Source organism: Sminthopsis crassicaudata, chromosome 3 (assembly GCF_048593235.1).
Source record: "Sminthopsis crassicaudata isolate SCR6 chromosome 3, ASM4859323v1, whole genome shotgun sequence".
NCBI lineage: Eukaryota > Metazoa > Chordata > Mammalia > Dasyuromorphia > Dasyuridae > Sminthopsis > Sminthopsis crassicaudata.
This window is the reverse complement of record NC_133619.1, coordinates 529,671,300-529,815,478: the sequence shown is the minus strand read 5'-3', so window position 1 is coordinate 529,815,478 and position 144,179 is coordinate 529,671,300. Positions and strand designations below refer to the sequence as shown.

The following is a 144,179-nucleotide window of genomic DNA, read 5'->3' as shown; positions in this document are numbered from 1 at the left end:
GAAGAAGTTACTTAATCTCAATTCAAGTAGTGAGAAAGAATACAGACATATCATTTTCTACCTTCTTGGCTTACCTCTTCCCCTTCCTGCTTTTCAGTTTTCTTTTGTATGTCATCTTCCTCCATTAGATTTTAAGTTCCTTGAAGGCAGAGATTCTTTTCAATTTTCCTATTTATACCTCTAGAACACAGAATAGTGCTTAGCATATAATAGGTGCATGTTCACGTCATGTCCAATACTATATGATCCCATGAACAATCCATAGAGATTGTTTAAGGAAAGATACTGGAGTGATTTGCCATTTCCTTCTCCAATGCGTCTGCATTTTATGGTTGAGGAACTGAGGCAAATGGGGTTAAATGACTTGCCCAGGTCACACAGCTAGTAAGTACTCTGAAGCTGGATTTGAACTCAGATCTCCTTGACTCCAGATCCAGTGTTCTATCCACTGTACCATTTAACTAATAAGTGTACAGCAGATAAAAAATGTTTATTGACTATTAACTAATTATTAGAATTATTAACAGTCTTCTTATACATTACATCCCACCACATATTCTCCTATCCAGTACAATGGTTTCTGTGCTGTTTTTTGCACAACATTCAATCTCTAACTCCAAACTTAATTCTGGCTTCCTTCAAGGCCCAGCTAATATCCCATCTTCTACAGAAGTCTTTCTTGCTCCCTTTAAATTCTAGAAATTTCCCTAAATTATTTCCAATTTAATCTTGTTTTGTACAGAGTAGTTTGCATGTAGGCTCTACTGTTGAACTTTGAGCTCAAGTCTCCCTTCTTTGCATCCTTAGTGCCTGGCACATAATAAATAGCCTTTAACAAGTGTTTATAGCAGTGGTCCTCAAACTTTTTAAATAGGGGGCTAGTCCACTGTCCCTCAGACTGTTGGAGGACCAGACTATAGTAAAAACAAAAACTTACACTGTCTCCACACCTCAGCCCATTTGCCATAACCTGGCAGGCCGCATAAATGTCCTCAACGGGTCTCATCTGGCCCGCTGGCTGTAGTTTGAGAACCCCTAGTTTATAGAATGAGGAGCTCCCATCTCCAAATAGAAAACAATTCCATTGAGGTTAAATTGGATTAAATGAACATAAAGGGCAGCATCAGAAAAAGAAAAAAATTCATAAAAACAGCAATTCAGCCTTTGGGAGGAGAAGAGTGAAAACTGTCAGGCTGATTTTAGAGAATGGGAAAAAAGCAGAGTTTGAACTATAATATAAATTCTTTGATGAGCTTTTCTGATTTCTTTTCAGTCTTTATATGACCAAGGCCTAGCCTAGTGCCTGCCACATCATAAACATTTAAGATACGTTTGATAAATAATTAGAAACATGTGTTGGAGGTGAGGTAGGGTAGTCAGGTAATCACAAAAAGCATTTTATTAAGTACCTTTTATGTGTTGCTATTAGAGATGCAAAGATAAAATAAAACTGCCCAAGTCCTCAAGGAGGGAAATAACATATAAAGAATGAATTATATACCAAACAATATGTTAAGATTCTTACAAGGTGCTAAACAGAACATCACAACAATATATAATAATTTAGGGACAGAAGCAGTTTATGTTCTGAATTTCAATAAAATCTACATACATCCACACACACCCCACAACATCCCCCTCCCCTCAGAGTTCTGCCAGAACTCTTAAAAGAAATTAGGGGATCCCCTAAGAGGCCAGTGTCATAGCAACAGAACCACGAGTGGCTGAGAACCTCAAGAAATAGCTCTGCCTTCCTCCAACCTATCCTATTCCCATACCAGGGACGTAGCTCTGGGAGAGAAGAGAGAGCATGTCACAGAAGAGTTCCAATAATGTTTTATATATCTGGGCTACTATGTATAGACGTGAACCTTGAATCCTTTTTGTTTAACTACAAACTAAAAGAACATCTCATTCTCCTTGACAGTTACATACCTGAATCACTTGTACTATAAGTCAAGCCTGAAGCCATGAGTAAGTCTATAGCTCTTATATGTGTTTTTTGTTCTTTTTCTGTCTTTTCCCATGTTATCAAATGTCATTTCTTGAGGCTGTGAGAGTGCTTCTAACAGTTCCCTCAAACATTTAAAATTTTGCCTAGGACTAGCCTGAATCTTGGAAAAAAGAAATTTTCTTTCTTCTTCCTTAATAGCACATGATCCGGACTTCCGGCCAAGATGGCGGCCTGGAGGCAGACAGCTGCTTGAGCTCTGCGTTTTCTCTCAGAACTTAACTTTATGACAAGCCTCGGAGTTAATGCTTGACCAAGAAAGAAACCCACAAATAATCACCAAGAGACGACATCCTTGAAAGTCGCCAGAAAAGGTCTGTGTTTGCTCGAGGGAGGGTCAATGAGACCGGGCGCAGATTGAGGGCAGGCAGCCAGAGCGAGACAGGCAGCTCACACAGCTCAGACCGGAGGGGGAGGGGTCCGATCTCTGCCGTTTCTGCGAAAAGGCTTTTACCCCAGTGTGGATACTCCGTCTTGGCAGCAAGCAGGAACAGTGGAGAGGGTGTAAACACGGGAGGTGAAGAATAAGCTAGCGTCTCTTGGAACCCGGCTACCCCCAAACCCCACCTGGACTGACTCAGCGTGTTCTCAGAGCCTCAGAGTGCAGATGCAGCACAGCCATCGCTGTTCTGTTAGTGCATCACTGCTGCCCTCCCCCCCCCCAGTCTGTAGAGGAAGCCCATTAACACCATCCAGCCCCATACCCCCCAAAACAGACCAATTGTTTCTCTTGTCAATTTGTTTTCTTCGATTCCCGCTCTGACAAGATGAACTTACCCAGCAAGAATGAGCATCGTTTTCCAGGGAAGAAGATGGACATTTACCGAAATAAATGAATTCCATCTATTCTTGATGAAAAAACCAGACCTACATAAAATGTTTGATCTTCAAATAAAGAACTCAAGAGATTTCTAAAAAGGTAAAAAGAAATCTTGAGAACTATATTTCTGTTATAAAAATATGTAAAGAACATATGTATAATTTGTCTTGGAAACTAGAGGTGGAAAGGAAATTATATCATAAAAAAGTGTAAAGTGATGGTACTACATCTCATGAAGAGGCAAAGGTAACCTATTATATCTGAGAGAAAGAAAGGAGGGAGATGAACATAGTGTGTATCAATAGACATATTCGATTTATGGTGAAACTTCTTCCACTTCATTGAAAAGTGAGAGGGAAGGAGTAAGCTAAGGGGAAGGGAATACAGAAATTGTGAGGAAAAGGGGTAAAATAAGGGAAGTAATTTTAAAGTGGGGGAAGGATACTAAAAAGGGAAGGCTGTGAAAAGCAAGTGGTGTTCACAAGTTTAATACTGGGTACAGGGGTAAGAGGAAAGGAAAGGAGAAAAGCATAAGCAGGGGTTAACAGGATGGCAAGCAATATAGAATTAGTCATTCTAACCATAAATGTGAATGGGGTAAACTCCCTCATACAGAGGAAGAAGTTAGCAGATTGGATTAAAAGTCAGAATCTTACTATATGTTGTTTACAGGAAACACACCTGAAACAGGGTGATACATTCAAACTAAAAGTAAAAGGGTGGAGCAGAATCTACTATGCTTCAGGCAAAGCCAAAAAAGCAGAGGTAGCCATCCTCATTTCAGATCAAGCAAAAACAAAAATTGATATAATTAAAAGAGATAAAGAAGGCATTATATCCTGCTAAAGGGTAGCATCAATAATGAAGCAGTATCAATATTAAACATATAAACACCAAGTGGTGCAGCATCTAAATTCTTAAAAGAGAAATTAAGAGAGCTGGAGAAGAAATAGACATCAAAACTATAATAGTAGGAGATCTCAACCTTGCACTCTCAGAATTTGATAAATCAAACCACAAAATAAATAAGAAAGCAGTCAAAGAGGTAAATATAATACTAGAAAAGTTTGATATGATAGATCTTTGGCGAAAGCTAAATGGAGACAGAAAGGAGTATACTTTCTTCTCAGCAGTTCATGGAACCCATACAAAAATTGACCATATACTAGGACATAAAAACCTCAAAATCAAATGCAGTAAGGCAGAAATAGTAAATGCATCCTTTTCAGACCACAATGCAATTAAAATTACATTTAATAAAAAATCAGGTGAAAATAGACCAAAAATTAATTGGAAACTAAATAATCTTATACTAAAGAATGATTGATTGGGTAAAACAGCAAATCATAGACATAATTAATAACTTCACCCAAGAAAATGACAATAATGAGACATCATACCAAAATGTGTGGGATACAGCCAAAGCACTAATAAGGGGAAGTTTTATATCTCTACAGGCCTACTTGCATAAAATAGAGAAAGAGAGGGCCAACGAATTGGGCTTACAACTAAAATTGCTAGAAAAGGAACAAATTAAAAACCCCCAGACAAACACAAAACTTGAAATTCTAAAATTAAAAGGTGAGATTAATAAAATTGAAAGTAAAAAAACTATTGAATTAATTAATAAAACTAAGAGTTGGTTCTATGAAAAAAAAACCAACAAAATAGACAAACCCTTAGTAAACCTGATTAAAAAAGGAAAAAGAAAAAGCAAATTGTTAGTCTTGAAAATGAAAAGGGAGAACTCACCACTAATGAAGAGAAAATTAGAACAATAGTTAGGAGTTACTTTGCTCAATTTTATGCCAATAAATTCGATAACTTAAGTGAAACGGAAGAATACCTTCAAAAATATAGCATGCCCAGATTAACAGAGGAAGAATTAAGTAGTCTAAATAGTCCCATCTCAGAAAAAGAAATAGAACAAGCTATTAACCAACTCTCTAAGAAAAAATCCCCAGGACCAGATGGATTTACATGTGAATTCTACCAAACATTTAAAGAACAACTAACTCCAATGCTATATAAACTATTTGAAAAAATTGGGATTGAAGGAGTCCTACCAAATTCCTTCTATGACACACACATGGTACTGATACCTAAACCAGGTAGAACGAAAACTGAGAAAGAAAACTATAGACCAATTTCCTTAAAGAATATTGATGCTAAAATCTTAAATAAGATATTAGCAAAAAGACTTCAGAAAATCATCCCCAGGATAATACACTATGATCAAGTAGGATTTATACCAGGAATGCAGGGCTGGTTTAATATTAGGAAAACTATTAGTATAATTGACCATATTAATAATCAAATTAATAAAAACCATATGATCATCTCAATAGATGCAGAAAAAGCATTTGATAAAATCCAACATCCATTCCTACTAAAAACGCTTGAGAGTATAGGAATAAATGGACTATTCCTTAAAATAATAAGGAGCATATATTTAAAACCTTCAGTAAACATCATACGTAATGGCGATAAACTAGAACCTTTCCCTGTAAGATCAGGAGTGAAACAAGGTTGCCCACTATCACCATTACTATTCAATATAGTACTAGAAACTCTAGCCTCGGCAATAAGAGCCAAGAAAGAGATTCAAGGAATTAGAGTAAGAAATTAGGAAATCAAACTATCACTCTTTCCAGATGACATGATGGTATACTTAGAGAACCCCAAAGACTCTGCTAAAAAGCTATTAGAAATAATTCAGAATTTTAGCAAAGTTGCAGGATACAAAATAAATCCACATAAATCCTCAGCAATTTTATACATTACCAACACAATCCAACAGCAAAAGATACAAAGAGAAATTCCATTCAAAATAACGGTCAATAGTATAAAATATTTGGGAATATATCTACCAAAGGAAAGTCAGGAATTATATGAGCAAAATTACAAAACACTTGCCACAAAAATAAAGTCAGATTTAAATAATTGGAAAGACATTCAGTGCTTTTGGATAGGCCAAGCGAATATAATTAAGATGACAATACTCCCTAAACTAATCTATTTAGTGCTATACCAATCAGACTCCCAAGAAACTATTTTAATGACCTAGAAAAAATAACAACAGAATTCATATGGAACAACAAAAGGTCGAGAATTTCAAGGGAAGTAATGAAAAAAAAAATTAAATGAAGGTGGTCTAGCTGTACCTGATCTAGAACTATATTATAAAGCAACAGTCACCAAAACCATTTGGTATTGGCTAAGAAATAGACTAGTTGATCAGTGGCATAGGTTAGGTTCACACGGCAAGATAGTGAATACAAATAGCAATCTAGTGTTTGACAAACCCAAAGATCCCAACTTTTGGGATAAGAATTCATTATTTGACAAAAAAAAAAAAACTGCTGGGAAAAGTGGAAATTAGTATGGCAGAAACTAGGCATGGACCCACATTTAACACCAGATACTAAGATAAGATCAAAATGGGTCCAAGATTTAGGCATAAAGAAGGAAATCATAAATAAATTGGAGGAACATGGGATGGTTTACCTCTCAGACTTGTGGAGGAGGAAGGAATTTGTGTCCAAGGGAGAACTAGAGACCATTATTGATTACAAAATAGAACATTTTGATTACACCAAATTAAAAGTTTCTGCACAAACAAAACTAATGCAAACAAGATTAGAAGGGAAGTAACAAATTGGGAAAACATTTTTACAGTTGGTTCTGATAAAGGCCTCATCTCCAAAATATACAGAGAATTGACTTTAATTTGTAAGAAATCAAGTCATTCTCCAATTGATAAATGGTCAAAGGATATAAACAGACAATTTTCAGATGATGAAATTAAAACTATTTCCACTCATATGAAAGAGTGTTCCAAATCACTATTGATCAGAGAAATGCAAATTAAGACAACTCTGAGATATCATTACACACTTGTCAGATTGGCTAAGATGACAGGAACAAATAATGCTGAATGTTGGAGGGGCTGTGGGAAAATTGGGACACTGATGTATTGTTGGTGGCGTTGTGAAAGAATCCAACCATTCTGGAGAGCAATCTGGAAGTATGCCCAAAAAGTTATAAAAATGTGCATACCCTTTGACCCAGCAGTGCTACTACTGGGCTTATATCCCAAGGAAATACTAAAGAAGGGAAAGGGACCTGTATGTGCCAAAATGTTTGTGGCAGCCCTTTTTTGTAGTGGCTAGAAACTGGAAGATGAATGGATGCCCATCAATTGGAGAATGGTTGGGTAAATTATGGTATATGAATGTTATGGAATATTACTGTTCTGTAAGAAATGACCAACAGGAAGAATACAGAGAGGCTTGGAGAGACTTACATCAACTGATGCTAAGTGAAACGAGCAGAACCAGGAGATCATTATACACTTCAACAATGATACTGTATGAGGATGTATTCTGATGGAAGTGGATATCTTCAACATAGAGAAGAGCTAATCCAATTCCAATTGATCAATGATGGACAGAATCAGCTACTTACACCCAGAAAAGGAACACTGGGAAATGAGTATAAACTGTGAGCACTGTTTTGTTTTGTTTTTCTTCCCAGATTATTTTTACCTTCCGAATACAATCCTTCCTTTGCAACAACAAAAACAACAAAATTCGGTTCTGCACATATATATTGTACCTAGGATATACTATAAGTTATTTAATATGTATGGGAATGCCTGCCATCTAGGGGAGGGGGTGGAGGGAAGGAAGAAAAAATTTGGAACAGAAGGGAGTACAAGGGATAATGTTGTAAAAAAAAAAAAAAAAAAAAAAAAATTACCTATGTATATGTACTGTCAAAGAAAATGTTATAATTATAAAAATTAATTAAAAAAAATAGCACATGATCCTAAGAATCCAAAACTCAAATACTATTATATTATCCTAACCCATCTTGTGTAGCAATAGACGACAATGTCCTATAACCTTCATAGACACTCAAATACAGAAGTTTTGCACCTTTCTTCCCAATTTGTTATGCACTATGTAGTATAGATAGGATAATATAGATATAGATAAATAATTGGAAAGACATTCAGTGCTCTTGGATAGGCCGAGCGAATATAATTAAGATGACAATACTCCCTAAACTAATCTATTTATTTAGTGCTATACCAATCAGACTCCCAAGAAACTATTTTAATGACCTAGAAAAAATAACAACAGAATTCATATGGAACAACAAAAGGTCGAGAATTTCAAGGGAAGTAATGAAAAAAAAAATTAAATGAAGGTGGTCTAGCTGGATTTGGAAGTCAAAGGATCTAGTTCATATTCAAGCTTTGAGACTTGCTACTAGTGATCTTGGGCAAGTTACTCATCTTTCTAGAGCACTAATTCAATAATTTCTACATTTGCAAAATGAAGAGTTGAGATCTAAGGAGCTTTCTAAATCTAAAATCTATAATCTTATAATCTTAAGTGAAATAAGAGAAGTAATCATCTATATAGCATTTCATAGTTTAAGATTATATTTTATCAAAATTACACTAGGAGAGAAGCATTATCCTTCCTAAATCTCTTTGCTATATTAGGACAAAATAAACCTTTTGTTAACTGTTCAATGATTTGTCAGGTTCTCGTTTCATACCACTGTCAAACCTGAACCTAGGAGAGTCCTGCTTCAAATAAAAAAGGTTCTCAGAATTTGAGACATATATTCCTCTTCTTGTCACGCTGGATTTTGGCCTCAAGGAAGAAACATACATTTTATCAGCAGAGATGAACCTTCTGACAAGTCTACCACTGGCTATTAGTTGTTAATAAGTACACCTGTATTAACTGACTTGAAAAATACTACCACTATTTGAAATACTACCATTAGAAAGTCTCAAAAACTAATCATAACTTATGGTCTTTAAAAGAAGTTTCAAAAATCTCTCCCTGGAATTATTAATACAAACATTACAGATATGACTAGGGTATGGCTATTACATAAAACTGCTTGATATTTGCCTCTTGTATGAGTCTTTTATTATACACTCCTGATTCACTGATCAAAGCTTCAAAGGAAAGTATTTGCTTTAAAATAACAAATCAAAAGTACCCATGAAGAAGGAAAGCTTCAATCACTTTGATCATTGATCAAGGCTTCAAAGGAAAATATTTATTTTTAAATAACAATACAAAAGTACCCATGAAAAAGGAAAGATTCAATCACTTTGTACCAAGTATCCCTGGTAATTTTAAAAGTAATTTCCCCCACATATACACTTAAGTGGCATAAAAAGCTCTTTAAAAAGCAAAAAAAATTAAGAATTTCATCTTCTGGTCTGACAGAGTTAATGACAAATTTTCTCCCTCTCTTTTTATTTTGAACTTATGCCCCCAAAGTTATTTTAATTGATAATGGCAAAAGGAAAAAGAAAAATCAACTCCATTTCTACAAAGTAGAAAGCACCCTCAGAAACCAAAAACTTCTAAAATTTCCATGCAAGAAAATGCTTAATGAACTTAAACATAAATGGTAATGAAGCAAAGAGAAATGAGCTTTGAAGAAAATGATTTGTGTTTGTGGCAGCCCTCTCTGTAGTGGCTAGAAACTAGAAACTGAGTGGATGCACATCAATTGGAGAATGGCTGAATAAATTGTGGTATATGAATATTATGGAATATTATTGTTCTGTAAGAAATGACCAACAGGATGATTTCAGAAAGGCCTAGAGACACTTACATGAACTGAGGCTGAGTGAAATGAGGAGGACCAGATCATTATATATTTAAACAACAATACTATATGATGATCAATTCTGATGGAAGTAGCCCTCTTCAACAATGAGATGAACCAAATCATTTCCAATAGAACACTAATGAACTGAACCAGCTACAACCAGCAAAAGAACTCTGGGAGATGACTATGAACCACTACATAGACAAACTATCTTCATTTTTTATTTCCTTCACAGGCTAATTGTATACTATTTCAAAGTCTAATTCTTTTTGTACAGCAAAATGACTGTTTGGACATGTATACATATATTGTATTTAACTTATCTTTAACATATTTAACATGTATTGGTCAACCTGCCATCTGGGGGAGGGGGTGGGGGGAAAGAGGGAAAAAATTGAAACAAAAGGTTTGGCAATTGTCAATGCTGTAAAATTACCCATGCATATATCTGGTAAATAAAAAAGCTATAATAAAAAAAATAAAAAAAAAAAAAAAAAAGAAAATGATTTGTACTCTTGAAACAGGTTGTTCAAAACATGATATTTCTATATTAACTTTTAATCATTTTAATCCCATGGGTTATCTTTAGTAAGTTAACACTGTCAAAAATTTTATATAACATTTGTCCTTCTTTTACATCTTTCTCCACTGTATAATCAGAATTCAAAAAGACTACAAAAAAGTCAAAGATGCTCGCTTAAGTATCAATATGTAAACTCTTCTCTAAAAATAATTTTCTAAATCACCAAGATGAACAATAGACATCAGATTTTTGAGGAAAAGATGTATGTTCATATAGGTGCGTACAAAAGTTTAAGCTAAATAAACTCATTCTAGAATTCTAGGATTCCTCAATCGGTACAAAGGAGATCTAAGTAGATGAGAAGTTCAAATAGTGTTATGACTATTTACAAAGACTTTCAGTGAGTCTATTTTTAAAGGACAGGAATCAAACATCTTTCTGGTTATACCTTCTCTCCAAATTGATTTCACATTTCTCTTCTCTGTACACTCAATATTTCAGCCACACTGGGCTATTTACTATTTCCTACCTCTAAGATTACATTTCTCTTTCTTAACCCAGGCTATCTTCTTCTCAGCTCTACTTCATTTTAAGGCTCAAAGCTTGCTCAAAGCTCCAACTTCCACCACTCCAATTCCCTCAGTAATTAGTGTTCCTTCCTTTCCATTACATTGCATTTATTTTTATGTACATTTTGAATATATTTATATCTATCTGCACTTGTATTATCTGTACTGATATATTGTGTCTTTCCCAACCCCATTCCCTACCAAAATATGAGCTTTGTGAAGATAGGAATGCACCATTTTTCATCTATGTAATCTTTTTGTTGTTGTTTTTACCACTGTACCTAACATAGTTACTTGAACATAAATGCTTATTTAAGTGAAATTCCTTTAATATATGAGAATAAGAGAGATCTTCTCAATAAAAGGTACTTCCCATGATATTATGAGAAAAGCTAAGTAAATTAAATATGATACTACTACATAAAAATTATGAGTCAATATTACTATGCCTACCAAGTTAAATTAAGAGACAATATTGTTGTAGAAGGAAAAAAAAAGAATCAGAGGAACTGAGTTTAAATTCAGTCTCTTCTATTTAAACTCTCTAAGCCTCACTTTCTTGCCTGTAAAATAAGAGGTTTATTCCCTTGATAAATCTAGAATCCTAAATTCTAAGCTCAATGACAAATGAATATAAATTCAACAATATCCTATAAATGAAGCATTAAGATTAGTGTTTAATTCTTTTCAGGATCAAATGAGATAACACAATGAGATAAAATGTAAATTTTATTAATTTTTTAACTGTCAAAATAATAACTACAGTAACAATGCACCATTTCAACAAGTAGCTAGGAGAGGCATAGAGGAAAAACAAAGGAAAGAGTCAAAACCTCTTCCATGCTCAATTTTCACAGAACAAGAAACTAATAACTACAAACAGCCTGACAATGTTTACTTTGCTCAACTTTTTTTTTTTTTAAGTTGTAGCTTCTTAATAAATTAAATGTACCACAGAGAGCAGTTTAAAAAAAAAAATAAGGAAAACAATTAATGGATCAAGACTGCAGACTCTTGGACCCTTGGAAAATCCCTAATTTCCTAGGACGAAAAAAAGAACTTGGCTCTTCACTTGGTGAGCCTACCCTTCAACGTTATGATTAGAGAAATTTATTAACTATATAATACTAGACAAGTTATCTTATTTCTGCTTTCACAGTTTTCTGATTTGTAAAGAGAAAAATAATATTAGTACCCACATCCCAGGATTGCTGTTAGATCAAAATAATATGATTATAAAGTGCTCCTCACAATACATTATTTTTTTTAATTGAATGAAATTATCCCATACCTGCTAACTCTAAAATGTGTTTAAAATACCAAAAATAATAAGATTAATGATTTTATATGTAATGATCTGGAAATGTAACTGATATCATATGAAGCTTTGTTTCATGTTGTAAATACATCATATTGTTTATTATTACTGCATTTCTAAATTCTCTTATATTGTGAAATTTGAGAGACTACTGTAAATACTGTTAGACAAAAGAACTTTTTAATCTGGATGCTGCTACACAGGATTTGGACATTTAAAAGGATGTGATTAAAAAACATGTTTGAAAACTGTTCAATATTTTTAAGGAGGTATATTTTGTCCAAAAACAGGTAACAATAATGTTTACTATAATAATGAATTTTCATTTGAAAATTTGGGGCTATTACAAAGTGTATAGAGTGATTCAAAAATGTAGCTTCAATGAATTAATGATAATAAATCAATGAGATAATGATAATGAACCATCAGGTATTTGCTCTTATGTCTGAAGCCTCAGAATATGGGTAATTTTAATTTATAAGTAAAAGGTTAACTTTTAGAGAAACAACAGGAAAGATATTGAAGTCTTAAGTTGCAATTAGTGAAATTTTGCTAAAGTAAAAATTCCTAGGACTGTAAATTACCGTTTTGAGCTCTGATTTATCAGGACAGTAGCCTGAATTGTCATGAAGCCAACAGTAGAAAATGGCAAGTGTTTCAGTCGGAAAATTAGCAAAGTCTGGAAAAAGTTTGAGGAATGACCTGGCCACAGCTTGGATAGGATCTTTCTGACCCTATTTTCCCACTGTGCTATTTCCTTTCTGAAAAGGAAAATTCCCCACCTGGTTAGCCTCATTTTTAAGGCACTGTAACTACAATAAGTGGTTATCAGATATGACTCACATTTGGAGTCAAACAGAATTAAGGAAGTTTTTCCCTATGTTACAATACATGATATCATTATATCTGTCCCTTATTTACAGCAAGTTTCTATAATCAAGAAGTTTTGTCAGTACGATACTAAATCTATTAATTAATGGGCCGATACTGGAACATCTCTGAGTTATTATAATGGGATAAAAGTATGAACATCTTACTTACAATGGCTAGCACTATGTAGGACACACTTCCCCAGTAGGACCCTGAAGTAATGTCCCCCAGGTCACATCTCCTCCGGGCCCAACTGGCTTCTCCTAGCATCTCTTGGCTTACACCTCCCTCTCGCGTGTAGGCCAAAAAGGCAGGGGTGTTTTCAGGCCCCTCCTCCAGCCGAAAGGTCAAAACATTAGGAGACACCCTGTTTTTCACAAGCAGGCCGTGCCCTGAACTTGGCACTCACTGACCACATCTCAGTCACAGCAAAACCACAGAATTATTTCTGCTCATGAAACCCCGCTAGGACTAAACCCGTCAGCTTGACGAGGCTATCCTTTATTGTCAGGGCTCCCTGGCAGCCCTGGATATGAGTACTGCGATCTCGGCCACACTAAAGGAGGGCTGACAGGGCTCCGGGCAGGGGCCGGGCTCGCTGCGCTTACTGGCAAGGCTTTCCTCACTTTGAAATTAAGCTCTGCTTGACTGCTGACCCTCCTGCCGTCCCTGTTCGGCTCCCGGCCAAACTCAGGCTAGAGACTGGTTCCGATCTTACTGACAGCTTTGAGAGTTTAAAACTGCACTAACCTGGGCGGGGGGAGGGGAATGGGCAGGGAGAGAAGAGGGGATCTGCGCTCTCCCATCGGAGCTGAGAGAGAACTGAGAGCCGTAGCTAAGGAAGCGTGGGGACAGGGAAGAGGAAGGCAGTGATCGGAAAGCCCGCTCCCCAGCGCCCTCAGCATCCGAAGCGACAATATAAAGAAACTCTGAGAGTCTCTGAAAGGGAAATACCTGTCTCAGGACTTCCTCCCGAGCCAGTCGTTTCTGTTCTTTACGTTCTTCGATGCTCCTAGCACTTTCAAATCTGCCACCGGAAGCCGCCATGGTTGTTGCTATCGAAAAGCATCCAAGATAGCAGCCGCAAAAGTCGACTTACGACTGTCGTAAAAACAGATTTTTTTTTTTTTTAATTCCCCCCCCCCCCCCCCGGCGCTCGGCTCCAAGGAGCCTTGGAGGGGCGGGGCTTGATGCCAGACCTGGGAGAAAGCAGAACTCCCTCCCGCTTTCTCTCTTTCTCCCTCCTCTCTCTTTTTCTCTTAATTGTCTTGCCCTTAAGCAACTGAGGTAGGATTTGAAGTGCGGGCACTTGAAATTCGATGCTCCTTTTCACTAAAGTTAATATACCTGGTTTTATTGGTGGAGAGAACTGGCTCCAGACAAAACTATGAACTTTGACGCCGAAACCTTTTCATCACCACGTGCTGATGGCGCTTCTAATCTCCGAGCCGCCTCTTCCGTTTGGCTTCTTCATTCAGGGAATCTCCCTCTCTTACTACCAGACAACCTCATGCTTCCTCATGCTGCCCTCTGTCGGCAAATTTCTGTGCATCCAAATTCCCTCCACCCACCAGCTCGGAAAAGGAATTCCCGCGGTGTCTGTTGTTGTGGACAAGACCAGTGTATCACTATGTAGGGGTCAAGGAACACTTTGTTGACTGTGGCTGTTCAGGCCTGTGTTACCTCAGAAAGTTGTATTCTAATTTGACACAAATAGGCCTTCTGAACGTTTTGGGGCGAGATGTTTCTAGATTTATGCATCTTACATTTCTTTTGTGTTACATTGTTTCATCTCAGCCTGAGAAGCTTCATTGAGCACACAATCATCTGCAAACAAAGTCATGAACCAACTCTCCTTCCACTTGAATCTTGGCTCGGAGCCTTTTTTAGTTAAATAATTTGCCATCAGTGCAGTAGATAACCTTGATACTGTTTCACCCTTGTTAAAAGCATCTGACAACATCATGCTAAAAGAACAAGCACACGTTATTTTTGTGGTGTGCTGCATAATATGGTATGAGAGCCTAAGCACTGGATTTGGAACTAAAAATAAATTTTATTAGTGTGCCAGTTCTGCCACTTTGATATAGTCATATTGATGAGTTAGGAAAGGGGGAACCCCATTTGGGTTGTCGCAAAGATAGTCGAGGGCGCAGAGTCCTCTGTAAAAGGAATTTACAGGCCCCAAAACCGAGATTGATAAAAAAGGTTTATTGTAGGGATTTGGAAGTAAAGTTAAAGGTAGAAAGACTCCAGGGCCAAAGGTGGTCGCTGGGCGGGTAGGAACCCTTACATGGCCGGAAGGATACCATGTTTGGAAGGAAGAGCTCCTGCCAAGAAAGAGTTCCAGTTTGGCTCTTTTATATACCTAAAGGGGCTTGTGAGTGATGCCCCAAGTTGGCTCAGATCGGTGGGGGGCTGGGACACCCCGGTGACCAGGAAGTAACTCAAAGGTCAGCCATGGGGGGAGGGGTGCCTTAAAGGGACCTCAACCCCCATCAAATTGACTGAATCCCAGTAGAGTGATTTTTCCCTACTATATCATGCTGCCTGACTAAATTATTTCACTTCACAAAACCTTAGTTTTCTCATCAGTAAAATAGGGTTAGCAATTCTTACCTGACCCAATTCATAAAGTTGTTGCAAGGTTCAAATGGAATAGTGTATACATTTTATAAAAATGTAAATTATTATGATCTATACTGCTACTGAGGATGATGAAGACCATTATTGTGCCCAGTCTGCCTTTATTTCAATTCACATTTATTAAGCACTAGAAAACAAAACAAAACAAAAAAAAATTTATGACCCTATATTCAAGCAGTTTGTGGTTTTACCCCTCATATCCTGTGGTTTAGTATAAGCGTATTCTTTCTTTGTCAAAACAAAAATTGTAATAAATGTTCTCCTTTTGATTCTTCTTTGTCAGAGGTTCTGGAGTACATACCACTCTTGTTTATGATTTTTTTATGCAATTAATTATGATGCAATTAAAATCTACTTACCCCAATTTCTTTGAGAAACCTAAATACATTTTTCCTGTTCAATTAATCACATTAATGATAAAGAAGGGAAATACAATGCTAAACTCTCCAACTCCATTCTGCATTCCTGCCTCCAAAAATTATTAGATGTCAGTTTTTGTGACCCTTTTCAGACTTTTCTTCCTTCATTCTTTTTCTTCCTTTCTTCATTCAACATTTAAGTACCTATCATGTGCTAGACAATGAATAACAAACAAAAATAAGATTGTATTTCTTGAATTGGTCAAGCAGTGAGATATACTTGAGTTCAAATCTTGTTTGTTTTTTGGGGGTTTTTTTAATATGATTTGGACAAATTATTTGCTCTCTCTCCTGGGATAAACTTGGATAAATTAGGCTTCAAACACTACTTTCAGCACTCACTGTACTTTGAATAACTTAGGGGAAGATACTTAAACTCCCTTAAGCCTCAATTGGGGACAACAATGTCTATATTATCTACTCTGAAGAGGGATTATAAAGCTCAAATGAGGTGACACTTAAGGGACTTTGTAAAGCAAAGTCTCAAATATCTCAATTTTTAATTATGATGATTATTAGAATATACTTTTTAACATTTTCTTTTGCAATCCTTTTGTTTTTTTTTTTCTTTTTTTATTATTGCTTTTTATTTACAAGATATATGCATGGGTAATTTTTCAGCATTGACAATTGCAACTTTTCCCCTCCTTCCCTCCACCCCCTTCCCCAGATGGCAAGTTGACCAATACATGTTAAATATGTTAAAGTATAAGTTAAATACAATATATGTATACAGGTCCAAACAGTTATTTTGCTGTACAAAAAGAATCAGACTTTGAAATAGTGTACAATTAGCCTGTAAAGGAAATAAAAAATGCAGGCAGACAAAAATAGAGAGATTGGGAATTCTATGTAGGGGTTCATAGTCATCTCCCAGAGTTCTTTTGCTTGGTGTAGCTGGTTCAGTTCATTACTTCTCTATTAGAACTGATTTGGTTCATCTCATTGTTGAAGAGGGCCTCGTTCATCAGAATTGATCATCATATAGTATTGTTGTTGAAGTATATAATGATCTTCTGGTCTTGCTCATTTCACTCAGCATCAATTTATGTAAGTCTCTCCAGGCCTTTCTGAAGTCATCCTGCTGGTCATTTCTTACAGAACAATAATATTCCATAATAGTCATATACCACAATTTATTCAGCCATTCTCCAATTGATGGGCATCCACTCAGTTTCCAGTTGAAAACTATTAATTAAGAAACTTATTTGCTGTGTGTGTATGTATGTGAGAGAATAAAAGAGAGAAGAAAGAGAGAGAGAGAGAGAGAGAGAGAGAGAGAGAGAGAGAGAGAGAGAGAGAGAGAGAGAGAGAGAGACTAAGACTGATTTATAACTATTGAATGGTCACATTTATATCTAGGATTTTCTTTCCTTTTAAGTTTTAACTTTGTAGTTTGAATCCTTTAGCCAAAAGATCAATCTTTTTAAGTAGAATAGGTGAATAGCTACATAGTATGTTTTTTAAATGTTTCCTGGATAGGCCCCTTTGAAATACCTGCCCTATCTTCAGTTTGATTATGTATTAAATTTAACAATTAACTTTAAATTCCTTGTTCCCAAGTATCAAAACCCTGTAACTTAGGAGACAATTTAGATACAAGAATTATATAAGACAAGTAGAAAAGGGTATTTGGGTGATGGTAGTGTAGAAGTAAGGCCTAAGTTTTCTTTTCTCCCACCTTAAATTTTATATTTGGGACATTCAGAGGCCTCTCAAACAGTTGCTGTATAAGAAATATCACTTGGGCTCTCTCAGAAAGACTTTGTCACAAACATCTATATTGGAACGTTAACATCTGGAGGTACTCAGATACAGCTAGCAGTTTGTACATCCTATGGACTATGGAGCTAAAATGCAGAAATTAGACAAGGCCCCCTGGCCACCTTCCCAATGACCAATGCGTTGGGAGACACATAGGACAAATGTTCTTTTTAGGAAAGACTTTTGAGAATCCCAGAAAAACTGAAGTATCCCCTTTCTAAAACCTGGAGGTTACCCAGATATGCCACAAAGTTTCACAGAAACTTGTACTGCCAATAGCTTTTGCTCTTCCTCCACTTTAAATCTCTCACCACAGGCCTGCTCAGTTAACCTATAATGGAAGTCCAGTAATTCAACTATAAACAATCTTGCTTGAAGTTCTATGGCTAGCTGCTTCTCATGTTCATGATGCTAGCAGCTTACTCTTTTCATTTAGTCTAATTTCAATGGGAGCAAGGATTTATGAAAAGGTCCCATATAAGGTAATGGTGGTTGCTTGAAAGCAGAAAAAGGAAGACTGAGTGGAAGCAGAGAAAGGAGAAAAGGGAGAATTAAATAGAGAAAAGTTTTTGTTTTCTCAAAATGTACTGGAGAGAATCTTCAGTAAAGCTATATGTTACAATAACATATGTTTAAACAATAACATCCTTAAGAATGAATATGTGATAATTTATAAGAAAACCAAAACCATTCTCCAATTGATAAATGGTCAAAGGGATATGAAACAGACAATTCTCAGAGGAAGAAATTGAAAACTATATCCACTCACATGAAAAGAGTGTTTCCAAAATCACTACTGATCAGAGAAATGCAAATTAAGACCACTCTGAGATACCACTACACACCTGTCAGATTGGATAAGATGACAGGAAACAAAATAATGACAAATGTTGGAGGGGGATGTGGGGGAAATTGGGGACACTAATACATTGCTGGTGGAGTTTGTGAAAGAAATCCAGCCATTCCTGGAGAGCAATCTGGAAATTATGCCCAAAAAGTTATCAAACTGTGCATACCCTTTGACCCAGCAGCGCTACTACTGGGATTATATCCCAAAGAAATACTAAAGAGCGGAAAGAGACATATATGTGCCAAAATGTTTGTGGCAGCTCTTTTTGTTGTAGCTAGAAACTGGAAGATGAATGGATGTCCATCAGTTGGAGAATGGTTGGGTAAATTGTGGTATATGAAGGTTATGGAATATTATTGCTCTGTAAGAAATGACCAGCAGGAGGAATACAGAGAGGGTTGGAGAGACTTAAATCAACTGATGCTGAGTGAAATGAGCAGAACCAGAAGATCACTGTACACTTCAATGCTGTATGAAGATGTATTCTGATGGAAGTGGAAATCTTCAACATAGAGAAGATCCAACTCACTTCCAGTTGATCAATGATGGACAGAGGTAGATACACCCAGAGAAGAAACACTGGGAGGGGAATGTAAATTGTTAGCACTAATATCTGTCCTGCCCAGGTTGCATGTACCTTCGGATTCTAATGTTTATTGTGCAACAAGAAAATGATATTCACACACATGTATTGTACTTAGACTATATTGTAAACACATGTAAAAATGTATGGTATTGCCTGTCGTCGGGGGGAGGGGAATAAGGGGAGGGGGGGTAATTTGGAAAAATGAATACAAGGGATAATATTATAAAACATATATATATATATAATAAAAAAAAATTAAAAAAAAAAAAAAAAAAAAAGAATGAATATGTGAGATGGCATATAGCAGGCTCTCAGAAATGAATAGATCATGACTCACTATCATGTTTCCATTTTATTGATGCCTGAAATTCTACAATCAGAACTTCATGCTTTTGATTCTAAATTAGTTGCTACATTTCCTCCCATTTCTCCTAGAATTTTGCCCAGCCTTCTTTATACTTTTGACTCTGTCCATTTTTATCATAATTATTTTTGCACAAGCTGTTTCCCATTTAGATTGAAAGCAAGGTTTGTGTCCTGTTTATCTTTGTATTCCCAAGCTTAGGACTGTGTTGTGCATATAACATTCATCTTACAAATGTATATTGGATTTAATTCAAGTAATCCAAATAGAGTCTATAAACTAATGTTTTAGGTTTTAGTAGTATTATACCTAAATTGTGAATGCATTTATCATGTTCTTTCTGAGAGCAAGTTTTAATGAGAGAGAAGGTAGAGGGAACATAACGATACTGGTGAGAAAAGAGAATGAAGAGGAGTATCATGTATGGAAAAGGGCATAGAACAAGGAAGCAGGAAAGAATTTGTGTCTACTTTTGAAATTTTGCTTAGGATAGATTCTCTTTAGCTCCAAATTCATTAACATATTACATTATGATTCCTTTTCTTTTCCGGACCTTTCCTGGTTCTGTGACTGCTTTTCTTTTTCCTGTAACTCATCTTTTCATTTTTATTTAGTTTCATTTGCTGAATCATATATTAGTTTATTCATTGGCAGAACTTTTTGCAAAAGTAAATTTGCAGTGAGAAAGTGACAAGAATCATAGTTTCCCTCTGCTGGGAAAAGTTCATGAAACATCTTTATGCTTAATATAGAATTCATATTTTTCCTAAGCAGTATTAGATGACTGTCCTTTCTATCAAACCAAAGACAAAAATATATAAGCCCAATAGTAGCACTGCTAAATCAAAGAGTATACACAGTTTGATAACTTTTGGGGCATTTTTCCAGATTGCTCTCCATAATGGTTGTATTCTTTCACAACTCCACCAACAATGCATCAGTGTCCCAGTTTTTGCATGGCTTTTTTTTTACATCATGCTTCTAGGGCATTAGGTCTCCTGGAGATTTAGTTTAGGAGACAAGATAGATAGGGTTAAAAGTTGTGTTTTAGAAACATTTTTTAAATGAAATTAGGTGATTATAGAATTTTATTGTTGGAATAAAATTGAAAGATTATCTAGTTAGTATTTAAAAATCAAAAAGTTGAGAAATGAGTTGAGCAATCTAATAAAAATGAAGATTTTGAATAATATGAGAGAATGCTAACTAGGAACAGATGGTAGAGAAAGAACCATTTCAAAAGGAATGACCAAGTTTAAAAAAAAAAAAAAAAAAGGATAGGAGGAAAAAAACACACAGCAAGCAACTTTGGATAGTTCAAATTAATTTTCTAGTCATCCTCAAAGTACTCATTTCCCAGGAGCACATAGAGAAGCTTCCCTTTTTCACCTTCTTTCCAAATGTTCCTGCCCATTCTTTTCCACTTGAACTAGCTGCAGGCAGGAAAAGAAAATATGTATTTCCAGCCTTATGGTGGCCTTCTGCTCCAGTCACATAGCTCGTGGTCCTTTACTACATCAGAGCCAAGCTAAAAGTGTTTTCTTGCCCATCCTTTTTGAACCCTGTGAGTCTAGCATATGTATTGTGACCAAGCACAACCCTGCAGCAAATGGATGTAAATGGAAAGATCACCTGCCAGAACAATAGAAGCATTTTTGCTTTCATACTGCCTGGCACAAATAATTTGTTTCTTCCCTACCAAATTCAAGAATTAAGAGAAAACAAGAAGGATTTTTATTTTATTACTGAGTAATAATAAAAATCAAGTACATTTATTAGATAGAAGGGCTGTTCTTAGTTGATTACCTTCTAAAGAAATCTGTGATTTGTAGGTGTTGTGCCACAGTTCCCTTTTATTGTCTTGATTCAACTTCCCTAATTGTTCTTCCTCAGTTTCCCTTTTCTGCCCATTAGATCTGAGATAATTAGAGTATGGAGATCTGACATTCCAGAAGATAAGACTCCAGATGTCCTATTTAGGATACCTAATTGACATCTTCATTATGTCTTTTCAGACATCCTGTTTCTAGCCAGACACTTTCTTACCTCCTAGGTAGTAAGAATTTATGGTCCTACCCCCTATCCTGTCATTGTTCTTCTTTATGTTCAGTGCCTCCCCCAATTCTGTGGGAACCAGATTGATAGTCCAGTCTGTTCCCACTCTCAGTGCTCTGACTCTGCCCCTGCCTCAATCTACCACTGTAGCTGAGTCCTCTCTGTGTGTGTGTGTGTGTGTGTGTGTGTGTGTGTGTGTGTGTGTGTATGTCATTGAGAACTCACATTCTCTGCTGGATGCTAAAGACATCAGCCCTGGGGGCAGCATGCCCCCAGCACAATCTCTCCCTTTCAGTAAATTATTTAAAACTCAATTCAGTGTTTTATTCCTCAATGATCTCTCCATGGAGGCTCTCCGATCTTCCTTTCATTCTACAGGATTTAACCCTAAAAGTGAATGTAAAACTATAGTGTTTTTAACCATGACTTTCTGGAATTCTGATTTGGGAAACCACACCCTTTTCACCAGTGATCTAGAATGCTTAGCAAGTTGATGCCACATTGTAAGAAAAGCAACACATTTTCTACAATTCTATCTCTCAGCAAGGAAAGGAGCCATAATGAGCACAAATGAAAATTTCACTGTATTGAGAATCATGTCTGCCACTTAACTCACTGTGATCTTTAGCAAGTCACTTCAAGTCAATCCAACAAACATTTTTTAAGTATTCTTTATTTTGTAAAGTACATTAGGCTAGGTGCCTGAAGAGATGCAAAATTAAGATAAGATACAGTCCTTGTTCCTGTGGAGCTTACAATCTAGGAAGCAGACAGTTCACATGTAGAAATAACAATAATACAAAATTCATAAAGATAAAAGCATGATACTAGCAAATACATGATTTTTTAAAATGATATGTTGTTAGGTTCTTACTAAGTGCTAATGAGATAATGAGATATTAGGTTTTTACTAAGTGCTAAGTCGGTACTTAACAATTCTCTAGTTCTGGCCTTTACTGGGAGTTTTACTTGTGAACTCCTGGGGAGGAGCAAGTTCATTGGTTGAAGTAATTTTTCCCAGAAGCCCTTGCGTTATCCCAGGCCCATTCTCTGGGAGGATAAAAGAGGGTGGCACTCCAGAGATAGAGTGTCTTGTCTGTTCCAGACTTGAGGCGGCTCTCTGCAGGAAGGGAAGTCATTACTCTGGACCAGAGTTAATGGCAACTGTGTGGAGACAACGGTTCTCTACAGGAAGAAGAATCTGTCCGAGAGATATGAGTTGACACAGCAGATCTCCTCCCAGAGAGCAATCGGCAGTTTCTGGAGACAACAGCATGTTATAATATGTAACCGATTGTCTCAGGGAAGGGAGAGGGAAGAGAAAGAGAAAATTTGGAACTCAAAACCTTTTTAAAAGATATTTTAAATGATTTATACGTCATTTGGGGAAAATTGTTAAAAATGTACCCAAAAATAATATATAAGGTGAGAAGGGAAGTTCTTAATTTAGTAGGAACAGGTATCAGATAAATTTTCATGGAAGGTCTGGCATTTCAATTGGATTTTAAAAGATGAAATTCACTAAGCACAGAAAGGAAAGCAAGATAATTCAAGTGCTAAGAATAATCTAAATAAAAGTGTAGAAATAAGAAAGAATGGTATTTGTGTTGGGAGAATTGAGGAAATTAGGACAACAAGTGGTTAATTGTGGAAATTTAGTGAGCCACCCTGACTCCATCTTGTGATTCAATTATGGAGTTAAGCTCAGTTGCCTTTCTATTCAATGATAGGTCTAGTCCAAATTCTATCTTGTGAGGAAACTTTATTCAATTATGGAAATTGAGAGACAACCTTATTGTATTATTTTAATATAGCCCTGCATGACCAAGAAATTAAACTTGCTATTTAGAGAACCTTTTTAAGTACCCAGGTTAAGCTGACCAGAAACCTGATCAAATTCAAAGACTGACACAAGGAGTTTTCTCCTAATTATATTTCTAAAGGAACTTATTTGTCTTAATTGAAAAGTGACCTCCATATTAATCAACCAGTTATCATTTCTACATTCAATGTGGAGGGAATGGGACACCTCTTTTTCTGAATTCAGAGAATTGTACCTGTTAATTTTTCCCTTCCCAACTGGGCAAGTCCCTTATCTGTCATCCAATTAGAAGTCAGATTACTTAATGTTATATTGTTTCACTTAATTAATTGGCCTTATTTGATTAATTGTTTTTAATATGTAACTGTCTGTCTCTCTGTATTGGGGATTCTAGCTCCAAGCTGAGGAAGGAATCTGATCACAATTTGTTGGACAATTTGCAAGCATTGTTTAATAAACTGATATGGAAACCTATTACATGTGTTTGGGGGATAGAAGAGTATCTAGTTTGGCTGACATAGGAAACACAAAGAAGAGAGTAATATAGCTTAGCCTAAAAGTTGTAGTTAAAAAGCTTTTTTAAAGCTTAAAGAATAGCTTTAACCTGCATTAAGACTTTTGGGACACCCTGATGAAAACTACAACAGCAATATAGGGTGGTTCCAAATGTTGGACAGCTTTGTATGTCAGGATAAATAATTTGAACTTTGGTCAATGGGAGCCATTCAAGATTTCTTAATAGAATGTCATGATCAGGTCTATGCATGTGATTTCTTCTCTGAGTGTCAGTTTCTTTATCTATGAAATAAGAGTGCTGGAATGGACAGATTGTGAACTAGCTCTAGGATTTTGGGATTTTCTGGTTGTCTGAATTTAGATTTGAGAGTGGATCACAATTAAGTAAGGATCTCTTGGAGACAGGTTATGCCCATGTTTATTTTATTTGATATGTCATGCTGGAATATCTAAAACATCTCAAATTAGGTTTAACCTGTCATAAGCATAGTTACTGGAGAGCTACTATACTTGATCACTGTATCAGCTTTCACTGATAATACTAGAGGAATCCAAGACAACAGAGCACAGAATGTTTTCTAACTGCTCATTCTGTTTTCACAGTAATCTCTTAGTTCTATGAATCAAAAGATCCTTGAAAGATGATTTTAAATGTACACATCAAAAAATCTAAAAGAATAGAATTCAATTCTCATTTTCTCATTTCCCCTTTCCTAATCATAAGAATACAAAAGAGCTTTTAGTTTCTCTTCCACCCTCCCCCACCTTCTGTCTCTGTCAGTGTATTGTGTGTGTCTCTGTAACTCTCTCTATGTGTTTCTCTACTATTTTTAGTTCTTTAATAAGACATTCCTTGCACATGCACTTAAATTTATGGCTGCCTGTGTACGTAAGCTTCTAGCATCTGCATTCACATCACAGAATTCCTCTCTCTGCTGTGAGCAGCCAAGCAGGCAACAAGGTAAAGCCTAACTACAAATGAATCCCCTGTCTGCTAGCTGCAATAACAACCTTAGGACACAAAGGCCAGGGTGACATGGAAAGACTGTGCCTGTCAGGGACTTAATAATTCGCATTTCAAAGTGTCCAGAATGGTGAAGATGATAATCCCAAGTGAACTGTTGCTGTGGTCCAGAGCCTTTGTGAGGCATTTTGTCCAGTTTTCCAATTCTAGTTAACAAAGCTTAATGAATAACACTGATATATTGGAGCAGATACAGTGGAAAAGAACTAGAATCTTGAGGGGAATCAAACCATAGCATATATTTGTAGGCTGGAGTACTAGTGGGACTGATATAGCCATCGATTATATAGTGTTTTAAGGTTTGCAAAACCTTTATTTGTGTTATCTCATTTGATCCTTACAACAACCCTGTGATAGGTACTATTATTAGCTTCATTTTACAAATGAATAGTAAGACACAGAGTAATCATAGGATTTTCTAAATGTCACTAGCTAGTGTCTGAAAAGGGATTTGAACCCAGGAAGAAGTCATGTGCTTAATGGATTTGCACCTGAATGCCTGGTTGGAGATGCCTAAAGAGATTTCAGTTAAACTCCCATAATACCAATCAGGGTTATTGGGAACCAAGAAAACATAGAGTATACCTAGAGAAATTTGATTAATCTTGTCTCCAGGCAATTTGATTTGGGACCCATATGTGGTCCCTTTGGACAAGGAAAATATAAAAACAACCTCAGAATTTTGACAACAAGCTCCTCAGAACTCAGATATCTTTGCTACTTATTTTTAATCTCTTTGGCAATGGCTTTTGATTGATTTTGGCTTCTTGGACTACTTTTACCTTTCTGAATGATTTTTATCTGGGAATTTTTGCATATATTTCTGTTAAAGGAATTGTTTATCTGAAGCTTCAAACTCTGAGTGATGTATTTCATATACATGGAACCATATCTGTGATAATATATTTATACAATAGTTTAGGTTTGCAAAGTGCTTTATATAGCTAATTCATTTGATACTCATAACAACCCTGGAAAGATGATAAAACTAAAGCTGTTAAGCTATACTGCTATTAAATGTGTGAAACAGGTCTTCAATTCGATCCATTGTGCTTTCAAGTTAATGGGACACCATATGACCTGGGCTGTATGATTTGGATTACTTGATTTTCATGGATTTCCTAAAGTCATCCCTATCTCTTCAACACAAGCAAATATTTATTTAATTGAATTGTTTAGAAAGAAAATGTAGGTCAGGGGCTCTTAATCTGGGCTTCATAGATATAAAAAGAGACCATTGATATATTTCAAGTGTTTTTTATTTTGGAGTTTCTTTCAAGAAGTGACTAGAAGTTATTGTTGATGTCTTCCATTTTCATTTTGTTCTTTGATGTTAAGACATTTGGCACTTTTAAAAATGACTTCTTGAAATAAGATATTTAGGTTCTTTCATGGCTTTCAAGTAGTTCCATTATTCTTAAATATCTTTCCTCAATCTGGTCACAGAAAATGAGCACGCAAGCATTCAGAGGAAGAAAACAATGGCCACATGAAAAATGCTCTAAATCCCACCTTCTTAAACTGTGGGTCACAACTCTATATGGAGTCTCATAATTGAATGTGGGGGTTGTGAAATTTTGATTTATTGTCAATAGATGTTTAAGATATATATATGTATATATATTTATATATGTATGCATATATAACTATATTGCATATAAAGGCAAAAAAGGATCACAAATGGAAAAAGTTTAAGAAGCCCTGATAATAATTAAAGAAATGTAAACTAAAACAACTCTAGAATTCTACTTTACAACCATCAGATTGGCAAAGTTGGAAAAAAAGGAAAATAATCAATGCTGGAGAGTTTAGAGCTAAACAGGTACAATAATGTCCTGCTGGAATATCTATAAACGGCTCCCTCCATTCAGGAAAAGAATGAGCCCCAAAGAAATAAAAGGAAGAGGGAAAAGACTCATTAGATAGATTGAAAGAGACAGAGAGAGAGAGAACTGGATGGATGGATGGATGGATGGATGGATAGATGAAGAACACTTCAGAGAAACCTGGAAAGACTTGCATAAACTAATGCAAAGTGAAATAAGCAAACCAGAAGAACAATTTATAAAATAATAGCAATATTGTACAGACAGACAACTTTAAAGACTTAAGATCCTTGATCAACATAATGATCAATCAAGATTCCAGAGAATTAATGATGAAACTTGCTGCTGCTCACTTCCAGATAGGTGATGAATTTAGAGTATAGTTTGAGACATGGGTTTGGTTTTGTTTTTGTTTTTGGATAAGGGCAATGTAAGAATTTGATTTGCTTGTCTATACTTGTAATAGGGACTTTATTTTTTTAAGACAGGTTTTCACTTGGAAAAAATTTAAAATGTGTAAAATACACATAAATGAACTGATTCTTAATAGAAAAACTTAATGTTCATGAATAGGTCAAATTGATGATAAAAATATAACTAAATTAATTTACATATTCAGTGCTATACCAATCACCAAAGGAATATTTTAAAGATATAGAACAAAAAATAACAAGATTTATTTGGAAGAACAAAAGATCAAGAATCTCAAGGATAATAATAGTTGTAATAATAACAGCAATTATTATTATTATTATTATTATTATTATTATTATTATTATATGTGTGTGTGTGAAGTAGAGCTTGGTTCTATCAGTACCAGATTTCAAAATGTATTACAAAGCCCAGCTACTGAGGCAAGAGCTATCTATTTGTTGTTTAAAAAAAAAACTTGGAAAAACTAGACAGAAATCTGTCTCATCTAGTTTTCTAACTAGATCCTAGCTATTGGGACAAGAACTCAGTAGATATATGGTAAACAGAAACAAACAGTAATATAATATTCTATAAACCCAAAGTTCCCAGTTATTGGAATAATAAGTCACTATCATTTAAGAAAAATTATGGGGGAAAACGTAATAGCAATAAATTAGGTTTTGGATAAACTCTTAGAATTGTAGTGCTATTGTAAGGATCAAATTAAATAATATTTGTAAAAAGTTCTTATCCCATTGGCTAGCACATAGTAGCACCATATAAATGGTTATTCCTTTTTTTCTCCTTCCCATCCTCTCCAATTATTCACAAATCTATTTTGAACAACAAGCCCCTAGAAATATCCCTAGTCCAAACCAAAAATACGCCCACTTAAAAAAAATGTTTTTCCTGGATGATCTTCTACATATATATGGATACAGATTATGATCTAAAAGCAGAGACTAGGTATTGATTCCCATCAGAAAGCAGAGAAATATACTGTCTCTCTGTCCTTGCCTAAGGAGGATCATTTGTTTTTCAGACAAGAGGAAAGGACTGAGCCCCTGGATAATTCCTTTTCTGCCTAGCCAGCACCCAAAAGAAAGAACAAGTCTGTTCTTTTGATTGCTTTTATCTAATGTAAGCCTTTGTTCCAAACAACTATTAGATTTAGGGTTAAAAAATTCTATATAATTCCTGTGTTATTTTTTTCTGATATCTCTCATGTCTTCAAAATCCATTAAATGACTATTTTCCTACTGTCCTTCCAACACACAAACACACACACACACACTCCATAGGAACCACAAGGTGATTCTAACTTCCCAGTAATTTCATTACCATGCAAACACATCTAAATAATGCAGGAAGGATTCCCATTCATTCCTTTATTGGTCATATCTCCTAGCAACACAGTCTTTGACTTTTGCCCACATAAAACCTCACTGGTATTCCTACACATATTAAAACTCATCCTGATTAAAATATTGTCACACACTTATTGAATGGTACAATGAAGCTGATATTACACAGCAAAATCTCCAAATTATTATACTTTGGATTTCCAAGTCCTGGGATCTTTTTTCCTACAACAGAAAGCTTATTTAAAGTGCATTCATCTTTTTCTAACTAAGTCTAACCAATGACAAGAGAAACAGTACAAAAAGTATGTTAAATGACAGAGAAAAACCAGGTTAGGGTTAATTATTTCTTGCAGTTTGATCACAAACATTTAATTGAGAGTTGACCCCAGCTGCCTTTGGAGTAGTATCAGAAGATCAGATTGAAAGCAGAGAGTGATTTTGGAGAGATATGTGATAGCTTAACAAACTTATGATAGCCAGACCCTTCAGTACAAAATGACACTAAAGGCATAAATGAAAGACACAAGAAGATACATTATAGCAGTGAATGCATACTTTAATATGCACACATATTTAGAGATCATACATTTTTATTATAGCTTTATTTTTATAAAATGTCTTTACATCAAAGTAACCAATGAGAACATTAGAAAAAATGATAAAAGTATAATGGAACCAACAACCATATAGCAATAATGTCTAAAAAGGAAATTTGGCATCTTGTCTTCCCTACTAAAAAATCTACTAGAATGTAAATTTATTGAAGGCAGGAACTGTTTGTTTCTTGGCTAAGCACTGTGGCTTAAAGTAGGCATTCAATAAATGCCTTTTGAATTTAATTGAAATGTGTGAAAGCACAATTAAAGTTGAGGATCCCCTATACAAAAAGAAGGTATTCCATATTCCAACATAAATTTCCAAAATCTAAAGACATTGGGGGCATGGTGAGGAAACAGGATGTATTTTTACCTTCACAACCAATTCAACTTTGGTAACCAATAACAAGATATATTAAAAGACTTCCTATAAATATTTAAAAGTCACCATTTAATTTTATAAACTGACTATGGCAAATATGCAAGGTAATATAAGACAAAAATAAACAAGATTAATTCATCATAGACTCATCAAATCTGAGAATTTAAAGGAAACATTAAAGACATTGAGTCCAATTCCTTCCCAACATTCCTAAAAAAAAAGCAGTACTCATGAGTTTGAATTTAAGTTGGCAAGACATCCTAATTACTAAGGGTCTTTTGAGAGTCTTATCAGGATAATATCTTTTAAAATTATATGCTCCACCTGAGAGAACTCTCAGCTGATTTTTGATTTTGCTTTAATGAACTGTGACAAAGTACTAAAGAGTCCTGGAGTTGTAGTCTCCAAACTTTTCTCATCATGCCTCATCTGTAAAAAAAAAAAAAAATTAAAGAATACACTATCATACTAATAATTACGTATTTTATAAAATTTACCCCAAAATAGACATTTTGAAAGGAGGATATAAAATGAAATAATATTCTATCCTAGAATCAATAGTGAGATACTAGAATTTATTTAGAAGGTAGAAAGATGACTTGATTCAGACCTGGGCTTTAAAGAAATTCACTAGCAGGAAAGGGAGAATGAATTAGAGAAGAGAGAGATGAGACAGAAAGACTAATTAGGAGACTATTTCAATAGACATATCTCAGAGATATTGCAGTTCAGACCACCAAAATAAAGCAAGTCACATGAATTTTGTTTGTTTCTCAATGCTTATAAAATATATTTATACTATATTGTACTTTATTAAGTGTTCAATAGTATTGTGTCTAAAATGTACATACCTTAATTAAGGAATACTTTATTGCTAAAACATGATAAGCATCATCTGAACCTTCAGAGAATTGTTAATATTTTGCTGGTAAAGAGTTTTGTCTTGATATTGATGGCTGTTGACTGATCAGAATGGCCATTACTGAAGATTGGAGAGGCTGTGGTAACTTTTTAAAATAAGGCAACAATGAAGTTTGCTTCATAAATTGACTCTTCTCTCATTTAAGCTCTAACAAGCTATTGTAGGCTTTTTTGGGGGCCAAATTTCAAAATTGATAAGAACTGGGAAATTGAGAGGCTCAAAGAGATGAGATGGAGAAGGGAATGGATGATTCATGGAAACCTCAGAACACATACAACATATATCATTAACTTCACCATCTTATAGGGGTATGGTTTGTAGAGCCTCAAAATAATTACAAATAATTACAAAGATCACTGATCACAAATCATCATAACAGATATAATAATAAGGAAAATATTTGAAATTTTATAAGAATGACCAAAATGTGACACAGAGACACGTTATGAGCACATCTGTTAGAAAAATGGTGCTGATAGACTTGCTCAATGCAGAGTTGCCACAAATCTTCAGTTTTTAAAAAATGCATTATCTACAAATCATAATAGAGAGAAGTACAATAAAATGGCATATGCCTTCAGTCCCAAAGAAAAGTGATGACTGCCTGAATTAGGCAATGGCTATATGAGGGGATAGATACAAGAGATATTGTGAAGGGACAAAGGAAAAGATTTAGCAAGTTATCATATACGTGGACTGGAGAAAATTAAGGAGTTAAAGACAACACCAAACAAGTTGGTTATAATAATAACCAGGTTATTGAAGAGTTGATGACGTCCTTGAAAGCAACAGGGAAGTTAGAAAAAAGAGTGGGTTGGTGGACAAACATAATTATTAAGATATCTGTGATACAGATTTTACATGCTTAGTCTTTGAGACTTATTCTGTTCCAATCAAAATGAAAAATGAGAAACTCTTTCTGCCCCAGAACACAGAGCTCATCCTCCAAAGGTCATCTACTGTAACGATGAAGAAATGTAGGGGACAGGGACTGAGTATGATAGGTTTGGGCTAAGGGATTTTCCTAATGGCACTTACCTAATTATTACTATTGGTGGTTGAGAATAGTTAGGTTATAACTTCCCTGAATCCAAAGCCTGGCTCAGAAGAGGAGATTAGAGACTTAACGGCGCGGAGCCAAGATGGCGGAGAAGAAACACACGACTCAGTGAACGTCCTCACTCCCTCACAACCAATTAGATAAACTAAGTCTCAGAATTAGCTCAGGACTGATAGATACCACAAGGACTGGAAGCACGACTTACCAGCTGAAGAGAATCTGGAGTTTCAACAGGAAAGGTCAGTTCTCAGGGGAGGAATAAGAGAGACCAGCACAGAGGGTGGGGTAGGGGCACACTGCGCCCATTGCGCTGGGAAGGGCTCTGGGATCAGAGAAGCCACTGAGGTAAAGGAATCTGGCACAGGCTGTTAGCTCTTCTCTGCTAATTATTTAGCAGTTCAGAAGAGAAAGCCAAAATATTTTAAAACTCAAATTAGATTTTCCCCGATCAGGGGGGGGGGGGGGGGGGGTGACTCAGCAGAATTCTTGGCACCAGGGGGTGTGGCCTCAGCTACCTCCTGAGAATAGTTAAGAGATTGACAAGTGGGTGGATACGGCCCAAGGCAACACACACTGCCTAGCTTAGCTGGAGGGAGTGGAACTCAGCTCCAGGAAGTCCCAGAGAAGCGGAACCTTTGAACTAGGGACCGCGGTTTCTGGCAGACACTTCCAGTTTGAGCACAGGGGCTTCTCACGTCACCTGCTACAGACATCCACTCCCCACCCGGACACATAGGCTGGGCTTCGTGCTGTCTTCACTATTCTACGCCCTCGAAGCACAGTAGTGCTAATCACCTCTGAGGCACTTCCAGGGAGGGGAGTGGGGAACTCTCTCCCAGAGCTCTCTCTTAGCTCAGGCTCAGGAGCCGCTGCATCCATCCGGTCTGGGAGGAAGCTGGTAAAGAAGTAAATAATTTCCTACCCCAGGGACAGACCCCAAAAGATTTTTTTAAGTATGAGCAAAAAAGCTAGAAAAACTATAGATTCCTTCTATACAGAGAAAGAGCGGGTATCCAACCCCGAGGAAGTTGACAGCAGAGAATCAGCAGACAACAACCTAAAGGGGAACGATTCCTGCCCCCCATCACATAACTCTCTCCTAGAAGAAGCTCTTAAAAAATTGAGGGAGATCGAAGAAAAATGGGGAAAGGAAAGGGAAGTTATGATAGAGAATAACAACGTCCTGAAATTGGAGTTGGAAAAAATAAAGAATTCACAGGAGATGCAGGGAAACAAAATTAGTGAATTAGAAAAGGTTAAAAAAACACAGGAAAGTAGGATTTCTGAATTGGAAAAGATAAAAAAGTCTCAAGAAAATAGAATTTCTGAATTGGAAAAAGAAAATAATTCTCAAAAAAAAAAAATTAGGGAAATGGAAAAAAATTCAATAGAGCAAAATAATTCATTTAAAAACGAAATTGGACATTTACAAAAAGAACTAAAAACTGTGAAAGAAGAAAATAACTCCTTAAAAGTCAGGATGGAACAAATAGAAATGAATGATTCACAGAGAACCCAAGAATCAGTCAAACAAAACAAAAAAAATGAGAAGCTGGAGAACAACGTCAAATATTTACTGGGAAAATCTATAGACCTGGAAAATAGATCTAGGAGAGATAATCTGCGGATTATTGGACTTCCAGAAAACTATGACCAAAAAAAGAGCCTAGATTCTATTTTACAGGAAATTATCAAAGAGAACTGTCCAGAGATAATAGAAACAGAAGGGAAAGTAGATGTGGAAAGAATTCATCAAACTCCTTCTGAAATAGACCCTAAAAAAAGAACACCACGGAATATTGTGGCTAAGCTGCAGAATTACCACACAAAGGAGAAAATCCTGCAAGCAGCTAGAAAAAAACAATTTAAATACCAAGGTGCCACAATAAGGGTCACCCAAGATCTGGCTGCCTCCACATTAAAAGATAGAAGGGCCTGGAACCTGATATTCCGTAAGGCAAAAGATCAAGGACTGCAACCAAGAATGAACTACCCAGCTAAGTTTAGCATCTTTTTCCATGGAAGAAGATGGTCATTCAATGAAACAGAGGAATTCTATATGTTTCTAAGAAAAAAACCAGACTTAAACAAAAAATTTGATCTACATCCACAAGACTGAAGAGAAACAGAAAAAGGTACACAGAACCCTTGAGAACTGTAACTCTGTAGTGGGTATATAAAAAATACTCAAGGATAATTTGATTTTACTGATATAAAAGAAAAAAAGGGGGGTGTAGTAAAGGGAAGGAGGTCGGTTCAGAAAAAGGGGAAGGAGTGATAAAAAGAGGGAAACTACATCCCAGGAAGAGACATAGAAAATACACCATATCTGAGGGAACTTAGTGAGGGGGAGAATCATTGTGTGAATCTTACTCTCATCAGAAGAGGCTCAAAGAGTAAATAATTAACATATTTGTTTTTCAGAGAATTTTCTCTCACCTCATTAAAAGGGGGTAGAGGAAAAGGGAAAAGGAAAAGGAGAATAAGTGAAGGGACTTGGAGGGAGGGGGGAGGGATCCTAAAAAAAAAAAGAAAAAAAAAAAGAGGGAGGGTTGCGTGTCACAAGGGGGGGTCTGTAAATTAAATATCGGGGAGGGGGATCAGGGGGGTCAAGGGAAAAAAGCATAATCTGGGGATAATACAATGGCAGGAAATACAGAATTAGTAATTTTAACTGTAAATGTAAATGGGATGAACGATCCCATCAAACGGAGACGGATAGCAGATTGGATCAAAAAGCAGAACCCTACAATATGTTGCCTACAGGAAACACACTTAAAGCAGGGAGATTCATACAGAGTAAAGGTAAAAGGTTGGAACAGAGCCTATTATGCTTCAGGTAAAGCCAAAAAAGCAGGGGTAGCTATCCTTATCTCAGATCAAGCAAAAGCAGAAGTAGATCTCGTTAAAAAAGATAAGGAAGGAAACTATATCCTGCTGAAAGGTAGCATAAATAATGAAGCCATATCAATACTAAACATATATGCACCAAGTGGTATAGCATCTAACTTTCTAAAGGAAAAGTTAAGAGAACTGCAAGAAGAAATAGACAGTAAAACTATAATAGTGGGAGATCTCAATCTTGCACTCTCAGATTTAGACAAATCAAACCACAAAACAAACAAGAAAGAAATTAAAAAAGTAAATAGAACATTAGAAAAACTAGGTATGATAGACCTTTGGAGAAAACTGAATGGCAATAGGAAGGAATATACTTTCTTCTCAGCAGTTCATGGATCCTATACAAAAATTGACCATATATTAGGACATAAAGATCTCAAAATTAAATGTAGGAAGGCAGAAATAATAAATGCCTTCTTCTGAGATCACAATGCAATAAAAGCTACATTCAGTAAAAAGTTAGGGGTAAATAGACCAAAAAGTAATTGGAAACTGAATAATCTCATCTTAAAGAATGACTGGGTGAAAGAGCAAATTATAGAAACAATTAACAATTTCACCCAAGATAATGATAATGATGAGACATCATATCAAAATCTTTGGGATGCAGCTAAAGCAGTAATAAGGGGAAATTTTATATCTTTAGAGGCTTATTTGAAGAAAATTGAGAAAGAGAAGATTAACAAATTGGGCTTACAACTTAAAAGGCTAGAAAAAGACCAAATTATAAACCCCCAACCAAAAATTAAACTCGAAATACAAAAATTAAAAGGAGAAATCAATAAAATTGAAAGTAAAAAAACTATTGAATTAATAAATAAAACCAAGAGTTGGTTTTATGAAAAAGCCAATAAAATAGATAAACCTTTGGTAAATTTGATCAAAAAAAAGAAAGAGGAAAATCAAATTGATAGTCTTACAAATGAAAAGGGGGATCTTTCCACCAATGAAGAGGAAATTAGAGAAATAATAAGGAGTTACTTTGCCCAACTTTATGCCAATAAATTTGATAACTTAAGTGAAATGGATGACTTTCTCCAAAAATATAGGCTCCCTAGATTAACAGAGGAGGAGATAAATTGCTTAAATAGTCCCATTTCAGAAAAAGAAATAGAACAAGCTATTAATCAACTCCCCAGGAAAAAATCCCCAGGGCCAGATGGATTCACATGTGAATTCTACCAAACATTTAAAGAACAATTAGCCCCAATGTTATATAAATTATTTGAAAAAATAGGGGATGAAGGAGTCCTACCAAACTCCTTTTATGACACAGACATGGTACTGATACCTAAACCTGGTAGATCGAAAACTGAGAAAGAAAATTATAGACCAATCTCCTTAATGAATATTGATGCTAAAATCTTAAATAAGATATTAGCAAAAAGACTTCAGAAAATCATCTCCAAGATAATACACTATGATCAAGTAGGATTTATTCCAGGAATGCAGGGCTGGTTTAATATTAGGAAAACTATTAATATAATTGACCATATTAATAATCAAATTAATAAGAACCATATGATCATCTCAATAGATGCAGAAAAAGCATTTGACAAAATCCAACATCCATTCCTACTAAAAACTCTTGAGAGTATAGGAATAAATGGATTATTCCTTAGAATAATCAGGAGTATATATTTAAGACCGTCAGTAAGCATAATATGCAATAGAAATAAACTGCAACCTTTCCCAGTAAGATCAGGAGTGAAACAAGGTTGCCCACTATCACCATTACTATTCAATATAGTACTAGAAACGCTAGCCTCGGCAATAAGAGCCGAGAAAGAGATTCAAGGAATTAGAGTAGGAAATGAGGAAATTAAACTATCACTTTTTGCAGATGACATGATGGTATACTTAGAGAACCCCAAAGACTCTGCTAAAAAGCTACTAGAAATAATTCAAAATTTCAGCAAAGTGGCAGGATACAAAATAAATCCACATAAATCCTCGGCATTTTTATATATCACTAACAAAATGCAACAGCAAGAGATACAAAGAGAAATTCCATTCCAAACAAATGTTGAGAGTATAAAATATTTGGGAATCCATCTACCAAAGAAAAGTCAGGAATTATATGAGAAAAATTACAAAACACTTGCCACAAAAATAAAATCAGATTTAAATAATTGGAAAGACATTCAGTGCTCTTGGATAGGCCGAGCGAATATAATAAAGATGACAATACTCCCCAAACTAATCTATTTATTTAGTGCTATACCAATCAGACTCCCAAGAAACTATTTTAATGACCTAGAAAAAATAACAACAAAATTCATATGGAAGAATAAAAGGTCAAGAATTGCAAGGGAACTAATGAAAAAAAACTCAGAGGAAAGTGGTCTAAGTGTACCTGATCTAAAGCTATATTATATAGCAGCAGTCACCAAAACCATTTGGTATTGGCTACGAAATAGACCGGTAGATCAGTGGAACAGATTAGATACAAAGGACAAAAAAGGGTACATCTATAGCAATCTAATCTTTGACAAACCCAAAGATTCCAACATTAGGGATAAAAATTCATTATTCGGAAAAAACAGTTGGGAAAACTGGAAATTAGTATGGCAGAAATTAGATATGGATCCACACTTAACACCATATACCAAGATAAGATCAAAATGGGTCCATGATTTAGGCATAAAGAGGGAGATAATAAATAGATTAGAGGAACAGAGGATAATCTACCTCTCAGACTTGTGGAGGAGGAAGGAATTTATGACCAGAGGAGAACTAGAGATCATTATTGATCACAAAATAGAAGATTTTGATTACATCAAACTAAAAAGTTTCTGTACAAATAATACTAATGCAAACAAGATTAGAAGGGAAGTAACAAATTGGGAAAATATTTTTAAAAACAAAGGTTCTGACAAAGGTCACATTTCCAAAATATATAGAGAACTGACCATAATTTATAAGAAACCGAACCATTCTCCAATTGATAAATGGTCAAAGGATATGAACAGACAATTCTCAGAGGAAGAAATTGAAACTATATCCACTCACATGAAAGAGTGTTCCAAATCATTACTGATCAGAGAAATGCAAATTAAGACCACTCTGAGATACCACTACACACCTGTCAGATTGGCTAAGATGACAGGAACAAATAATGACAAATGTTGGAGGGGATGTGGGGAAATTGGGACACTAATACATTGCTGGTGGAGTTGTGAAAGAATCCAGCCATTCTGGAGAGCAATCTGGAATTATGCCCAAAAAGTTATCAAACTGTGCATACCCTTTGACCCAGCAGCGCTACTACTGGGATTATATCCCAAAGAAATACTAAAGAGCGGAAAGAGACATATATGTGCCAAAATGTTTGTGGCAGCTCTTTTTGTTGTAGCTAGAAACTGGAAGATGAATGGATGTCCATCAGTTGGAGAATGGTTGGGTAAATTGTGGTATATGAAGGTTATGGAATATTATTGCTCTGTAAGAAATGACCAGCAGGAGGAATACAGAGAGGCCTGGAGAGACTTAAATCAACTGATGCTGAGTGAAATGAGCAGAACCAGAAGATCACTGTACACTTCAACAACAATACTGTATGAGGATGTATTCTGATGGAAGTGGAAATCTTCAACATAAAGAAGATCCAACTCACTTCCAGTTGATCAATGATGGACAGAGGTAGCTACACCCAGAGAAGAAACACTGGGAGGGGAATGAAAATTGTTAGCACTAATATCTGTCTGCCCAGGTTGCATGTACCTTCGGATTCTAATGTTTATTGTGCAACAAGAAAATGATATTCGCACACATGTATTGTACCTAGACTATATTGTAACACATGTAAAATGTATGGGATTGCCTGTCGTCGGGGGGAGGGAATAGAGGGAGGGGGGGTAATTTGGAAAAATGAATACAAGGGATAATATTATAAAATATATATATATATATATATATATATATATATATATATAATAAAAAAAAAATCAAACAAAACAAAACAAAACAAAACAAAAAAAAAAAAAAAGAAGAGGAGATTAGAAACTTGCAAGAAAGAGGGAGGGAGTGGATTTAGGAAGAGTTAGAAGATAAGAGTAGATAGGTTACACACAAATCCGGTGACTAGCTGTTACAGGAAGAGGTGGGATGTGATTAATCTTCCTATTCAACAATTGCTTGATTTCACAGTCCCCCAAAGAGGAACTCTAGCTTTAGGAATTATGCCAGTCTCTACATGACTTAGAAATAGGCTCATTTTTCCAATGTACACACTGTATTTATCCTGTTTTGTTTTAATTTAAATGAGATTGGCAAGAGAAAGAACAGAGAGGCCAAAGAAGACCAATAAAAGAAATACTGATTTCTCTGTCTTTAGAGGGTAAAAAGAATATGAGGAACTTAAGAGTCATCTTTAACATCTTTTCACTCATTCCCCACAAACCAATCAGTTCCCGAGTACTGCTCATCCTACCTATACAACTTTTCTTGTATTTGTCCCTATCTTCCATTCATAAATTCATCATCCTAGTTTGGGCCTTTATCACCTTTCTTGAAATACTACAATAGTTTCCTATCCATTTTCCTGTCTCCAGTCTCTCCCCTTTCCAATTTATCTTGATAACAGCAGTCAAAGTAATAGTTTTTTGAATGATGGTTCTATGTTACTTCCTTACTCAAGAAGCTTCTGTGGCTTCCTATTACCTCTACAATAAAATACAAACTAATATTTGGAATTTAAAAGCCTTCCCCATGAGACTCCAACTTATCGAATACTTCTTTTCCTATAATTCTATATTCCAACTATACCCAGTCTTGTCATTCCTTGTACACAAAATTATATATTCCATCTCTGTGCTATTTGCATAAGCTGTTCACAAAAGAATGACATACCTCCTCATCTCTACCTCTTGAAATTCCTAATTCTTTTCAAGGCTCTGTGAGTACTACCTCATTCAAGTGGCATTTTCCTGATTCCACATAATTTTTAGTAACTTGTCCTAGTATCATAAACCACTTTATAAGCTGGGAAACAATTTTTATAGTCAGTGTTTCTGATAAAGGCCTCATTTCTAAAATATCTAGAGAAGTGAGTGAAATTTATAAGTTTACAAGTCATTCCCCAATTGATAAATGGTCAAAGAATATGAACAGATAGTTTTTTAGTGAATAAATTAAAGTTATTTATATCATGTGAGAAACTGATTTTTCTTTCACAACATAATTAATATCAGGAAATGTTTAAAATATGTTGTACATGTATAACCTATATCAGATTGTTTTCTGTCTTGGGAAGAAGGGATGAAATAGAAGGAGGGAGGGAGAAAAAAATTGGAATTCAAAATCTTACAAAGGTGAATGTTGAAAACTATCTTTTCTGTAATTGGAAAAACAATACTATTTAAAATTCAACTTAGCAGGAACATATGTATTGTTAAAATTATTTTCATAGTTCACTATGATACCTATTGGCAAAAGGTGTTCAAATAGACAATATTGAGTGATTGAAATAATCTTATGCTAGTTATAGAAAAAACTATATATACTTTTTATAACCTCTGTTAAGGTTAGGAAAGTCTATATCTCAGAAGGTCTATAGACTCCTCCTCAAAATACTTTTTTCATGTTTTAAATAAAATGTATAGGATCACAAAAGAAATTAATTATATTGGAATAGAATTAAGATAGGAAAAAAACAAATTCACAAATTTCAGGTTAAGAACTACTTTTGAGTAAGTTTTACTTGTGTAGGCCATCTCTGACAGCAACTTGATATCATTCAAATAGCTTGGTGTGACAGAGAAAAGCTTCTTAAAGTATGGTTGTGATCCTAACAATAAAAAGCATCAAATATTCTGCCAAGATTTAATTCTTTATGTAAAAATAAACACGCACAGCCATTTCATTAGTATGCAAATTTGCCTTCATCTTTAATAATGGTAAAAACATATCTATATCAAAGAATTATTTTGAATACATCATATATATGCTTACTTGTCAACCCGTTATATTCCTGTAATGGAAACTGAGCTCTTAAAGGGCAGCGTATGTCTTAATTTTGATTTTGTATCCACAGGACTTAGCACAATAACACACATAGGTGTAAAGAGCTGAAATTCTTGAGTTAATGCACTGAGGTCGGACAACCCAGCATGTAAGCCTAATTACCAATTGGACAATACTCTATTAGAATATGCTTGGAAAATGGCCCTTCCCACTATCCTGTGCTGACCCAATCATTTAGGGTATACAGAGAATTGTAGAAGGACTAAGGGGTAGAATAAGACTAACCAGGGTCACTTCTGGGCTGGAGACAAAGAGGCAGGTTGCAGAGATTCTGCTTCCATCCAATTTACTCCTACCCCTAAAGACCAAGAATAAAGACCAAAGACTTTTGCTTATCCTGACTCTGGCTGATTCTAAGGTATCCAGGGTGCTAATTCGGTCATCACACATAGGGTACCTGATTGATGCTTATTAATTAATTAAGCTGATAGAGACAAAAAAAGTAGCTAAGTAAAGTATGATGATATCTCTTTAAGAATGAAAGAAGAGATTACACAAGAAGATTAAGTTTTCAATAAATTTGGGACTTAAAGAAGCTTCTCAGGAGAACTAGACCAACCATGCAATACTGAAAATAATAGGCTTTATGTGGCAATTTAAGGAAAGGTACAGAGTGGGGGGGGGGGTCAGAGAAAGCAAGGAAAAACACTATCATAACATCAATCTCTAAATTAAGCAACTAATATTTCCAAAGTAGGATAAAGAAAAGCAAAGAAGTAATGCAATAAGAAATGTTTTCAGAGCCATAAGAGCCATGAAGCTTGAAGGATGTTCACAGACTCATATCCAAGACAAGAATAAAGACACATGTCATTGAGGGAAGAACATTAGATGAAAATAGAAAAGACAAGAGTGATGAAAGGAGGCACATTCTTTTCAGAGATCTACTGAGACATAGTTTGTCCTGCTCAGTGGTCAATGAGAGCTTTGTTTCATTATCCCAAAATACATCCCTTCAGTTCTGAGCCACATACTCCTAGAAGCAATCAGAGACTTTATCATCTCCCAAGGGCCAAATACAGAGCTAGCAGACATGTTAACAGACAAGCAAGAAAGGCAACTTTGCATTTGCCACATTCAATCCACAATTACAAATATCTCCAAAATTTCATTCTTAAGAACATTTTGTTCTTCTTAGACTAACTTCCTTCATATACTTTTAGACCCAGAATTGATATTTAGTCTTTCATTAAAACCTTTTGAAATCTATTCTTTCAAAAATCCAGAGTCCACATCAGAATAACTAAATTTCTTCTTTTCTAAAAGGTAACACTGTCTCTGGATTCCCTTTTCCAAATCCCCATTCACAATTCAGGTTGGGGCTTCAGAAGGCAGCTGACTACAGCATCAAGGTGCTGGAATAACCCTGAAAGTTAGTGATTTTCTAATACTGTTGTTGCTTAAGAGCTCCCAATCTGATTTATTTCCCAAATTGATCAACCAGTTGTTGTTTTTTTCTTCTGTTATGGCAATCCACTGTTGAACTGGGTTAAGTACACAGACTCACTACTGGGTTGACTCCTTACCATACTTGGCTAATATAGCAAATCTATTTACTGGTGAGACCTTTCTGATTGATCAAACTCACCAGTCAACTGGGCACTTCCTTCACAGAATACTTCTTTATCTAAAATCAAGAAAGAAATGATGTTCTTCCCTTACTTTGATGCTCACAACAATTCTTGCATCAGTCACTGCCAGGAAGGAAAACAACAAAAGGTTGAGAAAGAAGCATATATAGATGCTTTTTTATACTTCCTTCACCATGGCTCCTGTGTTATCTAGCCTTCCTATTCCAATACCACCTTAAAGGTTTTTCTTCATCATTTAGTCAGAATCCCTGAGTTTCAATAGTATAAATTGGCTTCCAAAGTTCTAATTACTGAATTGGCATCAGATAATGTCTTTGCATATTTCAAAGGCTAGAATCTCATTGGGCAATTCCCTCATTGAAAAGGTCAATTCCCCTCAAAATTTTCATTGTTTTTCTTCAATGAAAATTTCCTCCTTGTTGGCTATTTTTAAAAAAGGCATTTCCAGAATATCAGTCTTTTTCATTATTTCTTTCACCCTTTGAAACATGAAATCAACTTTGAGGCCAAACAATAAAATTAACTGATCTGCTTTTGACAGAGAGAGTTCCCACAATTGTCTAGATAATTGAAATATTTATCACTACTGTCTTATGTCTTTCTAATAGGATTGCGAAGCTCTCAGATTCCTCATTTATTTTCTCTTCTCTAGTTAGGCCTTTGCCTAGGTCCTTTGCCTAGTGACCCCTAAGACTAACTAGTATCTATATTTATTACATTGTACCACCTCTTCATTCTCAGGGACCTCTTTTAACTAGCTGTTCACTTTCCAGAACTTCCTATTTTTCCTGAAACCCCTAACTTCAGTCCACGATAGAGATAAAGTCACTTGTGCCTCTGAAATTCTTTCCTTGTCTAGGGCTTCACAATAACCAAAAAATTATCTCTAAATTCTATGAATAATATTATCAAATCTCATATGAACTATCAGAAACAGGCAAACTGAATAGTGATCCTCAGGTCTGAAAATCTTGGGAATTTCTCCATTCCATCCCAGAGGCGCATTCTAGAAGACAACAGGCTTCTTTATTAGGTTCACATTGGTATCCAATTAACAGGAAGCAAGCCAATTCCGTGGCTTTACTCTTCTGCTGCTCTTTCCTAGATGATCTTTTTGTTTCTTTTAAAGCAATTTTTCCTGGTTACACATATATATTAACTTTTAAAATACACATCTCTTTAAGAATAATGTTGGGAGGAAAAATCAGAACAAACGAGAAAAACCATGAGAGAGGAAAAAAAAAAAACAGAAAAAAGAAGTAAATATAGCATGTGTTAATTTACATTCAATCTCCCTAGTTCTCTTTCTGGATGTAGATGGTGTTTTCTATCCAAAATTTGGGATTGTCTTGAATCATTGAACCACTGAGAAGAACCAAGTTTTTCATAGTTGATCATCATGCAATCTTGCTGCATGATATATTCTTGGTTCTGCTTGTTTCACTCAGCATCAGTTAATGTATATCCTTCCATGCTTTTCTAAAATCTTTTTCATCGTTTTTCTGAGGAACAATACTATTACATTACCTTCATATACCACAACTTAATCAGCCATCCCCCAATTGATGGGCATCTACCCATTTGCCAATTTTTTGCCTGCACAAAAAGAGCTGCTACATTTTTGCACATGTGGGTCCTTTTCCCTCCTTTATGATTTCTTTGGGATATAGACCCAGGAGTGGCACTGATGGGTAAAGGGTATACCCAGTTTTATAGCCTTTGAGCATATTCCAAATTGCTCTCTAGAATGGTTATATCATTTCAAAACTCCACCAACAATGCATTAGTATTCCTAGTTTATTCTATCTTCCAACATTTATCATTATCTTTTCCTGTCATCTTAGCAAATCTGAAAGGTATAATGTTTTATTTTTATCTTTGATCCTAGCACAATACACAACACACAATAGATAAATAACCAACATCAGCTGATTTCTCTGTCACTACTTCATTCTACTTCATTCAAGGAAAATGTAATGGAGGGCATATCATTAGCTTCCTACTTCAGTAGACTCTAATCGTAACAGGAACCTTCATGGGATGACTGAACGGCCACACCACCCAACCAAAGACTCAATGAGAAAAAGGTGAGTGACAAGGAACAGAAAAGTGTATATGTAAAAGTCATTCCTTATATATATATTTATCATTCTGTATTTTCAACTTATTGTTCCTACTTTTTCTTCTTCAGTCAAGCATTATAAATCTAATTCTTTCTACATACAATAAATAGTCTTTTAAATATTGTATACATCTAACATGATTTTCTTAATTGTCTACTCCCAAATGTCTCTTTCATTTCTTTTGATCAATTCTTATATGAAAAGGTTTTAAACGAACAATTGCCAACCAACTACCTTCGAAAGACAAACAAGACTCCCTGAAGCAGCAATGGAACCTAAGAGAGAGATATGAAGCAAAATGTGCTAGACAAGTAAGATTACCATCAGCACCACCACCACTTTGATGACTATCTTCCATGGACCTTAATGGAAACATACCAGGACCCTGAATCCAATGAACAGCCTTTAAGAAAGTTTCTCCAGTGTTACCCAACTCTAATCTTTATTTTCATCTAATTTCCCTTATTTAAATTTATGCTTCAGTGGAAATAACAAGAAATTTGAATTTTTGGCTTGAGCACATAATTGGAAGAAGGTACTAATAGAACAAAGTGATATTCTTTGCATAGCTTAGAGTGATAACAAGAGGCATTATTGGCCTCCAAGTCAGTTTACCATCCCCCTTAACAACTAATAATATACTAACAACAACAATAATGATGATAATATTTATAGAGTGCTTACTATATGCCAGGTATTGTACTAAGAGCTTCAAAGTTATATCTCATATGATCTACCTGCGAAGTAGGTTCTATTGTAGCCCCAATTTACAGATGAGAAAACAGAGGCAGAGATTAAATGACTTACTAGATCCATATAACTAGTAAAAATCCAAGGGAGAAATTTGAACTCAGGTATTCCTGATTTCAAGTCCAGTATTCAGTGTGATTAGCTGCCTCATGAAGCATATTAAATATAAAGAATTTTCAAAGAAAAATGGAAAATATGGTATCAACATAATAATTTCCACATTCAAACTGCTATATGGTGTTTGTAAATAATACTTCTTCTTGTTACTTAGTGGTTTACATCTTCAAAGTCCTTGTATCTGATTGCATCACCTAAATTGATTAGTTCTTAAAGAAAGTTATTAACCACAAGTTTTCCTTAAAACTTGTGAAAACCTCATTATGCATGCTGCCCTCTCACTCTTTGATTAGATGTCATTTCACATGAAGCATCAAAATAGTAAATCAATTCAAGCAGACAAGCACCAAAGAAACTGACCTTTTTAGTGCTTATTATTATATTGTGCTAATAAAATCAAGATTGCATCTGAGAGAAGTTGGGAAGAGAAAAGGCAACTAATGGCCAGTTCAATGTTTTTTTTTTCTTTTCTTTCTTTTCTTGTTTAATAGAAACTGGATCAACTTAAGTAAGTTGATGAATCTTTTATTTAAATCTATATAAAATTCAAAAACCCTAAGTCTGAAAACACTTCTTGTTTATAAAACAATGTTTTCATTTGATTTCCAAATCTGAATTGGACTGACTGAACATGCAGACGTGTTTTATTTATAGTGGCAGCTTTCCTTGGGCTTGACACTCATTCTGTAAAACCCTGTAAAAATAACTCCCAAGATTCTTTCAAAAGGCAAATGTACAGCAACTACAAATAAACAAGTACCTGTTAACATAATAGATAGAAAAGCCCACAGACATCCTTTGTTTAACTTTAGAATATACTTTTAAAGTTGAAATATCAAATCTGCACAGTTCTCTCCCTTTTCAGAAGGCAAGAAGTGTGGATTGGTCCTTCACGTAGCTGTCCTTGATCTTGTAGGCTTTATAATTGGGTCTTTCTGATCACTCTTCTGGCTTATGTAGGAAGTTAGGATCTCACTATAGTGCAGGCTCTCAAGTAGGGACTGAAGATAGATGTATATCTGCCAATTATTTTTTTAAGCTCTTAGCCAATACCAAATGGTTTTGGTGACTGTTGCTTTATAATATAGTTCTAGATCAGGTACAGCTAGACCACCTTCACTTAATTTTTTTTCATTATTTCCCTTGAAATTCTTGACCTTTTGTTGTTCCATATGAATTCTGTTGTTATTTTTTTCTAGGTTATTTAAATAGTTTCTTGGAAGTCTGATTGGTATAGCACTAAATAAATAGATTAGTTTAGGGAGTATTGTCATCTTAATTATATTCGCTCGGCCTATCCAAGAGCACTGACTTACATCAATTGATGCTAAGTGAAACGAGCAGAACCAGAAGATCATTATACACTTCAACAATGATACTGTACGAGGATGTATTCTGATGGAAGTGGATATCTTCAACATAGAGAAGAGCTAATCCAATTCCAATTGATTAATGATGGACAGAACCAGCTACATCCAGAAAAGGAACACTGGGAAATGAGTGTAAACTGTTATTTTTACCTTCTGAATCCAATTCTTCCTGTGCAACAAGAAATTCGGTTCTACACACATATATTGTATCTAGAATATACTGTAATATATTTAACATGTATAAGACTGCCTGCCATCTGGGGGAGGGGGTTGGGGGAGGAAGCGAAAAAATCTGAATAGAAGTAAGTGCAAGGGATAATGTTGTAAAAAATTACCCATGCATATGTACTGTCAAAAAAAAAGTTATAATTATAAAATAAAATAAAAATAAAGTAAAATAAATTTAAAAAAAGAAAAATCATTTACTTTCCTGTGGAATAGAGGATAGATTCTCTCCTATTTCCTTTCTTCAATTATTTGTCTTCTATCTTTTCATCTCCTTTCTGATCACATCTATCTCTTTTGAGAGGGAAGATATGTGTGCTCTCTAGCAAATCTAGATCTTAGCTTCTATATCTGTATAGAAGAATGGATAGATGGCTTCTTGAGTTCTTTCTAGCTCTATGCTCCTGTAATTCTATGTTTTAGCAATTAAGTATTCACCGGAAACCTTTGTTTTAATAGAGTGCTAATTTTGAAAATCAAATTATAAGAGATAGCAGAGATCATGTCTTGTTTCATCTTTTTTCATACTGCCTCTATCTTAGTCTAGGTCTCCTTCCCTTGTCTGGATTAGCATAGTGATGATGGAGACCAAATTTAGAAAAATCACTGTTAGCTGAAATATAGATCAATGCTCAATGTCTCTTATTTGAGATTGCTTCATTGAGGGAATGATGCTATACAAATAGCAACTTGTTATTACTTGGCCCAGTATAGTTATATAACTTAATATGGAGCCTTGGTTATTTTCCTGAGGATCAGAAAACTTATGCGACTTATGCATGATTATATAGTTGGTATCAAGAGTGGCATTTAAACTTAAGCCTTCCTGACATTCAATTCATGCTGACAAATTGGAGGATTTACAGAGTGCAGTCATTGCTACAACTAACTCTCTAAGAGTTCTAGGGGTGACCCTAGTTAAGGAAGAGGGGGAGATCTACATTCTTCTACTGGATACTATAGCTCCTGAGCCTCCATCTTTGTGCTTCCCATTTGACAAATTAACTAAAGCCCATTAAGTCCATTACTTTAGTCAAAGCATTTATTAATAAAGAACAAAGCAAAAGAAATTATACTAATCCACCCACAAATCTCAGGCATGCTATCCTACCAATTATACAGTGTCCACGGAAGGAGTGAAAACAAATTCAAAGAACCATTTAATGACATACTTGTATAGGAAATTCATGTGCCCCAGGGCAAGTGAAAATTTTGGAATTGCAAATTCTGATATTGTTTCTTTTCTTCAGAAACAGTCTGCACAAAACTTCATTGATAGATACCCTACTGTTGGACAAGAAATTCCTCAGCTTGACTGGGCCACTGTTCTGGGGTTCTCTGCTTCTTTTCTGGGAAGAGCCACTTTTCTACTTGATTGGACAACCCTTTATCATTACTGAAATAATGCTGCTTCCTTTCAAAAATGACAGAGATCCTTAGCCGAAATATATAGTGTTGATGACATGATGGTATACTTAGAGAACCCCAAAGACTCTGCTAAAAAGCTATTAGAAATAATTCAGAATTTTAGCAAAGTCGCAGGATACAAAATAAATCCACATAAATCCTCAGGATTTTTATACATTACCAACACAATCCAACAGCAAGAGATACAAAGAGAAATTCCATTCAAAATAACAGTCGATAGTATAAAATATTTGGGAATATATCTACCAAAGGAGAGTCAGGAATTATATGAGCAAAATTACAAAACACTTGCCACAAAAATAAAGTCAGATTTAAATAATTGGAAAGACATTCAGCGTTCTTGGATAGGCCGAGCGAATATAATAAAGATGACAATACTCCCCAAACTAATCTATTTATTTAGTGCTATACCAATCAGACTCTCAAGAAACTATTTTAATGACCTAGAAAAAATAACAACAAAATTCATATGGAAGAATAAAAGGTCGAGAATTGCAAGGGAACTAATGAAAAAAAAGTCAGAGGAAGGTGGTCTAAGTGTACCTGATCTAAAGCTATATTATAAAGCAACACTCACCAAAACCATTTGGTACTGGCTAAGAAATAGACTAGTTGATCAGTGGCATAGGTTAGGTTCACAGGGCAAGATAGTGAATAAAAATAGCAATCTAATCTTTGACAAACCCAAAGATCCCAAATTTTGGGATAAGAATTCACTATTTGACAAAAACTGCTGGGAAAACTGGAAATTAGTATGGCAGAAACTAGGCATGGACCCACATTTAACACCACATACTAAGATTAGATCAAAATGGGTCCAAGATTTAGGCACAAAGAACGAAATCATAAATAAATTGGAGGAACATGGGATGGTTTACTTCTCAGACTTGTGGAGGAGGAAGGAGTTTGTGTCCAAGGGACAACTAGAGACCATTATTGATCACAAAATAGAACATTTTGATTACACTAAATTAAAAAGTTTCTGCACAAACAAAACTAATGCAAACAAGATTAGAAGGGAAGTAACAAATTGGGAAAACATTTTTACAGTTAAAGGTTCTGATAAAGGCCTCATCTCCAAAATATACAGAGAATTGACTTTAATTTGTAAGAAATCAAGCCATTCTCCAATTGATAAATGGTCAAAGGATATGAACAATTTTCAGATGATGACATTAAAACTATTTCCACTCATATGAAAGAGTGTTCCAAATCACTATTGATCAGAGATATGCAAATTAAGACAACTCTGAGGTATCATTACACACCTGTCAGATTGGCTAAGATGACAGGAACAAATAATGCTGAATGTTGGAGGGGATGTGGGAAAACTGGGACACTGATGCATTGTTGGTGGAGTTGTGAAAGAATCCAACCATTCTGGAGAGCAATCTGGAATTATGCCCAAAAAGTTATCAAAATGTGCATACCCTTTGACCCAGCCATACTACTACTGGGCTTATACCCCAAGGAACTACTAAAGAAGGGAAAGGGTCCTGTATGTGCCAAAATGTTTGTGGCAGCCCTTTTCATAGTGGCTAGAAGCTGGAAGATGAATGGATGTCCATCAATTGGAGAATGGTTGGGTAAACTATGATATATGAATGTTATGGAGTATTATTGTTCTATAAGAAAGGATCAACAGGAGAAATACAGAGAGGCTTGGAGAGACTTACATCAACTGATGCTAAGTGAAACGAGCAGAACCAGAAGATCATTATACACTTCAACAATGATACTATACGAGGATGTATTCTGATGGAAGTGGATATCTTCAACATAGAGAAGAGCTAATCCAATTCCAATTGATTAATGATGGAAAGAACCAGCTACATCCAGAAAAGGAACACTGGGAAATGAATGTAAACTGTTATTTTTACCTTCTGAATCCAATTCTTCCTGTGCAAAAAAAAAATTCGATTCTACACACATATATTGTATCTAGAATATACTGTAATATATTTAACATATATAAGACTGCTTGCCATATGGGGGAGGGGTTTGGGGGAGGAAGGGAAAAAATCTGAATAGAAGTAAGTGCAAGGGATAATGTTGTAAAAAATTACCCATGCATATGTACTGTCAAAAATAATGTTATAATTATAAAATAAAATAAAAATTAAAAAAAAAAGAAATATATAGTGTTGTTTTTTGTTTTTTGTTTTTCAGTTTCATTCTGTTAGATTGGCATTGAATAGTTTTATTGTTGTTGTTGTTCAGTCATTTGTTAATCATGTCTGACTCTTCGTGACCCCATTTGGGATTTTCTTAGCAAAGATATTGGAGTGATGTTGTGTCCTGTTTTCTAGAGCCCCCAAGTTAGGGTGACAAAATGTACTGTGCTTTCTAGAGCCCCTATCCTGGGGTGATTAAAATATACCGTCTTAATGAAGAGGTGATGAGATGGGACTCCTGAGGATGGTGGAAATGTGGAGTCCATTTATTCCCAGTTCTTTCCCCTTTTTATACCCTAATACCCTTATGTATCCAAAACAACACTGGGCATGCACTAAGTATATACTGCGCAAGTGAGACCACATAAACAACTTGCTATTGTATGTAGTTTGCCATCAGTTATCATTCTGCTTCCATTACAACACAGGTTGTCACCACCCCCTGACTTCTCAGGAAGGCTGAGAACCTGTAGGGGAGATGGGGAGCCGAACCAGACAGTGTTAGCAGGTTCCCTCTGGGCTGAAGGGTCTTAAACCTCACCCACAGTTTCTCCACTGACTGTGGCCCTCTACAGGATAGTTTGTCATTTCCTTCTCTAACTTATTTTACAGATGAGGGAATCAAGACAAATAGGGTTAAGTGACTTGCCCAGAGTTACACAACAAGGAAAATGAGAATTCCTAACTCCAGATCCAGCACTCCATCTGCTTCACCAGCTCACTACTGAGTAGTTACTATTTTCCTAGTTTAAAAGTATAGATTTAAATAAAGAAAATGCCTTTCTCCTTTCCTTCATCTCTGAGGTCTTTCTTTGATCCCTGTTCTGGTCAAAATCTGCTTTCCCTCAATAACCATCATTTCTGTTAACTAATCCAAAATTATGCAATGTACATTTATCTTAACCACAAAAGAGTTCCTAGTTCAGAATTTTATAGTTACCACTCCAAATACTCCTATCAGTTATATGCATATTAGTTGCTGGGAAATAGGACATTGCATACATCTTTATCTTGAGTAAATGCCTTGTTCCTGAAAGCTGCTTCCTTAGTGTTTCTCAAATATACAAATTTAACATTTATTTTCCCCCTTAAAGTAGTAAAATTTTCAAAATCTTAGAGGGGTTATATGCCATACTCAGTTCAATTTGACAACAATTTATTAATTAGCTCTGACATTAGCAAGACATTGTGGTAATTGCTGCCCTCAAAAAGTTTATAATCATATATACATGCCAATGTAACTTGGAGCCCATCACTTATGGTTGTAGCTGAGTCTAGCCTTGGAGGAACAATAAAGTCCTGAACTCACTCTCTGAATCACAATATCTATCCACTTGCAGCTATGGGAATCCTAAGTCATGTTGCTTATATGCTCTGAACAATAATATTATTCTAGTAAGCAGAATATAGCTCTATAAGACTGTACCTCCATTACGAAGATGGTATATCCCTTTTAACAGTTTTGATTTTACAGTAGTATCAATTGTCAGTGACAATTTATCTTACGGCTGAACTACTTAAGAGATATGTGATATAGTAAAGGGAGTCTTTACAGAACACTAAAGTATCCTGTAAAGCACAAACTGCTTTATTAAAGTCAGTTATTAATGTTATCATAATCATCAAAGTAAAAAGTGATATGTCTGAAATAACGCATAATAATTGGGGGAGAAAGAGATAAGTATTTATAGAATCCCTATGTTACAAGCCAGGCATTTACAAATATTATTTTATTTGATCCTTACAACAACCCTGAGTTTAGTGCTACTATTATTCCTGTTATACAGTTGAAGAAACTCAAATAAAGAATTTAAGTGACTTGCCCAGGATCACACAGCTAGTCAGTTTCTAAGGTCACGTTTGAACTCAAGTTTTTCTGATTCCAGGTGCCATCTAGCTGCCTCAATTAACTCTGCTCCAAACCTGAATCTATTCCTAATATAAATATCTCATAGATAACACATTCTTTTTAAATCTAAAGAACAAGGTTCACCACCAGGTATTTTTCCCCACAAAGACAGGCACATGACCCTCTACCCATGATGACTGGGTCTCATTGAACAGAAACACAGGAACAAAGATAACCTTCCTTCAAATTAAAAACTGTCAAATTCCCAGATCACAATATAATATCAGATTTATGATATGAAATCCAGTGTCAGGAAAATTCATGTTTTTAGAAATATTCACTAAGCTCTGAGTCACAGTGATTCAAAACATCATTAAAATGGGTAATTTAAACATTTTTTTTCCTCTTCTGAGTCACTGGCTCATCTGGACTTTGATGTCAAAGTGTCCAAATGATCCTAGATGTTTCATTTCTACATAAATTTATGATGAAAGTTTGAGCATGTGCTAACATTAAGTTTTCTCACAGCTGGGCAATCTGAAATTTGCTTTTGCTTAAAAGCTGCTACTTTAATAATAAAAATGGATACTCATAGTATATATAGCACTCTAGGGTTTGTAAAGTACCTCACATGCATTATCATTTAATCCTCCTAACAAACCATCAAGATAAATATTGAAGATATTATTCCCATTTTAAAGATGAAGAAATTAATATAGAGAAAGATTAAATGGCTTATTTGTAATAATATGCTTAGAATAAAGGACTGCATTTGCAACCAAACGTTTTCTGACTTCAATCCACAGTTCTTCCTACTGTACCATATATACTACATGCCTTTCTATTTTCTATTTTCTATGTTACTTTAAGATTTCCCATGTGATTCAGATGTTATTTATAATAATAGATAATGAAGAGGTAGAATGCCAAAATAGATATTGAACTGACCTTTAAGTCAGGATCTAAGTCCAATCTTTGACTTATACAGGCTGTGTGATCCTGAACAAGGCCCTTTATCTCTATTCTAGGCAATTCTCAATGTCTAAAAGCTGCAGAGACCAGTTATCCAGTCAATAAACATTTATTAAGCACCTATTATGTGCAAGACACTGTGCAATACCTTTCTTCAAGGAGTTCACAATCTAATAAATAAAGACATAAACAGAATAAACAGAGAATAATTAAGCAAAGGAAGAAATTAGAATTAAGAGGGGTTTTGTTCTTCCAGTTTGCTTATAGTATCAATTTTTATTTCTAAATCATGAACACATTTCGACCTTCTCTAGGATGTTAGGTGTTGGTCAATGCCTAGTTTCTACCATACTGCTTTCCGTTTTGACAGTTTGATTGCTTTGGCACTGAATAAGTAGATTAATTTAGGTAGAATTGTTATTTTTAATATATTAGCTTAGACAACCCATGAACACTTGATATTGTTCCAGTTGATTACATTTCACTTTATTTGCACAGAAAGTGTTTCATAATTGGGGTCATATAGCTCCTGACTTTGTCTTGGCAGAAAGACTCCCAGATAATTTATATTTCTTTTTGTGTCTCTTGCTGCTAGACTTTTATTGGTTACATATAGAAATGCTGATGATTTCTATGGATTTATTTTGTATCCTGAAACTTTGCTAAAGTTGTTAATTGTTTCTAGTAGTTATTTAATTGATTCCCTAGGATTCTCTAAATATACCAGCATATCATCTGCAAAGAATAATAATTTGGTTTCCTCATTCCTACTGTAATTCCTTTAATTTCTTTTTCTTCTTTTATTGCTAAAGCTAGCATTTCTAATACAATATTGAATAGTAATGGTGATAGGGGGCAACCATGTTTCATCCCTTATTTTACTGGGAATGCTTCTAGTTTATCCCCATTACATGTGATGTTTCTAATGGTTTTAAATAGATTATTTTCAGGAAAAAAATCATTTATTCCTATGCTCTGTTTTTGTTGCTGTTTGCTTTCATTTTGTTTTCTTACTCATTTACTTTCTTTTCTTTTAGATATGATTTTTCTTATACAGCAAGAGAATTGTATAAATATGTTTATACATATTGGATTTAACATATATTTTAACATGTTTAACATATATTGGATTGCTTGCCATCTAGGGAAGCAGATGGGGCAAAGGAGGAGAAAATCTGAAATACAAGGCTATGCAAGAGTCAAGATTGTCAAGTTATCCATGCATATATTTTGAAAATAAAAAGGTTTAAAATTTTTAAAAAGAGAGAGATGGATCTTTCCTGGAGTTCTTCCAAAATATCTTCTTCTGGAAATTTGTTACACTATAAATATTTGTGTATTCCAAATATCTGTGTACTCCAAAACTCATTCAGAGGCTTGATTTGGTCTTGATCTGAGGGAAGCCAGAAAGAGGTCAGATAAAGATCTTTCTATTCTCTTGCCATCTTGATGGCTTGTATTCTTATAAGTTTGATTCAGTCCTCTACATATTTTAGAAATGAGGCCTTTATCAGAAACACTGGTTATAAAATTATTTTCCCCAGCTTTCTGTTTTCTTTCTGTTCTTGGTGTCATTGCTTTATTTGTGCAAAATCTTTTTAATTTAATGTAATAAAAATAATCTATTTTGCATTTCATAATGTTTTCTAGTTCTTTGGCCCTTCTTCAAAGACCTGATAGGTAAACTATCTCTTGCTCTCCTAATTTGCTTATAGTATCACCCTTTATGTCTAAACCATAAATCCATTTCGACCTTATCTTGATATAGGGTGTTAGATGCTAGTCAATAGCTAGTTTCTGCCATACCATTGACCAATTTTCCCAACAATTTTTGTCAGATAGTAAGCCCTTATCCCAGAAGCTGGAATCTTTGGGTTTATAAAATACTAGATTACTATAGTCATTAATTATTGTGTCTTGATCAAATGAAATAATATTGATAAAATACTTAGCATAGTTCCTGTCACATAATAGGTGATATATAAATTACAATTCTATTTTTTTCCTCTGTAGATTCAAATGAAATGTAAGTTCTTTTTTAGTCTGAGATTCCTGTCCTGGTTATTCCATGGCAAAATCCAACTTGGGCTGAAGGTTAGACCTATGTTGTTCCTTAATTAGTAGACAGCTAGGAATCATGATTTTTTTTCTACCACCTGTAAGTACAGGTATCCTTTCTAGAATGTCTGACCTGTGTGTGAAATGAATATTTTTCTCTTATATTTAATAACTACATATTGTGTTAAGACCAAGGTTTTTTAATTTTTTTCCTTCCTCATCCAGAAACAAACAAGTGTGGATATAGATTATTACCCAGGCCAAGATTTAATCAGATAATAAAAGAAATTTTAAGTATGGACTAATGGGTATATTCCTTCTCATTATTTTTGTTTCACAGGCCTGGGTAAGGTTTGATTCTTCTTATATTCAAGACAGGTGATATGGAAATTAATGCCTCTTTGAGCAGGATTTGAATGACTTAAGTCATATATGTCAAGATAACCTTAATTTTAATATAACCCACATCAGTCTTTGCATTAACCAATCCAAATAGATTTCTACCATTCAGAATACCTACTTTTCAAGGGGCATATAAACTGTGACTCTTCCACCATTAGAAGTCTGTGATCTAAGAGAGACAAGACTTTCTTTTATTAATAACCTGCTGGCCTTAATAATAAAGTGATTGAATTACCAAAAACTATGTCTATCAATCTTTTTAATTGTCACAGCTGGATCTGTAACCTGAAACTGGGTCCAGGAGGTTGACATGGTTTCCAGATAATGTCAGTTCCTGAATTCTTCAGGATCCCTTGGGATCTCTTCCTGCCCTGGTGACCAGTTTCCAATTCAGTTCATAGGCATTGATTGGAACGTAACTGATGTGAACATCCACATTTGGCCAGATTCCATCTCCAGTGTCTGCAGAACTCTGTAACCTTAAGCCTCAATGGGCTGAAAAAATGACTTGTAACTTTTCCTTGGATTTTCCAATCAAAATTCAGTTTGGTGCAATTTCTAGATTCAGGGGAAGGAATTATGAAGGGGAATCTAGGCTATACTTTTTTTCTGCTACTTGCCATCCTGCTAGCATCCCCATCCCATATGATTCTCACAGTAATCCATAAGAGATAGGCATTACAAATTTTTTTTCTTATTTTACAGAAGAGGAAACAGACTCAGAGAAGAAGCCAAAGTCAAAGGCAATTAGCCTGTGCAAGCAGAGGCCATCAAACAATTGTAAAGTAACAGCTTCTCTACCACTATAGAGAGGTCTATTGCCATTACTACTGATAACCACACTGTATACTAGCACAAAGCTTTCTTCTTTCTTCCTTCTTTTTTCTAGGGTTCTTTCTTAATGAACACCTCAATTTCACCTCTGGGATTCCTAATAATGTCAGTAATTCAGTTCAGCAATTCAGTTCGGGTCAGCACTTGGAAATAGATGAAAGAGTCTCCTGATTAAATGTCTTCCAATTGAATGTTTGTTTTCTCTTCAAAGATATAAATTTCTTTTGGAAAACATGATAATACTATTGTCCAAAAGGTGGCATTCCACCCAGAATAGACTGTTGCCACATTTTTCAAGACTCCTGGCAGTTCCTTAAAATCTTATGTAAAATATGATCTTTGTTCAACCTCATTTAAGTAATTGGTGCCCTTCTTAAAATCAGATGTATTTGGGAATAAGATAAAAATTCCTGGATGACAAATACTTAATTTTTTAAAATGTCACCTATATTGCTTATATTTTTCTAATGTTAATTGAATTCAATATTTATTATGTCTACTATGTATTAGACACAACAGACATGACTCAACTGGTTGAATCTCCTTCATATGACATGGATTAATCGTTAACATTTCAATTCCTCACCCTACTACCAATAGAAAATCAATTTTTTGAAAGCAGGGAATATGTCATTGTTGTCTTTGTATTTTTACTACCTAGAGAACTTGCTCATCACTGTATACTTGGACAGACAGGACAAAAAACACCCAACTGATGAGATAAGCAAGAAGAAGAATAAACTGGATTTCCATTGGGAAATTGCAAAGTTCTCTTAACAATTCCACATTTCTCCTGAAAACTGAAACCCATCTTAATATCACTATTCTACCCATATTATTGCATAAGTAAGATATAAAATATATTACCTAAAGAGCTAAAAATGAATATCACATAGAAGGCAATGAGGAGATGCATGGTGGCTAAGAGCAGGTTTCAACATAAAACCAATGAGGAACTTCAAAAAAGAACAAGAGCAAAAGAAAAATAAAGATGGCTAGTCAGGATAAAAAATGACTATTGGACAGCCAGTGTGCTTGCTTTTAAATTTCAAAGAGAAATTGAGAGAAGTTTCCAGCAGGTTAAATGGGTTCCTGTGTTGAATTTATGGATCGATATGGATGAGGAGCCCCAAATAGATCGGCTTTGAGCTGCCTACTTGGAGGTAAGATTCAAATCCTTAAGATCACAGATCCTTTTGAATATGAATATTTACTGTGACTAGCATGATGTATAGTGTTAAGCTCATTGAAGGAACTTAATAAATGCTTTTAAAATTTAATTAAATTGCTTAAATATACTATGTATAGTTTTACTTTCATAGGATTTAGAACTAGAAGGAACTTCAAAGACCTCCTAATACAATCACTTATTTTATAGATGAGAAAACAGACAGGATTGAAGTGACTTGCCCAAAATAACACCAAGTAGGAAGGAGGGGAGCTGGGATTTTTAAGAGATGAAAAAGAAAGTGTAATGTATGTTTTTAGATTTGTAAGCAGATTTTTTTTAAAGAAAATTGTTTTCTTTGTGATGATGATTGCTATTCAATTGATTCAAATCAACAACCATTTATTAAATGCTGGTACTAGGCATTGGGAACATAAAGGATAAAAGTTCCTGCCTTTGAGGGACTTAAATTCTACTGTGGGGAAATGCTATGTGCACATATAAGTAGGAACAAAATATCAAGCCTGTCTCTTCCTTCCCCTTTTATTCCTTCAGGTCATATATTATAAAGTAATAGACTTGTCTCTTTCAATGGCAATGATAATAATACTTAATCTTTCTGAAGTACATTACAAGGCAATATTTTTTATCTTTTTATGTTTTAATATTTTTATTTTCCCCGGTTACATATAAAACAACAATTTTATAATTGTTTTTAAAACTTTGAGTTCCAGATGCTCTCCATTCCTTTCCCCCACATCTTCTACTGAAAAGGCACATTCAAAGTTATGCCAAACAGTTTTATAGAAGTCATGTTACAAAAGAAAACATAGATATCCCCCTCCAAAAAAAAAAACCTCAAGAAAAAAAAAAAGTACGCTTCAGTCTGTAGTCAGACACAATTAGTTTTTAATCTCGGTATGAATAGCATTTTTCATCATAAATCCTTCAGAGTAGTTTTAAAGTCAATTTTGTGAGAGCAGATAGTAGAAGTATTGTTTTTCCCATTTTACAATTGAGGAAACAGCCTCAAACAATTAAAGTGACTTGTCCAGTTTTGTAAGGGTCATAGTAGGGATTTGAACCTATGTTCTCTAATACTTAAATCAGTAGTACTTTACAATGCTCTTCTAATTATTCCATATCTATGAGGATATAAAGTATTACCATGTGTTTTTACGACAATGGCTTTTGGCTGCCCATAGAGGATGATTCTATTCCAGTTTTCCTCACTTACCAACTGAGCTGTCAAGGATAGATTATAAAATTATATTCCAAAGCAGAATATCTTTAAATTAGTATATGAAAGGAGTACAAAAGAAAATACCTCAGCTGAAAAAAAGTGATTTGCATGGATGAACATCTAGAAAGAATCCTCATTAAGGAAACCAACTCCATGGAATATCTCTTGATTTGCTGGATTGATATTTAAACCAAGCCAAACTTCTGAGTCAGTCATGGATGGAGGAAAGCTGATAAAAGCATTAGGACCCTGGGAAGCCATCTTTCCCATTAGATGCCAAATTTAATACAAAGGGTTTAGACAATAGCACCCCAATCACCTCCAGAAACAAACAAAAAAAACCTCATTTCATAATAAATTGAATACCAAAACAATAAATAATATCCTCTTAGCATATTTTTAGAGCCTGGACTAATTTTAGCTCAGTACCAAAGATCTGGTAATGTTATGGGTCATATCTACTATCAAAGCAGGGCTTGTCAAGCTTTTTTCTTTTTCAACCTTTTTTTCCCTTGATTTTCAGAAAAATCTTATTATTTGATGTGTTAGGAAGTAAATTATAGAGTTTGCCGTGCACATAAGGAATAAAAAAAATTTAATTTCAATAAAATAATGTCACCTCCAAATTTGAAATTTGTTTTTACTATCCCTTGGAGGTATGCATACCCTAGTTTGGGGTCTCTTGGTCTAAAAATTTTGTAGGCCAGCTAAATCCCAGTGTATAGGTAAACTCTAAGACCATTTTAGTTATTGAACTAGCTAAGTATGAGACTCCCTTTCCTGAAAGAGGCTTCTTAGCAAATATTCCCCTTACACACAAGCACACAGACACATTCCCCTTATACACACCCTTTCCCTCCTCCCTCTCTCTCTCCCTCCATCTCCTACTTCTCCCTCCTTCCCTCCCTCCCTCCCTCTAGCTCTCTTCCTCCTTTTCTCCCTCCCTCCCTCCATCTCTCTTCCTCCTTTCCTCCCTTTTCTCTCTCAATCTCTCTCTCTCTCTCTCTCTCTCTCTCTCTCTCTCTCTCTCTCTCTCTCTCTCTCTCTCTCTCTCTCTCTCTCTCTGTGTATGTGTGTGTCTCTCTCTCTGTCTCTGTCTTTTTCTGTCTCTCTCTCTGTGTCTCTGTCTGCCTGTCTGTCTGTCTCTTCACTGAATTGTACAAATAAGAAACTCAGCAGAGGGGGTGGGTAGATTGGGGGTGAAATTCAAATCAGCTTTGTTAAAAATTCTTATACAAAGTGGAGTTAGAGGAAATTGAAAGACTCAACTGAAATAAGATTTAGGGATTATCTATAGATTCCATTTATCTTTGCTTTTTTTTTTTTCATTATTATGGTGATTGAAGGTTGACTGCAGTTTAAAAGGCAAGGACTTTTGGCAGAGTGACTGGAGAAGCCGATGTTGAATTTGCTACTCATGAAGATGCTGTGGCAGCTATGTCAAAAGACAAAGCAAATATGCAGCACAGATATGTAGAACTCTTCTTGAATTCTACAGCAGGAGCAAGCGGTGGTGCTTATGGTAGCCAAATGATGGGAGGCATGGGCTTGTCAAACCAGTCCAGTTACGGTGGTCCAGCTAGCCAGCAGCTGAGTGGGGGTTATGGAGGCGGCTACGGTGGTCAAAGCAACATGAGCGGATATGGGAGCCAAGGAGCGATGAACAGTAGCTACTACAGTAGCGGGAGCCGTGCATCTATGGGAGTGAACGGAATGGGAGGGATGTCTGGCATGTCCAGTATGAGTGGTGGATGGGGAATGTAATCCTGATCACTGACTCTTGGTCAACTTTTTTTAGAGAAAAAACAAACAAAAAAGAAGTTTAACAGTTTTGCAATACAAGCTTGTGATTTATGCTTACTGTTAGTGAAATCAGGATTGTTTTAAAAACTTCAGGTTCAGTATTTTTGAACATAGAAAAACATTCATCTAGGATGTAATAACCAAGTTGAGTAAAGACTATAACTGTTAAACAATTTCAGCTTTTCTCAAGTTAGTTATGTTGGAGTGTACTTAAGCAGTAAACGTATTTAGGTTAAAGCAGTTTCAATTATGTTAAATGTTGCTCTTATACCACATTACATGGTACACTGTTTGAGATGCATGTTGGGAGCCATGCTTTTTTGTAAAACAAATATAGGAGCTGTGTCTGCGATTCAAAAGTGAAACATTTGGCATGTTTGTTCTAGTTTATTTTGTTTACTATCCTGTAAGGCACGTACGTTTTAAGCTTTTTTCTAAGGATAGAAATGAACACAATTTTGCAGAAGGAAGAGATCTTTGAGACAATGGATAACTACATATTTTAATGTATAAACATACAGACACTGAAACACAACTAGGACGCCACTTTCAACATTGACTAATTTTTTAAGATAAGAAACAAGCATTAACAAATTCATTAAGTAATATGGAGTTTTCTGATATGCTACTGAGAGGAGCCATCTGGGGTAAATAATCTTATGACATAATTTAATTACTGCATTATACTTTTTCCTACATTATATAATGTTATTCTGTTGTTAAAATAAAGCATTCTATTATATCATATTACAGTATATTTTATAAGTATTCTACTTCAATATTATATTACAATATAATGTAATTATATTATGCTGCATTTATTCAATTGATGTCAAAGCAATTCAATATCATCTTCATTTGTATTGATTTGTACAATTTAATTAGTTTATTTAATTTATAAAGTTAATATAATACAACTGAAAGATGAAATAATTCTTTACTGTCTCTAGAAGTCCTTTATGAAACACATGTGAAACAATTTTTTTTTCATATTGCTAGAGACTTAACTGCTTCTAGCCTAAACACCAAAGATCTAGAAACTTTGGGAGAATCTTGAGTAGTCCTTATATCCTTTTTGCATTAGGGTATGAGTAGTACAATCAGTTCATTCATTGTCTCTTAGAAAGTAAGGAAAATCTAGTATTACTCAGAGAAAGTATGAAATATGTGGAGACAAAACAGAGTAAGAAAAATATATAATAGCAACAAATTCTGAGGTTCACTGCAGATGAGATAGAGGAGAAAAGGTCCAAGTAGGGCACTCCAGAAAGAACTTTGAGCTTGGAGTTTAGCAGGGAGAGTTCTAAGTCCCAGATATACTCTCATCTAAGACTAGCAAATCTTTAGCACACATCATTTTGGGCATGAATAGAGTAAGTCAAAACATATGTTTGATTTCAATTAAAAGAATTCACAGGTATTTAAATGCAGGCGTCGATCTTAAATACCAATACTCACCAAACCCAAAATTAGGGCAATATTTATATATTTTGAATTAATTATAACCTTTTGTTTGAACAACTGGGGTTTACTTTATTGCTGTCAGTAATTCTAGCTCTTCATATTTAAAAAAAAAAAAAAAAAAAGGAAGGCTTTGGTCACAAAAACAATAATAATGAAGCCATTCGTGCCCTCAAGAAGCTAACATTCAACTAAGGAACACAACAGAGAAACAGAGAAAAAAAAGTCAAAGTAATTTGAGGAAAGAGACTATACACACATACACATATAAATATACATATGTGTACATGTGTGTGTGTGTGTGTATATATATATATATATATATATAACATATTCTAAGGAATCAGTAAATATATGTGTTTGTATGTATCTTTGTTGATGCCTTATATTTCTTCCTTTGAAACATCTTTCTTAATATCCATTGACCATTTATCTAACTGGGGAAGAAGCCATATAAATTCTGATGGTTAAGGTAGGAGGCATAAGGTGTAAGTGATTCTTGGAAAAGCACAAAAGTAAATCACATATTAAATGGATCTCACTTTGTGGCAAAGGTGACTCTGGATATTGAGCAGCATGTTTTTTCTCCCTTTCCTTTAAATAAAGCTCCATAGGTTCATACATATGAAACTAAGAGTGGAATGTGACAAAGTCCAGTATCCCCAGTGTCCCAATACTACTTGTACTACCCATGCACAACAAACCCATTCGGAATAGTAGCTTTCAATTGGAACTCTCTATAGGCTCAACAGATTTTTTATTAAAAAAAAAAAACAAAAACAAAAACAAAAAAACACCTTTTTTCTTTTTTTGAGAAAAGTGATCAGTATAGTGAAAAACCTCAAGATAATGGCATATAGAGGATTGGTAAAAAGAAATAGGAAGATTTAAGCTACTGAAGGCTCGAGTGGGATATTTTAGCTGCTTCAGGTGTTTGAAAGGCTATCTATCATGTGGTAGAGAGATTCTATCTGCTTTCTTTAGTCCCAGAAGACAGAGCTTAGAGCTAGTTAGAATGAAACAGGAATGTGCTGGCCGCTGGAAGCTGTGTGGGAAACAATTGTCACATTTTCTTCATGCACATTTATACTTCAGGAATCTCTGCAAAGGTTACAAAGTGGGGCTTAGTTTATCATTTTGTTACTTATGTTCTAAAGAAAGCATTACTAATGCAGATTAAACAAAAATGCATGGTCCATACTTCTTTTTTCCCCCGCAGAGTTAAAGAGATTTAGGGTCAATAAGAGAAATTAAGAGATATTGGGCTCCCTCCAATGGTAATGGAGGGAGACTTCACGAGAAGACTTCAAGCAAATCTTAGTTGACCATATTTTGGGAATGTAGTGGGGGGAAGTCTTGTTCACACTAGATGGCTTCTTTTCTGGGATACTGGATTGAGAAGTGAATGAATAGTAAGGAGGCACCAGTTTCAGAATGTGGAATGGTAGTGAGGAGAAGCTATTAGATAGGGATGGGTTAAAGCTAATGAGTGGCGGGGCAGGAAATGGTCAAAAAGGCAAATTCCTAGAATAGTTGAAACTGGATAGAAAACTATATAAATAAAATTGTGGCAAAAATTTTAGTAGCACTTCCTATTTCACTGCTTCTATCTCAAGACAGACAGACACACACACACACACACACACACACACACACACACACACATATCTATAGTCATGATACAAGACCATTCCTTTCTTTTTTTAGTTTTAGGAGACACCATTTTCCATAGCTAAGTCTAGCAAATAATCTCTTTCCTGAATTTGGCATAATAACAAATTCCTTGCATTCATCCTTTGGATGAATACTAATTCACAAATTTTTGCAACTAAATCACATTACTGATGATCCCTGTCTGAGGGCCCAGATAGGAAGCCCTGATATGAAGGAACTTTTTGTTACTAGACAACCTTGCTTGTGTCTCACCTTTGTGGCTGCACCACACTATTTGATCAAGGTTTAGCTCCACAGCCTTGGGTCTCCTCCTAAAAGAAGCCCCAATACGTGTCTTAATTTCTCTTTCCCAATATAACCTATGTGAATCTTTGGTATTTTTGGAGTTAATGGATACAAAACCTCTGTGACTCTTTGGTTATTTGCTACCAGAGTTGATAATTCTTGTCCCTCACTTAAATCCAATTCACTTGCATGTCATAAAGGACAAAAAACAACAACCAAAACCAAAATATATTTGTATACATATTTCTCTATGTGAATGTATACACAGAGAAATACATGTTTGTATGTATATATAAACATAAGCACATAAGCTCCAAGAGTAGAGATAAAAGGGACTCTGTAAGTAGTCCCTTCTCCCCCACTTATTTTTATATGAAGAATGATGAGCACTTTAAAGTTTACAAAAAGCTTTACATATTATCTCATTTGATCCTCACAATTCTTGCAGGTAAGGCGCTACATTTTACAGATGAAAAAACTGAGACTTACAGAAGTCACTTACCCAGAATCACAAAGTAAGTAGTAGGGAGGGTATTCAAATCCAGGTCCTCTGAATACTTACCTGGCACTTTTGCCATTGTACTATGATATTTCATTTTTTCATCCACTTCCATCCATACTATGTCCCAACCTCCATCTTTATTAATCTAGTAAATATTTATCACCTACATATTCTGTTTTCAAACTGACCTTCTTGATATTACTTACATATATAACTCTCCTTTGTCTGGCCTTTGCCCTGTCTTTCTCTCTTGAATACAATCCCTCCTTATTAGAATTCTGAATTTCCTCCAAAACTCTGAGGTAATGAGCTACAAATCCTTCAAAAAAATCTATAAGCACAATAGCAGTTCTTTTGTCTAAAAGGTACTGCTGAAAAATGTTTTTATTCTATATGAAAAAGAAACCATAAGTCAGGCGATTAGGGTATTAATCACAGCCAAATATACTACAGGATTTGGTTATTCACTCTCTTTTCTAAGCCTTAGTTCCCTCTTCTGAAAAAAGAATTATTCAAATTACAAGATCCTGATAAGCAACAAAGTGTTTAATAGACTTCAACTTGACAATAAATGTGAATTATTATTTCTATGGGAAAAAATTAAATAAAGATAGAGAGTTTCAGGCACTATTCCTGTCTTTATGATGCACAGGTCTGACCACAGCATTCCTTTGTTTAATAAACTTCAGTAGATTTCTCTTTGGCTCTAATATGAAGAACAAATTTCTCTGACATTTAAGGCCCTTCACAACTATACCCCAACCTCCATCTTTACTAACCTAGTAAATATTTTTCACCTAATATTCTGTTTTCAAGTCAAAATGACCTTCTTGATATTACTTACATATATAATTTTCCCACGTCTGGGCCTTTGCTCTGCCCTCCACTCCTGAATACTGTCGCTCCTTACTAGAATTCTGAATTTCCTCAAAAACTCAGCCCAAGAGGTACTTTTACAGGAAGTCCTTCCTGTTCCTCAGCTATAGGATCCTCTTCTCCATGATGAGCTTCTGTACACTCAAATGTGTACTTCTGTACAGTACAATGTGAACTGTTTGTGGGCATAGACTTTTATTTTTGTAACTTTTTATTTTTTTATGTAACTCCACCACATGGCACAGGTTTTAACATATAGTATTGATGGGGGTGGCAACATCAGCAACAATTGTGTTGGCAACAATTGCTAGACAACTAGGAGCCACTGTTGCCCTAACCAGTGAATGCATTTTCATGTAGTATGTTGTCCATGAAACCTCAGAAATGACTTTCCCTAAAGTTTTGCTTTTGCTATTCTTTGGGTAAATTTATGATACAGGAAGCTTCATTATAATATCATTACCATATATCCATACTCCCAAGTGGGCTTTTCTATATGTACTCTGGGTAGCCACATGCATGGCTCCTGTTTGCCTTCTTTCCCAGTTGATTGTGGTTTGGACCAGATTCAGTATGTTAACATTTTCTGCCCTCTATAATGCTTCACTCCATGGGTGTGCTTATTTCCCTTAAGGAATAGAACTCATTGGGTGCATCACCCAAGTCAAATGCTTTTGCTTGGGTTGGAGACCGAGCCTGAATTCTTTCAAAAATGATACTGAGACACACGCTGGATACCTCAATTCTTAATAACTGATTACTCTTTCGTTGATAATTAAACCTCTTTATGTAAAAGAAAAAAGTTGCCTCCCACAATGGCAATATAGCCAACCATTGTTATTCCTCTGACATTGCTACCACTCTCATCCCTTGGCATTTGAACTGCTGTGATAGTTTGCTGATGGTTCTTTCTACTTTAAGTCCTCACTTGCTCCAATCCATTCTCCATTCAGCCAAGAAAGTAATTGCTCATTTGGAACTATGCTCAAAAAGTTATCAAACTGTACTACCCTTTGACCCAGCAGTGTTACTACTGGGCTTATATCCCAAAGAGATCTTAAAGAAGAGAATGTATGTGCAAGAATGTTTGTGGCAGCCCTCTTTGTAGTGGCCAGAAACTGGAAACTACGTGGATCCCCATCAGTTGGAGAATGGCTGAATAAATTATGGTATATGAATGTTATGGAATATTATTGTTCTGTAAGAAATGACCAACAGGATGATTTCAGAAAGGCCTGGAGAGAATTACATGAACTGATGCTGAGTGAAATGAACAGAACCAGGAGATCATTATATACTTCAACAACAATACTATATGATGATCAATTCTGATGGATATGGCCATCTTCAACAATGAAATGAACCAAATCAGTTCCAATAGAACAATAATGAATTGAACCAGCTACACCCAGCAAAAGAACTCTGGGAGATGACTATGAACCACTACATAGAATTCCCAATCCCTCTAATTTTGTCCGTCTGCATTTTGGATTTCCTTCACAGGCTAAATGTGCACTATTTCAAAGTCTGATTCTTTTTGTACAGCAAAACAACTGTTTGGACATGTATACATATATTGTATTTAATTTATACTTTAACATATTTAACATGTATTGAAGGCCAACCTGCCATCTGGGAGAGGAGGAGGGGAAAAATTAGAACAAAAGGTTTGGTAATTGTCAATATTGTAAAATTACCCATGCATATATCTGGTAAATAAAAACTATTAAAAGAAAAAAAAAGTAATTGCTCTCAAGCATGCCTCTGTCATAATTGTCCCCTAATTCTTCTCTATCCCCTACCAAGCTCCAACATCCTATTGCCTCTAAAATCAAAATCCTGTTTAGCATTCAAAGCCCTTTACTATCTTTTCATTCTTTTTATATCTTACTTCCTGCAGTGACTCTCACTTCCTATATGTTGCATGAACAAGATACTCTTTCTGAGTTCTAGGCATTTTCTCTAACTGTTCCCTATGCTTGGAATGTTCTCCCTCCTCATCTTTGCCTACTGGTGTCTTTATATCCCAACTAACATTCTATATTCTACAGGAATCATTTCCCAACTCCTCTTAATTCTAATGCCTTCCCACTAATTTCATATTCTATAGAAATCATTTATCAATCCCTTAGTTCCAGTGCTTTCCCATTTTTATTTCCTATTTATCCTGTATATAGCTTGTTTGTGAATATTTGCTTGTTTTCTCTCCCATTAGATTATAAACTCCTTGAGGGGAGAGAACTGTCATTTGCCTCTCTTTGTATCACTACCACTTAATATAGTGTATGGCACATAATTGTTTATTGACAGGGTGAATGCAACTCAAACATTTTGTAAATATCTCTTCATTTTGAATTATCCCCATTTTGTAGATGAGAAAACTGAGGCAGATAGAAATCAGATGACTTAGCCAAGTTCCCAACTGTCTGAGGTTGGATTTGAAATCAGGTCTTCCTGACTCCAGGTTTAGCACTCCCCAATGCACTACCTAGATGCAATTAACTATAACTAGGTGCAGACCATATAGCTGGTTAAGGAGAGAGCCAGAACTAGCACCCATATCTCTTCACTGCCATTACAGAAATATTTTTGCTACCTCTTGCTACTTTTCCTATGACAGTTTCCTATATGATTTTATGGGAATTTGTCATCTCTCTTGAATGCTAAATCAGCTCAGAAGGGACTGAGTAATCTTGACATTTTTGCATTTTGTTAATCGATTTAACAAAATTATTTGTAAGACATATCTTGAACAACTGGCATTATGAAATTTTCTAAATAACCCCAAATCACTTTGTGAAGCCCTTTTTTATGAAAGACATAAACTTAATAGTATGAATACCAAAGAGGGCACAGATCTAGAACATTGCCCTACCCTTGATGGCTGTTCTAGAACCAACAATTATTTTCAGCTTGGTGCTTTTCCTTTACTGTGAGGTTGGAAGTAGAGCTGTCATCTCACTCAATACCTACCTTCCAGTCCCTAAAAATATATATCATTCCTCAATGTTTTCACTAGAACTCTTAGAAAACGTCAAGGGATAATGTCTTTCATAAAAAGGAGTAGACATTTTTAAAGGAAATATAGGTAGGTCACAAATTATCATACACACACACTATCCTTAAGCCCCTGAATGTAAAATTAATTAACCATAGATTAATTAGCTAGAAAGGACCTTCGAGGCAATTAGTCTACACATTCTACAAATGAGTCAAGGGAAGCCCAGGGGATTACTTGCCATAATCACAGAGGTACTAAGGGAGCTGGGGTTTGTTTCTACATCCTCTGGCTCTGATTCCAAGACACCACATACTTTTTATTCTCCTCTTGATGCAGTTCACCACCTATGGATGCCCAGATATTTCTTCAGCATTCCTTAATTCTGAACAAACTTGGCTGCATCCTACCAGCATTCTTTCATCATATATAAGTCCATTCAGCTAGGTTTTCCCTGCTCTGACTCCCACCTGTGCTACTTCCCCTTGCAAATGTCCTTTTGTCCATCTACAAGGCATCTTAATTCTTAGTTTCTGACAAAAAAAAAAAAAAAATGCTGCTTTCCTAACAGGGTCCCTTGTGATTCCTTTCCTTAATCCAAAATAGTCTCACATTGATCTTGTAATTATCTTCTTTACCCTCTGCTCTACCTTTCTCAAAATTTTTGTCTTGGAAATTTTATTCTATCATTGTCAATATGTTCTATGATTTTTTGAAGTTTTTGTTGAACAACAAATTTTAAGAATAATAGAAAGGAATTGAGTTTATTGTTGGTGTCAATTCTCATAAAATATTCTTGTAATGAATCATCAAAAGTATTTTATTAACATTTTAAGAAGTTCAGTTTAAGAAGATCAGGACACAACATTTTTACAAACAGCAAGGCATTCCAGACTAAACTTTTGACAGATTCATTAGGCTGGCAAATTAGGGAAATGCAGTAGGAATGATATATATTTGGTTTTTAAAAATTACTGATGCATTTCATTTTGATATAACTATCACTTCCCCATTAAAATTCTCCCCAAGAGCAGTATTTTTCTTTTGAAAAATAGTTAAGAAAATCCACTAAGAGTAGTTATTAGAACTGACAGCACATGTAATATTTTTATCTCAGAGTTTATCATTTCTTAACAGAAAGTAAGGAAATATAAAGCATCCTCTAATATCATTCATCTGGAATATGTTTTGGGCTGAATTTTCTCCATTTCTACTTTCACACACCACACTGACAACATCTGTTTATTGGTGACTCTGAGTACAAAACAACTGTTGTATTTGTTTGCAGGTGTTATTATAGGAGGATTGTAATAGTTAAGGTCATATTTGACATCCATCAGTGAATGAAGACACAAATCCAAAATAGCATAGTTACAAGGCAATAGTCACATGATATTAAACTGAACTGCTAAAAGGAGTTAAACAGGAAAATTCTACCAAATTTATTAATTAGGTCTTTTTTCTAAGAGTTTAAAGACCATGTACACATGTTGAATTTGACTTTGTGTTGGAAAATTGAGATGGGGACTGAGGATATAAATTTGGAAATAATCTGCCTAAAAGTGACAAGTAAATTGATTGGAGGAGAAGAGTTCACCTGGAGAAAGAATAGCTAGAGAAGGTCTCTGGATAATGATACAGTTTTGAGGGGCTATCTTAGGTAACAATGGAAGAAAAAAGCTGATAGAAACCAAAAAAGAACAATTAAAAGAAATAGAACAACCAAATAGAACAAACATTGTTTCCATTAAATGTAAAATGGTTATTTTTTTTTTTTAGCCAGAAGGGCAATTAGGTCTGATCTGTGGCCATCATGCCCTTTAATAAGAGGATTAGAAGAGCTGATTCTGGGTTAACCTACCTATCCATGGAAATCTGTAAGGGGTCTGTGAGTTTAACTTTGGTTAATTATCTTACCTGGAATTTATCATCATAGTCAAATGATCCTTCTTTTTCAATATTTACTGTCTGCTAAGCATGGGACACTGTGTGAAGCACTAAATAAACAAAGAAATGATAAAAGTTCCTTCCCTTAAAGATCATAAGGGGAAATCATATAAATAAGTAGGTACATAGAAGAAGATATATACAGAGTAGATGAAGGTAACTGAAAAAAGACATCATCAATCAGAGAAACTGGGAAAAACCTCCTGCAAAAGACAATCTTTGAGATGATTTGAAAAAAGCTGGAAAAACTAAGAAGCTAAGTATAGGATCAGAGATAGGAGGTATGGCCACTGCAAGGATAGAAGATGCCATGTCATGTTTAAGTAAGTTTGTGGAGAGAAGTAAATTGTATTAAATAGAGAGGAAGGGCCACATCCAGGTTATGTAGTGCTTTAAATGCTACAAGACTTTTTCTTTAATCCTGGAAGTGATAAGGAGCCAGTGAAGATCACTGACCAGAGGGATGATGTGGCCAAAGCTATAATTTATAAAAACCCCCTTGCACTGAAGTGGATTATGGTTTGGAATGGAGAGAAACTTGAGGTAAGGAGACTGTTAGATAACAACTATAGCAGTCCAAACAAGAAGCGATAAGAACCTGACCTAGAATTGTGGTGGAATAAGTGGAGAGTAGATATGTATATAAGAGATGCTATAAAGGTAGACACAAAATTTGACAATGGGCTAGCTGAGGGTGATGAGTCATAGATAACCTCAAGATCATAAATCTGTGTAATTGAGAAGATAGTAGAGTCCTCAAGAATAATGGGGAAAATTGGAAGGAGAAAGAGAATGAGTTCTGTTTAGACATATTGAGTTTTGAGATGCCTAAAGAAACAGTTTGAGATGCTCAAGAGGCAACTAAAATTGTGTAACTCAATAATAATTAGAGCTTGATATATAGATCTGGGAATGATTTACAGAAATGATAACTGAACTGATGGGAACTTATATCATAGAGAGTGAAAGTAGAGAATGTAAAAAAGAAAAGGAACCAGGGTTAAAAATTATGGGGAACCTCAAAGTTAGAGAGCTTCCTGATCAATATGAATTGCCAAATCTCATTCTACCCTCAAAATAAACAAATACAAATTCAAGGTTAAGAATATAAACATTTTCTATTGAAGGAATAATTATTTAAGTGTCAATAAGATTTGTTATTTTATTAAAAATTACAAATTTATTAAGACACTACCAGATTGTGATTTCATATGAATTACAAAGAATTTGAAATTAATATTTTAAAATTAAGGCACTCCTTAATGCTTTAAAGAGAAATACCTTCCAGCAATAGGATATAAATTTAAAGATAGCAAAATTTTTCAATTCAATTTTTCGATTCAATTCATTTTTTTTTTTACAAAGTCTATGTACCTGTGAGTAAAGCTTTAAAAAAAAAACAACAAAAAAAACTATATTATAAATCCCACCTGACAGATGGAAAGAGAGAGATTAAATGCTTTATCCGTGGTCAACCAGATGGTAGAGCAGGGTACACATATAGATTAGATGTCTGCTGATAAACCTCCATTTCTCTGCTTCTTCAATTTTCTAGCAAGTATATTTGATGGAGCTTTGTCCCCAGAAGACTTTCTTCTTAGCCAAAGACTAATTTTTAAAAAATGATTAAGCATATCTTGCTATATGAAGTACTTAAGAGTCAGAGCTTTTTGAAAATCACACACCAGTTTCCCTGATCATAATAGCTTTGCTGAATGCTTATGTTATTTAACATTCTACATGCTGCTTCTAGTTCTCCTTCACAAAATACATGGTAATAGCGGTGAAAAACAGGGGTTGGATCAGGTAGCCCCACTGGATCAGATTTAAGTTTCTGTGGCTCAGCATGTTTCTCTCTCATAGGGCCCCTTTTGAGGTGCCAAGGAACCAGTACATCTTGAGAATGAAAAGAAGTCCTATTAGTGTGAACTGGCAGCTTGGAATTAATTACTCCATTTGCATTACAACGTTCATCCCTTGTTAAGTCATTAATGGCCGAGATAGAACATACAGAATCATGACTGCTGGTGCCAGGATTCTGCTCTCCAAGTGGCCCTGAAGCCAACACATGACTGCTGAGATGCTCTTTCTTCTCATCACTATCCCTGCTCCCCTTAAGGTATTTAGACTTCTGCTTATTGTATTCTTGTTCCAGTGCCCAGACATAAATGAGAGCCCTTCCTCCAGGCTTCAGGAGTCGAGCCAATTCTTGGAGGGTTGCCAGTCTTCGTTCCTAATAAAAACACATTGTCATTTATCAATCAAAGACGATAAAGGAAGGAAATGGTAAATGTATTATACATGTATGTATGTATGTATGTGTGTATGTATATATGTATATTATATATATACATGTATGTATAAAATGGATAATAATATTGTTTTCAAATTAAAGTGAACAATTCCACCAAGACATGCTAAGTAAACTGAAGAAAAATAGAAAACTTCCCATTCTGTAATGAATTCTCAAATTAAAAAAAGCTATAACTGAGGTTACAAGTAAAAAGTAGAAGTTTTTATCTTGTTAACTCTACTATCATTTGCAAGAGTTAGATACCCTTTTATTCCTTGAATGTTGATATGTGCAACCTTTCACATTTAAATAACCAAAGCATCCATGTAAACAATAATTAATGTGTCACAGAAGACATAATATGGGAGTGAAATCCTATTTCATTTTCCTCCCAACTGTGCTCCTGGACTGCATGATCTCCAGAAACTCATCCCCCAGAAGAGAACATCACCACAGGACCCTGTGCCCCTCTCTCCCTCCGAGAGTTCCCCTCAGGACTTCTATGTAAGGAATGTGCCCAAAGCAGCTATTTCATCATTTGTCAGGGCTTCCTCAGGTCTCCAAGCCAAGTCTCCCTTTCCACCAGGTTCCTCCACCTTTCAGCTTCTTTTTCACATTATCTTTTCCATTATATTGTGAGTTCCCCAAGAACAGGGACTGCCCTTTCCCTTTCTTTGTATCCATAGGGCTTAGCACAGTGTCTGGCATGCAGTTAGCACTTAATAAATGTTGCAGCCTAAAGACTGCAACTGGAAATCAGTGAGAACCAAGTTTTGATGAGCTATCATCAAAAAAAAAGAAACATTTTCTTAGGCATCTTGGACCTTGGCTGTCCAGTTGTTTCATTCACATCCAACTCTTTATAATCCCATTTTGTTTTCTTGGCAAAGATACTGGAATGCTTTGCCATTTCCTCCTGCTGCTCATTTTTTTTTTAACAATGAGGAATTGAGACAAATAGGAATAAGTGAGTTGCCTAGAGTCATACAGCCAGTGTCTAAGGCCGGATTTGAATTCATGAAAATGAATCTTCCTGATTCCAAGTACAATGCTCTATCCACTGCACCACCTAGCTGCCCTACCTTGGTATTCCTTTGTTAAATTGTTAAAGCAACTCACATAAACTGTACTACAGATCTATTTAATGGGAACAAAACGACTGACAAAAACCAAGGTAATGATTATAGATTAATGGGCATGTGTATGCAAGAAAAGGAACTCAAGTTCAATTAGTAACAAGTATTTGTACAAAAAGAAACACTATAAGGGTTTTTTCTAAGCGGGTGTAACACATATGTGCATATACAATATATGTACTTGTAGATATATAGGTAGGTCTTTCCATATAAATATGTATTTTCTGATTGCTTCACATGAAGCCTGTTTTCATTCTACATTTCTTTTGGATACTAGGGAGACCAGCTGATAATACTCAAAGAAAGGGAAATAATAAAAAGGTAATGCAAGGTAATTAATAGGAGAAAAAACAACCACCCTAAAATAAAACAAAAATAAAATCCACCCATAAATCCTCAATTATCATGCTTATAACATTAGATAGAAAATGAAAAATACTCACTGCTGTTGCAAAATGGTGAATAACAGCGATGGAAATGCAAGCATCACATGTCTCACTGCGAATGGGCACAGCTAGGGCATCACAGACAAAAGCCTGAAACTGCCTTTCCCCACATATGTCAATGAGGTTTTGACTACGATCACAACCAATCTATAACAGAATATATTAGATTATAAGTATATTGTATGAACTTCATGAAGGATTAAAACTTGAAACTAACAAGTTACTTAGTCACTACTGTTAGCTGTTCAGAATGATGACCAGAGAGTATAATATGAATGATTTTTCATGAATACCTTGGAAACCAGACTGAAACCATGGTATCATTTCCAAGTATGGATTCTATGTACATGTTAAAAGAAGGACCACATTCAATTGCCCAGGACAGCTTTTATTACTTTGAAAGATAATAGGTGTCCAATGACTAAATTAATGAAACAAAACAAATGGATGAGAAGATAAATGTGAAAACAAATGGAATATATATCAATCTCCATCTATACAACCATAGTTTGAAATCCAAGGCTTGTAAAACACCATATGGTTGTTTTTCCCTACTAAATACAGAGCCAAAAATTTACACCATTGTGATAGTCTTATAACAGCATCTACTTATCTATGATTACTCAGAAGACACATTTGCCTTTCAAGCACATACTATATTGTGACAACTATTAAGTGGCCATAAATTGAAAGGGAATAAAATAATCCCACTTTTTTTTTTGTCAGTTTGATCTAGAACTATGGTCATGATAGAGAGAAGTCTCAGTAAAGAAACTCCTAGCAATGTAGAACAACAACTGTTCTACAATTCAGACACAGAGAATTACTCAGGATACGAGATTTTAAGTGATCTGAACAAAACATAAAACTCATACTTTTCTGACTTGCTCTGACTCATCAGTCCTTTATCTGCTATACTATAGTACCTCTCAAGCACATTGGTTTTTTTCAAGTACCTGAGCCCTCTTTTCCTAACCCTTGTTATCACAGAAGGATTTCTAAACCCCACCAAGAATGAGGTGATCAAAAGCTTTTGAAATAAAAAATTTTAGAATGGCTCAGAGTTTTGTCAGTAGCAAACTAACAAAATGGGCTAACTAGATGGTACATATGACAAAGCATTGAGCCTGGAAACAAGAATACCCGAGTTAAAATCTGGCCTCATAAACTTACTATCTGTGTGATTTTCAACAAGTCACATAATCTCTGCCTCAGTTTCCAAATGAGGATTATAATAGCACTGACCCTCTAGAGTTATTATAAGGATTAAATGAGATAATATCTGTAAAGACTTATCATAGTGCCTGGCACATAGCAGTTGCTATATAAATGCTATTATGGTGATGATGATTGTTGTTATTAGTGTATATGTATATTTGTAACTGTATAAAGGAGGGAAGTGGAAAAAAATGAAAATGGCAATCTGAATTTTTATCAAGTATCTCCAAGGTCTGATATGGCCTCTAATATCCTACTGCATGTGTCTCTTTTTGCTGAAATTTTTTGTTTGCCTTTTCTTAGCTTTCTGAGTATCAAAGATGGCCCATGGAGGTTTGACATTTAGGGGTAGGTGCTTAGGGAATATTAAATTATAAATTAGCAATTAATTACCCCCCGCATTGCTTCTTAATTTAAATTTTGAAAGGGAGGAAGAAAATTGTAAACAGATTTAGTTAGACAGAAGTGGTCACTTCAAGCTTTTATTTAACCTGACAATTTGTTGTCACAATGATCAATGATCAGCAGTTTCCTCAACCTGTCTGAGAATCCAGGGATATTAATCATTCTGTCAAGAGCATTTCTTTCTTATATGATATGAGATCATTCATTTTTGGTCCACTATTAAGTAGGTGTCATATTCTATATCAGAATTGGAAGAGATCTTTTGGCATAGTGAAAAGTACTATGGATGAATGAACAATTATGGCATAATACTCCTAAGGAACTATACTGTTCAAAATAATGCACACTCTATTTTGGTTCTTGTTGCTCATTATAATTACTAATACTTGGTAGAATTATTTTTCAAAAGTACTAACAGTGGCTTATTTAAGTTGAACAAGTGAAAAAAAAAACTCATTTTTAGGAACAGAACTTAAGCTGCAAAGGATATTAGGGACTCCCAGTCAAATGTCTTTCATTTATATTTGAGGAAAAGTTGGCACAGAGAAGGTAAGTGATTTGCCCATGGTCATACAGCTAATAATCATCAAAACATAGATTTAAGCTCAGATTTGCTGTATCCAGTGACAGCATTCTTCCCTTTACATAGAACTGCCTCAAAAAAACCTAAACCTCCCAATAAGACAATCTCATTTCCTACAAGGTGAGAACTCAGGTTGTCTGGACAGTGACAAGGTGAGAACTCACCTTGTAATACTAACAACTACCCACACCGATAACATGAGAGCCTTGAGCAAGTACATCATACTTTGGGGAACATAAAACAAATGAAATAAGGAGCATAATATAAGCAGTGCTTCCCCCAAATGAGTGCAGTCCTTAACTCTCCTGATCTACTTTTTCTTTTCTCCAACAAAAGAGAGTCTAGGCAATGTTTTGAAAAAATACCCTAGGTCTAGTATTCACTCCTCCAAGAGAAAGGCTCAGACCCATCTAATGTGCCCAATGAGTTGATTTTTTTTCCTTCACAGTCATACATTTAACTATCTGCAAGTTCTTTATTCTATTATCAAACAACTATTATCCTATATTTCTCTTCTCAAATCTATCTTCATGTCTCTCTAAAGCAGAGGCTCTTAACTTTTTTATGTCATAGAGTCTTGGGCAATCTGATGAAGGCTGACTACTCTTAGGTTTTAAAAGCATAAAATATATTGGATTACAAAGAATTACAACTGTATGGAAGTACAGTTATAAAAAATATTAAAAAAGAAAATAAATTAACAGCTTCTGAGTTAAGAAGGCTTGGTCTAAAAGCTTTATATATATATGAGAATGAGACAGAGAATCCAGAAAAGCCCTGGTGAGGATGTTACATAATGATCATTAATAATGAGCAGAGACCACCAGTTTATTCATGGATATCTACAAGTGTTTTCTGGAAGAATAAAATGATAGGTGTTTTGAAGCAGCATATATTCCAAAGATAGCATAAATATTACATCCCCCAATTTAAATTCTACTAAGATTTCTCCTCTTAAAAACACATCCAAATCTCTAAAATATACTGTATACTTCTTATAATGTTAAAAAAAAATGACCTTGCCATAAATATTAATGTGTTGACCCAATGAAAAAACCAAACATGTTCTGCTCAAAATATTTACTTCATTTCAATAAACATTTCAGAGATTTACAGAATCTTAAAAGAGTTGGAAGAAAACTCATAAGCACTTTGGTTTAACTATTCCTTTTGCTATTGATGCAAATCAGTTGGGGAAGCTACTTGCCCAGAGTCACAAAGCTAGTAAGTGTCAAGTGTCTGAGGCTCAGTCTTGTGATTCCAGAAACAGTGCCCTATCCAGTGGTCCCCTGATCTAACCTAATCTTGAATAAGATCTGTAACATCTTTACAAATGATTGCACAGTCTCTGCCTCAGGAATCTACTGCTTCCAGAGTGACAATTCTCTTTTTTTTCAACAGCACTAATTAATAGGAAGTTTTTCTTTACACTTTAACACTGAATAGAAAATTTCTTAGCATATACTAAGTGCTTAAGAAATAATTTCTGACAAAGAGATTGGCAGGAAGATCTGGATTTAAGTCCTGCATTCTGAGCTATAAGACGGTATGACCCCTGGGAAAAGCTAAATAACCCAGAGTTGTCAAAACAGAAAATCTCCTAAGTGTGGGTCCAATTAAATAACTGTGATATGTGTAACAGAAACAAATTAAAATACAATACAACATAGATAATGTTACTTTGTAGTTTACTAGTCATTATGTACTAGAGAGATATTCTATTTGAATTTGACAGCATAACATAACTGCTCTGGGCTCCAACCAGCTCTCTAAAAGTTCCAAAGCCGTCAAACTGTACTTGTAGAGGGAATTTCCTCGCCTGGAAGTTTCTGAAGTCAGTGACATCACAGACCCAGTTTTTCAAGAGAATAAAAAGAAGGTAATTTGAAAGGAGAAAGATTTATCATTAGTAGAAATAAGGAAAAGATTTCCTAGTTAAAATCATATTAAATCCTAACCAGAGTTTTTCTTTTTCAGTATTGCTTTAGAATAGTATTGGATTACAAGAGAGAGGAGGCTGCTGGTGAAAAGGAAGAAGAGGATAGAATTACTATATTATCGTTCTACTTGTTCTTATTTCCTCTCTTATACTAATAAATAAAAAAAAATTTAAACAACAAACTACATTATTAATACATTATCATCATCACCATTATTATTACAGTATACTATTAGATCTGGAATAAGATTTAGTTTTTCCCTAATGGAATTCTAACCTGTAATTATTAAATTCTATTTGACCTGAGTCTCACACACACACACACACACACACACACACACACACACACACACACACACACACATACACTCATATCCCTTTATGAATGAATAAAGAATGGGAGTTCTCTCTGGTTTTCAATCTTTTATACTATCATTATGCTAACAGGACATTTGGTCAGACAACAAAATAAACCAAATAGCTTTATGCTCTGGATGCTTCATGCCCATACAGATATTAGTTCATAGAAATATTTCCAGGAAATAGGCAAATCTTGTTATTACTTAATAAATCATGGCTTCCTCTGAATCCTGGGATTCACTATACCCAAATCTCTAAAACATACTGTATATTTCTTATAATGTTAAAAAAAATGACCTTGCCATAAATATTAATGTCTTGACCCAATGAAAAAAAACAAACATGTTCTGCTCAAAATATTTACTTAATTTCAATAAACATTTCAGAGATTTACGGAATCTTAAAAGTTGGAAGAAAACTCATAAGCACTTTGGTTTAACCTATTCCTTTTGCTGTTGATGCAAATCAATTGGGGAAGCTACTTGCCCAGAGTCACAAAGCTAGTAAGTGTCAAGTGTCTGAGGCTGAATTTGAACTCAGGCTTGTGATTCCTAACCTTAGAATCAATATTAAAGGGCCACAAAACTCTTTACTATGCTTTTTATAATTGTGAGTAAATAACGTTTTAGACACTTTAAAAATGTTAAATAAACCCCAAACAATAGCAATATGGTGTTTTTGATTTTATATTCCTATGTCTATGTCAAAAAAGAGGGAGCTTTTAGTCACATGAGCTGTTAGTGTCAGCTTAGCTCTATTGGGCCCTTCATTATAGGCCCAGTTACAAATAGGACCAATTTGGATATATTCAGAAAAATCATCACTAGACAGCTGGCTACTAAGTAATGAATTTGACCATCTATCTGTGCTCTATATCAGTGAATAAAAAAAATATACCAAGGAAAGTACAGTTTCTTTGGAGTTAAAAAAAAAAAAAAAAAAAAAAAAAAAAGCTACATTAAATGGGAATAAGATAACCATTTTCAAAAAACCAGAAAACCAAGGAAGTCAACTTACCATATATATCTCCTTATTCAGGCCTAGATATTTTCCGTTTCCACACCCAATATCTGCCACTATTGAGCCCTTTGGTAAAGCTTTCAAGAATGCCACAATCTGGGGCCATGGGGTATGCCTTGTGCTGCTGAAGTGCTCTGCTATCTCCTCATAAACTCTATGGACATATTCCTGTTCCAATTCTGAGGCTTCTTTGTCATTCTCTGGGAAGGAGGGGAAAGTTTCATTTTGATGACAACTCTGACTATCACAGAACAAAGGGTAACCTGAAATAAGATAGAATGTAACAAATCAATCTTTAAACTGATATGCATGAAATTTCTTATTAATTTTTCTTAAAAAATAAATCACTACAAATGGTCAATATCAATTCCTCTAGAAAATAAAGTGCTTATAAGCAATAAAATCCATAGTGAAAGAGTAGTATGTATCCTGGCTGAATTTTGACTGAATGCAATTAATTATCACTTCAATCACTTTGACTCTCTTAGAAATTATGGACATGTGACTAACCAAAAGTTAAAAGCTACTTCTATTACTAAAAATAAAAAAAAAACAAAAAAAAAAAAAACAATTCTCTAAATTAGTACTATAACTTTCTGTGGATGGCTCTAGACTCTAAAACAAAAATAAACTTATAAACTAACTTCTCTGAATAAGGGCTTGTTAAATACACCAGTGTCACATTAGCAAGGTATCCAAGAAATATTTTCCCAATAAAACTTATCTCTAAAATTAGATCTAAACTCCGGACAGTGAGGGACCATGCCTTCTACTTTTCAGGGTCCGCTCCAACAACCAGCAAGGTATCAGGCACACATAGCTGTTTTAATAAAGACTCATTGATCAATAAGGAATTTTATGCTTTAAGCTCTCTTTAGAAAATAATAAGCATCTTTATAAACACATCTGTTACCTGTAAACAGAGAAAATATTATTTCCTTCAGAGTGCTGTTTTAATGGTAAAGTGAGATAATATCTGTAAAATACCAATTGCCCACCATTATAAATATTATTTTGCTGAAGTAATTAGGGTTAAGTGATTTGCCTAGAGTCATACAGCTATGAAGTGTTAAGTGTCTGAGGCCAAATTTGAATTCAAGTCTTCCTGACTTCAGGGCTGGTACTCTATTTACTGTGCCACTAGCTGCCCCTTGCCAATTATTAATATACTTTCCCCTCACTTTCCACAGTTCCAAGTCAACTAAAAATAAATCAGTATTTATTCCCCTTAATGGTAACTTACTATGTAACAATCTGTCACATGCAGCTCACCTACAGGGTTAATGAGAAGTAATTTTGAATCTTGCCAACCAACAAATTTGTGCTCAGACCAATAAGAATATTTTGGGTTTTTGTTTGTTTGTTTTTTTGGGTTTTTTTTTTAAGGCTAGGTCACACAGCTAGGAAGTGTTAAGTGTCTGAGATCAGATTTGAACTCGGGTCTTCCTGAATTCAAGGCTGATGCTCTATCCACTGCACCACCTAGCTGCCCCGAATATTTTGTTTTATTTTTTAAATGTAACTCTTTCATTGTTCACTTGCCCTTATACAAAAACTAGTAAAGTTGATTTAACAGTAGAAGTTACATACTTACTGCAGTCACAAGGTGTTTTCCTCACTTTCCTAAATGTAAACGAGGTGCGCACTCCTCTTTTATTTAACGTTAAGTTTCCAGCATCGCTAGTGATAACTCCACTTTTCTGTCCCTGAGATGCCTGAATAACATCAAATTTTCTGGGTGTGATTCTTTTTTGTAAAGAGAAGATGAAAGTACAAAGAATTGTTAGCATTTCATTTTAATGAAATATTTCATATTAAACAATAAAAAGTATAAATTGGATAACACATGTATTGAAGTAAAAATACACTAAGCAACTACTATATGCAAAATATTGAAAGAAGCATTATAAGAATAAAAGGGAGAAGAAATGATCTTTGCTTACTATAAATTTAGAGTCAGTAGGTTAGAAGATATGTATGTATTGAAAAGACAACAATATACAATGTCCTAATAGTTTATGTGATTTTAAACTTTAATAACTTCAGAAATATAAATGCTGCAAGTTTATCTCCCCATTAAAAAGTTAATTATCATTTAAAATATTGATATGCCTATTAAAAATTCAATATAACCACCATCTTGTGATATATCTTGCCTGGGGGCCTTCTGAACTTTGCAAAAATGTTGTCAATTGCTGTCCAGTGACAGAAAGGCTTGAATAATCACAAAAATCACCAAAAGAACTAGGTTTTGATGCAAACATGACAGCTTTGATGTGTTCTCACAAAAAAAAAAAAAAAAGCTCATGGAGAAAGATTAGGTGACTGAGGTGGCATAGAAAAGAACTTCCTTTTATCAATCCACTGATCTAAGTGTTACCTAAAAACTGTCACAATGAAATACTAGGGTGTCTCATTTTATTAAAATTAAAAATTTGAAAGTATTATTTAAAATTCACAAAACTAAATGAATATAAAAGAAATTTAAATAGTAAACTTTTGAATGATACTTTTGTAAATTTATTGCATTTAGATTTTTGAAATTATTAAAGCTTACAGATTCACTAAGGCTTCTGGATCACTTTATATATGGCAGTATATAGCCAAGTAGTAGAATGTTCTATTAACATTTTAAAGGATGGTATAATTACTGTGGTCTGGGGTGATCAAGGCAGGCAGATCTTGAAGGAGTCTAGATTTTAGATGGGATGAAAGGGTAGTGTGGAAATGAATAAATGACTTCTAAATGTTGTATACAGGATTGGAACAGTACTAGAGAATAGTAACAAATTTACATAACCACATATATTCATGTAGTTTACAGTTTATAAAACACTTTCTTTTCAACAAAGCTAAGTAAGATTTTCTCCATTTTATACTGAGAAAATCAGAAAGGTTAAAAGACTTGCCCCTAGTCACACAAGTTATTAAGTCTTAAAGTTATGATTTGAAAGGAAAAGGTAATTTGTGGAAAGTATAAGTGAGCAAAAATTAACTGCTAATTTTTAAAAGGGATTAAATTTATAATTTTGAATCGAGGAGACTCAAAAGAATAAGTCAGTACTTTGGACCTCTTTCTAGACAATTTAAACCAGTAATGAATTTTAGGTAAATGAATGAATAATAATAATAAAGGTATTTATTAAGCCCTTACTATATGCCAAGCTCAGAGCTAAATATAACAGAAAGAAATACAAACCCAAAAAGGAACTTCTAAGTGAAGGCAACACAGAGAAGGGAATGATAGCCTAAGTGGGATATTGTGGTTTAAAATATGTTGCAGACAATAATTGTAAGTGAAGTAGAAAGTAGATTCATAAATCCTTTCTAGGAGCAAAAAAATTAATCTGCTTTACAAAATTAATTATTCTTTTTAAGGACTTCCTTTCCATTAAAGATCCTTTATCTTTATGACTTCTGAGTTCATTTTTAAAATTTAATTTGGGGAAATTATTTTTAAGTTCCAAAACCATCTGTTCTTCGACAGACTTGCTGTTAACAGTATACAATGTTATCTTGGTTCTGCTCACTTCTTTTTTACTACTTCATGCAACTCTTTCTATGTTTTTCTAAAATCAACCTGACTTCAGAATTTTTATTCTCTGAAGAGAATTCATTCAATTGAATACTGATTTAAATAACTATTTATAAACCTAATTTGATTTTGGCAAAAACCAATGGAAAAAAGAGCTTCACTACCAGTTTTCAGAGCTTTCAGAACTAATCAGCCTTTACCTGCTTTTATAAAGTTCTTTTTATTTTTTAATGAGACTCACTCTATCTAGAATCATGTTTTATCTTAACTTTATTCAACATATTTTTTAAAAGAAAATAACTAATGATGTAGTTTTCTTCCTAACATTGTAATAAAGAAAAAAGTAAACTAAATATTACAACTCCCCAAAAAATAATTTATAAAGATATAGTACATTCTATACTAGGAGCTAGAAGTTGCTTTATTGGCTGCTTGCAATCAAAATTACTGACTATATAAAGCCCTAATTTACATATTGTGATGATTCATCTCAAGAAGTCATGTGGGAAGAGAAAGTAAATGTAGAAAGACTTAAAAAGTAATATAAGATAAGTAACTGTTTAAGACAAAACAGAGTATCATTATTGCCCAACATATGCTATGAACCATAATATGTGCTCGCTTATACACACATTCTTTCTCTGTGTGTGTGTGTATATGTATATATATACAGACACATAGACATATATATAAATACATGTACATATATAATGTATGTATACACGCACATATAAATATATGTACATCTATATTAATTTATTTATGTATTTGGTTGTTTATTTATTCATGTACATTGTGTATATGCATATCAGGATTCATATAGCAAGGCTTCTTAAACTTTTTTCACATGACCTCAGGTATACAGGTATATAAAATACATTTACAAATAAAACACTGACAATAAATTATAATTTAATAACACCCAAATTCAATTATAAGACCTCATATGGGGTTGTGTGCCACAACTTAAGAAGCTGGGACATACAGTATATAAGCTGTAAGGGAGATTTCTACAAATGCATGAGAACTGAGTCTAGTCTTGGACAACAGAACAAGAGTTGGAAAGGTAGTAGGAAAACCAACTTAAGTGAGGAAAAGAATGTTTAAAGCAAAATAAAATAAAACAATACAAAGTAGAATATGAGAGGTATTTTCACTGGATGAGTAAAAAGAACTTAGGTGGAGTTCAGATGCAGGGAAAGGGTAAAATGTTAATTAAATATGTCAGAAACAGTAGGGAATTACTGAAAGTTAATAACCAGGAAAATGACACAACGAAAACTTATTAGTAACTTAGAGAGTTTTGCAAGATATGTACAAAAGATGAAATCAACAGCTGTCAATGAGAGGGTACACAAACTTTAAGAAGAATGCAGGGTAAAACCATGATGCAGAAATTAGGAGGATCAAAGAATGGGCTAGGTTATTGTTCTAGGTATCTGTAATGATGGGCAGAAGAGAGAAAGAAGAGCTATTAAACTCTTATAGTGTATTTTTTCCCCAAGTAAAAGAGTCTTTATAAAGGAAAAAAAGGGCTAAAATAGAGTTGAAATCCAAATAAATAGGGTGATAATAAGGGAGCATTTAATTGTCCTTGGTGAGCTGAAATCATTAGGTTTATATAAATTGTGTTGTAGATGTTGCCAATTATTTTCAGTCTCCAAGGCCTCATTTAGGACTTTCTTGATAAAGAGAATGAAGCAGTTTGCCATTTTCTTCTATAGCTCATTTTACAGATGAGTAAACTGAGATAAAAAGGATTAAGTGACTTGCCGAGGGTCACACAACTAGTTAAGAATTTCAGACCAGATTTGAACTCAAGAAGAGGAGTGTTCCTGACTCCAGGCCTGCCATTTTATTCATTATAACAAATAGATACCTTAAATTATATCAAAGAGCACAAAAAGAGTAAAAGATAAAACTACTGAGCTACTGTCCATTGTGACAATCATTTTTGAAGGATTATGAAGACCTAGAAAAGTTGCTGCAAGCCTGAAAAAAACATAAATATCTTGATTTTCAAAAAAAAGGAAGAAGGAATCAGCAAATTATAGATCAATGAGCATGATTTAATAATTTTAGAATGTATTATTTCAGTGATCATTAATGAACATTTAAAAAAATAAGTGGTAATCAAAAAAAGCCAGCATGATTTCCTAAATCAATCAATCAATCAACAATCCCAAGGATACAAATACAAAGAATGAAATATTTCATCAAGAATAGTTCACATCAGGATAACCAGATGGCTATATCATCAGCATGCTGTAGATATTATTTACCTAGCAAAGCATTTAACTATCAGGTAGATAGGTAGATAAGAAGGAGTATTAGGGTACAGTGGGTTCACATCTATTTGGATGGCTAGTTCCCCCCAAATAATGATTAAAAGTCCCATGTCAACTTAGAAACAGCACTTACAAGAATATTCCCAGAATCTGTAGTTGGCCCTAGGCTAATATTTTATCTACAACTTGGATAGAGACAAAAGTGATAGGCTTGTCAAACTGGAAAATGACATAAATTTAACCCTTTAGGCCTTTATAGTGGTGTCTCTCTGTCTCTCTCTCTCTCTCTCTCTCTCTCTCTCTCTCTGTCTCTTTCTCTCTCTCTCTCTCAAACACAAAAATTCCAAAACAACTCATTATATCATCTCCTAAATCCACCCGGCCCCCTAACTTCTCTGTTTCTGCCAAGGACACCACTAATCTTCTACTCAGGTTTAAAAAATACAAATCATTTTTGACTTGCTTACTATCTCTAATGTCTGATTTATTCCATTGCAATATATCCCCAATTTTACCTCTTTTTTCTAATCATACGATACCACATAGTCCTTTATTACATCTTGCCTGGACTATTGCAATAGCTTCCTAATTGTTATCTTCCAATCCACTCTTGTTCTTCTCCACAAAGTCCCTAAGTTATATTCCTAAGACATAGGTCTAACCATACCACTCTCCCACTCATGAAATTTTGGTAGTTGCACAATTTTTCAGATAAAGGTTTTATTTCCAAAATATATGAGGAACTAATTCAAATTTATAAAAATAAGCACCACTCTCCCTGTTGGTAAATGGTCAATGAATATGAACAGGCAGTTTTCAAAGAAAGAAATCCAAATCATCAATAGCCATATGAAAAAAAAAGGCTCCAAAACACTAACTAGAAAAATAAAAATTGAAGCAACTATAAGGTTCTTTCTACCTAATACTCATCAGGTTAGCATAGTCAAATGAAAAACACAAATGTTGGAGGATCTACAAGAAAATAGGTACACAAGTGCACTAGAGTGAGGACTATGGAATATGGGATTTTGCTCCCAAAGTTACTAAACTGTGTATACATACCTTTATACCCAATGGTGCCACTACTAACTAGACCTATACTCCAAAGAAATCAAAGAAAGAGAAAATGGACATGTATATATAATGAAATTGATAGCAGTTCTTTTTTTTTTTTTTTTTACACTAGCAAAAACATGAAACTAAGGAAATACCCATCAATTAAAGGATGATTGAACAGTACAGGAAAGTCACAAAATATTATTATTCTGTAAAAAATTATGAAAGAAATGGTTTCAAAGGAACCTGGGAAGCCTTTATTAATTGATGCAAAATGAAATGAGCAAAGCCAGGAAAAAAAAAAGAAACTCTATCCATGGAATTTTCTTGGCAAAGATACTGGAGTGGCTTGCCATTTCCTTCTCTAATATATACCCATTTTACAGATGAAGATCTGAGGCAAATAGGGGGTCACACAACTATTAAGTACCTAAGGCTGGATTTGAACTCAGATTTTCCTTACTCCAGGCTCAGTGTTCTATCTGCTGTGCCACTTAGCTGGCAATATTTTAATAATATAGTTACATGGGAAAATGTCCTTTTCATTTTTTAGAGGTTTTAAATAAGGAAATTCCTTAATAAGTTAAGAAGTTATAAACAACAACTTTAATCAAGTTAAACAGAGATAATTCCCAAAGTTCTCAATTCCAAGTTTATTACTAAACCATTAGGGCATATGGTCACATTCCCCTTCAACAGCTCGTCTGCTATAAAAAGTCAGGGCTGGAATTACTTATTAAAAACTGAGCAACATTTTTTTTCCTTTTGCTCTGATTTTTCTTGTGCTATGATAAATGTGGAAATATGTTTAGAAGAATTGCACATGTTTAACCTATACTGGATTACTTGCTGTTGAAAGGGAAAAGGGGGGCAGAGCAAGAAAAATTTCAAACACAAAGTTTTGCAAGGGTGAATGTTGAAAACTATCTTTGCAATATTTTGAAAATTAAAAAGCTATTATTTTTTAAATGAGCAATTATTCAGAATATCAGATTGCTTTTAAAGAGGTCATGATCAGTCAATCTTTAGAACCAATTCATAGTTTCTTTTAATTTTTGCAAAAATGATAAAATGTGGCATTTAAGGTCTGACTAAAAAGCTGAATGTATCTTACAGTACAATTCAATTATAAAGCTAATGGTGTTACAAGACTAAAAATGAAAAGAGAGACTATAATGGTCTGGGAGCTTTCTGTATACAGATGATAATTAAGTCCATACAAATTGATGAAGTCACCAAAGACAGTGAAGAGAGGAAAAAAAGACAAAGTTTCAGGATTACACCCACAATGAGCAATAGTATTTGGAAGATGATCCATTACAGGAAACTTAAAAGAAATTATCAAACAAAATGAGGAACAAGAGAAAAATGTAATTATATAAAGTCATTACAAAGAAGCAAAAAAAATTTTAAAGGTTACAGTAGCTCTCATTTGGATGCTTCACAACAAAATTACTCATAGACAAAATTATTCATAAGCCTAGATAAGAAGAAATGAAATTTCTTACTTAACTCTAGAGAATGTACTTCCTGTGGAATAACAGACAAGCCACTTACTCTCCCACCACCAGACCCCAGGTTTTTCCTCTGTAAAGGGAGAGAGTTGGAGTAAACAATCTCTAAGAGTACTTCTATCTCAAAATTCTATGAGACAAGTTTAATACCAACATAGATGTCTCAATACCTACCCATGGGTCCAAAGGTATCTGGATTCTCCTGTCATCACCAGCAAACTCCGCTGAGGTAGCATAACTGACACCGTGTAACCATCTGGGTGCTTAAAATCCATGACAATCTTAATGAAAAGACAAAACATAATTATCAAACTTGTGTGGAATGAAAAAAATGACTCTTGCTTTCTGAGCTAGTGCTAAATAAAATGGATATGAGTATAAATATTCTCACCAAGAAAGGGTTTCTGTTAGGTAAGGATTTTTTAAGTTCTTTTTCAATTAACAAGTATTTTTTTGTCTTCTTCCCATCTATCCCTCATGAAAAAAAGAGTAACAAACCCTTGAAATAGAAATGTAATCAAACAAAATAAATCCCTATATTATCCATATTTAAAAGTGCCCCTCTCTTTCTGTAGTTTATCACCACTCTTGCAGGAGATAAAAATAACTTAACAATTTTTTTATATTATTGTTGTTCTGCATTGACCAGGACTTCTCTTTTTTTTCCTGAATCAGAGGTTCTAAACTTGAGGCCTATGAAATTGTTTTTGAAAAAATATTTTAATAACTGTATTTCAACATCATTTTATCTGTAATTCAATGTATTTTGTTTTTGCATTTGAAAACAACTCTGAGAAGGGGTCCATAACATTCATGAGACTGCCAAAAGCATCTATGACTTAAAAAAAAAAAATTAAGAACTCATGCTTTATACTATTTTGCTTTGTGGTCTCAGCTGCTTTCATGGGTTCAATGATTACTTCCATGCAAATGATCTCCAGATCTACAAATGCAGCCCTAATCTTTCTCCTGAGCTCTAGTTCTGTATCAACAATTACGTTTTGAACATCACAAATAGAATATCCCATAAGCATCTTAAACACAACAAATCCAAAATCTATTCTCCTAAACTCTTTTCCCCATTTTTCTTATTCATGCCAAAAATGCCACCATATTCCTAATTGTCAAGGTTTAAAACCTCCATACTATCGTTGATTTCTGACTTGTATATACCACATGGTATGAGTAGTAGTCAGTGGTACAATAGATAGAACACTAGTCCTGGAGTCCAAATCCTCAAATACTTAATAGTTTTGTGACTTTAGGTGAGTCACTTAACCTTATCTCTCACTTGGCCTTTACTTCCTTTTCCTTAACTGTAAGACAAGGATAATAAAAGTAGCTGCACTGGGAAAACTGATTTGAAGATCAAACGCAATATGTTTATTTAAAAAAAAAAAAAAAAAAAAAAGAGTGCTTAGCACAATGCCTGGTACAAAGTAGGTGCTATATAAATGCTTAATCTCTTCTCTGCTCCCCATAGGTCTACTCCATTGTCCAATGTTGTCTCACTACTCACATGGATAATACATAGTATAGGGTCCCATCACATCTCATTTAGATGAATTCAATTAGCTTTAATTGATCTTCTTGCACCAAATCCTACCTCTACTTCTATTTCTAATCCATCCTAAACTCATCAGCTAAAGTAATTTCCTAAAGCTGACTACATTAGTTCCTTACTTAATAAATCTAGATGTCTTTTAATATCTCCAGGATCAAATAAAAACTCTTTATTTTTTTTCCAATTACATATACAGTTTTCAACATTCACTTTTTCAAGAATGAGTTCCAAATTTTTTCCCCATTTCCCTCCACAAGACACCAAGCAATGGGATATAGGTTATATATGTATAACTATATTAATTTCCCATATTAGTCATATTGTGAAAAAAAGAATTAGAACAAAAAGAAAAAACACAAGAAAGAAAAAAATTGAAAATAGTATGCTTTGATATGCATTTGAACTCCATAATTCTTTCTCTGGATATGGACATTTTCCATCATGAGTCTTTTGGATTTATTTTGGATGTTATATTGCTGAGAAGAGTTAAGTCTATCATTGATCATCTCATGATGTTGCTGTTACTGTGTACAATGTTCTCTTGGTTCTGCTTACTTTACTCAGCATCAGTTCAGATAACTCTTTTTCCATGTATTTTCTCTTTACATATCTTTTATGTACATATCAATTTATGTTGTCTCTGCCACTGGAATGTGACTCCTAATTGGAGAAAGAACTGATAGAATCTGAACGTAGATTAAGGCATACTTTTTAAATTTTATTTTTCTTGGGCTTTTTTATTTGTATTTTCTTTTGCAACAGGGCTAATATAGAAATATGTTTTACATGACTTTACAAATATAATCTATGTGAAATTGCCTTCTGGAGAGGAGAGAGGGAAGAGAGGAAAGGAATTTATAACACAAATTTTTGAAAAACAAATAGTAAAATATTTTTATATGTAATTGAGAAAAAATAAAAAGGATATAAGCTCCTTAAGGATACGGACAGTGCTTCTGACTTTCTTTGTAACACTAGCATTTAGCACTGTGACTAGTGTTTAGTAAGTTGTTGCCTGACTGAACTGTCACTATGAAAAAAAACAAAAAAACAAAAAACCCCAGCATATCTGAGTTAAGAAATGAAAAGGGATATAATTCACATGTATCCACAAAATTTATGCACATTTTCCCTTCCTGGCAGATAGTAATGACTAATGAAGAAAATTTGGCTTAATAAGTGATTTAACTGAGAAACTGAAACTTGACCCTAATTAAACTATTCATAATTCTTTCTTTTTTAAAGACTCTGGCATTTATGAGTGTGAACAACCAGCCAATTTTCATCAAATGAGATCAGATGGTACAACAAAACACAAACTTAATATTGTCTACGTATTACAAAATTTTGTGAAACACTGTTGGTTCTTCACTCATTAAAACATTATTTCTCAAGCACCTGTTGTGTTCAAGAGTATTCTAGATACTAAACATGATCTGTTGACCTAATATTTTGGATCAAAATAGCAGTTTAATAATAAAAGCAGAGTGGGAAGGAGCCAGCTCTCCATATGTCCAAGTTTAGGGATATACTTTTCTAATATTCTCAAAGAATAACATGGAAATCCCCACATTCCTGCCTTCTAACATTTTTCTAAAGTAAATACAACTCACTTTTTCTTGAGAAAAGCACTGAAAATTTCAAATTTACCATTTCCAAGAAGATATTTATTCCAACTGAACAATCCTAGTTGTTACAATTTTTTAAAAAGAAAAAAAAGAATACAAAGGTAAAATGTTCTTTTTTTTCCCCATCTTTATAGAGTTCAGCTAAAATGAATAACCTTTTGAGAACAATAGAAAAAAATCTAACAAAGTGGCAATGGGGAAAGTACTGGGAGATTCACTTAAAGGAGTAAAACATGAGGCAGGATGGAAGTTTCTTTACCAAATTTATCTGGAGAAAGTAAGCAGCCCTTAATTTAGAGAATGATGAAACTGCAAGATATGTTAAGTGTGAGTCTTCGGAGGATATGCTAAATTGGATTCTCCTTTCCTAACTTCATTTGAATCAAATGCAATAAACTTTTTTCTAAGTGCCATTAATTTCAAACAATTCATAGTATCACTGATTTAGAGACGATAGAGAACTCAGAGATCATTTAATTCCCCACAGTAATTTTACAGATGAGGGAACTGAGGCTCAAAGAGATTAAGCAATTTTTCCAAGATTACACAGATGGACTTCAATTATTAAATACTAGGATCTGAAGCCAGATCATTTGACTCCAAATCCTTTCTGCTGCACCTTTCTGCAACACACACGAAAAAATAAAAATAGAACTACAATATATTTTAAAGAATTTTAAACGTCTGTAGTGTCCACAAAAAAGTTTTACATTAACATTTGTTAAGTCTTTTCTCTAATGACTCATAGAACAATAGATTCCAGAGCTGGAAAGGACCATAATCTAGTCCTATCTCTTCATTTCATAGATGAGGAACTGGCCAAACTCATTAAGAAAAACAGATATATGCAATGAAATAAAACTATCCTTAAAAAGTTTCTATCAATACATTTTTCCTGAATAATACATTACAGTTTTGAGGTTCTCATCATATTAGCCCATTTTTCCTTTGCAAGAAGCTTTTTCCTGTTAAGAAGCTCTTAAAACAGCAACTTGAGTTTTTCCTGAATAATGAATGTGGTTTTCTGCCTGACCACAAAAAGGGGAGCCTCCAGAGACAGCTTGCTAAATGAACAGTAGCAAAAGTGAGAGGTGAGGCAGCCAAGAATACTAACTTGAAAACAACAAAGGCACTAAAATGCAAATTAGTTCAAGATGTTTTAATGCAGGAGCATCTTAATAAGGGTCTATAAATTTCAGTTTTTTAAAAAATATACATTTTGATTACTGTAAGTATAATCAATTTCATTTATAACCCAATTAATTATTTTTTTCTACAATTAAAAACATAATTCTGAGAAGAGATTTATAGGCTTCACCAGGTTACCAATAGGAACTAAAGGTTAAGAACTCCTACTCTAGGGGCTAAATGGTTATATGACCTTCTGATCTCTTTTGGTATCATTCAAAACCTGTTTAACACATGAGAAAAACAAATTAAAATTTAAATTCACCACAGGAAATAGATATTCTTCCCTACTAGACCATAAATTATAATATTAAATAGGAAGGGAGTACAGAAACTCTGAATGATAAATAATTGAGAAGCTATATGGAAACAGCATTGGACATGGAAAGAGAAGAGACCCATGTTCTAACACACTTCAGTTATCTACCACCTGTCACAACTTCTTGGAACTTAGCTTCCCAATTTATAAAATGGTGGTAAGAAAAGCTATCATTCAACTAAAAAGATGTTGAGAAAATCAAATGGGATAATATAAATTAAGTACTTTAAAAATTAATGCATTATGTGACTGTTAGCATTTGCTATTATTTGGAGTAAAATGACCAAGACTCAAATTTTAACTTGGCCATTTAATTACTTTTATGACCACATTAAACACACCAAAGTCACTTTACCTTTCTGGGTTTCAATTTCCTTATTCTCCCCACCTCCCCCAAGCAATTGGGGTTAAGTGACTTGCCCAGCGTCACATAGCCAAGAAGTGTTAAGTGTTTGAGACCACATTTGAACTCAGATCCTTCTGACTTCAAGACTGATGCTCTATCCACTGCACTATTTAGCTGCCCCTTTCTTATTTTTAAAATGAAGAATTTGTACTAGATGATCTCTAAGGTCCATTCCAGCTCTAAATCCTAAAATTAGACTAAGTCTAAACAGTTGATTAAGTAGAAACCTTAATGGCTTCTTTATTACCATACACAACCATTCTGCATTATATTTGTATGGATGAACTAGAACAAGATCTGAAATTGAGATAGTCAAAATTAATTTACATATGACACAACAAGGAAAATTTTTTTGAGGAAAATGTAGAATTCAATTTAACAAACATTTTTAAAATTTCTATTATGTATGATGTTATAAAAACAAAACAATTCCTCTCTGACCTTAAGATGCTTTCTGCTGTGAAGAGTAGGGAAGGAAGTGTCAGAATATAAATTGTATGCGCATAAGTAAATAAGCATAATTAGAGATGGAGAAAACTCAGAACTAGGGGACTCATTCAAAGAAGATTCCTCAGAGCACATGGTAGCTGAGCTGAGCCGAGCCTCAAGAAAGAGATGAATTCAGAGAGAAGTATTAAGGAATACAAGCCAGGTATAAAGTCTGACTTCAGCATGTTCATGAGTATAAGAAATGTAATGTTTGTTTGGCTTAAGAACAGCAAGTAATCCAGTTGGGAGTGTGTGTGAAACAAAGTCATGTGAAATAAAGCTAGAAAAACAGGTTTAAATTGTGAAGGGCCATAAATGCAATTGAGAAAACTATATTTTTATCCAAGAAAGCTGCTAATGGGGGTGTGTGTGTGTGTGTGTGTGTGTTTTGTTGTTGTTGTTTTAAATGAATTTAAATGTTATTGTTTTATATGATCATTATGGTGCCTTAGGAAGATGATTTTTGGCAGCTGTGTAAAGGATAGACCATAGAAGAAAATACTGGATGCAGAGAGATCAATTAGGAAGCTAACAGTCCAGATAAGAGATGTTAAGAATTTTAATGAGGCTGTGCAAGTGGAAACCTAGAAACAAATGTAAGAAAACTGGTAGAGATGAGGCATACTTAGCAAATGACTGGATATGGGGGGTAACAGAGAGGGAAGAGTGTACAATGATATAGAGAGCCAGAATTCTGGAAAAGCATACTTGTAACAAGGTATTAACTCAGAGAAATTGATAAGACAATGGTTATCTACTTTAGCATGGTGATTAATAGTTCTCTAGTTTAGTACATGTACTTAGTACTTAATATAGTTCTACAAGGTTCACACCTATTCTACATGATTCACATCTACAATGATGTAATTATAATAAGAGTACATAAGAGCCAACAAGGACTGGATGAGACACATTCACTCCATCTCCAACCACTATGGTGGCTGGCCCGTCCTCTTTCATTTCTCCACTGAGACCAAGGCCAGTCTGAAGGACCTCCAGAAATTAGCCAGGGCCCAGGCAAGGAGACAGACTGTGAGGGAGATAATAAAGAATTTGGATTTTATCCCTGGCTATTCTCGTGGTGATTACTCTACTGAAATGAAGGCTGGTCCCAAGACCTCCAGAAAGCTAAATCAGGACATTATGCAATGACTTCAAGATTATAGAAAGTCTAGATTTAAATCATGTTGAGAATGGGGTGAGTTGGGGATCAACTCAATTTTGAACATATTGAATACAAAATGACAATTGGACATCCAGATAGTGATGTCCAGCAGGTTGCTGAGAATGTAAGAATAGAATTCTGGTAAGGGATTAGTGTTAGAGTGTTTATGTATGTGTGTGTGTGTGTGTGTGTGTGTGTGTGTGTGTGTGTGTGTGTGTATTCATATCTGTGACGTCTTAGCCATTGAATTTAATGGATTTTTCTCATAACTTATTCTCCTTGTTCCCCTCAACTTTTGACATTACTGACCATCCCCTCCTCCTGGACATTCTCCTCCTTTAGTTTCCATGACATTGCCCTTTTCTGCTTACCCTTCTCCATGTTTGTACCTTTTCAGAATCTTTTTCTAGTTCTTCATCCATCTTCCATCTCTTAAATATGTTTGTCAATTAGAATTCTATTCTACCTACATTTTCTTCCTCTCTATATACTCTTTTTTAGTGACTTCATCTTGTTCCTATGGATTGTTACCTTCTCAACACTGACTATTCCCAAAGTTTTCATATGTGTATGTGAGTGTTGTGTATACACATAGAAATGCATATACACACATATATGTACATATATATGAATATATTGCATATATACAAATATATACATATATTTCATACATCAAATATCCCCATTGTTGGGAGAATGCATCAGTAAATATAGTTTTAACATAAAAGACGTAGTATAACTAAGTGAAACGTGTGTGCATATGTGTGAATAAAAATCTTTGCTTAGGAGATGGAAAATGAATAAAGAACTAGAAAAGGCACCAGTAAAGATACAATCAGATATGGGAGAGAATAAGCAAGAAGTAAACTAAGAGAGGAGAATGTCTAAGAGTAGTGGAGATTGTCAGCAGTATCAAAAAGTGCAAAGAACTACAAGTTCTAAAAATTGCATGTTTCCAAGCTATAAGCTTCTTGAAGACAGTTACCAAGTGTTACATAGTTACATACCAAAGCAGAATCAGGCTGAGGGCAGAGGTGACATCAAACTCAATTGCTTTTCTAACTTTCTTTCTGTTTCTTAAATATATCTGTGGAGAAATAATTCTGGACTCTACATTTCTGCTACATAGTGAATCACTGCCCACAATTCTAACAAAAGACACACAAATTGGAATTCAAAAAAGCAATTAGACTCTAAATATAACCAAGTGCTCTATTTAATGTCACTTTGTGAAAAAAGATTTCTTTGCAGATTGCTTACTGTAGAGGGTCATAGTCAGTGGGGAAACTCTGGGTGAGGTATAAGACCCTTCAGCCCAGAAGGATCCTGCTGACAGTGTCTGGTTCAGCTCCCCATCTCTCCTAAGGGCTCTTGGCCTTCCTGAGAAGTCAGGGAGCAGTGACAAGCTGTGTTGAGATTGAAGCAGAATGATAGCAGGTGGCAAATTACATACAATAACAAGTTGTTTATATGGTCCCATGAGCACAGTGTTTTTGTCACCTTGAAATAAGTCCACCATCCTCAGAAGTCCTGTCTCATCACTTCTCTACTAGAAAGGTATATTTTAATCACCCTGGTGTGGGGACTCTAGAAAGCAACAGTATGTTTTGTCACCCCAACTTGGAGGAGCTAGAAAGCAGGACTCAATATTTTAATCACCCCAACTTGGGGGTTCTAGAAAGCAGGACACAACAGCTTACTGTTGCTCTCATGCCATAAGGAGGTCTCTCAGTCTTCCTTTTTGAAGATACTAAGAGAAAGGAAATCCTATTCTTTCTCTCCTTCTCCTTTTCCCTCTCCCTCTCTCTTCCTCTCTCCCTTCCCCACCTTTTTTGCTCAGTGAAAAGAGCTAATTTAGAACTCATAAGAGCAAGAACAACAAAAAACTACCATCATAGCTAGAGATAGAACAAGAGCAATTGTTCTTCTTCTAGATGGTCTAGAAATATGAGAAATGAAGTCTGAAGGAAAAAAGTCTAACAATTAGAAAAACTTTTCTTAAACCAAGATCAGGCAAGATATGTTGTAGTAAGAGATGTTCTTCCTTATTTGGGGGTCTATAATCCAGTGTCTCTAATTAGGACCAATATAGTCAAAATATATGCTGTTTTGGCAGCTACACTAACAAAACAGAATATGGATCTTACAGAGGAATACTCCAACTTCCTCACTCAACTGAAACTACTCTGTACAAAGATCCCAATAACTTTTTTTTCAAAGTGTAACTTCTTTATTCATTTCAGCAAATTAATAGCAAACTAAAAATCTGACAACAGCTTACATACAGTAAATTTTCTTTTCTTTTTTTTTTTTTAATAAAACTTCTTATTTTTAAATCATGTTCATAGATAATGCATGGTCAACAATATTGACCCTTGCATATATCCTTGTATTTCAGATTTTCTCTTCCTTTCACATACCCCCTCCCCTAGATGGCAAGCAATCCAATATATGCTAAACATGTTAAAATATATGTTAAATCCAATATGTACAAATGTATTTATACAATTCTCTTTGTGCAGAAAAAAATTAGATCAAAAAAAGAAAGTAAATGAGTAAGAAAACAAAATGCAAGTGAACAACAACAAAAAGAGTGAGAATGTTATGTTGTGATCCACATCCAGTTCCTACAGTCTTTTCTCCGGATAGAGAAGGCTCTCTTCATCACAAGATCAATCATCTTATTGTTGGAAAGAGTCATGTTCATCAGAATTGATCATTGTATAGTATTGATGTACAATGACCTCTTGGTTCTGCTTATTTCACTTAGCATCAGATCATATAAGTCTCTCCAGACCTTTTTAAAATCATCCTGCAAATCATTTCCTATAGAACAATAATATTCCATGACATTCATATACTGTAACTTATTCAGCCATTCTTCAGCATCCACTCAGTTTCCAGCTTCTTGACACTATGAAAAGGCTGCCACAAACATTGTTGCATATGTGGGTCCCTTTCCTTCCTTTAAGATTAAGATTTAATAATGTCTTAATTGACAAATTTAATGGTTTTTGTTCATTCCTAATCCTTCTTAATCCACCTTTGACAGGGTCGACTGCCTTCTCCTTCTGGAGTCTCCTCTGCATTGTCAGGACATTTCTCTGTCCTGGCTTATCCCCTCCCTGTCTAACTCTTACTTTTCAGTCTTTTGTTTCTGGCTCATCATCCATGTAATTCCTGACCATGTTTCCCAAGGTTCTATTCTACATACTCTTCTCTTTTTTTTTTTCAGCTTCCAAAGCTTTACCTACCACCTCTCTGCAGATGATTTCTAAATATACTTGTCCATCCCCCATCTTTCCCCTGAACTTCAATCCTACATAGCCAATTGACTAGGACATTTCAAACAGGTGTCCTAGACACCCAGACTTGACATATCTAAATCAGAAATCACAATCTTTCCCCTAAACCCTCCCCTCTTCTTTATTTTGTTGAAGTCATTATTTTAGCCTGTGGGACTCAAAATCTCAGAATTATATTTTAATTCCTCTTTCTCCTTCACTACAAATATATCAGTTGGCTGATCTTGTCATTGCTATGCTCATGTCTTTCATCTTGCCCTTCTCTCCACTCACAAAGCTACCACTTCAGTTCAGGCCACCTCTTAATTAGATCATGGCAACAGTCTGTCCATTGATCTCCCTGACTCCTGTCTCCCATCCAGGCCATCCTGCTGGCAAAATGATTTTTATTAAATGAAGATCTGACTATAAGTCAATACCAGTGGCTTCCTATCATGTCTAGAATAAAATATACATTCTTTTATTTAGCTTTTAAGGCCCCTGCATCACTTGGTCCCAATGTGTCTTTCCAGTCTCATTTTATATTTTTTGTACTCCCCTTTCCACACTTGGTGATCCAGTCATATTGGTTTTCTGTTTGTTTTACACACACACACACACACATAGACACACACACTCCATTTTTAGTCTCTGTACCTTTTCACTGACTGTCCATATGCCTTAGTTTCATCTCATATTCTCTATCTTCCTTTAGAATGGAGTTTATTACTGAATGAAGCCTTTCCTCATCCCACAGCTTCTAATACCTTTTTTCCCCTCCTTCCCAAACTATCCAGTATTAACTATATATGATGCATTTATTAGCTTTATATATTTATGCTATTTATAGTTAATGTTATGTTAGTTCCTCCCTTAATAATAATAGCTAGCATTTCTTTAGCATTTTTTTTTATATGTAACCTCAATTAATCACATAAAGTAGGGATAACATCATTCTTTGAATGTCATTCTATGTGACTGGCACAAGGGAGGTGCTTAATAATTACTCATCAAAAGACTGACTCCATTGAGCTTTATCTTATCCAAATGTTCTACTCTGCTTTCTTTTCTGGCTCCTGAATATCTTTACATGAGTATGTTGTACTCTTCTTTCTCACAGGTACTTTGTACCTCTCCTGTTCCTTCTATACCTTTCTAGTCACATTCCAGTCATGGAGCTGATCCTACCCAGTCTCAGTACTACCTATAAGGTCAAATGTGCCACTAGTTCACCTTCCTTGTTTTCCATACTTTGTGTATTTATGGTCATTTGTAGCTTTTATTGCTGGCAATTCTTGGGCTTTGTCTCTTTGGGTACTTCCATTTCAGTTCTCACCTTAATATCAAGGAGTGAAACTAGATGGTCTCTAATGTCCCACCCAGCCCTAACAATTTATGGATCTATGAATTTAATTTAATTTAATTTAGTAGGTAACGGAAATTAGGTTAGTTTGGAAAAGTTCTCCAAAGAATAGTATCTATACAACTACTGCTGTTGCTTTTGCTACTACTACTATTATTATTACCACTACTACTACAGTACTACTACTACTACTACTATTACTACTACTACTACTGCTACTATTACTACTACTACTACTACTACTACTACTACTGCTACCACTACCATTACTAGCTAACTTTATATATCATCTACTATGTATCAGGCACTGTGCCAAGCATTTTGACAAATGTTATCTCATTTGATCCTCAAAACAATACTAGGGACTAGATGCTATTATTAACCCCATTTTATAGATGAAGAAACTGAGGCAAACAGAGATTGTCATGCTCAGTCACTCAGCTATTGTCTGAAGCCATTTTTTAACTCAGTTCTTTCACACTCCAGGTACAGCACTCTACCTATTGCACTACCATACAATCTACTTATTCCTTATAAATTTGACTTTTGTCCTCACTTCTTGTAGTATTATGGTAATGATCATTCTTATGAATGATCTCAATAAATTTAAAAAAAAAAAGGAGGGGGCATCTAAAGGTGCCTGGGTAGGGACCAATGGAGAGAGAAACCAGATTCACAGTTTTAAAAGATTCAAGGTTTAAGGGAGATAGTAAGACAATAGATGAAATGAATATTGAGTACTCTCAGGAAAACCCTAATAGTGAGGAAAAGCTGAAAAGGGACAACAAAGTTGAAGGAAACATGCTCAGCAGTTCTTAAGGAGAAGGAGAAATAACATACAGCTGGTAGTCAAGATGGAAATGGTAGATCAAGAAAGCAAGAATTTTCAGAGTGATAGTTTAGTGTTTGCTGAGATAACTAGATAAAAGTGGGAAGAGAAGCAGCTGTGGCCCAAATAGCAACAACTGATAAATGATTTAGGGAAATTCAAGAGGTCAGGGTCTTAATGGAATGAAGAATTCATCTAGTAAATCTGAAAGGAACTAAAGAGGTTGAAAGATAAAGGAAATTATCTTCAAAAAAAGCAAATGATGAATTAATGAAAGGAAATATAAAATTATTTTATATTTATTTGCCCCTGAACCAATCTTTTAAAAATAAAATCTATCACAGGCTTATCAATGTTATTTTTTCTAAATGTTACAAACAAGGCTTTAACCTGAAGATCTCTAATTCTTTTGAAAAACTGAACCAAATATGTGCTTCCAGAGACACCAAATGGATATAGTGAATATGACAACAGGTTTTGTTTCTTCAGTTAAAACATGTAATTTCATTCCTTTTAATGTTTAATTAAAACATATAAAATGAACATTTGTCAAGGAAAAAAGACAAAAAATCTAAGAAACATAAAATTCTCTCAGCATTATCACCAAATTCACCCATTAAATACCTATCAGTGTTGTATTAAATGCCATTTAAAGATAAACATAAAATAAACAAATATGAGGGGCACAAGGATAATCTTTAAAATGGATAATCAGTTCCTGGATAAATAAGAGTTGCATATTTATAATTTAAATTATATTTTATAAATCATTATTTTAGAGAAGTAATGTTGCTTAGTGGACAGAGAGCTATCTTGGGAATCAGGTACTAATGTGAATTGGTTTTGAAACCAATTTTTGAAATATGATGAATGTATTGGAAATATGCTGGGTAAACCACTTAACCTTTCATTGCCTCAAATACCTCTTCAAAACTAAGAATTGAAGAAAAGATGCCAACTTTCACTGGAAGCAGAGTAAGTTTCCTAACTCAGAAATTCCATATAACAGTGGAATAGGCTAATTCTATCCTTTCAAACATTATTAGGAAGAGCAGGAATTCTGTGTAGATAGAGAAAATTCAGATATAAAGAATTGAAATGCAATAGTTGTAAATATCTGACTTTCATTTAATAAAAAGAAAATTTAGTAAAAAAGATAAGATTTCTAAAGGTTCTTAGAAAATGGAAGGGAACTTGGTAAGCTGAGAATGGAAAAATGATTCTGATACAATTACTCTGTGGCCAAAGAAAGGCATGAAGTGGAGAAAGACCAAAATCACAGCCAATAGGTTTTTACTCACAAGAAAATAAGAGATTGTACTCAAGGTCCAGATCAAACAGAACTTTCTTGAAAAGGTTTCTGGATTGTATCAAGCAAAAGCAACTTTTCCTTGGAAGTAAACAAAACACATCACGGATATGGTGTCTCATTATCTTATAATGCAGTTATTTGTGAATGTTTGGTGGCTTTTCTACTAGACTGTATACTCTTCGAAGATAAAACTGTTCTTTATCTGTCATTGACCAACCACCGAGAACATTACACATAACTGTGTAACACACAACAATACATATTTGTTGAATGACTGATTTGGTAAACATTGGTTTTTATAATTTTTTTTCTAGATAAAGAAGAAAATCAAAATATAGGCTCATAGGATTTATCTGTCACTATATGAATTATTATATCAATACCATACATTAACATCAATAAGGGGCAATAAGAGTTAGGGAAGTTGAGTTCAAGTCCTAGCAAGTCATTCATTTCTCATGAACAGAATTTAATGAGACATTCTCTAAGATTCTTGACTTCTTTAGACTTCCTTTCCTTCTCTGTATCCACAGTTTGCCTCACATTGTTTTCAGTTATACTAATTTCAGTCACATACTATTTTCAGTCTAAGTCTCTGTCTCTGTGTCTCTCTTTCTGTCTGTCTGTCTGTCTGTCTGTCTCTGTCTCTCTCTCTCTCTCTCACACACACACACACACACACACACACATATACACTTCAGTTGTGTACACAGTTTTCAGCCACACACAATTTTCAATCATGCACTATTTTCAGTTTCATACACTGTTTTCAATCATGGTTCTTCTTGAAGAGAGGGAAATCTGGTGTTGATCTTTAAATTCTCAATATCTAGTAGAGTAACTAACTAAATGAACTGCTGACATGGTAAAATTATAGCATATTGTAGTATTCAGGTAGGGAACCTGACCTGACTACACCAGAGACGAAACAGGATTTTAAGCTACTGACATAATTTATCCAGAGGCAACTCTCCCTATTCCTTAATGCAATGTTGAAAAGTAAATGTAATGGGTCAGAACTCTGAACTTGAAACAAGGAGCTAAGTCAGTGGAATTGAGGAGACAATATAACCACCTCGTTTAGCATGGTTCAGTATGATAGATTTAATCTTACAACAAATAATGGTATCCTAGTGATAGAATGATTGATTTACACTCAGTGTAGAGCATAAAAGCTAGAAGCTCTCAGGGCCAGAAAAGACAAGCACAGAAGCTCTCAGAGGCTGAGACAGATTCATTCCATCATCCACCTTTGTCATGGCTGGAGGCTGAAACACAAACCTTTGGAGTCAGAGAGATTCAGAGGGCAGAGAAGGAGGCAGGAGCTCAAGCTCTCGGAACCAAGGAGAGATAGGACTCTAAGAAAGCTACCCAGGCCCCAGGATAGGAGACAAGACTTTGAAGGAGACAATAAAGGATTTGGACTTTAACACCTTGGCTGCACTTGTGGTGATTATTGAATTGAAACGAAGGCTGCTCCCAGAGACACCCAAGGAAACTGAACCAAAAGAGAACATTACAAGTAAAATTAGTGTAAGAAAAAGAAGCTCAGATTTAGAATCAGAAGCTCTAAATATGAGCTTTAATTCTTCTGTCATTTATTATTCTCATTCAAAAGAAAATTAATAATATTTGTACTTTCTTAAGAATATTGTGAGCAAAGCACTCTAACTATAATAGATTAAAATCATTAGAAGTATTTAACTCAGTAAGGAAAAGACTGAGAAGGTACACGATCCCTGTCTTTAAGTATCTAAGAGGTTGTCACACAGAAGCATTAGATTCATTCCAATTGGTCACTGAATATTTACTTTTAAGGTTACTTTCAATGAGATTCCTATTCAGGTACATGTTGGAATGGGTAATTCTTAAGATTGATCCCTTCCAAGTGGAAAGTTCTAGGGTTGAACAAAAGACACCCTTTTTTTCCCCTATTAAACCTGCATATGCTCTCTTCTCTCCTAGATTGCAATTTTGCACTGGTAAAGTGCAGTGGCTACTAACTGCTTACTATGCTATTGAAAGCATGCAATAGTAATAAGAGTAACTTAGCAAATGTTCACACTTTTTCAGGATAAGATGAGAACAAAAGAAGAAAGTCTGAGGGAGTCTTAAGTGAAAATTGCAACTGAACTTAGATAAAACTCAGATATCAAAGGATCACAGAATCCTAGATTTAGCACTAGAAGAGAGCTGAGGAATATTTGGGGATAAAGAAACTGAAATAGTATACGACTGGTATGTTATGTAATGTACCTAGGTCAGAATCAATACACCAGTCATGTATATTGAAAATAACTGACAAATGTGGCATCATCTCAAAAGGGTACAAGACTGACATACCCAGGCTCAATTATCTTCAACTAAGTACCAAAGTGAAATAACAGGACACAAATTATCTACATAAAAAATAAATGATAAATGTATGATCACTGTTCTTCTTCTGCAGGTTAGCTCTTCTTTTCTGTTCCTTTTTGGGAGGCTGGGTTCTCTCATACAGATGCACATACAATATGTGGTAGCCTTGTTTTGTATACTAAGCATAGATGAACTGTCTACACTAAAAAGAAACATGGGAAATATTCTATGTAAAACAAAATACATAAAACAATATTATATTAAATACATTATCTAATTAGAATTTAAGAACATTTACCTCCGTTCCCAAACTGAGAGATATGATCTCATTCTCAAAAGCGGAATGGGTGTCAATGTGAGGAGGAATTCCTGAAACAGGATTAGTAGGCCATTTTTTTTTTCTTTCTTTTTAAAAATTTAAACACACACACACAATTTGTGGTACATATGTAAACACATACACATAAATTCTAGACAAGAGTTTCTATGCTTGACATAAACATTTGTTGATTGATTAATTGGTCATATTTAGTATAATAAAAAAATTCAAGCAATAGCCAGAAAAGTATTATAATTTGAACTAAAAAGAAAAGGTAAAGCAAAATTTGATTTCCCAACTTAGATCTAAACGGAGGGAGTTGTCCTATGTTCTACTGGGCCTAAGTTCAATTCATCAGATTTTCTTCTCACTGAATGGTCCTACTGGAGCCCAAGTTAAAGCTAAAGGAGAGAAAGGTACAGGAGTGGCCAGGACTCAGAAAGATTTCTACTGATGAAACATCAATAAACTTTAACACTAAAGCCATTCTCCGGAAGCACTGAATTTTAACCAGGTTTGAATATAACCTAAATCACAGATAGAAATCAAATCTAAGGAGAGCTTTGAGTGAAGACATGGCTTTCTCTTTTATTTATTCACTCTCTGTGAATCAATTAATTAACTGCCCAAGCATTTGTTTTCTCCAAAAGAGAATTTTGCCCATAGAAAGGGTAATTTTTTAAAAAAACATTTTAGACAATCCTTCCCCTTAAGTTTATGTATTTCTTACATTAGCCTAACAAACTCCAAATATCAGATAAGAATGTTGCCAGATTAACCGAGCTCACTCAAGGCAATAGTCTCAAATTCAAGTGCAGAAAGCATATTGATTTAGAAAACTACAAATTAACATTATATCGTATTCCATTTTTACTTATGTAGTTAAACATTTTCTGATCACATTTTAATCCACTTTAAGTCATACTCCCAGTTTCAGCCTCCCCCAAAAGTTTAGGGATCTGACTTGGGGGATTTTCTGTGAGTCTCTGAATATCTGACATTTATAAAGGTTCTGGTATGGGAAGAAGAGCAAATACTGCCAATCCTCCTTACTATTGTTCATCATTATATCCATGTCTTCCACTATTGTTCATTTCCCTTTTGTGCTCATCTTTTTCAATTAATTATTCATTTCTTCCTTTTCTCACACTTCAAGCAATTAAAAAAAAAAAAAACTTATCTAATGGAAACAGGAGAGAAAAAGAGTTCTAGACAACTATTTTAAATATAATTGCCAATATTTTAAGTAAATATTATACACATTCTACACTATTTCTATTAAATAAAATCAAGCATAAGTATTTAGTAAAGGTGAAACAGTAATAATTTATGAGGCAAATAAGATAAAAACCAAATAACATTAACAAAACATTATATTCTTTAGAACTATAACTACAACTATATAGTTTTATATAGTTATAGAACTATAAACTATAACTACTTTTAAAAAATAAAATATGGCCTTGAAATTTTCAGAAGTAGTACTCACCCTGTCCAGGTTCATACTGATTTACTGTCAATTGATCAGGGAAATATTTAATGTGTCCTTCTTTCAAACACTTCTCTAAAATAATATTACAAATATCAGGAAGACCTGCAATTAAAATTACAAATATAAAATATTAGATTAGAAAGACATTTACTACATATTTCTGACCCAAAAATCGAAATGAAAGCCAATGTGAAGAACACAAGTAAAATATATTTTACTATATTAGCTAGATCCATAAATAAATGACAACAAAGAAATTCAAACCACAAATACTTCAAATAAATACCTTTTTAAATTTTTTTTTATTTTATAGGTTGCTGCAAAAGATAAAGCAAAATTCAGGGAACCAATTTCATTAATAATTTTTGCATTTTATAAAAGAACAAGTCCCCTACAGTGATACAATAACAGCTGTAATTAAAACAAAACTGGGAAAAAAGAAATATATTTTTGAAGGTCTAGATCTATATTCAGCGTTACCCTCCACAAATGCAGATTATAATTTATAATTTTAGAAAATTATCTGGGGATTAAGAGGTTGCTCAAAGTCCAATGGCCAGTATATATAAAAAGCAGGATTTGAGACTGTGTCTTCCTGACTCCAAGACCATCTCTATAACTTCAAGGGGACTCTCTAATATAGTTATATTTTGTTTATTATTTATATGTTGTTTTATGAAATAAAACCCTAAAAATTAAAAAAAAATAGAACAAAAAGTTCTAATGAAAAGTATTTCTTTTGTACTAAATAAATTCTAATCTTCCTTAGGGGATGGGGAAGAATAGAAAACAGGATTTTTATTCATAAAACTTGTCTTTTTGTTTTTTCTTTCTCTTTTCAATTTTGAAGAATTTCACATTCCATTGTAGAAACTATCCAAAGAGCATGGAATCACAGTTTGAGAGGTGGAAGACAGTCCAAAGCCTTCACTGGAAAATGGAAACTATAAAGTCCAGAGTTAAGTTAAGTTGCCCAATGTTACAGATATTTAATGGTAAAAATCTACTGGGATCAGAAATCAGCTACCCTAAGTCCTAAGGTTCAGTATTCTTTCTGATAAATTATGCTGCCTCCTTCTTTCTTGAATCTCACTTAAAAAATATGCACAACTTATAACCAAACAGGAGCAGAAACTCAGAAGGTACCTTAAAGATCCTCTAAGTTCAATTCTCTGATTTTGTAGGTGAGAAAACTGAGGTGGAGAGAGATCAAGTGACTTTATTTTCCATTCACACTGTGCCCTTCAAAACTTCTCTCTCATGCCCCAGACAAAGCCTCCTCCTTTCTTCTAATCCAATCCAATATAATCCAATCATCATTTATCAAGTATCTAATTTGTTAGGATACATTGTACTAGGTGCTGAGGATACAATTAGAGGCAAAAGGAGGACTGGCCCAGCTCACACAGCTGATATTTGGGGCCTGACTCCAGGCCATGCTGGCTATCCTGGGCACCACTGAGCCGCCTCATGCTCCTTTCACCTCACCTTGCCTCTTACTTAATACACAACTTTTTTCAGCTTCAACGTGTCAAATGTGTTATCTTCCCCATGAGAATACAAGCTCCTGAAGGGGAAAGGCTGGCTAACTTTTTGCTTCTATTTTTATTCTCAGTGCTAACACAGTCTGGCACACAGTAAGCACTTAATAAATACTTGTTGACCAAATTGTTTACTAACTTGCCCATGGTAGAACCAACTTAACTTCACTGTGGCCATGAGTAACTAATTTTTAGCTATTTTCAAATGTCATTAATAACAAAGTAACCAGCTTCCCCTTAATTAGGATGCAGCTATTACACAGGATATCTGATTTTCTACAAAGTATATTACAACTGAAATGTAGCACCAATATCTATTAACAAATATCTTACCTCCTGGTAAGGGCTTATCCTTATCTACATTGTTATTATCATAGCGAAATTCATACCCATAATGCTTTACTTTTCTATGTTTTAAAGATTTCTGAGCTGTAAAAAGAGAAAAAGAAAAGAAGTTATTTCTCTGAGGAATATTTAGCCTTCTTCATATACTTCAAAATCACCACTGTGCAAGAATTTGTAGAAGATTCTGCAGTATTTGCAAACAGCTCCCTCTGCTGATGAATTAAAGAAAATTAACCATATATCCTGCTTTTGTATCCAGTGCTTCTTCAAGTCTAAAATCATAACAATTAAGATTTCCACCCGGTGGCTGGTTTAAATACTATCCTGCCATTCACATTGCAGGAATTGGGGAATTTAAAATCTGAGCATTTAATTCAGAACATTATAGATTTTTTTTTCTATTTGCATTCAATTCTTTTTGTCTTTTTTTAAATTTATTTATTTATTTTTTTTGTTATAACATTTTATTGACAGAACATATGCTTGGGTAATTTTTTACAACATTATCATTTGCTTTCACTTCTGTTCTGACTTTTCCCTTCCCTCTCTCCACCTCCTCCCCTAGATAGCAAGCAATCTTATGCATGTTAATTATGTTATAGCATATCCTAGATACAGTATATGTGTGCAGAATTGAACAGTTCTCTTGTTACACAGGGAGAAAGGTAAAAATAACTTGGGAAGAAAAACAAAAGTGCAAACAGTTTACACTCATTTCCCAGTGTTCCTTTTCTGGGTGTGGCTGATTCTGTCCATCTTGATCAATTGAAACTGAATTAAGTCCAGAACATTATAGATTTAAAGAGAATATATTAGGTTTTTAAAATTGAAAGTAAGAGTCTGAAATATCTGAGGTTTTAATTATAAAAATGATGAGAGAATAGAATTCCTGATTCTTATAAGAAATCTGCACCATAGTGGCAAAGTATTATTAGTATAATTTGTTTAGCTCTGAAAAAAATACCAAAAATAACTCAGAACTGAGATTTGAAAGAACAGAAGCCCTTAGAGAAGTCTGCTATCAGCTGGAAATCTTGCTTTTATCAAAATCCTGCCTTGGACTTCTTTTATAGCATGAACAAATACATTAGGTTCTCCAAATGTTTTCATTTGCAGATGACACTGCTTTAATTGCAGAGAGTCCAGAATCCCTAATGCCTCCTTAGTGAAATCCATAACAACTCAAAAAGAAAAAAGAAAAAAAAAAAAGAAGATTGCTTTAAAAATCAACATTATGAAAACAAAATGAATGAAAAATGCACATTAGGCAGAGTATCTCATCTAGCTGGAGAAGTGATTGTGGGTCTGTGATCATGTGTATGTGTGTCCGTGGTCACATATGCATTCATATGTGTATACTACTGTAGCCAAAAATTTCATCACTCTATGACCAACTTATAAATCAATCTCACCAAACTTAGATTAGCTAATTATTGGATAACAACGATAGAATACATCACTGTGTCAGCATCTGATATCTTTTTATCTTGTGAGAAACTGGTAGAACTTTCACACAGTCCCTAGGAACTCAATTATCACTAAGCTGCAATAAAACATTAGTCATATTTCCAAGAAAGAATATCTATACATATCATGTCATCTCATATCATTTCATATATCACACCATATAATATATTCACACACGTATATACATTTGTGAGTGTACATAGATATATACACATGGTTTATATATATAAAATTGTTCCTTGCTGTAAAGGACTATTTCTATTAAAACTAATATTCCCTCAGTGCTGCCAAATAGCCATAAATCATGGAACACTAAGATCTCAGAAAAATCCTAAGTATAAGTAACCCAAATTACTCTAGAAATAAGGTAAACATAATTAGGTTTAGCAGGTTGCCAGTGACAACTGGTATTTGAGAAGAGGTATAAAATATATAATCAAGGACAGTCATTTAGAAAGAATGGGAAAAAACAGAACTCTACATTAATATCCACAAGATACCAAAGGAATGCTCCCCAAAGGATTTATGGAAAGACCCAGGAAATCACAGTACAACATGAGAAGCCATGATAAGGTGGTGAGCTATACTGAAGAACCCATGCCACTGAAAACAAGTGTTAACAATCAGTTTGATTAAAAATCAAAAAGTGTATCAGATAGCCACTTGAAGAGATTTTCCATAATTTTCACTTACCATTTTGACCAACAGAATTGTCAGCCCAATCAATACTTTCCAGTAACATTTTCTCATCTTCTGGAGAAACAATTTCTTCTACAATCATGAGGCCTGGAGGTAATATTGGAGGCCTGAGATCTTGCCAATGCACTAGAGAAATAAGATTAAAATAATTCCATACAAAAAAGTAATTCCATCCATATATCTATAGATACACCAAGTAATAAATTCCCTATATTTCACTTATAGAATATAAAAATTAACCCAAAGTTATATTTTACATATAAAAATGCAAAAGCAAAAATAAAGAAGAAATAGAATGAGTTTTTCTCACTGTCAAAATCAGTACCAAAGCAAATAGTTTTTCTTTGGGTATTCTGTTCAATAATGATTAACTCACTTCTCCAAATCTCACCTAAAAAATAATGTTTATGAAATTTTTGAAATGCCCAATAATATGCCACTCTAATGGAAATATCAGGTGCTCTGTAATCATTTCATACTGGAGTTTTAATGTACATTTACTTCTAGAATACTAGACACTAAGTTATAGTCAACTACAAAAGATGAAAACTAATATACTTTTCTCTAAGGAAATGACAATATCAGAAGAGAAATTTTCTGTACTAACCTTCAAATGGCTTCAAATGTAACTGCAATTCTGAAGGGATAACTTATTAGAATATAGGTACAGTAAGCAGGTACAGGGAAACCCATGCTTAAAAGTATTTTTTGTTGTTAAGTTGTTTTTCAGTCGTGTCCAACTCTTTGTGATCCCATTTGGGGCTTTCTTTGACCTTTCCTGAGTCTTCCTGACTTCAGGCCTAGCACTCTCTCCAATGCACTATTTAGTTGTCCCTTAAAAGTATTAGGGAACCAGAAAAATGTCTGCTAGAGGATAGAATACCAGCATGTGGTATATCTAAATACATGCATTCACAAGATGGTAGAGTGCAAAGAGCAGGACTCTGGACCAGAAGACCTAGATTTCAGTGCAGCTGTTGCTTACAGCAGTGAGAATGCAGAAAGTGGAAAGAGTGTAAAACTTGGTGTTGGGAAGTCTTGAGTTCAGTTCTTGTCTCAGACACTTACTAGTTGTGTAACTTTGGGAAAGTCATTAGACTTCTCTGCACCTCAGTTTCCTTATCTGTAAAAATGAGGATAATAGTACACACTTTACAAGATTTTTATGAAGATCAAATGAGATAAAATACCTGAAGTACTGTAAAGCCCCATATAAATGGCAGCTAATATCATTATCACCCCCATCATCTTCATCGTTATATAAGTTTGGGCAAGTCACTTAACTTCTTTAAATCTGTTTCCTCATCTTAAGAGCAGGGGAAATGCTAGCACTGTACTTCATCAGGTCATTATGAATATAGAAATGAGATGTTTTCCCACAGTTGCTAGGACTCTTACATTCCTTCCTCTCTTCAAATTGCTTTTTATTTACATTTTTGTGTAAATGTTCTACCTTTCAAGTAGAATTATAAACATTTTTAGGGGCAGTCCGTTCCTTGCTTTGTCTTTATATCCCTAGGGTATAGAACAGTCTTACATAGAGCACATGTTTAATAAATGTTTGCTGTTGATCTGAAATAAATATATGGAAAGTACTTTGGGAGGATAAAATGCTATATAAATGTAATCTACTACATAAGTTATAAGTCTTAATAAAATTTCATTGCACTTTATCAATTCACTAATTTTAATGCTGCAACATGTTTTACAAAGATAAAACCTTGCAAATGGCTTCAGTTTAAAGATAAAATTGTGCTTAGTATTCTTTGAACAAACTATAAATCAATTATACGCTTACATTTCTCTCTGATTTAGAAAATGTTAAAACAGTTTTCTGAATTTGTACTTCAATGGGTATTCACTACTGACAAGTACCAAAATAATTCTGATTTTGTCCTGTTCTCATTCACAAAGTCACAAGTTTATAAATGTGAGTGCATAAGTCCTTGACATTTGACAGATTCTATTACTATATTTCAGGGAAGAAAAATCTTCTAAATTCACTTATTCCAGGCTACTTTTTAATAAGTGTTCTTAATCAAGAAGAAAGAGGGGCAGCTAGGTGGCGCAATGGATAGAGCACCAGCCCTGAATTCAGGAGGACCCGAGTTCAAGTCTGGTCTAAGACACTTAACATTTCCTAGCTGTGTGATCCTGGGCAAGTCACTTAACCCCAGCCTCAGGAAAAAAAAAAAAAAAAAAAAAAAAGGAGAAAGAAAAAGAGGCATATAAAAACTCAGGCATAATCTAATCAAGGATATGGAGGAAAGATCTAAGTTTAGGCCACTGATTTAAAACTGGATACATTTTGCAATTAGGCAGAGATGAAACACAATATATTTTTTAAAACACAAAAATAGTCTTTAAAAATCATCCTTTAAAGTTTCTTTTTGAAACACATTTTGAAGCAATGTAAATTTGACCTATTAAATTCTGGGAGGACAAGTAAATATAGAATTCCTTCCATTTCCCAATTTTAAGCAGATGATCATGGAAAGTGATCCTCAACAATGAACCTGAATCTCAACATGACTTCTGTTGATCGTACAAAAAAAGATACAATGCAGCCCATGACAAGTCAATATATACAAACTGGACATTTAAGTGAGCTTTCCATAGAATCAAACCCTAATTGTTGTTCATTTTTTCAGTCGTGTCTGACTCTTCAAGACCCTATTTTGGGCTTTTTTTTTTTTTGGCAAGATACTGGAGTGGTTGCCACTTCCTTCTCCAGTTCATTTGTGAGGTTTGAATTCAAGAAGAAGAAGATTTTAGGCCCGATATACTATCCACTAGGCCACTTAGCTCACCAAAGGCCAATTAGGCCTGTTATTTAACTAATCTTCTTATAAGCTCTCAAGTCCCAATTTTTAAAAAGGAACATGAAAACAAGGCAAAATCAAGAACTGTTTTCAGAGAACAAATAAAATACCTTTTTCCACAAAGTTTAAGTACAGAGTGATATTTTGTCCCAAGTCATCCACCATTTCCTTTCCATTGAGGGTTGCATAGGCTCTTTTGGATTCTTCTTTGGTCCTATATCTTACAAAGGAGTAGGGTTTATTAGGCGGCATTAAGAGAGCTTCCACGGATCCACATCTCTCTAAAACCTTAAGCAGCTGGGTCCTAGACACACCATTACCCAAACCTCCATTAGCAATGACCAGGCTCTAATTAAAACAAAACAAAACAAAAAATGAAAGAAGTAGCTTTAGCAATAAAAACATATTTGTTTCTGCTAAAAGAGTATTTTATTAATACAACAATGCCAGGAAGAAAAAATGAGCATCATTTTATAATTAATTCAATGATTAGCTGGTTTAATAATCTTATACAAAAAGCCCAAAATACAATTAATTTGATACATTGTGTCTACATGTCAACTTATTATATATATGTTGGTTTTTGCAAAAATAAAACATAAACATCAGGCCAAAGTTAAAATATAGATCTTACTTATTAAATATATATAAAAATTTAATGTAATCACATGAAAGCATTCTAATACAATTATTTTACATTATTTTCAAGAATAGAGCTTTTTAAAACTACACTCCAATACAGCATTACTTATAGGTTCCATTTACAATATAATATATATATATAAATTAAAATAAAATAAAATAAATATGTAAAAATTTATTCAACATCAGGCTAGCTAAAGTAGCCAATGTATTACTACACAAAATCCCTTTCAAACAAAGTTTTCTGTAAGTGATATATATCATCCAGTTGGCACAGAACTTTTAGCAAATATGATTTTTTTTTTTTTTTTGCTGCTTTGTACTAAACTTTACTCAGGGAAATATTTTTTTCTCTTCTTTATATTTTTCTTATGATGCACAACCTTTTGGTCTTACAGCCAAAATCCTAGAAGAAAAATCTGCTTTCTGGTCTAGATCACACATAACTTTTATTTTGTTATTTACTGCTTCAGAAAATATTGAAACATAGCAGAAATAACCCTCTCATCAAGGATAAAATTAAGTTGGGATTCACCAGACCTACACAAACAAATAAACAACAACAACAACAAAAAGTAGAGAAATATAGGTCTCTGCCATATAAGTTTTAAAGAATAAAACTTGATGACAACAAAAGTAAATTAGATAATCTCTCATGGCTGACCACTGCATGCTCTCTACCCCCTAATTCTCTTTCACAGAGGAATCTTGCTATAATAATAATAAACATGTTAGAATTCAACTTCTTATGTCTAATATGGGTCCTTTCTGGACTTTATTAATAAAGGAAGTTTAGTCTAGGACCTACCAAAAGGACCTTATAAGATAGTTATTATAAGACTGCATTATAAGACTAACAATAGTATGAATTTCAGACTAGCTTTAAGAGCAAACTCTGTGTGTGTGTGTGAGAGAGAGAGAAAGAGAGAGAGAAAGAGACAAAGACAGAGAGAGAGAGAAAGAGAGGAGAAACAGACACAGAGACATATAAACAGAAAGTCAAAAAGAAGAGATGGAGACAAGAGATTGATAGATAGATAAGCAAATGAGCAGGTAGACAAATATACTCTTAAAGCTGTAACAGCTAATGATTACCAGGGTCCCAAACTGTTCCCTATGGGAGGAAAAAAAAAAAAAAAAAAAGACAGAAACAAAGTAAGCAAGAAAAGAAAGAGCAAGGCCGGAATGAAGAGGGTTTCTTTTTTTTTTCTTCTTTTCTTCATCTTTCGTCATTTTATTTTTTTAGGTGTTAGCAGGAGATTTCATACTAATGCTTCAAGCAACATTATTGTCCCACATTTTACTTTGACAAACTTAACTTTAACTTTGAGATATAGCCAAAGGATAACAATCGCATCAACATTAGCCATTTTTTCATCTTTAATTATGAAATTAATATCTAAATGTATTTTTAGATATGATTTCAAAATATTTATCATTTTTCTGAAATTACAGTCTTTCTTTTAAATTCAGAAAATCTGGTTTAAAACTGGAGACCATGAATGATTTTTCTCCTGATCACAAAATACTTATGGAGTACCTAACATGTTCATAATATTTCTCTTATTTCTAGGACAATCATTCTCAAAAGACATTTTGCAAACCACTAATTTCCATTAAGGATCTTCTCTAAATCATCTAGATATCAGTCCAGAAGTTAGAGCAATGATTTAAAAGTTAGAAGATCTATGAGATATATGTTCAAAACTCAGCTCTGCCACTTATTTACTATGTAGATGACCATGAGCAATCCAATTAGCCATTTTAGGACTAATTTTCATTATCTGTAAAATAATGTGGAGTTGGAATAAATGACCTTTCTAATTTCTTCTAGTTAATGATCCTATAAGCCAAATCATATAATAAAGTTAATGTTTGAAAAATACATTTTTCACAACATATGCATCTTTGTTAAAATGTACTAAAATGAAGTTTGTTTTTTAATATCTAAAACATTCATTTTTTTTAAAGTCAGATAAAAGATAAATAAGTTTTGTTTTGTTTTGTTTTTTCCCTCTATGAGTCAAAAGCATGTGGAAGATCAGTTCTATAAATTCTTGTTTTGTCATGATCCTTAAGCCAAAAAGTTGAAGAGAAATTTATTAAATGGTAAGAAATTGTTGGAAAAAAAAAAGATGTGATCATTCAGGAAAGACCAGAGGAATTGGAGTATAGTATGCTTATTACAGAAAAGTCTCAAACATAAAATAAGAGGTTCATTGTAACCTCATTGTTCAGGGGTCACCTCTGGTTTGATCATAGCTGATAAAGCCAAACATAGTTTAAGAGTCTCTTAATCTTTTCCTTCCCATCTCTTTTTTTACTATTATATTGAATGTTTCTTGTATAGAAAAAAATAAAAAGTATGGCCTTGAAGCAATCGGAAGATCCTGTATCAGGTAGAACATCCATTTAAGCCTTTGCTTATCTCGCAGCAGTCTCAGGAGAAACAAATAGTGCCATTGGTGGAAGCTGAGGGCAAATGGCTAAATATCTTTGAACTTCTTTGAATATCACTTCATTTAATATAATTCCCTCAAGTATACTTAGGCACTAATTCTTTATTTAAAAGTCACTTGATTTGTCATTACATTTCTATCATCTTAATTAGAAATTTCCTTTAAATTCCTCCATCATGGATATTCAGTTTCTATGCTAGATCTCTCTGCCAAAAGTAATAGTGTCTCTCAACAAATAATGTCAACCACATTTTCTACTCATATTTTTATTGTTTTAATTTTTTTCATATTGTTTAAATTCATCAAGAATCTCCACACTATGACTCACAATGGACTAAAACTGAAGTAATTAAAAATAATAATAATACATTATATTTGAGGCAACATAGCAAAATAGAAATATTTTTAGCACTGGAGTCAGGAGATCACAGTTCAAAACCCAATTCAGTCACTTATCAGTCACACCCTCACAAAGCTTCCATTTCACAATGCATAAAATGAGGCCAATAACAATTATATCACTCAAAAAAAATTTTTTTAAATAATTACATCATCTACTTCACACAGTTGTTGGAAAATATTCTGCAAATATTAAGCACTGTAATCCATGAATTATTGTCAGTTATCCGCTGTTTCACTTGATTTTCACAATATTTGTGTGAAATAGATAGGGTAGACAGATATTTCCATTTTATAGATAAGAAAACTGAGGTTCAGTTGGTTTACCCTCTCATAACTTAAAGTAACAGAGTGGGAACTAAGTTCAAGCTTTCTCTAGGCCCCTAAGTGATATCGTCTCCTAAAACATAAGCTTCCTTCAACTACACAACAAAAGCAATGAGAATTCATATGGCTGGATTAAATATAATTACACAATTATATAAGATCATGATATGATCCCAAAACAGAATGTTAAATAACTTAAAGTGTCGGTAAGGTAAGACATTTCCTCAAACCTACTTCATTAAAGAGGCTATTAATATTTATTAATATTTGAAAGTAGAATAATAACAGTTTTGAGTCACCTCAGTGGCATGGGATACACTTTCGATGCCTTCATGTCTCAGCAATGTGTGTCTGGCTTTGGTTTGTTTCCTCAAGAATTTCTTTTCATTTTTACTAAGTTTTGGATGATTGGGGTTATTGTTGTCCATAGTAGCACTGCAGAAAAATATAGAAGAATATTTATCTTCAAAGCACTAGGTTGTCTTTTCTTCTTTAACATTATTTTATTTTTCCAATTACACAATGACAGTTTACAACATTCTTTTTTTTTAAATAAAATTTTGAGTTCCAAATTTTCTCCCTCCCTTCATTTCCTCCACCCTCCCTAAAGCAGTAAGCAATTTGATGTAGGTTTTATATATATATGCAATCTGAAAAACATTTCCATATTATTCATATTATAAAAGAAGAAACAGTATGTAAAAAAATATAGTTTGCAAAAGGAAAAAAAAAACTACCAAAAAAACAAAGAAAGTTAAAATAGCACGGATCAATCTGCATTTAGACTCCATCAGTTCTTTCTCTAGAACTAGAAAACATTTTCCATCAAATCTTTTCAAAGCACAGTTTTTAAAAATGCTATGTCTGCATGACATCTTGCACCTTCCATCCATAAATCCACTGCTCCCTGGGCTTCTTAGATTCCTTAGAATTCAGACCAATATTCCCAATCACACAATATTGACAAGAAAACATGTGTTCAAGGTATGTGTGTGTGTGTGTGTGTGTGTGGTAGCAAAGAAATGGGGAAAAAGTAAATATTACTCAATTGGGGGACGGCTGAACACATGACAATACAAGATTATACTGGAATATTCCTGTGCTGTAAAAAACTATGAATATGATAAGTACAAAGAAATATGGAAAGGTCCACATGAATTAATAATGCACTATGAAATAAGCAGAGCCAAGAAAACAATATATATTATGACTACCAGATGCTTAGAGCCCCAGCTTCTTAAATTATGAGTCATAGCTCCATATAGGGTATCATAACCAAATGTGGGAATCACAAAAATAAGATTTATTATCAGTAGATGTTTGATTTGTATACTTTTTTATAACCTATTTACCTGGAATCATATAAAAATTTATCAGGTGAAAAAGGGTTGCAAGTGCAAAAAGTTTAAGAATTCCTGACCTAGACAACATGTAAAATGATTTGAGGCAGTGAGGTGGTACAATGAATAGAATTTAAGATGTGAGATTAGGAGAGTCTAAGTTCATTTCTGGCTTTGTACTCTTACTAGATATATGACCTCAGTAACAATCAGTCTCAGTTTCCTTATCTATAAGATAGGATAATGCTAGTACTTACCTCCCAGAATTATTGAGGATAAAATGAGACATTTGTCAAGTACTTTGTGAACTTTAAAATGTTATGTAAATGCCAAGTATAACAAAAATGTAAATGGAAAGATACACAGGCAAGTGAGCAAATACAAACTCAATGGACCCCATGCTACTGAGTTATAGTCTGAATTACAAATCATCCTTTTAGTTCCTCCTGTATGAATTGTTATATTAATCTCTTTTGGGAATCATTGATCTCACTGATAGAGACATTCTTAAGCTGATGTAATCAAGACAATAAAATGTCAAATAAAAGTATATAGAGGACCATACCATTATCAAGAACCCTCTCTTCCATGGGGAAGGTTGAACTTGAATAGAAGGGTAAACATACCCTTTGGTGAACATATATTTCTCTGTTTCCTACCTCAATTGACTTTAATAATCTAAGAATCACTGAACATAGTTAACTCTTTGTGATAACTTTTTTAAAAATTTTATTGGGTGTCTTTTTGTTATTTACACTATAATTATATCCATTAACGATCTTCTCCATCCTTTAACCTTTCTATTTTCACTGGCCAAGCACTTTCAAAACATAGGGCACCACTAATGAGGAACTCATTAAAATCAGTACTCCAGCCCCCTTAAAATCTTAGGCACTGAGAAGTTAAGTGATTTGCCCAGAGAGTCACATTCAAAATGTGTTAGAGGAAGGACTTGAATGCAGGTATTCCTGAATTAAAGGTCAGCTCTATCCACTTAGCCATGTTGTCTCTCAACTCTCCCTTATAACAAAGAAAAAAGTTGATTAAACTCAATCAACAAAACAAATGAGTCTGATAGCATATGCAATATTCTACATCACAGTTCTCCATGTCTTCCCCAAGAAAAGGGAATTGTTTCATTTATGTTTGCATTTATCAGGAAATTTTGCATGTCCTTAATATATGCACAGAAAGTGAACTAAAGAGCATTGCCAATGATGAACCATACAGAAGTAGCCTCAGGCAGAAATGTCAAACTTAGATTAAAAACATATCCCAATGACAGCATACTGATCTATCTGGTACAAGGAATAGCATATGATTGAAAAGAGAAAATTGGAGAGGTTATATGGAAAGAGCAAGGGAAAACAGACAATGAGAGTTCTTAAATCATACTGATGAAATAGAAAAAAATTTAGAGGAAGGCATCTAACAATTGCATGGATCCTCTGTAAACAAAAGAAAAAAAACAGATTCATACCAAATAAAAAGCATACATGCATTATGATATGTACCTATCCATATTAGAAATAAAATGAGAACTCCATTGTAGTATTGAAAAAGTCCCGTATAAATATTCCAACTGTTTCTATGATTGTCTTTAAAATAGACTTGATTTTCTTGCTTTCTTTAATAAATATTTATTAAGTGCCTACTTGGTTAAATGAGTTAAAATATGTAAAGCATTTTGTAAATCTTAAAGAGTTATCCAAAAGCTTGCTATTATTGCTATTATTATTTGTACAAGGTACACAAAAAAAGGAAACAAGGAGATAAGGCACATTATAAGAGATGTTATTCAGTCATTTCACTAATGTCTAACTCATGACCTCATCTGGGTTTTTCTTGATGAGTGCTTTGCCATTTCTTTCTCTGCCTTGGTATACAGATGAAGAGACAGCAAACAGGATTAAGAATGACTTACTCATGTAGTAAGTGTCTGAAGCCAGATTTGAACTCAGGAAGATGAGTCTTCCTGACTTCAGCAATGACTTTAGCACCAGCTTCCTCTATTAGGGATAAAGAAAGAATATCACAAAGTGATGGTTTTCTGATGGAATCTAAAAGTTTTAAGAATCTGTTCTTGAACTATTTTAATGACCTAGAAAAAATAACAACAGAATTCATATGGAACAACAAAAGGTCGAGAATTTCAAGGAAAGTAATGAAAAAAAATTAAATGAAGGTTTCTAGCTGTACCTGATCTAGAACTATATTATAAAGCAACAGTCACCAAAGCCATTTGGTATTGGCTAAGAAATAGACTAGTTGATCAGTGGCATAGGTTAGGTTCATAGGGCAAGACAGTGAATAAAAACAGCAATCTAGTGTTTGACAAACCCAAAGATCCCAACTTTTGGGATAAGAATTCATTATTTGACAAAAATTTCTGGGAAAACTGGAAATTAGTATTGTAGAAACTAGGCATGGACCCACATTTAACACCACGTACTAAGAAAGATCAAAATGGGTCCAAGATTTAGGCATAAAGAATGAAATAATAAATAAATTGGAGGAACATGGGATGGTTTACCTCTCAGACTTGTGGAAGAGGAAGGAGTTTGTGTCCAAGGGAGAACTAGAGACCATTAATGATCACAAAATAGAACATTTTGATTACACCAAATTAAAAAGTTTCTGCAAAAACAAAACTAATGCAAACAAGATTAGAAGGGAAGTAACAAATTGGGAAAACATTTTTATAGTTAAAGGTTCTGATAAAGGCCTCATCTCCAAAATATACAGAGAATTGACTTTAATTTATAAGATATCAAGCCATTCTCCAATTGATAAATGGTCAAAGGATATGAACAGACAATTTTCAGATGATGAAATTAAAACTATTTCCACTCATATGAAAGAGTGTTCCAAATCACTATTGATCAGAGAAATGCAAATTAAGACAACTCTGAGATACCACTACACACCTGTCAGATTGGCTAAGATGACAGGAACAAATAATGCTGAATGTTGGAGGGGCTGTGGGAAAATTGGGACACTGATGCATTGTTGGTGGAGTTGTGAAAGAATCCAACCATTCTGGAGAGCAATCTGGAATTATGCCCAAAAAGTTATCAAAATGTGCATATCCTTTGACCCAGCAGTGCTACTCCTGGGCTTATATCCCAAGGAAATACTAAAGAGGGGAAAGGGGCCTGTATGTGCCAAAATGTTTGTGGCAGCCCTTTTCATAGTGGCTAGAAACTGTAAAATGAATGGATGCCCAAAAATTGGAGAATGGTTGGGTAAACTATGGTATATGAATGTTATGGAATATTATTGCTCTGTAAGAAATGACCAACAGGAGAAATACAGAGAGGCTTGGAGAGACTTACATGAACTGATGCTGAGTGAAACGAGCAGAACTAGGGGATCATTATACACTTCAACAATGATACTGTATGAGGATGTATTCTGATGAAAGTGGATATCTTCAACATAGAGGAGAGCTAATCCAATTCCAATTGATCAATGATGGACAGAATCAGCTACACCCAGAAAAGGAACACTGGGAAATGAGTGTAAACTGTGAGCATTATTGTTTTTTGTTTTGTTTTGTTTCTCTTCCCAGATTATTTTTACCTTGAGAATACAATCCTTCCTTTGCAATAACAACAACAACAAAATTTGGTTCTGCACATATATATTGTACCTAGGATATACTATAAGATATTTAATATGTATGGGAATGGCCTGCCATCTAGGGGAGGTGGTGGAGGGAAGGAGGGGAAAAACTTGGAACAGAAGGGAGTACAAGGGATAATGTTGTAAAAAAAAAAAAATAATAATTACCTATGCATATGTACTGTCAAAGAAAATGTTATAATTATAAAAATTAATAAAAAACAAAATTTTTTTAAAAAGAATCTATTCTTGAAATCATTAAGTTAGATATTTTTCCTATACTAGTTATTCATATCTATGATTTTCCATCCAAAGAATATAACATGAAATGGAAATTACTAAGAGTTTTTTAAATGTTCATTTTAGTTTTCTATTTCTTTCTCAGAGTCAATAGGATTTAAAATCTCAGTGATATCTGATTCTTTTCCCTTACTGTCCACACAGAAGTAGCCTCGTCAGTATAGTTCCACTCCAAAAATATCACAGATCAATTTCTATTGCCATTCCAAACACTGTACCCAAGGTGCTCATCACCTCTTGTAAAAAGTCTCCTCCCTATTCTCTCTTCTTTCAATCTTTCCATTATACACCAGGGCCAAATGTAATCCTTCTAAGCACCACTCTGATCACTTCATCCCACTGTGGCTCAATGCTTGTTAGTTGCTTTCATCATTCAAAGCCAAATCCTTAGCTTGGTACTTAAGGCCTACTGCATTTTACTTAAATCTACTTCAAGTCCAGAATCTTTACTGAGATAGAAGGAATAAAAGGAATAGCACAAGAATCAGTGTTTGAAGACTGATAAGAAGTGGTAGGAAATGTTCTGGTAAGTTTAAATTTTCAGTTAGAAATCTACTTTCCAGCAGGTGGAGCCTTATGATCATATATGACCCAAACTTTCTGAATCTACACTGACACAGTATGATTTCACTTAATAAAAGAAGTTGTATTTTCTGCAAGTTATTTCCATTACATAGAATCATATTTCTCCCCAATTCTTATTTAATTTCAGGTATACCTTTTCTTCAATGATCATCAGATTCTATCTGTGAACAGTCACTAACAATTGAACTTATTATTCCCTCTGGTATTGGAAAAAGAGGTAGATCTCCTTCCTGCTGCCCAAAGGCAACCATACTATTTGACCATTCAAGTCCATCCCTTCATCTCCACCCTGGCCTTGCTCTATCAGCCATGCCATCTTCCTTTGCCTCTTCAATTTCTGCTCTCTCTTGGCGCCTTCCTCTCAGTACAAATATGCTGAGATCTCACCTATTCTAAAAAAGCCTTCTCCCAACTACTACTCAATCCAACTATAATCTTGTTTTTTATTTGTTTTTTTTCCCCTGAGGCTGGGGTTAAGTGACTTTTCTAGGAAGTGTTAAGTGTCTAAAACCAGATTTGAACTCCTGTCCTCCTGAATTCAAGGCTGGTGCTCTATCCACTGCTGCCACCTAGCCACCCCCCCCAACTATAATCTTAAACCTATTTCAACCAAGCTCTGGTTTTTAGGGGGATTAGAAGAAAAGGAACAAGAGAGAATTACTATTTGGAGACTGAAAAGAAAAGGTAGGAAATGTCATCAGAATCTGACTAGGTTCTTCTACTCCACTTTACTGATGAACTTTTTTTTAATTAAAACTTTTTATTTTCAAAACATGTGCATAGATAATTTTCAATATTCACCCGTGCAAAACCTTTATTTCAATTTTTTCTCCCTCCTCTCCCCCCCTTCTAGACAGCAAGTAATTCAATATATGTTAAACATGTGCAATTCTTCCACGCATATCTCCACACGACATTGATGAACTTCTTGAAAGAAAAATAAATGGTCTCTTGGTCTTTCTACGCCTTTCCACACTGTGAACCATCCTCCTCTCCCTTGGTTTCCATGATATTTTGCTATTATGATTACTTCTCCCTCTGATGGACAAGGAGGGAATGAAAAGTGGAGTAAAAAATAAAGCACAATAGTCTCTAAGAATTAAAAACTAATAGTTCACAGAGACAACTTTCAAGAAGTCCAACGCTATTCAGAGTAGAGGATCTGGCTTCCAATCTCAGCTCTGACGCCTGTGATTTTAGGAATATGGAACTTAGGGGCCGCTAGGTGGCGCAGTGGATAGAGCACTAGCCCTCAAGTCAGGAGGACCTGAGTTCAAATTTGACCTCCGACACTTAACACTGCCTAGCTGTGTGATCTGGGCAAGTCACTTAACCCCCATTGCCTCAGCAAAAAAAAAAAAAAAAAAAAAAAAAAGAATATGGAACTTAGGGGCAGCTAGGGGACGCAGTGGATAGAGCACTAGTCCTTAAGTCAGGAGGACCAGAGTTCAAATGTGACCAGAGTCACTTAATACGTCCTAGTTGTGTGACCCTGGGCAAGTCACTTAACCCCCATTGCCTCAAGAAAGAAAAAAAAAAGGAATATGGAACTTAATTTGTAAGACCTCAGTTTCCTCAGTTGTAAAATGCGGGCGTCGCTAATTTAAATGTACGAGACAGAAATGAAATCACCACGATCAAATCCAGACCCCCAAAATATCCGTACTCCAAAACATTTCTTTGGACGTAACCCTTGAAATTGAAAGCTCCGCCTGAGGAAACTAAAAGTAGAGAGGTGCCATTGCCCGGGACACTGTCGCTCAGGAAATCAACATTTATTAAGCGCCTACAACGCGTCAGGCTCCGTGCTGAGGGCCGAAAACACAAAGAAAGGGTCAGCCGGGGCCTGCCCTGGAGTAGCTCACAACCTAATGGGGGAAACAAACAAACAAAAAAGCTCGCACCACACAAACACCGGAAGCACACGCAAGCGCAGACACCGCACAGGGCATCACGCAGGTGCCCCGAGTGCACAACGCACACGGGAGCGCAGGCCTAGAAGTCGGCGCTAGGATCCCTCTGAGTCGGACTTCAGGGTTGTCCGGTGTGGAGTCAAAAGGAGCAGAAGCAGGCGGAGCCACGTGAAGGCCGTGACTGGGCTCTCCTTTAGCGAGAGCTGCGGCCGCTCCTCAGACCTCGGCAGCCCTAATAACCCCTTTCCTACCAGCCTCCTAGTAGCCCACAACGCCTTACCTGGGCGCAGCCATGTTGGAAAGAGCGGCACTCCATTTCCCATCAGCCCGCGGGACTACGACTACAACTCCCACAGTCCTTTCTTCTCCAGCCTAAACATAGAACAGCCTTCCTTCCTTACCCCACCCAGTTAACCTCTTCCTGACCAGAGTCCATGGTTTCTAAGTTGCTGCTGTGGCGGCATTTGCGCCTTCCACAGTAATTTTTATTCGTTGGCTATGTTTGAAAATTCTCCCTGGGAGTGAAGAAGGAAAGAAATTGGATGGAGGGGAGGGGGAAAGGGAGAATATTTCCTTTTGTGACAGACGACCATTTGTTTTAGCCGCTCTAAAAAAATTTTTTTAATTTGTATACTTTATTTTAACATTCATTTTTTTTAAAAAAATTAAGATCCAAATTCTCCATTCCCACGGCCCCTCGTTCACTCATTGAGGAGTAAGCAATTTTGATATATATTATACATTTAAAATCATGTAAAACATTTCCATATTAGTCATGTTTAAAAAAAAAAAAAAAGGCAAGAAAAATCAAGGTAAGAAAGCCTTCCATTTGTACCCGGAGTTAATCAGTTTTCTATCTCTGAGATGCATAGTATTTTTCATCACGGTTCCTGTCTTGAATCATTATCTTGATGGAAGTAGCTAAGTCATTCATGGCTGATTCTTGTTCCAGTTTTTCAACTACTAGTACAGTGCTCTGATTCTGGTCACTTCACTTTGCATCAGTTCATTTAAGTCTTCCCAGTTTTTCTGGCTGCATTTTCCCATTTTCACCCTCACTTATCTGGGTTTTCTGGGTGAGGTTTCTAAAAGCCCATTTCTAGCCTGGGATCTCAGGCTAAAGCGTCAGGAATCCTGCTTGCCTCAGTTTCCTCATCAATAAGATGGGAATAAATTACTATCTCCTTCCCAGGATGGTGGTTATGATTGGATAAGGATTGCATTTTGCAAACCTTGAAACATTATGCAAATCCTATCTTTTTGTAAAATCTTTTTTCTGTATTACACTTGATAAAAAGCAAATTTCATTAATTTTTTGTGTGTTCCTCCTTTCCTTCCTGCCTGCCTTCCTGTCTTTCCTGCCCTCTTGCTTCCTTTCCTCCCTTCTGCCTTCCTTTCACATCACCCCTACTTTACCCCTATATCTTCCCTCCTGAAAAAGCCCTTCATGGTAACAAATGAATATAATCAATCCAAAAAAATCCCTGTATATTACTTCGTATATCTAAAAAAGTATGTCTTGGTGTGTACCTATAGCCCATATCCTCATAAAGGATTAATTTTTTGTGTATTTATGTTTCATCATTCCTCCCAAACTCTTTACAGGTCTGAAAGAGGTTCCCAGGCTTGAGACAAAAAGGTCACACATGTGGTGCTTCAGAAATGCTATTGCACTCCATTACACGTATTCTAACTGTGTTCATAAGAACCACAATCAAAGCAATGGCCAACCACGACTCAGAAGACTAAAGATAAAGGATGCTTCCCATTTCTTTATGGGAATTGATTATACTCATTTTTTATCATGAAGGACTTTTTCAGGAAGGGAAAATATAGGGGTAAAGCAGGGGCAGTAATACTGATGTGAAAGGAAGGCAGGAAGGAAGGAAAGGAAGAAGAAAGGAAGAAAAAAAAAGAAAAAATCATTAAAACAAAATTTCTTATAAAAAAGTAGAAGGAAGTTTAATAAAGAACACAGACAAGGTCAAAGTTAGAACTCCCATTTTCTTCTAAAAAGAATATTTCTATATTTGAAATGTGATGCAAGAAAAAGTAGACCAACAGGGAACTATGAGAAAGAACAAACAAAAAAAGATAAAAATAGCATCTTTTGAACCATATTCAGTCTTCTTATTTCTCTCTCTGAATGGGGATAGCATTTTCCATCCCAAATCTATAAAATCTCCTTGAATTACCACATTGTGGAGAAGAGCCAAATCCATAACAATTGATCATCATATGATCTTGTTACTGTGTTGAATGTTCTCCTGGATCTGCTCTCTTCACTCAGCATTAGTTCATGTCTTTCCAGGCTTTTCTGAAATCAGCCTGCTCACCATTTCTTATAGAACAATAATATTCCATTATATTCATATACCATAACTTACCCAGCCATTTCCCAACTGATGGACATCTACTCAATTTCAGTTCCTTGCCACTACAAAAAAAAACATAAATGTTTCTTTTCCTTCTTATGTGATTGGGATACAGACCCAGTAGTGAGATCAAAGGGAATGCCTTTATAACCTTTTGGACAAGGTAGAACTTCCATTTTCAATGGTATGTGTATGTGTGTGTGTGTGTTTTGTAGGTAATGAAAATTCAGGATTTTCCATACAATCTTTTTTTGTTCTTTATATGTGGAAATGTTTCTCTTTGTTGATATTTATCAAATTCAGAGTAATGCAAAAGAATATTTAAAAATAAAGGAAATGGACTAAACGATCCCTAGGATTCTAGGCCTGCCATTGTTATCTTATGATAGCATTAATTTTTTAATCAATTTTCTCCAAAAGCTAAACCACTGAAAGAATAACTATATCCAGGAATACTAACACTGCCTGCCCAGCAGAGGGTGCACATGAACAAGCTAACATACCATGAAGCACATGGATTTATGGTATCATAAGATAATAAGTTTAGGGCTGGCAGGGATTTTAAAGGTCATCTTCCCTAATCCCCTTTTTTTGGATGAGGAAATTGAGAGTCCTCAAAGTTAAGTAACTCAGAAAATTGAGATATGAATTCTGGATCATCTGATTCATTTCATAGGACTTAGGGCCAGAAGAATCCTTAGAAATTATCTAAAAATGAGGAACCTGAAGTTTCCTCAAGGCCGAGGAAGGTCCCAAAGGTCACAAAGGTATTAATGAGCAGAGTCAAGAATAGCACCCAGATCTTCTGCCTCCAAATTTTTAGGACAAATAAAAGTCTATTTCTGTTGAGAGTCATTAAACATTTAAGTACCTACTATGTGCCAGGCTTTATGCTAATGGCTGGATAATTCTGACTCTGATCAATCTTTGTTGAATTATTTTGATAGCCTCCTAATTGATCCATCTGCCAAGTGATCATCTATAGTTCTTCCACAAAGGTCCAAAATCACTCAAGTGCTCAATACATTTTGTTGTTGTTCAATCACATCTGTCTCTTCATGACCCCATTTAGGGTTTTCTTGACAAAGACATTGCATTGATTTGCCATGCCCTTTTCCAGTTCGTTTTAGAATGAGGAAACTGAGGAAAATAGGTTAGGTGATTTGCCAAGGTTCACATAGGTAGTAAGTGTCTGAGTCTACATTTGAGCTCAGGAAGATGAGTATTCTTGACTCCAGACCCAGCACTGTACCACCTAGCTGCACTGTTCTTAATAAGATTCCATATGTAGTATAATAGATCAGGTAATACAACATTTGAAGTCCAAGACTCTTATCAATTATTCAAAATTTAACCAAAGTCCAAATCCCATATTTTGGCTTATCTTTATCAGGAAAACAAATGGATAACATAAGTTTATGATATTTTAGTTTTAATATGATGCTCTCCTCATTGCCAATGAGATAAATAAAAAGATGAAAAATCTTCATGGCAAGGAAAAAAAAGACTAAGAAGACTGTGTGATTGTGTTTTGCAAAAGTAGCAAGAAAACCAAATAGTCTTTACTTGAGCCTCAGGCTTTGAAAAGTTGAATTTTCACAATGAGAAGGACAAAATTTTGAACAAAACAATATTAAATCTTCCAATGGATGTCTGAATTTATAACTGCCTAGACTGGCTCTAGGAATGTAATATGTAGCCATAACTACAAGCTAAAGTGAGAATAAGAACTAACCCCATATTGAAGATGAAGGGAGAAATCATAGATTGATTTTAGCTTTTCCAACTCTTTCATCGAAAGCATTTTTAATCAAAATTTTATCCTGGGATGGAGAACTAGAAGGAATTCCAATCACCTTCAGAATAAAAACAAACCTACAAGATGAATGAAGAGGAAAATTCTCTCTGTCTCTCTGTCTCTTTCTCTCTCTGTCTCTCTCTTTCTCAGTTTAGATAAGTACTTCATATGATATACAAGAGAAGATTCAAATGAATATATATGTTAATTATAAATAGTGATGTAAACAAATTAGAGGAGCAAGGAAAAAATTACCTTTTGGCTTTGTGGCAAAATGAAAGTTCAGTATCAAACAAGAAATAGAATTCTTTACATTTTTAAAATTATTGCATTCCAACTTCTCTCTCCTTCCATGCCTCTTCCCCTTCCCTGAGGAGACAAGCAATTTGATATTAATTATAAATGCAAAATCATATAAAACATATTCCCATATTAGTCATGCTGCAAAAGAGCATTCAAACAACTTGCAAATAGTTTGCAAGTAAATTGCAAACAAAATAAAACAATAAAAGCAGTTTTTAAAAAGTATACTTCAATCTGCATTGAGAGTTTATCAGTTCTCTCTTGAGGTGGATAGAATTTTTCATCAGTGGTCTTTTGGAATTATCATGGATTATTTTAGAGCAGCTATGGTTTTCTTTTTTTTCCCTTTTTTATTAAAGCTTTTTAATTTTCAAAAGATATGCACTGATAATTTTTCAATATTAACCTTTGCAAAACTCTATGTTCCAATGGAAAATTCTCTTTGAAAAGGGAAAAGAGACTGAAGAAAGAACCAATACTGCCAAATAATCAGGCATTTGAAGATTTTAAAAGTTTTCGTTTCCAAGTTAGCAATGAAGATAACCCAGATTTCTCAATCGCAAAAGGTGAAAATGATTGAACTCTCCTTCCACCATCACCCCCCATGAAAAATCATTCTGGGGTGATTCTCTTTCATTCAAAATTTGATCCCTCAATTGATGGGGCTATTTTCTATTTGTTTTTGTTTGTTGGTTTGAAGGGGGTGCTATTGTTCTTGGTATTTTTTTTTTATCCCTGCAGAATTTTCAGAATCTTTAATTCATTAATTTCTATACTTTTCTTCTTTAAACTTGCCCAAGGGGGAAAAAAAACTTGCTCTTTTTCTTAAGTTTAGTTAAGAATTTTTAGTCCCCTTTTTTCTGCTTTTCACTTATTTGTCTAGATGCAAGTTCACACCTCCTGATTATATCACAAAGTTGAACCAAGCTTTCTTTCCAAACTTATGTCTTAGCAGCTGCCTCTTAAGATTGTTGGCTTCTTGAAACTCCAGTAATAATAGATTATGTAAAAACCATTTGATGTTAAATGGTGACATTTCAGTATTCCATGCATTATTCATGTTCAGGTAATAAAGAACAATGGAAATTTTGTAGTTTTATAAATCATATGATGTAAGTATTCCCACTGCAGTAATTATAGGAGAGGAGAAAAAAAAAACAGCAAAAGAAAAGTCAAAGAGACCAGCTTTGAATTCTGCCTCCGATGAACCTGGGCTAATCATTTAACCTCTCTCAGAAATTTCCTCATTTCCAAAAATGGAAGTAATAGCACCTATTTCACACGCCATTGAAAGGATCAAATGATATAATGTACATAAAGGACTTTACAAATTTTTAAATGCCTTATGAATCTTTTATTCTTATTGTATGAAAACAATTTTTATTATTGTATAATACAACTTGTTATCACTATTATATAATTAATTAGCTATTATTATTGTGTGGAATTGCCTATGTTTGCATCAAGCCCCAAGATATGGTAGAGTCTTATGGAAAAAGGAGTTTAGTGTGACTACCCACAAAGAAAATTCCAAATGGATGAACAGTATCTTACTGCCCAGATTTCAATATGCATCTGAATGAACACTTTATGAAGTTTGTCCAAAAGTATAAATATATGGGACATACCAATATAGATGGATGTTGAGCTAAGTCCAGAGTTGAGTAGAAAGAAGAGAGCAGGCTCTCAGCTCCTCTCCCAAGCTCGCTGCCAGGATCCGCTGCTTTGCGAACATCCCTGAGACAAGATGGTGAAGGTCGGAGTCAATGGATTTGGCTGTATCGGACGCCTGGTGACCCGTGCTGCCTTCTGCTCAAGCGGAGTAGACATTGTGGCCATCAATGACCCCTTCATTGACCTTAATTACATGGTTTATATGTTCCAATATGATTCCACCCATGGCAAGTTCAATGGCACTGTCAAGGCTGAGAATGGAAAGCTGGTGATCAATGGAAAGGCCATTACCATCTTCCAGGAGCGGATCCCACCAACATTAAATGGGAAGATGCTGGAGCCGAATACGTTGTGGAGTCCACTGGAGTGTTTACCACCATGGAGAAGGCCGGGGCTCACTTGAAGGGTGGAGCTAAGCGTTGTCATCATTTCTGCACCTTCTGCTGATGCCCCCATGTTTGTGATGGGAGTGAACCATGAGAAATACGATAATTCCCTTAAGATTGTCAGCAATGCCTCCTGCACTACCAACTGCTTGGCCCCCTTGGCCAAAGTCATTCATGACAACTTTGGCATTGTGGAAGGACTCATGACCACAGTTCATGCCATCACAGCTACTCAGAAGACAGTTGACGGCCCCTCCGGCAAGCTGTGGCGTGATAGGCGTGGTGCTGCTCAGAACATCATCCCTGCTTCCACTGGCGCTGCTAAGGCTGTAGGCAAGGTCATCCCTGAGCTGAACGGAAAGCTCACAGGCATGGCTTTCCGAGTTCCTACTCCCAACGTATCCGTTGTGGATCTGACCTGCCGCCTGGAGAAACCTGCCAAATATGATGACATCAAGAAAGTGACCAAATAGCTTCAAGAACATTCTTATTACTACTACTACTACTACTACTAATAATAATAATAATAATAATAATAATGATGATGTAGTAGCATTTTGGTCCCCAGATTCTATTTAGAGAAAACTAGGTATATTCTGACTTTCAGGACACATGGCAAAACATAGCTTTCAAAAGTAGTTTTTTTTTTATGATGGAATTTCATTTTAAAAGTGTTTGGGACAAGAAGACCTACTCAAATTGACTACTCAGAGATCACTCATAGAAAGCAGAATTATTTATTAGAATCTTGAGAAGTGGACCCCATCCTGGTCTGTGAGCCAAATTTCACAGCAGGATAAGGCCAGAGCCTTGAAAATGCTTACAGGTTTTATACATTTCAAACAAAGAACCTCCAAAATCTCGCCCTCTATATGTTGTGATTGGTCACATAAGTCTACTGTACCCCTAGTTGGTCAATGGAATGTAGCAGACAAAGTGATATACGGCTTCTTCGGCCATGTTGGACAATGGAATGTTGTTTAGGCCTTATCTAAAATCACGAAGCCAAAACTGAGGCCTAATAGGATTGGTCTACTTTAGTAAACAGTCTCTGATCAATATATGCTGTAAGTTCTTCACCCTTTTCCCACACAAAAGTATTCACTGAACACCTATTTTTAAAAAGTAATAAAAAGTGCAAACTTAAATACCTTATTTTATATTTAGATCATTTAAGGATTGCTCTAAATTTACATTTGTGCTCTCAGGTGAACTATTGAAAAGTGAACAATTAATTGTATAAATGGGGGGAAAGTTCAGATGTAAAATTATCTAGGCAGAGAGAGTATGAAGTTGTGTTGTCACTGGCTACAGAGAAGAGTTATAGAAAGACCACTGGTCTAACACTACCTATTCCCTACTCCCCAGTGATTTTGCTTTTTACAGAGGCTTTCTGATTCTTATTCAGGCTGTGGTAACTAAAGTGAAGGTTTGACAAATGGGAAAGGGGACAGGCTTTCAGAAATGAAGATATACTATAATAAACAAGTTGCCAAGTAGGAAATATAATAATTTTTGATCAATAGGTACACGATTCCATATGAGCACAATTTAAAATTATGGGAAAAGTGAATGTTTTATCCCAAAGAGCAAGAACAAAATGCACACCTCTGCAATTTCCCCCATTATTCATAGTCAGAAATAAGGTCAATCAGAATAATTTCTTCACATATATGTAAATGTGACTTCAGGGAATATGCAATCAATAAGATTTTAACTAGCACCTAGCACTTCGTGCTATTTTTCATCATCTCTCAGAAGCCTGTTGACAAGTGAATAAATATCATTAGACCTAGGAATTAATAATTAATTAGCATTGATCAAAGGGCTCTTCTTGAGGGAAACAATATGCCAAGTTAGAAATGAAGAAAAAAGCCCTTCATGTAAAAAGTTGCAGTGCTGAATTTTTTAATGGCTTGAAGTTAGGAGACTGAATATGATTGTTGCTATGGTGAGATAGGCAGACTATAATATAAAAGGATCATTTTCCTGAGATGTCATCTAATTTTCCTTTTTGAGAGACTATGGAAGTGTGCCTGATAATGTTGGTTTGCATATTGTCATATTATCAGATCTTCTGTAAACTTCAAAGCTGAAGTTCAAAGAGCAATGAACTTGGAGTTCAGAGATTTAGGTCTATTAGCTATAGGACCAAAGGCAGATCATTTAATTTTCCTGACCCATAGGTTCTTTAGCTCAAAAATGGGGATTTAATAGCACTATTGTTTTGAGGTTCAAAGAAAATTTTAGTATAAAATTATCTGTAAATCATAAAGCAATATAAAAGTTTATGGTAATTATAAACTGAGTTTTTATTGTTTTATAAATATGATAGAACAAATAAAGAGTGATGTCATCAAAATTCAAAAAGAAAGGGTAATCAGCAGTGTGAAGAAAAGAAAGATGACTGAGAAAAGGCCATTGAATGTGGCAATTAAAAGATCATTAATATCTTTGGAGAGTCAAGTCAACAAGCATTTATTAAATATTTACTATGAGCCTGACACTGTGTATTGAGAACACAAATGCAAATTTCAAAAAAAGATAATCCATGCTCATGTTGGGAAGGACACACATAAAAGAAAGCTGAAAGCTGGATTTGGGGTTTGAAGGTGAAGGTGTTTTTGAAGGACATGACAAAAAAAACAAGTCTAGAAAGTCAGGAGTCAGGGGAAAGCCTTAAGGGGAATAAAAAAGTTACTTTAGTTGACCTGGGAGCTTCCTTAAAAAGGAGGTTCAACCAATCAGATGAAGGTTACAAGGTCAGAAAGATGTTCCACAGTGAGAAAGAGCTCCTGATTGGATGGAAAATTTTTCTTCCTTTGAAGTCCTGTGCCATTTCCTTGAAGTCTAGATTTTTTTTTTCAAACTGGATTCAATAGTTCAATAATAGAGCTATGAAACTCTTGATTCAATGTATCTGGGTTGTTCTCAGGTGCTGATGCAGATGAGGCCATGAGGCAATAATGTTTCAGGCACATTTACCTTTTTCAATAGACAATCCAAATCTTCTTGCTTTTCAAAGATCACAAGGTCTTCTAGTAGTCAAAGGAAGGTGAACAGGGAGGAGAAAAAGATTCAACAAATTTACAATTTCTAAATTCTACTTCTTTCAAATAGAGAAGTATTTGTAATGTTCCACCAGTAGGCTAGTCTGCTATCTGAGAGAGAAAAGTGAGTAATAAGGTTAAAATTCAGATTGCAAGAGGAATGAAAAGTGAGTGAAAAGAAAAGAAGTAGAGGCATTGAGTATAAAGAGCAGGTTTCTAGGATATTTGCTGTAAAAGGAAAGACATAGGAAGATAGCTTGACAGGATGGTAAAGTGAGAGGTTTTGTAAGGATAGTGCTGGGGAGGCAGGAACTTGGAGTGTTTATAAGGATCAAAGAAGGAGACAATAGTAGGGAAAGATTAAGATTAAAGAGAATGGGTGGGAGTGAGGGAGGCTTTATAAAATTAGCTGGAGAAACAAACAGCAAAACTTTCTACTATCTTTGCCCAAAAAAAAAAAAAATCCCAATTGGGTTCATGCAGTCAGACATGATTGAAAAACAACATTTCAGTGTTGTTCTAATACTCTTGATCTCTTCTTCCATTCCATGAAAGTTGTCTTAATCTATTATTTTAAATATATATTTCACCACTGCCATTAACTATAAGCTGTGTGACTTTAAGTTAGTCACTACAGTTCTCTGAATGTCATTTCTCTCATCTATTAAAATAAGGGATTAAACTAGATGATCTCAAAATTCTCTTCTATTTCTGTTATTCTACAATCTATGTGAGAATATGCTACCAGTATTTTATATTTAATTTTCCATCAACTGAATATTGATTGAAAAACGCTATTTGATGATGATGATGTTCATGCTGATGCTGATACATACAAAGCATAACTTGACATTAGATCTGAATTAGTAGCACTGATTTTGGTTGCTCCTCCTGCTATCATTTTTTGAACAAGTCTTATAGGTAACTTTATGGCACTTCCTTTAAAGCATCTAACTCTATGCATCAGCTGGATAGATGAATATGTAATGTTGTCTTATCTTTGCTATTGCAATTCTGACTTGTCCCTTACTTGCTTTGCTCTTCATATCCCCATTTTGTGATAATACTTTCACCTTGATTTTATGCATATGTAAATTATATATATATATATATATATATATATATAAACCCTAGTCACTGACAGTTTTAATATAAATAGAAGAGATAAGCAAGGTTCCACAAAAATATAATTGAATTTGACTTTCTTAAACAGGGGTATTTTTCAATTTCATATAAGCATAGAAACCTGAAATAGAAAAGACCTGTTGGGTCACTTAATCTATATTACTGACTATCTAAGATTCTTCTGTATAGTATATTTTCTAGTTTTTTGCTTTTAATAATTACTGACAATCCTGTTGCATAGCCCCTTTCATACTTATAAGAAGCACATAAGTTTAACACAGGAAGTGGATAACAAAGGTCAGTCCCCTCATTCTACTGGTAAGGAAACTAAGGCCCCAGGGAATTGAATGGTTTACTCAATATTAGGCTTGAAAAAGGCAAGAGTGAGCAAGTTATATAAGGGGACGAGTTTGGGAATGGTTAGAAATAAAGCTATCTGTTTAGGTAGGATAGGATCAGACTATAGAGGTCCTTAAAAGTCAGGCAGAAGTATTTCACTTTGATAATGCAACAGTTACTGATGGCTTTTAAATGGTAATTAAATTATGAATGTAATGATTGTTTTTTAAAATTAGCCTGAAGTCTGCAGACTCCAGTGTAGATAGGAAGGGAACACAGAGATTAGAGTTGAAGGATTACTCATATTATCACATTTATCCAATTAAAACATTATTGATAATATTGTTACCTTCCATCAATATTATGTATGTCTTTTAATTTTTTTTAATTTTCCCAATTATATGTAAAAATAATTTTTAACATCCTCTTTTTAAATTTTGAGTTTCAAAGAATCTCTTCTTCCTTCCGCTCCCTCCACCCTGAGATAAGCAATTTGATATAGGTATACATGTTTAATTATGCACACTATATCCATATTAGTCATATTATAAAAGAAAACACAAACCAAAAAAAAATTTTAATAGTATGTTTTGATCTGATTCAGATTCATTCAGTACTTTTTGTGGAGCTGTATATCATTTTTCATTATGAGTCCTTTGGAATTGTCTTGAATCATATTGCTGGGAAGGTTTAAGTTATTCACAGTTGATCATCGTACAATACTGCTATTACTTAATTTGTAAAAATCTTGTATTAATATAGCTAAGGCATGTTTTTTTTTCTCCTGATAGAATGTGGAGTCCTTGAGGACAGGGACAGTGTCTCTTTGTTGTTATTTGCCATACTCAAACTTTAGCAATCATTCTTGGCATAGAGTAGAAGCAGGTGAGTGGCTAAGTGGTTAGAGTTCGGGGGCTATAATAAAAAAGACCTGAGTTCAAATTTGACCTCCTACATTTATTAGCTGTGTAACTGAGCAAGTCACTTAGTTGTGTTTGCCTTGGTTTCCTCATCCATGAAATAAATTGGAGAAGGAAATAGCAAATCACTCTAGTATCTTTTCTAAGAAAACCCCAAATGGGGTTACAAAGTTGGACATGACTGAAACAACTAAACAACAACAACTGGTACAGAGTAAGCAAAAAATTAGTTATTGATTGCTTGAAAGAGAGCCTTGTTTTGGTTAGGATGAAAATAATAAGAGAAAAGGGAAAAATAGATTTATCATTCAGGAATTTTCCTGAAATAGAGTAACAGAGGGATCAGTAGGGAAAATAGGATTATGCTCTGTGGGAATCTAAAACTAAAGAGAACCACTGTGGGTTAGGTGACTTTAAGGGTACAGCAGGAATTAATTATTATCAGAGTAGCAAGTGTGATTGTTGTTCAGTCATTGCAGTCATATCTGACTCTTTGTGAACCCATTTGTGGTTTTCTTGGCAAAAATAGTGGAGAGGTTTGCCTTTTTTTTTTTCTCCAGCTCATTTTACAGATGAAGAAATTGAGGTAAAAAGGATTAAGTGACTTGTCCAGAGTCACACAGTGTCTAAGGCCAGTTTTCAATTTAAGAAGATAAACCTTCCTAACTCTAGGACTAGAATACTCTCCACAGTGGAAACTCGGAATGAAGGTATCTTTTGAGGACACAAAGAGAAAGGTAGTTGAGATAGTAGGATAGTGTTTCCTGAGCTGTAAGAGTAATGAGAAAGACCAAGTATATTGAAGAGAAGGGAGAAAGGCAAAAGTTAAAGCAATCCATGATCATTAAAACAAATATACTATACTGCAACATTCCAAATGAAACATTTGTTATTCCTTAACTTGAAAGGTATTGGAAGTAGAAAGTTTTTCTTTCACTGCATGGATGTTAATGTAAGATACATACATGGTAAAGTTAAAAGAAAAAAATACACAAAATTTAAACCTCATTTTATTTTATTTTATTTTATTTATTTATTTATTCTTGAGGCTGGGGTTAAGTGACTTGCCCAGGGTCACACAGCTAGGAAGTGTTAAGTATCTGAGATCAGATTTGAACTCTGGTCCTCCTGAATTCAGGACTGGTGCTCAATCTTCTGAGCCACCTAGCTGCCCCCTAAACCTCATTTTAAACCAACTGAGAGTTTTATTATAAAGATATCAGCTTGTTTTCTGAAAGATTTCAATCCTCTTTGGTCATATCCTACCTGAAGTACTCAGAAATGGTTTAAAGACTTGGTTAGCATTATAGAAACTAATAGAAAGCTAAAATATACTAAATAACTCCTCTGCCTTCAACTTGAGTCTTCTTCAGTAAATCAGTCAAAAGTATTTGTTAAGCACTTACTATGTTCCAGGTACTGTGCTAAGCATGAAGTATTCAAAGACAAAAATAAAACAGTTCCTGCTTTCAGTCAGTCATGGGAGATAGGGAAAGTCACTGCATTAACATACATAAATAAACACAAATATATGGAAAATACATCCAAGCTATTTCTTAACCTTTTGTTATAATACCAAGGAGAAACAGTTTGACATTTGAGAATTTGTGAGACTCTCTGCCATTTGAAAACTTGTTAATTTTAACAAATTATAACTTCTCCATGGTAGATATGGAGAATTTTAATGAATTATAATTTGTTAACTTAATAACTTATTATTTTGAACAATAATAATTATTTAATAAACTTGATTTAATATTAAAATTAAGCAATAAAATTATTATTGAATAAAATTAATAATGTATTACTAAGTTTAAATTAAAAATAATACTTTTCACGTGATGCAATAGGGCAAAAACTTAAGGTTAAGATATTCCAAAAGTCAGAGGAGAAGCATGCAAACATAAATAGATTACAACATTTTATATCCTAGAAATTAAGCAGGAGAAATAACATAAAGGATGTCATAAGAAAATTTACTTTGTGGGGAAAATTATGGTTCTGTCATGTTGAATCAAGTACTCCTCCTAATAATGCTGATTACAACCCATCCCTGTGTGCCATGTATGACTCATTTTTATATTTTCTTACTGATCTTCCATGAGGCATCCATCCAATGTGCTATGGATTTATTCTTGTATTCCCAAGATTATAGAGTTAGAACAGAAAGTAACTTTAAATATTATCTAGTCCAACTCCCTCCTTATATAAGAAAACAGATTCAAAGATGTGAAGTACTTACCCAAGGTTACATATATAATAAGGGGCAGAATCAGGGTTTGAGTAAAATCTGTGTCTCAAAATTCATGGCTTTTTCTATAGCCATGTGTATCAAAATGATACCTTAGTCTTTTTCACAAAGAATATAAAGAGGTAAAATGGAACAAAGAGTGTTATATCTGTTGTTAGAGCACCTGGGTTTAAATCCTGGCTTTGCCACTCGTTTGTGTGGTCTTAATAAATCACTTCACCCTTCGGTGTCTTATTTTCCTTTTCTGTAAAATGAGTTTAGATCAGTGACTGTAAGGTTACTTGTAGTTCTAAGTCTATAATGTTAATAAGCAATAACAAATTGAACAAATGTGCATTTTTACAAGCAATTTTAAATATACATAATAATTTATATTATTTTTAAAGACTTTCAATGAATGATTCTTGATAGCAACTTCTCTATTCATTACCTCCTTCATTCTCTCTCCCTTCCCACTATCTTTGTTTTTCCATTGTCCCAATAGTTGTGTGTATATATATATGTGTATATATATATATATATATATATATATATATATATATATATATATATATATATATATATATATATATATATATATATATATATATATATATATACACATATATATATATATATTTTGTAAATTACAGTCCAAATATGTGCTAATCTACTGGTTCAGGTGTTTTTTTTTACTTTACATTATTTCAAATATACTTCCATATTTCTTTATATTCTTTATATTTGACATTTTTAGTTACATCACAAAATTTCATTACATGTATGACAGTTTGTTTGGATTTTCCCCAATTCAGATTGGTTTTAGATTTTTTTTGCCATAACAAACAATGCTTATATAATGTCTTTCAATAAATAGCTTGTCTTCTTGTTAGTACAACTCAAAGTATCATTCTTGCCAAATGTACATGATTACAGTATATACTCAAGTTGAGACATAACTAATAAAGGTTGCATCTGGGACAAGTTGGGGTAGTGTGATGATTAGAGCTGGGAGGGACTCATGTGGAATTTATCTGAGAGGAGAAAGGCCCTTCTTGACCACTACTAACTTTCTATATTGCTGATACTGGCTAATATTGGGAATGGTAGGAAGAAGGTTTGGGCTGCATTCCAAATTTTCATTTTAAATGATGACCACAAGCCCCATACCTCCAGTTTAGGGCCCTGCACCCAAATTATTTTACAGAGTATGTGAAAGAGTTGAGATTTTGACTTTAAAATATATTAAAAATTCCAGGGAAGCACTGCAGATAAATTGCATTTTCAATGGTAACAGGAAGTAAACAAGGTCCTCTAAGCAAAGCTACTCCTGTAGCTGAAAAGTCACACTTTCCATGGATTGGTCAATCCAAATTACTCCAAATCACCTACATTCTATAAAAGCTAGTTCTGGCTGACCCAAAATGCTTTGCTCCATAATATGTAACTATAATGGATCTTTGCTTTGCACATGGAGGCATTCATATAGAGGAAACCAGGGGCCTGCTTCTTAAAAAATTTATTCTGCATTCTTCATCATGGCAAATGAGAATAGCCTCTTTTCACTGGTTGCATCTTTAAAACTACCATACTGGGATAGTAACTCTCTTTCTTTCTGTCAGCATTCAAAAGGTAAAGATCCTGTTCATCCACACAAGCTCATGAAGAGAGAATGGTTTCTTCTTTTTCCTTCTCTCCCCAGTCCTCCAGGCATTGTGGCCCTGAGACACAGGCTTAGCATTTTGCTCTCTTTGTTTCATTTATCTTTTTTAGTTCTAACACAGGGGAAGAGTTTTCAAATCCAGACTCAAGCCTTAGAGGAATTGGAGGCTAGATTTCAGGCTGGATATTATCACTAGACCATCAGGAAAACACTAAGAAATTCATTGGTCCTGGAACTTAAGCCCAAGAAGGGTTTTGAATTTAGAATAGAGTGGAATTGTGTTACATTGAAACTTAGTTAAGCTATGAATCTGATCCCCTTCCCTTCTCCAAAGTTTGAAGAGATGTATATGTATAATGGGTGATTATGCACTCCAATATTAGGGTTATATTTGTATGTTTATCCTTTCTATACCTTTGAAGTAAATATTCCTTTGGTAATCATGAGGACCACCTCTGCAAAAGTTTGGAGACTGTACATGGAATGTCATGAATAGAATGAGCTAGCAGGAAAATTTTACTAAAATGAAGAAGATGAAGGGGGAAAACACAAATAAGTCTAAAAAGGTAAGATTCATACTGTGCTTGTAATTTTTATTGCATCATGATCTTTAAAAATGCATTTACTATTTCTGTCTTTTTGCATTTGATTTTGAGGTTTTTATGCCCTAATACATTGTCAATTTTTGTATAGGTTCTATGAACCACCAAGAAAAAAAAAAGTATACTCCTTTCTGTCTCCATTCAATTTTCTCCAAAGATCTATCATATCTGACTTTTCTAAAATTCTATTTGCCTCCTTAATTTCTTTCTTATTATTCTGTAGTTCAACTTACACCTTTCCCCTAATACTTCTGTTTTCCCTTTTATTAGCCTCCCCTTTTCCTTTCCCCTTTCCCCTCCCACTTCCCTACAAAGTGAGAGATTTTTCTATGTCTGATATTCTTTCTTTGAGCCAAATCTAATAAGTAAGATTTACATAATGTTCATCCCCCTCTCTTTTCCCCTCAATTATAATAGGTATTCTTTGCCTATTCATGAGATGTAATTTCCCTCATTTTAATGGAGCTTTTCCTCTTTTTCCTGTACAATTTCCTTTCTACCTCTAGTTTCTTTTTTATATTATCACAATAAAATCAAATTATACCCTGTCTCTCTAAGTATATCCATAACAGAAATATAGTTCTCAAGAGTTCTTTCCTTTTTACCTTTTTATGTTTCTCTTAAATTCTGTACTTGGAGATCAATTTTTTTGTTCAGCTCTGGTCTTTTCATCAGAAATAAACTCGCCTGTATCATTGAATGTCCATCTTCTTCCCTGAAAGATAATGCTCAATTTAGTTAGATAGTTGATTCTTTAGTGTGAGATTCATACTGTGAATATATGCCAAGTTGGCATGCCAAGCTGGGCAAGGTAGTGAATCAGGGTAAACTGATAAAGAGAGTCGGTACCTTCAACAGTAATGGGGAAGTGTAGAGTAGATATGGATTGGAAAAGAGAAAGAATGAAGATTTATTATGCATTTTGTTGTGAATCTGTTAAATTTGAAATGAACATGAGACCTTTATAAGCATTTTCCTACAGTTTCTTAACCAATCACCAGCAATGAAAAAACAATTGATGAGCATTTATTTTAAATGTCTTCTATGTGTGGAGCACTGAACTAGAGACTAAGAGTTTTTGATGACTATATTTATATTAATAATTCTTGGGAATTGGGAAAATTTGATTTTTATTCCTAAAAGTTATCTAATAATATTATTATTCTGTAAGAAATAACCAACAGGATGATTTCAGAGAGGCCTAGAGAGACATACATGAACTGTTGCTAAGTGAAATGAGCAGAAGCAGGAGATCATTATATATGTCAACAACAAGATTATATGATGATCAGTTCTGCTGGATATGACTCTCTTCATCAATGAGATGATTCAAACAAGTTCCAATTGTTCAATGATGAAGAGAGCCATCTACACCCAGAGAGAAGACCATGGGAACTGAGTGTGGTTCACAATATAGCATTTTCACTCTTTTTGTTGTTTGTTTGCATTTTATTTTGTTTTACCTTTTCTTTTGTGTAGCATGATAATTGTATAAATATGTATGCATATATTGGATTTAACATATATTACTATCATATTTAACATATATTGGACTACTTGCCATGTAAGGGAGTGCATGGGGGAAGGGAGAAAGTTGGAACATGGGGTTTTGCAAGGGCAAATGTTGAAGAATTGTCCCCACATATGTTTTAAAAAATAAAAAGCTTTAATAAAAAAAAATCAGAGTGGAAAAAATGAAAATTATTGATCCATATGTTTTGAAAATAAAAGGCTTTAATTAAAAAGATAAAATAAAAATTATCTAATTAGGAAGTAATATTAGAAGGAACATTTTGTTTTATTTCTCTACAGAAATCCCTTTTGATTTTACTCCATCTTGTCATCTGAAGTGGAAAAAAAATTTACTTTTACAGCATTATTCTACAAGTTACATCTCTCAAGACAAGAGGAGTTTGAGAACAATAATGGATCATGATTCCAGAGGAAAAGCATTCCAACTCCACCTACAAAATTGTCTAACAGAGAAATACTTCTTTGCCTTATTGCTCAATTTAACTTTGCTCAAGGATCTCTGGGTGAAGTTTGCTTCCTGCAATTAATATCTTGAATGATATTCAATAAGAAATTCTTCTGAACAAGGAGTCATTTTTACCTAAGAAAAATTCCCAGAGTGTGTTAACCATGATATAATGGTAGAAATTCAAATTAGAATACAGCAAGAAATGGTATCACAATATCTTTTTTTTTCAGTTCTATAAATATAGCATTAAGCCTTAATCACTTCATGCCCAGACAAGTGTAATTTCCTAAAAGGACTCCTCACTTAATTTTAAGAACAGCCCTTTTTTTTTTAATCTCTGTGGTAGCTCCTATCATACTATATAGATCAGGTCCAAAATCTTTACCCTCTGCTTCAAAGATCCTCACCAGGGATCTTTAATTCTCATAGTTTCTCTTTAATTCTTCCACAATTCCTTTGCTTCTCTTAGGCTAAGGTCTTCAATGGGCCCATTGTCCAGTCATCTTACTACTGTTTCTGATTATTCTTTCAGATAATACTAATATCTAGTGTCCTTTGCCATAAACATCCAAAAACCATTTCCCTTCATTCAAAAAGGAAATCTTCCCTGAAGTATTCTTGGACCTATCAGAGGAACAGCAATAATCTCCAATCCATTAAGTAACATAGTTCTCCTCAACTCATTGCCCCATGAATGTACTTGGTGTTCAACCTATCTATAACATACTGTCCATTCCCTCTATGTTCTTTATGTGTTCTATTGTCCCTGTCAGTGTAATTCTTATTAAGCAATGTCCAGCATTGTGCTGTGAAAATGTAAAGTCAAGCCCTTAAAATATCTTCACCAGTTAAAATTGTAGACAAAATATAAATGAAAGAATAATGTAATAGAAATTATTTATAAATATCTTTAAAGTTTTAAAAGCACTTTCCTAACAACAATATTAAGGAAGTGGTAGCATATATACTGTTATCTTCATTTATCAAAGAGAAAATTAAAGGCTAACATATTGAAAGGGGCATGTGAGAGTTACTAGAGAGTGATGGAAATAAAAAAAAAAAAGGAAGAAAAGAGTATCAATAGAACATTGTTAAATTCCAGAATACAGTCCAGAGGAGGACACAAATAAATGGTGCAATTATGTTATTTTGGTGTTCACTTTAATATATGCATTTAAAACTATAGATGATAAATGCAATGCTTTGTACATTAACTTCTTTTTGGTTTTTTGCATATTAAAATGTACATTTTGTTGTTTGTTGAACATTAAAACATTCATATTTGTTGCTGGTTTTCAAATGCATAATAAGAAAAATAAAAAGAAAATGCTAATTTCAAGAAATTAAATAACTTGCTGATGCTGCACATATAATTAGTGTCACAGCCAGGGTACATATTCTGGTTTCTTGGTTCTGAGCCCTTTGTATTTTTCATTATGTCATGCTGACTTTCAAGATGAAATTTAACAGGCATAAAAGTTGAGTTCAAAATCATTGTACAAGGACAAGTTGCAGGAAGTATGGCATCTTTTCATAAGGAAAAGATCTGGGATTTTTAAGAGACTACAAGTTGTCTATGAGTCAACAATGCATCATTGCAGCCAAATAACTTA

At 34.5% G+C, this 144,179-nt stretch overlaps 2 protein-coding genes and 1 pseudogene across 8 annotated transcripts in view; 1 reads left to right on the top strand and 2 right to left on the bottom strand.

Moving 5' to 3' along the window:
• CWF19L2 (CWF19 like cell cycle control factor 2) overlaps positions 1 to 14,222 on the bottom strand; it is a 114,546-nt gene extending 100,324 nt beyond the window's left edge. Inside the window, exon 1 of one of the 2 annotated variants that reach the window (XM_074304355.1) lies at positions 14,110 to 14,222. Coding sequence is in view for 1 of the 2 variants with exons in the window: in XM_074304356.1 (XP_074160457.1) it covers positions 13,717 to 13,809 (93 nt within the window). In the remaining variant the exon portion in view is untranslated. Of the gene's footprint in view, positions 1 to 13,716; positions 13,852 to 14,109 lie in introns of those variants that run through there. The other variant, XM_074304356.1, reaches the window with a different exon arrangement.
• A 14,820-nt stretch (positions 14,223 to 29,042) lies between these two features.
• ALKBH8 (alkB homolog 8, tRNA methyltransferase) lies at positions 29,043 to 124,476 on the bottom strand. 6 transcript variants are annotated; one of them, XR_012488406.1, is made up of 13 exons: positions 124,401 to 124,476; positions 116,658 to 116,793; positions 112,642 to 112,879; positions 109,704 to 109,835; positions 107,532 to 107,627; positions 105,655 to 105,759; positions 104,145 to 104,215; positions 88,116 to 88,222; positions 81,143 to 81,294; positions 79,546 to 79,811; positions 74,021 to 74,170; positions 71,579 to 72,381; positions 29,043 to 29,819 (listed from the first exon to the last, which is right to left on the bottom strand). XR_012488406.1 is itself a non-coding variant. In XM_074304349.1 (12 exons), the coding sequence occupies exons 1-12, from the start codon at positions 124,412 to 124,414 to the stop codon at positions 71,809 to 71,811; spliced, it is 2,040 nt and encodes a 679-aa protein (XP_074160450.1). In that variant the 5' UTR covers positions 124,415 to 124,476; the 3' UTR covers positions 71,285 to 71,808. The 6 variants fall into 6 exon arrangements, 5 of the variants coding, with proteins under 5 accessions (XP_074160450.1, XP_074160453.1, XP_074160454.1 ...); XM_074304349.1 differs by lacking the exon at positions 29,043 to 29,819 and having other exon boundaries at positions 71,285 to 72,381; XM_074304352.1 differs by lacking the exon at positions 29,043 to 29,819 and having other exon boundaries at positions 71,285 to 72,381; positions 112,642 to 112,751.
• Positions 124,477 to 130,295: 5,819 nt separating this feature from the next.
• On the top strand, positions 130,296 to 131,129 carry LOC141562309 (glyceraldehyde-3-phosphate dehydrogenase pseudogene; annotated as a pseudogene).
• Positions 131,130 to 144,179: the final 13,050 nt, after the last annotated feature.

Bases quoted from the DNA above. Each gene is read 5' to 3' on its own strand.
- ALKBH8 (XM_074304349.1), bottom strand. The intron at 81,295-88,115 runs GTAGGTATTGAG...TTTACAAAAAAG, and splicing joins AGATACCTTTGGACCCATGG to AATCACACCCAGAAAATTTG. The intron at 72,382-74,020 runs GTGAGTATTTTT...TGTTTTTATTAG, and splicing joins TTCACCATTTTGCAACAGCA to GAACGAAGACTGGCAACCCT.